The sequence below is a fragment of the Candoia aspera genome, chromosome 1, assembly GCF_035149785.1.
Source record: "Candoia aspera isolate rCanAsp1 chromosome 1, rCanAsp1.hap2, whole genome shotgun sequence".
Classification (NCBI taxonomy): domain Eukaryota; kingdom Metazoa; phylum Chordata; class Lepidosauria; order Squamata; family Boidae; genus Candoia; species Candoia aspera.
The window spans coordinates 106,311,459-106,455,637 of NC_086153.1; the positions used below are offsets into that span (position 1 = coordinate 106,311,459).

Here is a 144,179-nt window from a genome sequence, read left to right on the forward strand (position 1 = left end):
TTTCTGATTGTCATTGGGGGCATATACTCCAACCAATATTACTTTAGAATTTTGTATTTGTATTTCTATTATTATATATCTCCCATTTTTATCGGCATTTATTAATTTAGGATTTAGATGGGGCTTCACATATATTACAATTCCATTTTTCCCCCCTTACGGCTATATATTCATTTCCTAGTTTTTTTTTATTTTTCAAGTATTTAATATCCTTTTTCCCAACATGGGTTTCTTGAATGCATATAATATCTTGTTTTAGTTTATATAAGTAATGAACTTTTTTTTTTCCTTTTGGCTAGAGTATTAGCTCCATTTATATTCCAAGACAGACATTTTAGTTCATTCGTTGGAAAGAAGTACTGCAAATTCTTTGGAACTTGAGGCTATTTCCTCTATACTCTGTTCTTCTGAATTCAAAAGTTTCCCTTTACTTTCTTTACTTTCTGACCTATCTCTTCTATCTTTATCTTGTTCCAAATCTTTCTTGTATTTTTTAAGGAATTCTTGAGCTTTGGGGATAGTATTCAATTTATATCTGTGTTGCTGAAATGTAACACTAACTCCCTCTAGTATTTCCCATCTAAAGGGAATTTTATTTCTTTTTAAAACCACTGTAAGAAAAGAATATTCTTTTCTTTTTTTCAGAATTCTCAATGGTATTTCCTTCAATATCATAATATCTTCTTCAGTATTGATATTTTTTTCCATAGGAAGCCTGTATTATCAATTATTTTGTCTTTTTTCTAGAGAATTCAATTATTATATCTCTTGGTTTCTGATGGGTTTTAGCATATTTTGAATTAACTCTGAACATTTTGTCTATATCTTCTTCTAGCCTCTCTTCCTCCCAATCAATTAAGTTTGCAAGCATTTGTACTACTGTTTCTTGAATTTCTACCTCTTTCCTTTCAGTTACTCCCCTGAGTCTGACACAATATTCTTTTTCTTTTAACTCTAGCACAGTTAGCCGATCTAATTTATTATCTTTCTCTGTTTCTAATTTCTCAACTCTTTCTCTTACATCTTGAATTTCTGCTTTCATTTTTTTATCCATCATCTCTAACTTTTGGTCTAATCTTTTTTCAAATCCATCTATTTTCTCCTCCAATAATTGTGTTAGATTTTGAGTAATGTTTTGAATGGTTTTTTGTGTAAAGTCCTCAAACATGGCTTTCAGCCATTCTCCTTCCCCAGCCTCTGTGCCTCTCCTATTGTGTCTCCTTGTATTCATTTTTAATATTATATAGAACCTTGTTTGATTGGCCCAGGAACTACCCCTAATAGAGTATATTTATATAAAGCAATATATAGTATCTATATCAAAATATACAATTCAAAATAGTCTTATATATAACTTCAGTACAGTACAATATGGTGATAGAAATTAATTAATCAAATTAGTTCCTTTTCCAATGGAAACTTGCAATAGAAATTTTTCCTCCAGAAGTGTAGAGTTTTTTTTTCCTCCGCTCAGAAAGTTTCCTTTTTTTTTCTTTTCTTTAATTAGAAGTTATTATTTCTTTTAGTAGAAATGAAGGGGGCAGCAGAAGTGCCTAGGATACTAGGCTACTCACGCGGTCTGTACTGATTTTACCTCCTGGCTTCTCAGCTATTTTCTTGCTGTGGTGAAAGTGAAAGTAGTAAGAGAGAAAGTGAGACTTTCGCCTGCTGTTCCGAAGCCGCTGGAGTTCTTCACCAGCAATGCTCTTTTTCAGCGTCGCCTCCATGGTCTGTCCATCGCTCCAACTCCGCAAGACCACCAGCTGTTCTGCGTTGTGGTTTTTTAAGTCTCACGAGCTCCTACATTGCCCGACCTGCCTCCATTCCCCTTCACCAGAAATCCCCATTAAAATTGCAACCTGGATGTGCAAGAGAAAACTACACAGGAGCTCCTGGTGTGGTACATTACTTAATATACTGTAGTGCAGGGCCCCAATTTCAGTGCCCTCTTTAAGGTTCTCAGACAATGACTAGTCAATATTCAAAAGGTGTTGAGTAAATGGATTGAGACTGGGGTGAAATAAGTATTTGCAGCTAGGGCCAGATTTTTTCAGCACTTGGTCCAAAATACCCAACTTCATGCCAGGCCCTCACAGTCTCACTTTATGCCAGGCCAGGCTTCCATGTGGAATCGTTCTCTATAGTGTAGCTATTAGCATACCAAACTGTTCAAAGTATGGCCAATTTACATCTGTTGGCTCTTTTGCTCCTTGAAGTATGCTCAAGAGCCCCAGTTGCTACGACAATAATCAGGTTAAGTTGCTATCATATATATGGGGGAGAAATCTGCTCATCTTTTTCAGCCCCTGACATCTCCATACAACCTGCCTATATTTGCATAACAGCCCCTCCCGTCCAAGAAAAAAGTCTTAGGATCTCTCTTGGCCACTATCACTTGCCCACTTGGATTTAGTATACTGTAAATATCACTGAACTCGGTGATATTTGAGTAATCATTGTTAGGAATCTTTCTAATTTTTTTTCTATATTTTAAAATTTAAGCCCAGCTGGGAGGCAACACATAGGCAAATTTGGCTGATCTCAGAAAGCTTAGCAGAGCTCTTAGACAGAGGACAACCAGGAAATCTCAGGACTGAAAGCTAGATTGGGAAGTCAAGAAAAAATTCCTGGAAGAAGACAGTGGCCTGTGGCTTCCATTCTGCTGCCAAGACAACCTCACGGACAGGTGCTTTGGACTTGAGCTCAGCTCAAGGGAGACTTTATCTTTATTTCATTAAAGAAAATAATATTTACCAAAATCTGAAGTGCAAGGCTCTATATCTCACCCACAAGAATTCCACCAAAACTATCTTCTCTTTTGCCAAACACATTTTCTTCCAAATTGAATGAAGAACGTTGAGAAAAAAATGCAGGAGTTATTTCTAGTGCAATGCTAAAAGAAAGTATCCCACACACTTTCTCCAGCTGCTACTTAATTGGCTTCTTCAGATAAAAGGTGTATCCAAAGACATAGACTTATAGTAGTTTCATAGCTGTTCCCAGGGGATATTTAGTGTTGAATGAACGTAATTCTATCCTTCTGATATCTAGTGGGCAAATACACAAACTGAGAAATGTCAAATGTAATGTTGTACCATTGTGCTTCTGAAATGCCAGTTTTTCAAATGTTATGAAATGGAAAAAGCAAATCATAGGATATTTATTGTTTTCTATTGTCACTACTGGTTCCCACTGTTTAGTGGGCAATAACTGGCATGATCCAAATAAACTAGACTGGATTGTTTGGATGTATGATTCTATACTGCTGACATCAGCAAGCAATTTGGCCTTTGAGTTCAATGGGAGCTGGATTGCATCCACTTTTCAGAACTAACTTTTAAGTGAGGTATATAAGCCTGAACCTCAGGGTATTCTACCCCCCACCACCACACACCTCCTTTGGGTTGCCCTGGTTTCTTGTATTAACTACGTTGAACTGCTGGGGCCAACAGCATATCTTTCCAGATCTAAAACTTTAAAGCTGTTATGTTTTATACACATTCGGGACATTTTAATTATTGACCTAGCATGTGAATAATTAATTGTGCACAAAGGCATCAGCCTAATAGCTTTTGAAAGAATATCATTAGTTTGCTCTGAACATGACAAGGTCAGGGTTGCCTGCAAGAAGAATGATTATGGGTTTCCCCGTCCTCTTAAACGTAACAAGGTTTTTGCTCTACATTTCAGCTGTCTGATCAGTGAAATTTCAGAGGAAAGCCCTATTTGCCTACAGTTTCCAGTATGGTGTGGTGGTTAAGGTGTTAAGAATAGGTTCTATTCTACTAGCAGCCATGGAAACTTGCTGACGACTTTGGATGGGTCACTTTGTCTCGATTACAGCACTGCTGTTGTGAGGAAACACTGGAGGACAGAAAGCTATTTATGCAGCCTTGAGCTCCTGAAGAAAAGGGGGAATATAACTCTAGTTTGTTTGTTTGTTTTTTAATCTGTTCAATCTTGTCCAATTCTCAGAAACTGCCTGGACAAGTCCCTGCAGTTTCCTTGGCAAGGTTTTTCGGAAGTGGTTTGCCATTGCCTGCTTTCCCAGGGCTGAGAGAGAGAGACTGGCCCAAGGTCACCCAGCTGGCTCTGTGCCTAAGGCAGGACTAGAACTCACAGTCTCCCGGTTTCTAGCCTGGTTCCTTAACCACTGCACCAAACTGGCTCTCCATAACTCTAGTTACAATAAAGAAAACATGCTGACTATTACAGGGAGAATGATGTCTACTCTGATGAAGTACTGAAAATAGCAAAGAATTATTTTAAAATGAATTCTGCATTCCAGGCAAGGAGGTCTTTTTCACAGAATTGCTCTTTTGGGGGCAGATTATCTTTTGTTTTATTTTACTTTATTTATTTAATGTGTATCCTGACTTGCCTTTGAGAGTTCAAGGCAGCATCAATTCAAGGTCTTCCCTCACTTTTGTTTTTATTTCCAAAAACCCTGGTGAGGTAGATTGGGCTGAGTCAGGTTTAAACATGAGAAAGTTTAAAACCAACAATTTCAACTGTAAAACTGTAGACATCTTAGACCAAGCCAGATCCAAAAATGCAAGAGAATTCCTAGAGGCTTAGCATTAACAGACACACTGTGATAAGCTCCATCTATGATTCATTTGTGAAAGAAAGCAAAAAAGATACAAAGAAGTGGCTTCCAATATTCTTCACAGCAGTTATAAGTACAATAATATTTTAACCTTTCTCTCTGAAGTTACATCAGAATACTCTTCTTTCTATAACCTATCCTGTCTAATCATCAAAGCCATAAATCACAAGTTCATTTTTTTAAATTATGAATTTTATTAAGTTTCAAGAGAAAGATAAAAGCTACCAAAAAACAAAAAACTACAAAAAAAGAGAAGGAAAACTAAAAAGGGGTGAAAACACAAGAGAATTTTTTTTTCAACATTACAGAAAGATATGACTTCCGACTTTTAACAGCAAGGATATATAAAAAATTTCCATAATCAATCTCTTACTCTATATTAAACCAAAGTCACATTATTTCTATAAATCATTCCCCTTTAGCACATTATAAAAATTGCTAAGTATAGTTACTCCCTCCCCTTATATTAAAATAAAGGAAAAAAATTCATATAAACCTCCTAAATAACTCCCCCCCCAAAATAACACTCATTTAATTATTCCCTCCCTACTACTATTCTATACATTTCTGTCTACTGTAATAAAAATCAAACTAAAAAGCACATAAATTGTCTGCCATTATACTAAATAATGCAACAGTTTTAATCATCTTAATTTTAATAAACCCCCAAAAGAAAAACAAGTTGGAACAATAATTAAATCAAATTCTTAAAACCATCCAAATAAACATTTTTATACCCTAATAATCTTAATCCATATCCTTAAAATCAGTCAAACCCTAAAAGCGATCTAGATAAACATTCTTCAAGCCTCATCCCACTTCAAAATAAACCAAAGCATTTACATATCCCCACAATGTGCACAGAGCTTTTCTCTTGAGAAAATCAAACAGCCCAACTGCCCCCCTCAAGAATTCCAACTTCTCCTCAGAAAACCTCCCATACAGAATGACCCCTTCTTTTTCATGGCATTTCATCAGACAGTCAATTTTACTTATTGCTTGCAGATCCCTCTCTCGTTAAATTTCTCCAACTCCACTATCCAATATTCATCCAGCATCTCAACAGAAATCCTGATCTCATTCTTAGAAGAAACCTTTCTATCACTGTGGAATTCCTTAATTTCATTCACTACATCCCCAACCAGATGGCATATTTTAGAGCTCATATTTTCCACAATGTCCTGAATGTCTTGTATACATACTTGATAGGAGTCAGAAAAGGTGTTTAAAATCTTGATGGAAGTCAGAAAAAATCTGTTTAAAATCCTCCGTGTCTCACGCAGTAGATTATGGCGTCCCCTAGGAGCTTAACCAGTGAAAGTCGAAGATATGAAAAAGTTCTGAAGTTTCCACAAAGTGAAAGTGAGATAAGCAGACAGTTCCCAAGGGAAAGTAGAAACAGAAAGCTGAAGGTTTAAATCAGCCGATTCAACATGTAGGAAAATGCTAATATCTTCAAATTTAATACTAAAATAATAACAGGAAGACAATTGTTTACTCTCGGTCCTCCTTGATATTTAGAAGGGAAATGAATTCCAAAACTTAAAAAAGATTTTTTTTTTAAAAAGTAATCCCATAAATAATGATAAGCACCAAGACAGCCAGCTTCTCCTTACTGTAGAAAGCCTCTCTTAGGGTACACATACTTAAAATAATATATAAATTTGGTGATTTAGAAATGGGGTGGCCACTCTTAGTGTCCCTTTAAGGCTACAGGATGGCTTGGAAAATGATGACATCCCCATCTCCCAGCTAGCTCTTACCAGTTGAACGTGAAATGCTGTTTACAATCTTCTGGCTGCAAGCAGCCGTCTGGAGGACAGATGGGGTGATTCCAGGTATTTTCCTTTATCTGGAGAATACTCCTGGGCTTCAGGAAAACCTGCCTGAGCCCCCCCACCCCAAATTGCTGCATTGTCAGTTCCACCCGCTAAGCCCATATCGTTGTATCTTTTTTCTTTCTTCATTTTTCTTTCCCTTTTTTCTTTTCTTGCACTTTTTGCTTTCTCTTTGCTTGTTTTCTTTTTCTTTTGTCTTCCTTATTCATATTAATTTGTATTAGTTTTTATCTTCTTTCTTAAAAGTTTCGATAAAAATCATATTTTAAAAAAAAAGGAAGCAACCTAAAGTCAAGGAAAGAAGCAAACAGACATGAACACATCCTTTTTCATCATTCTCCTCTTAACCAACACCAGATAAGCAGGAACAATAAAAGGAGAAACAATCACCCATTCAAAGAGCAATCAAGGAAGAAACTTTATCCCAATCAGCGCTGGTAGGGCAAGCCACCACATATAATCAGCCAGCAAACTTTACTCCCCCAGCACTGATGATATCACCTAGCCTGGCAATGAAATGTCTGCAGGAAGATAAGCAAGCTCAGAAAACATCAAGAATCCAACAACTGAATCCTGAGCTACATATATTATCCACTCTGGCAATTTCCAGTGTGGCTTCTTGTTTTTGCCCAGGAAACACAGGATTTCTGATATTACTAGAAGCCATTGCCATAGTCTTGACAAGGTCCACTAACTTCAGTGGCAGTGGTGGTTACTCTTGGGCTGGATTCAAATAGCATGCTAAGCCTCCATAATACAAACTGTTTGCTTTGACTTAACATATCATATAAGCCACTGTTGCTTATAAACCTTGGTTTATGGTTGAGCACGCTCTGCTAGCTGGCAGCATCTAGCAGACCTTGCCTGATCTCAAAAAGCAAACCAAGTTTATAAGCCATTATAACCAGGTTAATGTTTGGATGGAAGCCCACTAGAAAATATCAGAGGCTAGTCTAGGAAGCTAAAAAAGCATCCTGGAAGTTGATTTAAATCATTTCCATATGGTTGCCAAGGAAATTACATAGACATGTCCATGAGGTCACTAGGAAAAGAATTTTTGACCTTTATATTGTGCAAAGCTTCCCAAATGTGGTTAGTTTAGGAAATCATGGCCTGAGGCAGGTCCCTGTAAATGAGGGTTTGGAGCTTAAGGTTATTTTAATTATTTATATTTATGAAGATATGCCTCCGCAAAGGATCGTTACCTTGTCGTGGTGCTGGAGCTTGAGCACCTCAATGATGCCATGAGCTAAACCGTGAAGGGCCACCCAAGACGGGAAGGTCATGACAGAGAGGTCAGACTAAATGCGATCCCTGGGGAAGGTAATGGCAACCCACCCCAGTATTCTTGCCGTGAAAACTAAATGGATCAGTACAACCAGAGATATGTCGGTATACCATCGGAAGATGAGACCCCCAGGTCAGAAGATGGTCAAAATGCTACTGGGGAGGAACAGAGGATGAGCTCAACTAGCCCCAGACGTGATGATGCAGCTAGCTCAAAGCCGAAAGGACGGCTAGCGGCCGACGGTGCTGGTGGTGAACGGCGAATCCGATGTTCTAAGGATCAACACACCATTGGAACCTGGAATGTAAGATCTATGAGCCAGGGCAAATTGGATGTAGTTATTGGTGAGATGTCAAGATTAAAGATAGACATTCTGGGCATCAGTGAACTGAAATGGACTGGAATGGGCCACTTCACATCAAACGACCACCAGATCTACTACTGTGGACAAGAAGACCACAGAAGAAATGGAGTAGCCTTCATAATTAATAGTAAAGTGGCTAAAGCAGTGCTTGGATACAACCCCAAAAATGACAGAATGATCTCAATTCGAATTCAGGGCAAGCCATCTAACATCACAGTGATCCAAATATACGCCCCAACCACAAATGCTGAAGAAGCTGAAGTAGAGCAGTTCTATGAGGATCTGCAGCACCTACTGGACAACACGCCTAAAAGAGATGTTATTTTCATCACAGGAGACTGGAATGCTAAGGTGGGCAGTCAAATGACACCTCGAATTACAGGTAAGTATGGCCTGGGAGAACAAAACGAAGCAGGACATAGGCTGATAGAATTTTGCCAAGACAATTCACTCTGCATAACAAACACTCTCTTCCAACAACCTAAGAGACGGCTTTACACATGGACTTCACCAGATGGACAACACCGAAATCAGATTGATTACATCCTTTGCAGCCAAAGGTGGCGGACATCTGTACAGTCGGTAAAAACTAGGCCTGGAGCTGACTGTAGTTCAGACCATGAACTTCTTCTTGCACAATTTAGGATCAGACTAAAGAGATTAGGGAAGACCCACAGATCAGCTAGATATGAGCTCACGAATATTCCTCAGGAATATGCAGTGGAGGTGAAGAATAGATTTAAGGGACTGGACTTAGTAGATAGGGTCCCGGAAGAACTCTGGACAGAAGTTGGCAGCATTGTTCAGGAGGCGGCAACAAAATACATCCCAAAGAAAGAGAAAACCAAGAAGGCAAAATGGCTGTCTGCTGAGACACTAGAAGTAGCCCAAGAAAGAAGGAAAGCAAAAGGCAACAGCGATAGGGGGAGATATGCCCAATTAAATGCAAAATTCCAGAGGTTAGCCAGAAGAGATAAGGAATTATTTTTAAACAAGCAATGCGCAGAAGTGGAAGAAGACAATAGAATAGGAAGGACAAGAGACCTCTTCCAGAAAATTAGAAACATTGGAGGTAAATTCCAGGCAAAAATGGGCATGATCAAAAACAAAGATGGCAAGGACCTAACAGAAGAAGAAGAGATCAAGAAAAGGTGGCAAGAATATACAGAAGACCTGTAGAGGAAGGATAACAATATCGGGGATAGCTTTGACGGTGTGGTCAGTGAGCTAGAGCCAGACATCCTGAAGAGTGAGGTTGAGTGGGCCTTAAGAAGCATTGCTAATAACAAGGCAGCAGGAGACGACGGCATCCCAGCTGAACTGTTCAAAATCTTGCAAGATGATGCTGTCAAGGTAATGCATGCTATATGCGGGGGCTCCGACCGGTGAGCATGCTGGCTCTATGAATCCCCTGTCTAGGTTTTTATCGATGAACTCCCGGAGGGTTGCCATCTCCTTCGGGGTCATCGAGTAGATCTTTGGTCTAGGTAAGGGGACGTCGGGCAGTAGGTCGATCCAGCAATCCGTCTTGCGGTGGGGGGGTAGTTGGTCAGCTTCTGCCTCTCCGAAGACCTCGGAGAAGTCGGCGTATTGTTTCGGTAGGTCTGCTGTGGTAGCGGCGTTGTCCTGTGTAGTCGCCTCCGCTCGTCCTACAGTGGGGTTGGTTCTGCCCACTGGAACTGGTGCCCGATACTCGCCGTCGCCGAATGTGAAGGTGCGGGTCTCCCAGTTGATGCGCGGGTTGTTTGTCGCGAGCCATGGCATCCCCAGGACTGCAATGGGCCGTCCGATGTGAGTGACGACGAACGATGTGCATTCGGTGTGAGTGCCCATTTGCAGGGTGACCGGCTCGGTTTGCAGCGTGGCTGGTTTCCCTCCCGCTGTAGAGCCGTCCAGCTGGTGGAATGCCAACGGCGTGGGGAGGGGGAAGCAGCGGAGGTCGAGTTTGGCGACTAGGTCGGGGTGGATGAGGTTTTTTGAGCACCCCGAGTCCACTAGTGCAGCGGCCGTGGTGGCTCCGTTGCCGCCAGAGAGTTTGATTGCTGCCATTATTACGGGGCTTTCGCCGTTCCGTCGAGGTGGTCCGCGCTGCTGTCCCACCGCCTGCCTCGCAACGCGTTTCAGGGCAGGCGGGGAGCTTTTCCCGCCGGCTGGTCGGGGTCTACGTTATCCTCTTCCCCCCAGTAGGCGTCCCAGCCTTCCTCTGGTGTCGCTGTGGCCACGGTCATTCGGCGGTGAGGGGGCGGCCCCAGGTTGGGTGGTTTGGGGCTAATTTTCGGGGTGGGTTTAGGCGCACTGGTCGGCGGTCGGTTGGCGAAGCAATCCACCGTCTTGTGCCCTAGTTTGCCACACTTCCCGCAGGGCTCCCGATTGAATTTCTTTTTTTGGGTATATGGGGCCTGCCATCCCCACGTGTGGTGCGGGTACCTTTTTGCCGGCATAGTTTGTGTCTTCCGTGGTTGTCATGAGGAAGGTGCGGTGCGCGTGTTCGGCTTTCCCCGCGAGGTGGATCCACCCATGTAGCGTTTCTGGGTCGTCGCGGTAGAGGGCCCATTGGAGAACGTCGCGATTGAGCCCCCTTTTGAACATTTCCAGCAGGGTGGTCTCGGACCAGTCGCTGACCTTCCCCGCGAGGGCTTTGAACTCCAGGGCGTAGTCTGGGACCGTGCGTGTGCCCTGTTTAAGTCTTTGGAGTGCGCTTTTCGCCCTTACTTTGGCTAGGGGGTCTTCGAAGTAGTTTTTCATCTCGTTGATGAAGGCAAGGAAGGTGGCGAGGGCGGGGGAGCTGGACTCGTACAGTTGGACGTACCAGTCCGCCGCCCTGTCTTGTAGTTTGATCGCCACGGCGGCGATCTTGTCGGCTTCGGAGTCGTAGGAGTGTCCGTGCCTCCCCATGAACTCCCTGGCGTTCGTTACGAAGAACGAGAGTTTCGTGGGGTTCCCATCGAAGAAGATGGGGAAGTCCTTTGGGGCCCGGGCGTTTTGCGCGGCCCTGCCTCTCGCTTCCCGGCCTGTGGTGTCGTCCGCCTGGGCCGTCTGCTGACCCTCCGCTGGCCCGTGGGGGTTCGGTGCTTCGCTCGGGGTGTGGGCCTGTGCGGGGACGTCGTTGGGTGGCGCGGGGGGCATAAGCGACTGGAGCATGGTCCGGAGTTCCGTCAGTTGGGCCCGCATGGCCGCGAGTTCAGCTCGTGCCTCCTCGTCCACGGCCCGCGCCGCCGCTGGGGCCGGCTCCGTCGGTGCGTCGGCGGGGGTGGGTTGCCGGCGGGGTTCATCCTCCCTCTGCCGCTGGTCCGCTTCCTCCGTCGTCTGCTGGGTGTCTCCATCGTCCTCCTCCGTGTTGACCGCCGTTGGGCTGTTGCTCCACGCCCGTTGCTGGGGTGCGATGTGGGGCGCGGGGTCCTCCGCTGGTTTCGGGAGGCATGTTGCTCCCTCCCGCGGTCGGGTTGCCTCCGTCGCCATCTCCCCTTGGGGTTGGAGCTGAGGCTCGGGTCGGGTGGGGTGGGCGTCCATGGCTCCGGGAGTCCGCGGTGCCTCTGGCCTTGGTCGGTCCTCCTCTGTCTCTTGCCGTGCGGCTCGCCCTCCTTGCCCGCGTCGCTCCGGCTTCATCTTGCTGGTCTTCTTGCCGTCTATTCCTCCCGCGGCTCGTTGTCGTCCGGTGGGGCTCGGCGAGGCTGAGTTTATGACTCTCAGCTTTATGTCATGCGCTGCCTGCCTCTGAATAAGGCTCAGACACTGGTTCGATGGATCAGGCTCTGATTTATTCACAGCGCAGTTACAGCGTCGGAAGAAAAAAGCTGAGAGTGACAGGAGCGCACCGGTGCGGGGTTTAAATACCCCGCGCCGGTCAGCGCCCCCTCACTCGCGGTCACGTCACCCCCCTTTGTCCAATACGTTGCCCTGCCGGTGGGTGAGGGGTTGTGAGGCCCCGCTGGCGTTCCGGAATCGCCCATCATCGGGTTTTCTATTCATCCGGTGATTGCTGTCAGCTGGGCGATCTCCGTTGTATTGGCGCTGATGGCTTGGGTGTGCTCCGTGATCCGTTTAGTTATTGTTTGTTGGCCGTTAGTCGTTGTGAGTTGATGGCTACTTATCTTGAGCCCCTTCTCCTGTTTCCTTGCTATTGTCATGTGTGCCATTGCGCTGATGACTTCAGCTCAACGGCACTCATGACACCAGCAAATTTGGAAAACACAAGAATGGCCATCAGATTGGAAAAAATCAACTTATATCCCCATACCAAAAAAGGGAAACACTAAAGAATGTTCAAACTATCGAACAGTGGCACTCATTTCACATGCCAGTAAGGTAATGCTCAAGATCCTGCAAGGTAGACTTCAGCAGTTCATGGAGCGAGAATTGCCAGATGTACAAGCTGGGTTTAGAAAAGGCAGAGGAACTAGAGACCAAATTGCCAATATCCGCTGGATAATGGAAAAAGCCAGGGAGTTTCAGAAAAACATCTATTTCTGTTTTATTGACTATTCTAAAGCCTTTGACTGTGTGGACCATAACAAATTGTGGCAAGTTCTTAGTGGTATGGGGATACCAAGTCATCTTGTATGCCTCCTGAAGAATCTGTATAACAACCAAGTAGCAACAGTAAGAACAGACCACGGAACAACGGACTGGTTTAAGATTGGGAAAGGAGTACGGCAGGGCTGTATACTCTCACCCTACCTATTCAACTTGTATGCAGAACACATCATGCGACAAGCTGGTCTTGAGGAATCCAAGGCTGGAGTTAAAATCTCTGGAAGAAACATTAACAATCTCAGATATGCAGATGATACCACTTTGATGGCTGAAAGTGAAGAGGAACTGAGGAGCCTTATGATGAAGGTGAAAGAAGAAAGTGCAAAAGCTGGCTTGCAGCTAAACCTCAAAAAAACCAAGATTATGGCAACCAGCTTGATTGATAACTGGCAAATAGAGGGAGAAAATGTAGAAGCAGTGAAAGACTTTGTATTCCTAGGTGCAAAGATTACTGCAGATGCTGACTGCAGTCAGGAAATCAGAAGACGCTTAATCCTTGGGAGAAGAGCAATGACAAATCTCGATAAAATAGTTAAGAGCAGAGACATCACACTGACAACAAAGGCCCGCATAGTTAAAGCAATGGTGTTCCCCCTAGTAACATATGGCTGTGAGAGCTGGACCATAAGGAAGGCTGAGAGAAGGAAGATCGATGCTTTTGAACTGTGGTGTTGGAGGAAAATTCTGAGAGTGCCTTGGACTGCAAGAAGATCAAACCAGTCCATCCTCCAGGAAATAAAGCCAGACTGCTCACTTGAGGGAATGATATTAACGGCAAAACTGAAATACTTTGGCCACATAATGAGAAGACAGGACACCCTGGAGAAGATGCTGATGCTAGGGAGAGTGGAAGGCAAAAGGAAGAGGGGCCGCCCAAGGGCAAGATGGATGGATGATATTCTAGAGGTGACGGACTTGTCCCTGGGGGAGCTGGGGATGTTGACGACCGACAGGAAGCTCTGGCGTGGGCTGGTCCATGAAGTCATGAAGAGTCGGAAGCAACTAAACGAATAAACAACAACAAATGAAGATATGCATATCCCATTTTCTGATCCTCATGGGGTCAGCTAAGACATCTCAATACATTAGCTGAAACATAAAGAAGCAGAGATCAGAAAGTTTTCTGAAACTAGACCACAACAGCCCTGTGGTTTACCAATGTGCAAATTTTTGAAGAGAAGATGATGGTCCTCGTATAGGAGTTTTGGGGAGAAATCTCATGATGCTTGTTTCATCATTTTGGGCCACTATGGTTAGGAATGGAGATTTAAGGCTACTCACTTGAAAATGTTTACTCTGATGTTTATAATTGTTCAAAGGGAATTTGTTCACCCATTACTAGGTATGAGCTTCTGCACACTCACTTCAAGTCTACTGAATTCCTTGCATTGTTGTGTCTTGTCCTTAAAGTCAACATAATCACTGTCAAACAAAAAAAATGGGTCCAAAGTCAGTCCATTTGTAAGACTTCTATAATATTTAATTTATTTTCTTTTTCCCTTGAAAAAAAACTGCCAATTTTAATGCTGTAGTACTTAAGCAAAATTCAGTATTCCTTCTGCTTCCTTCTTCTTTGTGCTGTTCTACAGAAGGAGCTGAAAGTTTGTTCCCTGATTTGTTTGGTTTTTTTTAATGGCTGTTTTATTTTCATATGGAATTTTGGGCAGTCAATTAGTAACATAACACTTCATTGCACAACTGGGTGTTGTATTAAAATTGATGGACTGTGGCCTTATTGATAAAAATAAGAACGTGACATATTTAGAAGTAGTTGGACCAATTTCAGCCCCATTAGGTGACTGTGTTCTATAAACAACCAGAACCTTTTGCAACTGAGTTGAAAATTCCTCTGCGGTGAAGGACAAGGAACTATTAAAGCCGCTTCTTCTTAATCTCTGCTGTAGCTGTATTAATAATTCCAGCTCCAGATAATTATGAATAATGACAAACAAGGCCTTTAAACATGCAAAAGGTAACTAGCTGCTGTTCTGCCAATGCAATATGAAAATGATTGAAATTTAATTGGTTTGTCGCTATGTTTTAATTAATTCAAAAAAAGAAGAAAGCTAGTTTAGGGAAACAGTGACCTGTATATTTGGGTTTAAAAAGTATATTCTTCATTAATCAAATGCAGTATTCTTTGATTCTGTCGTTTCCAAACAATGTGAAATAGAAGACCAAACACACACCCGCGCTCTGTCTCTGTGTATTCATAGCCTTTTCCCTGTTTATATGAATTACTGTGCATACTTTTTCTTGTACATGCTTTTCTTATGATCATTACAGACATGTGTTTTTGTTCATAATCATGTCTAATGTGCACATTTCTGTGCATTTTCCCATATGGTGTATGGGAACCAACCCATGTTACAATGTGGCCTTTCTCCCATTCTCTCTGCCTGTTCTGTAAGATCTGACAGAGTGGCATACTCTGGGTCCCATCTGTTAAGCAATACCGTCTGAGGGGCCTTTCCTGTCCAGTGCCTGCCCTCTGGAATAGTTCGGTCCCAGAAATTCAAACAGCCTGCTGTCCTTAAACATCCCTTGAAAACTTGGCTTTTTGCCCTGAGCTCTAGGTTAGGTAGGGTGCTTGTTAATAAATTTGGGGTTTGTCATTTTCCCCCGGTTATAACCATCCTTCTTTATTTTTTATTGTTGGGTTGTGTTTTTAATTTGTATGCTGCCCAGACTCATTGTGGGTTGGGTGGCCTTATAAATTTAAATTATAAATACATAAATAATAGAAGTAATAAGTTTGGCATGGGAATTTCATATATGCTAATTTATTTGGTAGAACTGGGCATTTTCTTAAAGAAAATGCAATTATACATTTTTAGGCACTTCAGAAGATGTTGGACCCTAACATCACACCTGACATTGGCTATACAGATTGCAGATGACAGGAATTGTAGACTTGCAGTGCTGGGAAGGCCTGAGGTTGCTGATTACTAGGGCGAGGATTTCTATGACCTACAAATGTTATAAATATGCAAGCATTTATGACCTTAAAACCATTTAAATATGACCAATTAAACAAAAAATATGACTTCAAGAGCAAAAATAAGACTTTACAATTTTTCTGAAATTAGCACCCGATCTGTGCTTACAGACACACACATACACACACAAACAAATTAAAAGGTTTATTCTTCTGCACTTCCAGTGCAGAAGTGCTAGCCTTGAAGGAATCAGATGAAGTTTTTGAGAGTAAAATGGTCATCCCTAGATTAGTTTTCATTAACAGCAGAATTGCATTGGATGACCACGTGCATCTTGAGGTTATCAAACTCAAAACTCCTTCTGTTGTCCACCAGCATGTTCTTGTATCTGGAGAAACTCCATTCGACATCACAAGAGGTTATAGGAACAAATTTGAAAAAAGCAAACTCATCTGGAGAAAATTCTGGCTCAAAGTCTTCAAATTTTGCTTCGAGTCCATTTAGAACGTTACTTATTTTGCAAAGTGTTGAATAACCCAGATTAGATCGCAGCCATCTTTGCAGTTTATCACTAGTTTTTTCAGCCACTTTCCCCTTTGCTTGCTTTAAATCACTCTCAGTTTGTTTTATAATGTTCAGTGCATCACTAAGTTCCATTCCTACAGTTTCAAGGCAGGTGATTGCTCTTGATAATCCACTGAAGTGAGATCCTATATATGCTAAGTTTCCAGCTAAGGTTTCAGAAAAGGAATCTTGCACAATCTTGATGGAGGAAGATTCACAACAGTCAAATTCTTTAACTATCTGCTGCAAGGAAGCATAATTTGTGAAATAATACACAGCCAAGTCCCCCAACGTGTCACAACAGGTTGGGGAGGGAAAACCAAAGTAGGAGCAATTTCTTTGAACTTTTGTACTCAAAGTGGAGCTTTAATGAACATTTTTTCCCCATTCGAAATTATCTTATCTACATCAGGATAGTTGCTTCGAATCTCTTCGGCCACTCTGTGTAAACCATGTGCAAGGCATGTGATATGGATCATTTTTGGATAAAGAAGTTTAAGTCCCTTGGCTGTTTTAGTCATGTATGGAGCGGCACCTGTTACAAAGAGAAGGATATTTCCCCTTTTTACACCATCCAGTCAGAGTAGTTTCATAGAATCATCAAAGAGCATAGCAATAGTAGAATTGTTTACTTTTCGTAGAGTTTCACATGTTAGAAGAAATACTTCACCAGGCTTGTCACATTTCAGAGTGCCAATAATAACATTGGCTACATATCTTACATTTACATCACTTGTTTCATCTATTGAAACCCATATCTTCTTGTTGTCAACAGCAGATCTTATATTTTCTAACTCATCTTCATAGCAGGCAGAGATGTAATTTTTCCTTACAGTTGATTCATTTGGAATCGGGTGACTGGTGTACTTCTCCAAAAAATGCCCGAGGCTACCGCTACCTAATTTCCCTAAGGGAATATTTGAAGTAACCATCACTGTACAGAGATCCTTACAAAATTCTGACCAGGTATTTGATGAACCTGCAGTTGAAGAAGCAGCTCTCTCAAAAAGGAGACATTGCCTGTTCTCAGTGAAGGTAAATCTTGCTAAACAACTCTTGTGTTTTGCAGTGTCACAATGTTGTTGAAGATTAAAATGCTTTTGGGCCAATAGCTTAACTTCACACAATGTACAAAACAAAATATCACCATCACTACTGAAAATCTGCTCCCCAAATTCTTGAACAAGGCTCCGTAATTTCACACTCACTGAACATCTACTTTTAGGCATGTTGAAATCAGGTTGCAGCTCTCACATGATTCCACAACCTCAAACATACACACACCTGAGTTGGGGAGCAAATGAGAAAAAGAAAAAAAAAAGGCAAATTCTCACTCTTTTTTTCAGTCCTGGTCAGGGGAGAAGCCTCTGCCTGCTGAAGTCATTTTAAAAAAAGTTGCTTTCCCTCTCTTATACAAACACACACACACACACAGCCCTGAGTCGGGGAGCAAATAGAAAAAAGAAAAAAGAGGCAAATTCTCACTCTTTTTTTCAGGCCTGGTCAGGGGAAAAGCCTTTTCCCTTTCCCTCCCTCCCTCACACACACCCCTGAGTTGGGGAGCAAATAAGAAAAAGAAAACAAAACAGGCAAATTCTCACCTTTTTTTTCCAGGCCTGGTCAGGGGAGAAGCCTTTGTTCCCACCTCTCTCTCTCTCTTTCTCTCTCTCTCTCACACACATACCTCCCTGAGTTGGGAAGTGAATAAGAAAAAGAAAGAAAAAACAGGCAAATTCTCACTTTCTTTGCTGGCTCAAACTTGCTGGCTTATCAGGAGGGCTGCCAATGACCAAAATATGATGTTTGTTACAAAATTAAGCAGAAATATGACATAACACCTTTAAAAAGTCAAAATATGACTTTTTGGGCAAAATAAAAAGCATCTAATTCTTACCAGATTACTCTAAAACATGTTTTAACTTACTTATAAATTCAAGTAAAGGTTCCAGAAAAAATAAGACATGTCATAGAAATTCTCGCCCTACTGATTATTTCTATAAAGGAGGGGAAAAATTCCTACTGGGAGCAATCATATAGGTAGAATACTATTAATTACTATTAAGTGTTCCCAGTATAAATCATGACCTCCAGTTCATATGAGACCTCCAGCCTCTTTATGTGCTTCTTGGATTTCCTCCCAGCTGCCTTTTAATTCTGCGTAAGAAACATATGAAAGTTTTAACTAAATAAAAAACAAACTCTCAATAAAAACCTCCAGAACATTCCAACCCCACCCACAGTTCACTTCACTTACTATGGAAATCACCCTCTCCATGATTCCAGTAAATATTGCTTCTAGCTACCAGTGTTTGCCCTGTCCTCATTGAAGGATCCACAGAGATCTGCCGGGAGGAGTAAATTTGTTCTCTGAATATTTTGGACTTCTGTAATCCCTGATCAATGGACTTCCAGACTGTGAAGAGAATAAATGCTGGGGGACAAGATTGCTATAGATCTAGGGTTGTTTATGGCCAACAGTGTGACTCAATGCAAAGCTATACAGTGAGTTCTATGAGTCATTAATAAGACAAGATCTGACTGTATCCAATTTATTTAATAGATTAAAAAGGGGCTTTATATAGAAAAGGTTGGGTACTTATTCCAATTCAATGTTGTGCATACACAATGAAATAGATTGATCTGTCCATCCCAGTTATGTCTCCAGCAATGGACAATGGTTCTCAAGGCTTCAAGCTAGATTTTTTCCAACTCTACCTGGAGATGCTTGGGCCTTGTACAGAGAAAACAGATGTTTTATCATTAAGCTAAAGTCCCAAGCCAGTGGGTGGAGCATTCAACTTATTATTGGGGTGACAATTTTTCTGGCAGATTGGAGACAATTGCAAGAGACTTTTTGCTCCACCTGCTAAAAGAAGGTTTTGCAGATGGCAAAATGTTGTTTTAGTTTTAGTTTTGCTTTAAGGAACTATAGACCACCATGAATATTCTCAGCAGGAACGCCACCTTTTTCCTGGTGCAAACAACCCAAGGTTGAAAGAAGACCACCCTAGCTCATCCTTTCATGAGACTGAGAAGTAGCAGCGGCAGTGCCAGTAAACCGATGTGTAAACAGCCATTGCAGAAAGGAAAGAATTTGAGATCTTGCCAACATCATTTCCAGAACTGTTTTCTCAACCCACTCCAAACTTCATGGGAAATTAGGAAATGTATTATGAAAACATTTCTATCACATGCTTCCTCACAAAAACTTTCCCAACCCAACTCATATTTTCTCATAAGGATTGTATGTGATATATGGGGCTAAAAAGTGACTACATCAAGGGTATCAAGGGAGTTTCCTACCTATCTAATCCTGGCACTACTCTGTATCACATTGTTGTTAAGGCAAGGACTTAGATAGGAAAAGGATAATGGATCTAGGAGTGCTGGAGAGGTCCTTAAAAATCAGAGCTGCCCATCTTTTGTCAGGAAAATGACCCACTATCACAGGAGATATCTGGAGACACCTTTATAAGAACAATTTTGGGTAAAAAAAAGGTACTGCTCTCTTCTAAACTTCTCAGCTATGGATAATATAATCTAGATTCAGGTGTATTTATATTGTGTATAGACATAAGAAAAAACAGACTGAAATTAAGAGTCAGTCATTCTGTCTCAGCCCAGCCAGAGCTGTTGTTGTGGAGAAACTCGGAGGAAGGAAAGCTGTGTGTGCTTTTGAGCTCCTGAATAGAAAAATGGGATAGACATCTAACAAATAAATACATGTGTCATATGAACACCATAACTTGGATCATTGGCCCATATAACTAACCCAAAGGATTAGTGTAGCTCCAAACACCACCAGGCTGTTTGGTGTTAAAGTAACTTTTCCTAGCTGGTTATGCCACTTGAATAATTGGTCAGGAATTAACTGCCCCTTCTTGTTTTTGGACAGGGATGAAGTCTTAGAGAAGCCACAAGCCTTTCTCTTTGGGGTAGGATGAGGATGGAGCCCAGTAAGATGCTAGGCAGACATATGGGAGAGTGTTGCCCTGGGGTGCCCTGGGTTTTTGTAGAGTTTAACAGAGTTTTCATTAATTTTTATTCTGACTGTTGGGAGGGGGGTTGTTGTTTTTACTCTTTTGTGTGTTGTGTTGTTACAGTATGGGGACTTTTAAAATTAATATATTTAATATTTAATACATTATGTATTTAATACATAAATACTTAAATCCCATGAAAACTGGGCTTCCTGAGCAACTCTGTTCTTCTACCATTATAGTTTTCATTTCCTTCCCTTAATGCCATGTGGAGAAGGGAAATGCAGTGTATTTATTTATTATGTATTGGTGCAATTTATCCACTGTCACCATCCTCAGAGACTCTAGGTGCCTTACATATATTAAAACAGTGATCAAGTCAATTCACATTTTAAAACTTCCATAACAGAATTATAACAAATATTTATTTATTTATTTATTGCTCACATTTATATGGGCACCCATCTCACACAAAGTGACTCTGGGTGGCGTACAGCAGTAAGGTAAAAACAGTGAATAAATAAAAACGATCATTATAAAAAGATAACATGGTTATTAAAATAATATTATTACAAAATTATAAAATCACAAAATTATAAAATATACCAACCTCGTGGAGAGACCGAGAATATCACTCCTCTATCATATCTATCTCTCTATCTATCATCATCTACCAAATCTATCATCTCTTTACCATCTATATCTATTATCTATCATCTACCAAATCTCTCTCCATCATCTATCTATCATCAATCAATCAATCAAATCTATCATCTATCTATCATCTACCAAATCTCTCTCTCTATTATCTATCTATCTATCTAGAGCCAGTCTGGTCTAGTGGTTAAGGTGCTGGGCTAGAAACCAGGAGACTGAGAGTTCTAGTCCCACCTTAGGCCTGAAAGCCGGATGGGTGACCATGGGCCAGTCACTCTTTCTCAGCTCAACTCACCTCACAGGGTTGTTGTTGTGGGGAAAATAGGAGGAGGAAGGAGTATTAGGCATGTTCACTGTCTTGAGTTATTTATAAAAAAATAATAAAGGTGGGATAAAAACTAAATAAAATAAATCTATCTAATCTAATCTATCATCTATCATCTACCAAATCCTATCATCTATTTATCTATCTACTGTATCTATCATCATCATCTACCAAATCTCTATCAATTTATCTATCATCTCTATCTCTATCTCTATCTCTATCTCTATCTCTATCTCTATCTCTATCTCTATCTATCTATCTATCTATCTATCTATCTATCTATCATCTACCAAATTTGCATGTCTGTGTTGCAAAATGAGGGAAAGTTGACCTGACCTCATGGGACAATACAGACACACACAGGGACCTTTATTGTGCTGCCTCTTGTATAGTTTTAAAAAATTAGTACTAAGGGAACTTCCACACCATCACCATTTCTGTCCCTCCTAACTCTTCCAAGTGCACTGTAAAACCCCCAAATGCCCTCACCTTTGACTGCTGAGGAACCGCATGGATTGGCCAATGCTCCATCCAGCTGGCCAATGGGAGAACACACAAAAAAAAATCAGTGCTCTTTACACTTCCCATCCTTGCTGTCCCTGTCCCTCATTTCTTTTGTTTAGAAAAAATAAACAAGGCAATTGCGTGTAGAAACAACAAAATGCCCTCCATCCAGCAACCAGAAATATTTGAAAAGGGAGAGTAGAATTGCAGAGTACTTTGACCCCAGGAGGGAGGGGAAAGCTATTATTATCATTTTTATGGAGACTGGATTTCTAGGCCTCTTAAAGCTAATGAAGAATATTTAAAAAAAAAAAACCTAAGTCACTGGATGTGAAAAGAATGATTTGGTTGACTGTCAATAGAGCAAAATTGTGACTTTGTTCCTGGTGTGTTTGCCAATGAGCTTTAGATCCATTTTTAAAAATTTCTTTTTATCTCTTCAGGGTGAAAGAGAAAAAAAGAAAGAGAAAGAGAGAGAGAGAGAGAGAGAGAGAAGGCAATTTACATGTATAGAGAGAATTTATCTGATCATATTGCAGATCGGCCAAGGCATCTGGTTAAATCAACTTCAACATCCCATTTCTATAATTCTGGGGCATTTTTTTTTCTACCATAGGATGAAAAGATGTACTCCTTTTCATTCTGAAAAGAACCTGGGACCCTTCAGCTTGAAGAACCTGTTCTACACCCTGGGGGATTGTGATCTCCTTTGCATAAAAACTGAGGCCAGTGAGTAATACTCTGCCAAACGGTATCCTGGATCAAAGCAGATTGTTAGGTTGGCACCAACTGGTTCAGATCTTATCAAAAGTAACTCAAAGGGGATGGAGAAAGAGGCAACAGAGGAAAATGTTTCAGAAAAAAGGACAAACCTCACAATCCCAGGCAGTAAACATTCTAATGATCTTCCCTTTGCTTGGAAATTATTGGATGACACCTTCCAGAAAAATTGTTTGACTGTGATTGTGACCATATTTTTAGTACCAATACTCATTGAATGCTTTTGTTTTGAAAAACATGTGTTATAACGATGTCCACTATGGAAGACTGAGCCCTGGATTATCTGGACATTTGGTCTGAGCCAGTAAGTCATAGTTCTTAAGGCCATAGTGAACTATGCAGTTTCTTTTCAGGTCAAGGTTAAAAGATGATCTTTTTAATCTGTACATCTCAAGCTTTGTTTACGGTTAAATATTATTGTTTTAACCAAACAGATTTACTAAGCACTAAGTGTTCCTAATCATATTTTTTTTATGAATTCAGTCAATAAATGATAATCTTCCTGTACCAGCCACTTTCTGACAGCACTTGTACCACGTTCATAAATATCGTTTGGCCACTTTGGGTAAAAACTGAACTTCCAAAACAAGAGTTTTGTTGGGGAAGGTTGACCTAAACTGAGTTGATGAGCTGGGATTTGGATATTTATTATCTTTTTTAAAAAAGAATTTTTGCATAATTAAAAGATAAAAAAGAACCAATGTATAAAAGAAAAATAGAAAAAATATTAAGGATTAAAGAAAAAGTGCTAGAAACAGAGAGAGAGAGAAAAAGAAAAAAGAAAAAGATAAATTAAAGCAGCAGCTTCTGATTTTCTTTAGAGCAGTTACAAACTTTGATCATTTCTCCCCCTTTAGAACTACATTATATAGTTCTGTTCTTCCCATATTCAACCCCTTTTAATCCGCAAATCTCAAAATCACCAGTCCATTTTTATCCATCTTCAGCAAAAAGTCCATAAAAGGTTTCCAGTCTTTTATAAAAGTACTTTTTGTTTTGTCCCTAATCAAACAGGTCAATTTTGCCATCTCTGCAAGTCCTGCCATCTTCACAATCCATGCCTCCATTGTGGGTACTTCTGCATTTGTCCATCTTTGGGCATATAGTAGCCTTGCTGCAGTTATCATATACAGATATTAATTGTCTACAGTCGCCTGTTCTACTCTGGTGCCAACCTGATGGATTGGGCTTCTGAACCGTGAACATCCAACGTACAGAAGGGACATCAACATGGGAATGGCTGATTTTGCCTATTGCACTTTAGGCACTTCTCTACATGATAATAAACATACTCAGTATGAGAAGCCTTTTAGGCCTGTTTACCAAATCAAACCAACACATCCAAAACTAAAGAATCTAAAAATGCAGAATAGTCAATACCTTTTTCATTTTCTTTTCTTTCTTGGCATCTGACAACTGTGTAGCAGTGAGTCTTACAAAATGACTAACTATACCACAAAGCCAAAGCCACTGTGACACAATTTAAACCATTGTTTTATTTAAAAATTGCAATACTAATAGTAATAATAAAAATTATATGTTCTACTGTGAGAAGGAATGTTTGAAAGTCTGATTTCTCCCAGTCTCTCTTCCTTAACATGTTATGTCCTGAAATGGCTGCAGCATCATGATAATTCATTAGCACCTTTCTAGTGTAAATGTGAGCCAGCACGGAAACGTGGCATTTGCATAATGAGTTTGCACGGAAGAACCCACAGGTGATGGTTTAATGAATAGCTTGCCAAGGTGGTAAGAGAAAGGGCTGGCTGTACACTTCAGTGAGATAAGCTTGTTGATTGCTATGGTTACTGATTCTTAAATCTTGATTCCCAGACAGAAATACATTTACAGCAGCAACAGCCATTTTAAAAAAGGCTTCCCCATTCATGGCCTTGGGTGATTGAGCCTGGGGCCAGAGAGGGGATTAAAAACTCTCCTCATTTGAGAAAAAGAGATGAAATGGGAGGAGGGCAGATGCAGCATTATACTCGGTTTCCTTTTATTGAAATTCTATATTCGCCAAATGCAAATAGATCACCCTTATCCTCCCTTGTGCAGGGCATCCAAAAGGTACAAATATTTTTTTGTTGTTGAAAATCAGATAGATTAAAGATGGGAAGGCTGCTTGATAGGCTTGTCTTTTGATATGAGCGAGGGTTGCACAGGTTCCAAACCCTCTTTTCCAGGGACCCCCATTCACAGAACTGGAAGAAACTCTATGAATCACTACGAATCAATTTTGAAGTCTAGACATCCTGACAATGGCTGAGACAGTCTTTCTTCAACACCCCCTTAAAAATTAAAGATGTCTTCCCATCATTAATCCCGGCTGCAGCATATAGCTAACAATATTTGTTTAAAAAAAGTTTTTGCAGCTTGCTGAGTATAATGATAAGAATTATTTTAAATAATCTGTCCAGTTTAAATGGAAAAACAGGAAGCTGCTTTTTAATTAAAAAGAGAGAGAGATAAGGAACATTTTGACATGAGGTTGCTTTAAACAGATGGAAAGCCTGCAACGTTCCCACTAATGAGTATTTTTAAAAATCTGCAGTAATATATTTCAAACTAATGATTAGGTTCAAAAACTGTGCTAAGCCATAGTCTGATTTGGGCTTGGTGTGTTGTACGAACCCCACCTTCATGGATTATTCAGTAAGCAACGATCAAAACAACCTATGCTTTATTATGTGTGAATCCAGCCAAAAGGGAGCATCCAAAGGATGTAACTTTGAAAATAGATCAGTTGAAGGAGGTGATGTGTTTGGTGTTTCAGAAACAATTCACTTTCCCTGCTGAATAGCCACTGTCTATCTGTCATGGAGAATCTATAAACCACAGAGGATTCCGGGGAATGTGGTGGATGAACCCCTAGGTCAAGCTTATGGGCTTTTTTCCTACAGAAGATATTTTAGTTTTCTTTTATGCCACTTTTCCAAGATGGAATGCAGCAAAACTGGCCTATAAAGTGTAATTTTACAAGGGAGAAAGTTCATTTTGGAATGGGGTAAAGACTGTAGAACAAAAGAGAGCAAGGTCTATCGATCATCTGTCTGTCTGTCTGCAGCAGCAGGAGAGAGCTGACCTCTTTGTTGGTTCACTCTTCCTTTCCCCTTGGACCCATCACCCCATCTTTGCCTCACGGGAAGGAATTTCAGCCAGTCTGATGGCTGCTACAGTAATTATTTTTTGCTGGATATCCCTGGGGAACAGAGATCTGCCAGGAACATTGTAAATTATCTTCACTCCTGGCTTGCAACACCACAGGTGGAGATCACCAGCCTCACAACTCCAGAGGACAAACTGCATACTATCTCTGCGATGTTTCTGCTGGAGCTGGAGGTTAATTGGCCCCGCTGCTTAAATCCCCCAAGAGGAATGGCATCCTGGGAACATGGCACAGCGCAATGGGTGGGAGGAGGGGTCTCAGTCCAAATTCTGAAAACATAAAGCTTTCCCTTATTTGTGCTTTATATAAATGTTATTTGTCCTTTCTGCACTGAGACTAGCAGTCAAAGCAGTTCATTTTCAAAAAGGAAGTAAAACACAGTTTCAGTATGTTCTAATTACTTGCCCTGTCCATGTGTAGAATTAAGCATCTTCTCTGAAGAATATATATTTGCAGGCCCCTACGATTATAATGATTATATTATATTAGGCCAAAGCTGACAAATATGGGTTTGAAAGACAAATCAGATTACAAAAAACAGAGTCCATGTTGGAATCTTAAAGTTGCCAAGGTTAAGAAACACTGTTCTAACTCAGTGAATTGAAGATCATAGAGGCAAGCCTCTTCCCTTCATCAAAAAATCAGCAAGACACCTACTTACCTGAAGTTCAGCCAGAAGGATGAAAAGGCAGTGAACACTGAGGCAGACCTAATAATCGTACTCATATCCCTCTTTAAATCTTGCTTGCAGTGATAGCTTTTTAAATTAAGAATCCAAGTTTTGCCCAGACATGATGCCCATCTGCCTAGCACTTTTGAGCAATAAACAGAATGTCAATCTTTTTCACCCATATTAACAATTACCTGTGAAATTTTACTACAGTATTGTAAACGTCTACTAGCCTTCTATTTAACAGTGATTTATAAATTATCAACTCCAAACTTGAAAACAGTGTGATTGCCCAATAAATAATCTAGATAATTTAACTTTGTATTTTAGTCTTTAATAAGAAGAGTTTCATTTATAAAAATAGTACATTGAAAGCTTTGATACCCGGAACTTTGTCTTTTCCTAAATCCTTCTTATCGTATAAATAATAAAGCTTCCCAACATAGTTCATGAAAAAAATGCTGACTTCTCCTGGTGAGACACAGAATCAAGAGGATCCATGATTCCTTCTAGATCTAGGACAGGGAACTGCACTTGTTTTTCAAACCATCTGGCTACGGTGAGAAGCTGCAGCTCATGGAAAGCACGCCCAATAAACTGCAATCCAATTGGTAAGCCTTCTCCTGAGAGGGCCGCAGGAATACTCACAGCTGGCAGCCCTGAAAGACAAACAAACCTTTCTTTGTCTTGTTTGATAGGACATACAGTACAAACGTAAAACCAAAGCAAAAGCTTCTGTTTCTCTGTATCTCTCTCTGAAGGCAAATATTTAATCTAGCTTTGTAGTTTCTCAAACTATAATTAACTAACCACATTTTTAAAAAAACAACCTTCCTTCCTTCTTAAAACATTCCTTTTCTTTTACAGGCATTGATAACCACTCATAAAGGTTAGATCTTATAATGATTTAACTCCAGATCTCCAGTACCTTAGAATGAATATGGATGGTTGACCTAAATTGTCCCTTACTGGGGCATGAGCAAGGTTTCGTCATCCAAAAGTTCAAATGCCCTTCCTAACCTTTCATAATTATACCTCTTAGAAGAGAGTTCCAAATATACTGAATGTAATTTCTCATTCATGATCCTGTTTGGATAAACTAACATAGAAAATCACTTGAAAATGTTTGGTTTTTGTTTCAGCAGAACAAATTACCCATTTAGTAAATGGGTAAATTCAGCTTAAACCAATCACTTACCTATTTGCCCATACCTGCTATTTTAGACAATGTGTTTACATATGGATACTCAAAGACACAATCATATGTAGATCAAGTTTTGGAAGAGTATTGGTGCAACCAAACACCACTGTTGTTCTTGATACAATCCACATATCCCTCTAAAACTCCTCATGGCATAAACATCACTACATATTTTCTCCCTTCCTCTTGTTTTGGATTTTTAATTGTTTTGCTTGATCAAGATTATTTGAAAAATCAGACAATCAAACATTATTTTGCAAACTTTCAGTTGACCTAATACAGGGATATACTTAAGCTTGGATGGCATGCCAATTGGCAATGCTTTGAACAGCTTTTGGGCCTTTTACAAATGGAAGATAGCAATATCAAGTAGGCCAAGGTTAATTGCATCTACTGTGTCACCATTTACAACGTCATGATGGAAAACTCTATAGTGAATATATTTTTTTAAAGGACCAGATTTTCCTGAAGGTTGGAAGCTTCCATAGTCTTGCATAAAGACAATTGCTACCTAAAATTGTTAAAATTATGTTTATAATGTGTGTTATAAACTTCCACATTTTTTACCAGCCATGTTGGCAGCCTGAGTGAAGATATCATCCTGTGCACTGCGAGTCCTGTTATCTTCCTTGATGAATTCTTGATATGACATAGCCTGGTTCAAGGTAGTTGGGGTGAGCAGAATATCCACACCAGAACGGAAGACTTTTGCAAAGTCAGTGGCTATGAGTCTTCTCACTTTCTGAGCTTTGATGAAATAATTGTCATAATTCCTAAGGGTAGGGAAAGGAAGTCCCATAAGAAATGGAAATGTAAAGTGAGTCATTATTCTAGTTTTCCAGCTAACTAGGCAATTGGTGGGTGGCTATAAATTGAAGCAAGATATTAGTTTTTCTGAAACTATTACTAAAACAAAATCATGAGTCAACACATTGTTCCGCTGGCCTCAACTTGTCAATAGGGCAGTATTCCTTTTAACGTACAGCCTGAGCAGTGAAGTTTATTGCTAAAGATAGACATAAAATACTGTAGCAAGCACTCAGAATTCAACCATGCATCAACTGCGGAGGTAAGTAATATTTTACTGTACCTTGATATATAGTTCTGAACCTTAATATGTAGCACATGTTTCTCTCAGCTGTGCTGCCACATATACTCTATTTTCCAGCTAGCAGTCTTTTTCTCCTTCAACTTCTGGACCTTTTCCATACCGTTGCCCCCTAGACGCTTTCATATTGCAGTTCTCCAAATTCCTAACTATCAGGACGTCCCCACATCTTGGACTATTAGATGATTTATATCACTATCAGGCCATCTCTAACCATCTGGCATCACACATCTATGCAGCTGAGCCCTATGCATGAAAAAGAACATGTTACTGAACCTCAGCTCCCAGCAATGGTCATGATTGCCTCTGCTTACTAGTGATGCTGGAAATTATAGTTTAGTAACAGCTGGAGGGCTGCAAGGTCTTTATTAAAAGAATGGGTGGACTTTGGGGATTAGGAGCTACATGTGTCTCTGCTTTAAAGATAAAAAATAAATTTTTGGATAGAAATTTTAGTTCAACCAAAAGTTCCTTGTATTAAGTCATCTTAATGGGGCTGCAAGGGAAGGATTTAATAAGCAAGTCTGCATTTATACATGTTGGAGTTCCCTTAGCAAATAAAATTAATTCTTATCAAAGAGGAAAAAGGGAAGAAAAAAGCCAAGTGACCTACTGGATTAAGCAGAATTTTAGGATATAAGCGTTTTGCCATATATTACTTCTAAAGCCAAATCAGCAATGATAATATTGCTTTAAACAAGATGAACAAATCTGGCCACCATGAGTAATTTCTCCCTTAACTGAACAACAAATAAAACACTGGCTTTGTAAGTTTGAGCTTTAAAATGTGCTGAACTTACTGTTTTAGCAAGAAGTAGTTCCCTGATAGAATTCTTCCCCTCACAACATCATTAAGACCTTCCCGGCGTGTGGCTGCAATCAGGGCTTCTGTGGACTGGTCAGCACTGCTGCAATGTCCTAAATGAGAAGCGATTAGCAGCTGACAAATGCATCCCCAAACCATCCAAAGCTATTGCATGATTAAACTATATGATGCCATCCAGCATAAAAGGCGATCAAATGCTGACCTGTTACTGCTGCTAAACCTCTTATACTTCATTTACTCATCAACCCAAAAGCTAAACATTTCATATGGGTTTTAATGGCTGCCACCTGACATAACATTTAGAAAGGCTGAACTGAACATCCTTTACCAAACATTTCTAGCACAGAAAGGATGGTACAAAGAGACTGAAATCCTCTCCCAAAGACATCTAGACTGTAAAATTTTTATGTCTGTTTCTTTTTCCTGGTTCTTGAAATTAAGTGTAGTTCCCATTTATACCTTATCTGGAAAGCTATAGTTAATATATTGAAACAAGCCATGATTCATATGCCAACTTTAAACCATGATTTGAAATCAAGGCTTGTCCAAAACGTTGGTTCCTACTTTGTTTTTCCACATAGACAAAAAGAAATGTGAAATAAATGAACAAGAAGTAGGCTTAATCATATCTTGGTTTAATCCAAATGTGATCATCAAATTAATTTTAGTTTCCATATCCCTGTTCAATAATGCAAATTATGAAAACTTCTCAAATAATTCAATATAGAACCCATAAAAAGCGTAAAAGAGCTCTAAGTATACTAGGACTCCATATTTTATCAGACGACAATCACTGTGCCATTTTGTAAACATTTAGAATAAAGTATGTCAAAACTTAGCACATAGAGCATCAAGCAAACAGTGGCTTTGTAACCTTAATTGTGCAATGCAGTGTTTTATAAACTGAAATATATATTTTGAATTCAAACAATATTTCCTAGCTTTCTCATTCCTCTCTTCAGTCAAATGGTGGGAATAGGAATCTGATGGTCAAGGTGTTGAATTGACAGTATTTCAGTGCTCAGAGAACTTAATAAGCACAAGGGAAAATGTTATCAAGCAGGAATGATTGTCTTTGATCCAGAAGTTGCAAAGTTGCTTCAGTAACACTGTATTCCCTCATCAGTTAGCCTTGAGTACAGGATCACAGTTGAGTTGAATAGTGTATGTACTTTTTGTTGCAATCAAAGGACACGAGTGAGACATTTCCCTCAAAACAAAACATGCTTCCAAGAACATAATAAAGAAATTGCGACCATTCATCAAGCCTCAACTGAATTCTATGAGAGACTTTTCTTGTTCTAAAAAGACTTTGGCACAGACTTGGTTTTCTATAATTAAACATTTATTTAATCGTTGGTTCAGGGTTGGGTCACTCCTGATAACACTCTTGTGCATTTCCCTAGAAGTTATTAGTGGATCCTTATATATTTAATTATCCTCATGCTATGTGGTATGATTCACAAACAGGTGTATATAAAAAGCCCAAACACTTCTTTCATGTGGGTTGATGAATTTAAACATATTTTGGGTTTGAATTTCAGTGCAGAATGGTCTACTGTTGCAGCTTTCTACAGTTGATACATCTTGAGTTAGTGGGGCCTAACTAGATTATTAGCCCAGCTCTAAATATTTCCTATTTTTATGCCTAAGTGAGATAGTCCAAGAAAGGTTACTGTAGAGCATTTCTTCTCTAATCCTATTGTGTCCTGGTACTATTTTTCTCCTAACTTCTGAGGCCAGAATCATTTTTGTATCAGGCCCTCTCAAACAAAAAGAGATAGTACAGCTTCCTGGAATGGGATCTGCCTCTATCTCAGAACATTACTCACATTTATAAAATGTTAAATCCATCCTTCTTGCTGCTATCTCAGACTTCAGTACGGAGGCAGATTCAGTAAGGAGATGTGCCTTACTCTTGAGTGTTTAACTTTCCTGCATTATCAGCCAAGATCTGATTGTATTCACTGTTGACTCAACCACACCTTCGAATTTCCACGAAAGGCATTTCATGACTATCTTTTGCACATGACAGAATGGATCAAGTTGGGTGAACTAGGGAAGACCTAATCAAGTATTACTACTAAATTTTTGCAGGAAAATGTGCTCCTCTTTCAAAAAGTGTAACACAAGACTTACAAAGACACTTTCAGTTCTTCAGTTATTCTCAGTGCTGGCAAAGCAGGTTAACTGCTTGTCAGCACTGGATTTTAGTAAAAGCATCATGTGTACTGGCATTATGTACATTGTGACAAGACAGCTTTCTCTCTCACCTGGTTCGCACAGAGTTTTGGGGGCGGGGTTGTACTTGACTCCTGGCAACTACATGGCATGGTTTGCCATTGGCTTCTTTCTAGGGGTAAGAAAGAGTGACTGGCCCAAGGCCACCCTGCTGGTAGGCCAAAGGAAGGACTAGAACTCAGATTCTCCACTCATAGTCCTTTAATCACCAGACCAAACTGACTCTCATATACTACACTAAGCCATGATAAGATTGATTTGACTTTGGTTTACTGTGTTGTGTGTAACTGGCTATTTTTGTTTATAAATAATGGTTTAGGGCTTATACATTGTGTGAATGCAACCACTGTCACATCGCTGTACCTGGCAAGCTTCCTTAGGATTAGGCAGATGAACAAGTTATTAGAAGAAAGAATGTTGCAAATGAAGGCATGACCTAGAAGTCATATTTTATAGGGCCTGATGTTGCTAAATGAATTGTCAATTGAAGAAACAACATTCTGTATAATATATGATCCCTTGCTACCAAGATTTTTACTACAGTACATAGGCTTTGGTTGAAAACACAGTAAATGTGAATGTTTAAGAGACAGCTTAACATTCCATGAAAAGAAGGCTTACCATACTCCAGACCATCAAATCGAGCCATGTTAGAAGCTACGTCTGCTGCACATAACACGTGGTAACAGACAATGGAGTGGGCGGTATGGGGCAGGCTCACTTCCATCACTTTAGCCCCAGCTTTCTCAAAGAGGTCCGCTGCCTTGGACCACATGGCTAGAATTTCACTAGATAATCCCGGTGCATTGTATTCCTTGGAAGAAGTGGGGGGAGGAGAAAGCATCATCATCATCATCATGCACAACCCGCAGCATATCATAGGGTTCATCTGACCTGAAAATGTCAAAAATACTCAAGTGACAATGGGGTGACAATGTAAGCTCTTCCATGCGACTGAGAGTGAAATTTCTCTCTGGATGATACTCTCTTTCTTATTCTGCATTAGGGACTGTTTTCTATACAGGGCAGCTAAGATGTGTTTGAGTCTGGCCCTGAGTCTGATACTAAGCTGCAGCCTACCTCAGAGTCAACTTAATTTTGGGAAATGCTGGGTTAAGATGGGTAATAGCTCTTGCTCAGGTAACAAGAATGATTGATGATGTTAAGTAATAGCAGTTGTCATGATAAGTATGGAATGACTGACAAGCAATGCTAAGAACTTGTTCTAGGACATTTTATAAGCACCAGTGTAGATTAAGAAGCTTTAGAAGAGTATATATCTTCTAAACTGTGGCTTTGCTCACAGTTACTCAGTCCCTAGTCACCTCTAGAATAGATTACTGTAATGAGCTCTACATGGGGCTGCCTCTGAAGCGTATCCAGAAGCTTCAGATGGTGCAGAATGCAGCTTTACACTGGCTTTATTACTTTGGTAGGTGGAAAACATGAATCAGAGATAGCAGGATATGCTCACATTTTAATTTTAGCACAGACTCACTAATCATACACCAGTTTACCTTAGGTACCCCTATGCAAAAATTCTTCATGTCTATCACGTTAGGTAGCTGAAATTGACAAAAGGGGTCTTGCACGGTGGTTGAATCTTTTGGGTCATGCCCACCAAGAACACCTGAAAGAAACAGAATGGCACGTGAGTTGACAGGAAAAAGAGAACTGCTGAACTAAACTAGTTTGGGACAAATGCCTAAGGAAATATGTAATTGTTGTACCTAACACAGCAGCTGCATCCTCAACACATCTGGTTAAAATGCCTGGGACATCCATAGAGTTCACAAGTGGAATGAGACCATAGCGGGAAATGAGGCCATAGGTGGGCTTCAGACCGACAACGCCGCAGAGGGAGGCTGGATTTCTTGTGGAACCTCCTGAATCAGATCCCAGAGCCCTGTAGTTGAACAACAAAACATGGGAATCAGGAGCAAACACAAAACTGCATCCCATTAGGTCCTCCTTTTATATCTGCTTTCTGAAAGCCGTTTTAGAATGAATGAACAAACAAACAAACAAATACACATACAGTTACATTTCCTTCCAGTTAACTCCTGGTGACTTCATGGAGTTTTTTCAGCAACAGTACATAGGTGCTTTACCACTACCTTCTTCTAGGATTTTTAAAAGTTATTATTTTCACCCTACCATGCTGCTCTGATACTTGCTGATGGCCTCCTATCCAAGAGCTAACTATGCCTGACCCGACAAGACTGACCAGGTACTGCCATCTGCAGAGGCAGAAATAGACAAGATACACTTAAAATGTGTGTGTCCAACAAATAATGTTTAGATTATGCACTGGACCATTCATCTTTCAGCTATCAGAAGAGGCATGCTTGCATCCAATTTATCTTTAATTTCATTATAATCTGGCCTTATTCTCCTATGTATCTCAGTTCATTTGTACAATTTTAGAAATATACAATACATTCTTAAAAATAAAAACTGAACTAACTGTAACCCTGTTGTGGTCCCTTTATTATTTTCAGACCTTAAACAAGAGATTGTACAGCTAAATCTAAAAGAAAAGCATAATGCATAAGAAGGTAAACTATAAATCATTTGGTCTAAATTATAGCTATGCTGGTTGGGATTTACAGAAATTGTTAAAATTTATGGGAACTGTAGTCTGGTGGAAAACTAGCCTAGTGAAGGCATCCTCCTTGTGAAATGACAGATCAGAAGCAATCTTTTCTAACTATAATTGCTACTTAGCAAGAAGAAATTAAGCAATGTGGCTATGTCAGTTCTGTAGTAAAACTCTCTCCTCATTTTCAGATCACTCAATATGGTTCAACTCAATGCCACTATATTAAAGGCTCTGAGTGGTTTAGAAAAACAGTATGCTACAAATATATCATACAGTAAAGGCTATCTAAATTTCATTTATATATAAGAATAACATTATTCTAAAGCAACACTCAACTCTTTAGAAATAATATATAGTGAACCCAGTCAAGCCAAAATTGAACAATTTGAAGCCATTCTGATTTAGAGAAGTTGAGATAGAAGTTACTGTGTGCTTAGATCTTAATAATGAGAACCAGATAAAACTTCAAACCTAGATGCCATTATTAGAGTCACTTCGTGCGAGATGGGCAGTGATGAAATTTGGAATACAAATAAATAAATTAGCTTTAAAAAACAGATAATTAATTTCACCATAGATAGGAAATTTAGAATAAACACAATGTTTAAAGAAAGTGAATATGAACCATTCTATTCAAAGCTCAAGATAAAACGATATTTTGCTGTAAGGGATGAAATAGTACGGATTAACCTGAATCAAAATTCCCTCTCATTTTTGTGGGGCTTTGCTATGGAGTTATTGTTGATCCCATAGTACATTTCAAAGAAAGCATTTTTTTTATTTCTTCTTCTGATCATATTTTTTTTCAAAGCAGCATAAAATACTCAGATTTAGAGAACAGAAAATATTTAGAATACAATTTAAGATGGTATTTGGGACATAAGAGTGGACCTATTCCATTGCTGTGTTCTCTTTCTCCTGTCTATTCAGAATAGATTCTGCATCCCTAACTATTTGCTCACCAGTATGTTCCTTGGTGCCCACCAGTCTCTCTGCTGGATGTCATCTGATTTAGATTAATTTAGTGAAAAAGAGAACGGAAGCCAGCATGTCACAAAGCAAAGCACAGCACAAGAATCAAACAAAAGCTGTATTTCCAACAATGCCTCCACAGAAAATACAGTAGTAGATGACTACAGCCCAAGACTTCTATTGCCTTTGGATACATGGGTCTCATGTGACTGGACATCCACACCAATCATTTTGTGAGAGTACCCATTACACACTCTCGTAATTCTAAATGTGTCTATTAGCCAAAAAAGGTTGGGGATCCTTAGGAAAAATCGAAAGAACTTGAAACAGTACTTGAGCAGAACATAATGCATTGTTGATACTAAACAAATGTTTAGGTCTGCCATTATGATGTCCTAAATTCAACATTCTAAAATCCTCTTACGCAAAGCATGTGAAAGATGATACCGCAGCAGCACTGCCACCAGAGCTTCCTCCAGTTATCAGCCAGCTGGTATCCTCATGTTGAGCACAGGATGTTGGTGCACATTTTTCTCTGTACTGTCTTGAGTAACTCCAGGGGTTCCGAACTGGCCCAAATGCCCCATCTGTACTTCCAGACCTAAGATGAGCAAGTCAGAAGGAAATTTTAAGGATTAATTATGAATTAATAAGTGAGCCATTTTTTGCCTTTCAAGAATATTTAAAACCTCCTGCTCTAGAACAGAACCATACAGCTCAGTCAGTGGTCACATGTTGATGGTACAGAATCAAGGGGGTCATTCAAATGTAACCAATTGGAAGCCCTTCAAAATAATTTGCTTATACCTCATAAAATCCATAACAGAGTTCTATTGTTAATCCATAATAGAGTTCTTGACTATTGTATGAGCCCAGCCACTGTGACTTGTAAACCATGATTTGTGGCTTAACATTTGTTGAAATCCAGCCACTTATGTCTTATTCAACAAATCATGTTTTGAACCCAGCCAAGGTATTATAGATCTAAATTTGTGGAGCTTTATCTGTACCATTAACATCCTTTAGTGTATCAGATCATTGCAACACACACAAGATAGAACTATTCAGTTGGACCTCTTGTATTTTCTGCTAAGCACAATAGTTTCCAGTCACAAAACAGAACCCTCATTGGATAATTATTACATTTTGGCCACTAACCTAAACAAACATTGCATTCAATATTAAACCTTTGCAAACCAGCTTAAGTCTGAGCAAGTGTTTTGTTCCATGGAGGCAACACGGTTCTCTTCAAAGCAGAGACAATGGGATTGGCTTGATGAAGTGACTTGTGTCATTTCAAGGTTTCCCATATCTCTCACCCCTGGCATTTACAAACATCAGAAAGAGGCTTCTGTGCAGCTGATGTGCCTATGCAGAAGCCTGTTCCAGTTTTGGGAGGTACTGCTAGAGAAGGCTGTGAGGAGAACGCCCCCCCTCCTCCCCAGCAACACAAAAACCAAAGGCACATTCTACCAAAGAAGCTTAGGAGTCTTTCCGCAGCATGTCCCTTCCTGCTGTGGGAGAAGGCTGTGAGGAAGCCCTCAGCCGCAGCAGCGTGTGTAAAATCTAGAAGAGGTTTCCGGGCAGCTTTAGCAAGTACCAGAGGACCCTGAGAATGAGCTGCAAAGCTGAGCAAGTGAAGTGACAGGGACACATCTCTTCCCTCTTAAAAGGAGACAGACTTGTTGCTTCACAAATCAGACTCATTTGGTCAAGAGTCAGGATCTGGTAGCTTCTTTTCAGACTAATACATTTTATTAAGGGCCATTAGCTTTCATGAGCTACACCCATCATCAGATGCAAGAGGGTGGCTAGAGTGATTTAAACCGGGACAATGTGGGGAGGGGAAGGGAGGGAAAGATGAGGTGGTTATGTAGATATTTCTATGTGAGACAGATCACAAGTAGCTTATTAATTAACAATTGTAATGTGTTAAAAATCCATTGTTTGTTAGACCTTCAGAGATAACCTTTTGATATAGGTAGATTCAGCCATCTCACAATCAATTGTGCTGGCAAACTTTCCTTTTTTCAAGTTGGCTACTTTGAGGTCTGTAATGAAATATCCTGGGGGGCTAAAGTGATCTGCTATAACTTTGTCTTTGCTTTGTGTCCTGATATCAAATTTGTGTTTGATATTCTTTTGGGCAAAGTTTGGCCTATTTGTTCCACGCAGAATCCAGAGGGGCACTGCTGGAAGATGATGGCATATATCACGGCAGAGGAGATGCCCTATTAAAAGTTGTGTCTTTTCTTCTGGAGCTACGTAAATGTACTTTAAAATGTCATGCGATCACCCAAAACGATAAACATAAAGTTCTCATATGGAACTCATCTCTCTTATCAGCTCTTCTTGGAAACAGTTTCTTAGCTGTGTGGAAGATTATTATATTCCAAATATTCTCATTTACTCACAAGATCCAATTATTATAAACCATTAAAACTTTATTTAACAATAACATTGTATGAACAGATAATATGATATATAATTTGTTGGCTTAATTGCCAAATGACTGTCATGAGGCCTGCCAGTGCCCTGTCCAACAGTCCACCACCTCTTCCCTCTCTCAAACCCTCTCCTTCCCTCCAGGTTCCCCTCACTTTCAGTTGGCCCACCTTACAATGAAATGGCTGACTTCACTTGCTTTATTGGCGCACCAGCCATCGACCATCTCATCACAGGGGATCCTCCTCTCTAATCATCAGTGAAGCCCAGCACCACTTGCAGAACTGCCCAACAGCCCTTGTAGATATGCCTTTGGCCTGATCCAGGTCTCTTACTAGGTTCTTTAGGCAACTAGGTAGTGAGCCTAGGCCCAAGTTCATAATCCACTGCAATCTGTCATATTGGTGACAGTGGCCAGTCAATTTCTCCCAGGGATCCACTTTTCCTGCCTGTTGTCCTTAGGATAAAATGAAAGGAGATCCCCATGTAAGTTGCTCCTGGAGCAATGGCAGCATATAAATCTAACACATGATAAATAAATACATACATTTTCAATATGATTATTTAATAGGTGAGAAGGTGAGAATCTGTCTACCCAATACTGGCACGAGGGGAGCTGGTCTGATCCTTGCAAGCTTCTAAGCCATCATTATGACTTTGCAACTAAGCAGAAATAATGAACACTGAAGGCCTTGGAAGAACGAAGCTGCATTTTATTTAATTCAACTTACCCCATAGCAAATTCATCTAGATTTGTTTTTCCAAGCAGCACAGCTCCTTGATCCAGCAATTTCTGAACTACTGTTGCATTGTATGGGGGGATGTAACCTGAAAAATGTAAATACAGGATTGCACAAGGACTCTGTCTTTTAATAATTAGAAGTGTTTTACCATGGTGGCTATATTTTATTAATCTGATACAGTGTTGCTGATTATCACTCTTCAGTCAAGAAATCCCAAGGCCGTGCATAATGATATGCAGTAGTGAGAGAAGTTCAAACTATAAAATCAGTGCTGTACTTTGGACTACACCCCACATCACACAAGCACATTTCTGCTTTTGCAATGGAAACTCCCTCTCCTCTTCTTCCTGCAAAACACAGATGGGGAGAGGCTGCGAAAGGGGATTCAGTTCTGTTGGTTGGAGCTATTCCGTAAGCAGACAGATGCCACTGGATTTCAACTGACACTTACAAGGCCTGCAGTAACAGCAACAACGTAACAGCAGCAAGTTTTTGTCTGGCACAAAAAATATAATTGGAGGAGTCTTTCCAAGCAGACTCCACGAGTAAGGCGCTATGGCTCGGTGTTGTAGCACATGCTTTGCCAGACTCCAGTTTCAATCTGTCCTCTTGAGACAGGGATGGAAAAAACTCCTCTCTAAAGCCCAGAGAATTTCTGCCACTCAGCATAGTTAATACTGGTTAGATGACCCCATGATCTGCCTCAACGGCAGGCAGCTTGATATGTTCCCAAGTTTCTACATAAAAAAGCATTTACCTTTGAGTGCCACTCTTGCCAATGGCACCAGGAAATCAGCAATCTGGTTCCAAATTAGCTGGTACTAGGAACTAATTGCTTGGTTTCCTGCTCTTAATGGCAGATCTCCATTTCCTGCTCACTGTAATGGTTGCCTACTCCAAAATACTCAGTCTCACAAGCCAGAGCTTAAAGATAACTGATTTATTATAAGAATAGCGTGCAAATACAGAGAAAGCTGAGAATGACCAAAAGCGCACCAAATACAAACTAAAAACCCTCGCTTCCAAACCAATCCCGCCCCTATCCCCCCTTAGCAACCACCCCCCTCCCAGGTGCTAGCAACTGTTACATCGGCCTGAGAAAGTAACCTTGAACAGAGTTACAAACCCAAACATACATTCCTAAGCAGCAAGATAAGAAACAAAGAGAAACGGAAAAATACCAGCAAGCCTGCAAGCCTGCAATACACGGATCAGACAGGTGACATGTGAAACGTTACGATGTTAACAGAACGTTGAAACGGTGAACATGACATATCGCCCCCCTGAAAAAAAACCCCAAAAGGGAAATGCTAAGGGGCCGGCTTGGCCGGATAGGCAGCATGAAGTCTAGCAACCAGGTCAGGAGATCGGACATCCGGAGCGGCGACCCATTCCGGATGGGAGAAATGCTTCCAGCGAATGAGATATTGTAAGGTAGAGCGCCAGCGGCGGGAATCAAGCACCTCTTTGACCTCAAAGTGTTGTTGGTTATCAATCATAATGGGTGGGGGTAGTGATGGTTGGGGATGCCATCGGTCGGATCGGAGAAACGGCTTGAGTAAGCTGCAATGAAAAACAGGATGCAAACGTTTAAGATTATGTGGCAGATCCAATTTGAAAGTCACAGGATTTATTTGTGCAACAATAGGAAAAGGACCGACAAATTTGGGACCAAGTTTCTTGGACGGTTGTGGTGATTTGAGGAACTTCGTGGAGAGATAGACTTTATCCCCCAACGTAAATGTAGGCTGCGGGGAGCGCTTTGCATCTGCATGTTTTTTATAAGAGGCTTGGGCATGGTGGAGGGCTTGTTGAATCTTCTGCCAGGAGTCCGTTAGATTTTGGGCCCAATCGGTCAGAGAGGAAGGCAGAGATTGCGGGTGTGGGAGTTCCGGTATCAGGACAAAATCACGGCCAAAGACAGTCTTAAAAGGAACTTGGCCAGTGCTTTGATGTACCGCGTTGTTATAAGCAACCTCAGCAAAGGGAAGAAGATCCACCCAGTTGTCTTGTTGATAATTAACAAAAGCGCGTAAATATTGTTCCAATGTGGAATTAACAGCCTCAGTAGATCCATCCGTCTCAGGATGCCACGCCGTAGAGAGGGCTTGTTCGGTGCCAACCAATTTCATAAATGCCCGCCAAAATTGTGACATAAATTGTGAGCCCCTGTCACTCACCAAGCGGGAGGGGCTCCCGTGGAGGCAGTACACGTGTACTAGAAATAGGCAGGCTAACTGTTGTGCGGTGGGAATGGAAGCGCAGGGAATGAAATGCGCTTGTTTAGAGAAAAAGTCTTTCACCACCCAAATCACCGTTTTACGTTGACTGGGTGGTAGGTCAACTATAAAGTCCATGGAGATCTCTTGCCAAGGATAGGAAGGGTTAGCCACAGGTTGCAGAAAGCCTTGGGGTTTTCCTGCCTTGCGCTTGGTCACCGCACAAACAGGACAAGCAGCCACATAAGCTTTTATATCCCTTATGAGAGTCGGCCATCAAAACTGTCGTCTGATGAGATGGAGAGTCTTAAGGTAGCCAAAATGACCAGCCTGTTTATCATCATGAGAGCGTAGCAGGATCATCTTTTGTAAAGCTTCAGGTACGTAAAGACGATCGTTCTTCCAGGCAAAATCCCCGTCAAAAGTAACATTGTTTAAGTTTGCCTGCAACCAAGTATCAGATTTCAGGTGGAAAAGAAATTGTTGTTGCAAATCTGAAGGAATTGGCAAACATCCCGGACTGGAGGGAGGAGGAGTGGCTGTCCGTTGAGCTTGCTGGGTCCGCGTCTGACTACGCGTCACAGCTGCAAAGCCCAATTGCTTTTCAGTCCACAAAGTACCCTGAACGATTGGCCCAGGGCTAGAATCTTGGGGTCTGCGGGATAAGGCGTCGGCCAAAAAGTTTTTCTTTCCCGGAATGAATTTGAGGGAAAAATCAAAGCGGCTAAAGAATTCAGCCCATCTAATTTGTTTAGGGCTGAGTTTTCGACTCGTGCTTAGTGCCTCTAGGTTTTTATGGTCAGTCCAAACTTCAAAAGGTTGAGAAGCCCCCTCTAATAAGTGGCGCCAGGTTTCCAACGCTGCTTTTACAGCGAACGCCTCCTTCTCCCAGACATGCCACCTCCTCTCAGTCTCCGTGAACTTGCGAGATAGGTACGCGCAGGGTCTCAAGCGGCCGGACTGATCTGCTTGGAGCAGAAGGGCTCCAATGGAGAAATCGGAGGCATCGACCTGCACCACAAACGGCTTAGTCGGATCGGGATGCCTCAGGATAGGTTCTGTTGTAAACAGCTGTTTGAGAGCGTCAAATGCCTGCTGGCAGGCTGGGGTCCACTTAAGTAGTGCCCCTGGATTTCTTGAACGCCGCGTATCCCCGAGCTTTAGTTTTGAGTAAGTCAGTGAGGGGGAGGGCAATTTCTGCAAAATTTTGGGCAAATGCCCGATAGAAATTGGCGAAGCCAAGGAAACTTTGTAATTGGCGCCGCGTGCGTGGGGGTTCCCATGCGACTATGGCTTCAACTTTTGAGGGGTCCATTTCAATGCCCTCTTCTGAAATCCTGTAGCCCAGATAGTCAATTTCCGACTGATGAAAAGCACATTTTGACAATTTAGCATACAACTCAGCCTTTCTCAGTTTAGCGAGCACTTGACGCACCAAGTGAACATGTTCTGCCATTGTTTCAGTATAAATCAATACATCATCCAAATATACCAACGCCCCTTTGAACAGGTGGTCATGCAAGACCTCATTAATTAGTTGCATAAAAACACCAGGCGCCCCCGACAAACCAAAGGGTAACACTTTATATTGGAAAGCCCCCAGAGGACAGTTAAACGCTGTTTTCCACTCATCCCCTTCCCGTATACGAATACGAAAATAGGCTTCCCTCAAGTCCAATTTTGAGAAGATTTTACCTCTGGCCAGATGTGACAACATATCTTTGATTAAGGGCAAAGGATATTTATTTAAAATTGACACTGCATTGAGCCCGCGAAATCTGTACATAGCCTCAAAGAACCGTCCTTTTTTGGTCTAAAGCGGACAGGTGCCCCCACTGGGGAGTTGGCTGGCTCAATAAAACCCCTGGCTAGGTTTTTGTCAACGAACTCCCTCAGTGTAGCCAACTCCTTTGGGGACATAGCATAGATCAATAGCGCAGTCTGTCTTTCGGTGAGGCGGCAAGCGATCCGCCTCCTTTTCTCCAAACACATCTGCAAAGTCTTGATATTGTGCGGGCAGCCCTTCTAGTGGTTCCAGAGTTTGTACAGTCGTTGTGGCTGCCCGTCCGCCCTCCTTGACTCCCAGTAAATCCTTTTCTGGCACTTTATAAAATCCATCAGTGAATGTCACAGTCCTATGCATCCAGTTGATAAAAGGATTTTGTTCGACAAACCAGGGCATCCCTAAAATGACCAATGGGCCCCCCACCGGCGCTATGACAAAGGGTAATTTCTCCCAATGAGTACCCATTTGCAGTGCCACCAGTCCTGTAGAGTGAGTGACCGGTTTACCCCCAGCCATAGTCCCGTCCAATTGCGTAAAAATCATTGGCCGCTTCAAAGGGAACCTAGGGAGTTCTAAGGCGGCTACTAGGTCAGGGTGCATTAAGGAACGTGAGCAGCCTGAGTCAAGCATGGCCCACACCTCCACCGTTCGGGTACTGGATCCCAATTTCACTTTGACCGTCAGGGTAGGAAAATTCCCACTCACCGAATCATGGTCGCGCCCATCTTCCTCCACCTGCCCCACGGCGCCCTTCAGAGCAGGTGGTTGCCTTTTCCCGCCGGCTGTACGAAATCCAGTTCCTCCTCCTCTCCCCCGAAAGGGTTGTCGTTAGGATCGTCCTCCGCGCGGGCCGCCCTCATCTTCCTCGGTACCGAAGGAGACTTCCCGGACTTCCCTGGCCGCTCCTCGGATCTCTTTTTTGTGCACGAAGCTGCTCGATGTCCTTCTTTCCCGCATCTCAGGCACTGGCCCTTGGCGAAACGCCGTTCTCGTTCTTCCTCCCAACTTTTCGGTTTGGGGCGAGTTGAGAATCCCGGGGCACGGGCACTTTTACCTGACTTCCCTTGCTTCAATTCCTTGTTATGGGCGAAAGTCTCTAGGGCGTTTTCAGCACTGCCAGCCAGCTGAATCCACCCATACAACGTTTTCGGATCATCCCGTCCCAAAGCCCATCGGAGGACCTCCGTCTCCAGTCCCTGTTTGAACATTTCCACTAGAGTTGACTGGGACCAGTCCTCCACCTTTCCAGCCAGGGCTTTGAACTCTAAGGCGTAATCCACGACTGAGAGAGAGCCCTGGGAAAGTTTCTTCAGTGCCCGTTTCGCTCGTTCCTGTGCCAAGGGATCTTCAAAGTGCTGCTTTAACGCCCACAGGAACTCCTCACAGTCTTCTAACTCCGTGGCTTCGGCTTGGCATAATTGGACATACCAATCCGCTGCCCTCCCCTTCAGCTTATTGGCAAGGGCATTAATTTTGCCATGTTCTGAGCGAAAACTTCGCCCCCAGTCCTCCATATAATTCCGAGCATTAGTAATAAAGAAGGACAACTTTGTGGGATCGCCATCAAACTTTACCATAAAAGGTGGAGGGGTTGTTGATTTGTGCGCCTCAGGAGGCTCCGCGAATGCCAACGAACGCCTGCCCACCATCCGTGACCCTTCCCTGGTCACTCCCGACGCTTTTCCCTTTGATTGCCGGAGAACCCGAGTCCTACTTCTTCCCCTGGGCGATGGGGATCTCGCCACCGGGTTGGGCCGTCGGGTTGGAGTTTCCTTCGGACCCTCTTGCAGGGACCCTGACCCCCTGGGGTTTTCTTTTAACATGGCCACTAGAGATTCGATTTTCTCCTCTAGTGCTTTTATGCGGGCGGGGGTAACAGGTTCTTCCAAGAGTCCCGTGGTCACCAAGACCGTCGGTGACAACAGAATCTCCGGTTCCCAGGACGCTTGGGGCGATTCGACCTCTGAGTCCTCTTCCTCCCCGGTTCGATAGCCATCCCCTGCAGCGCCCCTCACTTCAGATGGTAAACCTCGGTCTTCCATCTGGATACCCCGCTTATCCCGGCGGGCTGCCCTCTGAGCTCGGGAGCTTGGGGTCGCAATAGCCTTTGTGGTATCAGGTTCTTCTTCGCTCCCTTCGCTCTCTCGCAGCCCAGGTTCTGTCATCGCTAGCGCTCCCTTTCACCAAAGACTTGGATGGGGCTAGCAGAAAATATACTTATGGATTCTCAGCTTTATGTAATGGTTAAAAAAAGGTAAAGGTTTCCCTTGACGTAAAGTCCAGTCGAATCCGACTCTAGGGGGCGGTGCTCATCTCCGTTTCTAAGCCTTGGAGCCGGTGTTGTCATAGACACTTCCGGGTCATGTGGCCAGCATGACGACTCGGAACGCCGTTACCTTCCCGCCGAAGCGGTACCTATTGATCTACTCACATTTGCATGTTTTCGAACTGCTAGGTGAGCAGGAGCTGGGATTAACAACGGGAGCTCACCCCGCTGCGCGGTTTTGAACCGCCGACCTTCCAATCGACAGCTCAGCGGTTTAACCCGCAGCGCCACCGCGTCCCTTATGTAATGGTTGCCTACTCCAAAATACTCAGTCTCACAAGCCAGAGCTTAAAGATAACTGATTTATTATAAGAATAGTGTGCAAATACAGAGAAAGCTGAGAATGAGCAAAAGCGCGCCAAATACAAACTAAAAACCCTTGCTTCCAAACCAATCCCGCCCCTATCCCCCCTTAGCAACCACCCCCCTCCCAGGTGCTAGCAACCGTTACATTGGCCTGAGAAAGTAACCTTGAACAGAGTTACAAACCCAAACATACATTCCTAAGCAGCACGATAAGAAACAAAGAGAAACGGAAAAATACCAGCAAGCCTGCAAGCCTGAAATACACGGATTAGACAGGTGACATGTGAAACGTTACGATGTTAACAGAACGTTGAAACGGTGAACATGACACTCACTTCCTGACCATGCTGATCAGCTGAAGACTGGAAAATGTGTCTGGAATGCCCCAGAATTACAAGGGCTGCATTTTGTGGCCAAATGACAACTAGGAAAAATGTGCATTTTCTTGTTAACTAGTTTGGAATTTTTTTCCTGCCTTTTTCCATTACTTTTTCATTCAAAATTTGTAGGAAAATATTATTTTGAATTTGATGAACTTGTGACAAGACTCTGGCACTGCTATCAGAATTATGAAAGGTTTCACAATTATAGACCTTTGATTAATGTGAGACAATTGCTCAATTAGAGACTAAGAATCAGAGATCTAGAGTGTGGGCTTATTTTAAAAATTCAACTTTACCTTTCAACATCTTGGATGCACATGTTGTTTCAATACCAGCAGTGCTGAAGTTGTCTTTCACAGCAACAGGAACACCATCTAAATCACCCAGTGGCTGACCTTCATTATGGAGAGTACAAGGATTATTAAATCAGTATTCAGTCAGAGCTACTTAGAGTATTTCATATGTAATGGTAAACAAGGATTTTTAAAATAAAATCCTTGTTTGATTAGGCAGTGATGGTTTGATTCATACATCACAGTAAGCCATATTCTTGGGTTTGTATGTCATACTAAACACAAAGAAGACACATTATGGCTTATTGTTGTGTGAACTAGTCTACAACTCTAGGTAAAAATAAAGGCATAAATTGTTTTGGAATTCCATATTGATACATAGGTGCAAAATAAATTATCTCTCTAAGATATAGGAGTATCTATAAAATCACAACACCTAATCTAAAAACTGTCTTTTCATGGTAAGTTCTTCATGTGGCACATAACAGTATCTAAACCAGCAAATATGTGTGGGTCCTTTACAAACTCTGTGGAAACCACAGAAAAATAATGTTGCTATAAAAAACAGAACTGAGATTTATCTATTGCATAAATAAAATAACTCAGTGGTATATTTCTTATGATAATTATTAAATATTTCTCTTGAGGAGAAAATATTAGGATCATAGACTATCAATTTTAGGAAAGAACAACTGTTCAGTAGTAGTATCTTACCTTGTCTGTATCTCTCTTCTGATGCCTGAGCTTGATTTAATGCTGTGTCTTCTGTTACTGTTATGTAAGCATTAAGAAACTTGGTAGTTTTTATTAAAGAGAGGCACTTCTGACAAAGCTCTGTTGAACTCACATGGCCTTTCTTTAGTGCTGCAGAAATCTGAAATGATGATAAAAAAAAGGAATGAAATACAAGTGTAACATGAAGAGAAAAAATACTATAGTAGTTAAACGGTAAGAAAAGAACCTACATACCTTGCAATGATTAAAATACATTACACACAGCAAAAGAGAAAGAAAGGAAAAAAACTAAAGAAAAAAAGAAAAAAATCCATATAATATCCATTTCGTATCAATATAGAATGAATTCAATCCTTAAACTTATAATTAAATCTAGAGCAAATGGAATCATAAGGCTTCATCTTCTCATTTTTAGAATATAAAGACTTCTCAAAAATAGGTAACAAACCCATATCCTGAATCCATTCCATAGTACTAGGAGGATAAGTTTCTATTTATGTAAGGTTATTCTTTCTGCTAAGCCACAAGGTCAATAGAACTAAAGCTCTTTATAAACTATATTTTAAGAATAAAGTTTAACATCACATTTACATCCTTAACCATAACATTTCTTTCAAGGTTGTATTAACATATGCTGTATCTGAAACCAAAACAAAGCTATGGCAGGACAAGACTAAATCATATGAGCTAAAGAACAAAAAATTTCTTGCAATGCCAGCTAAAAAATCTGCTGTCCAACCCTTTTATTTGAGGAGTTCAATAGACACAAAATAATATTTTCTGATGAATTACAGTAATTTCATTCTTAAATTACAAGAAATATATTTTACACTTCTTAAAAACTAGACTTCTTGACTACCCAAAATTGGGTACTCCATCTTCATTCCACAGTTCAGATATGTAACTTCTTCATTCTTTAAAAAAAAATCCTTATAAAAATGGTTAGTTTCACTTCTGCTTGATCCCTCAAGGATCCTAAGGCTGCAGGTTATCTCTGAGGTTGCATCTGGACCATACTGTTTAGTCAATACGTGCTTTGTATATTTATTTATTTAAACAAATTATATGACACTCATTTCACAAAAGTGACTCTGGGTGGTGTACAAGGGTTAAAAGCAACAATATTGCCAAGCAGATGTTATAGGTCAATCATATTCAGAACCCAATCTCTCCAAGTCCTGAAAACAACTATTATAAATCAAGTGATTAAAGGTATTTATTCCTTGTTTGGTCCAGGCACTCCAACAGAACATCTTCCCTAGTATCTTCATGGTAATTCTACAATGTTAATTTCTTGTGTGATTCTGGATCAAAACTTAACCGCTTACATATTAATAACCAAACGTGTATAGCAGCTTTCATAGGATGGAAAGGAAGATATCTGCTTAATATACTTGGACCCTAAAGCTTGCCAAGATTTCAGAGAAGTTACACATTTGTAAAGAAGCCCAAAGAGGGCAATATTCAAAACAGTTCTTATTTCAGAAAAATATAGATGTGTACATTAGATAGGTTAAAGCTGCCTTCATCATAAGGCAACTTCAATCTGTCCAAAGATATCCAAGGGCTTTTGGCTCTTGTGTGTGTTGCAATGAATTTTTCTCATTAATTTGTCTGGGTAAAGCATCTGATAGGAAACAATACTGGAATCCTTCTTAATATACATTAATCCCAATGTAATATTTATTTTAATTACATTAATCTTGCCCCAGAGACTTAATGGAAGTTTTTGCCATTAAGTTATATCTACTGAAACACCATCTATACCTTTAGACAAAATTAATTCATTACATTTGTCCCATATTTTGAGAAAATATAAACCCAAGAATTTTATGGAGTCTGTACAAATTGTAAATACTAATTTCTTGCAATAGCCTATAGATATTGTAGTTCCCAACAGCAGCAAATCAGACTTTTTCCAGTTGATGCTGTAACCACAGTAGAAACAATACTCTTATACAATTTCAATAAGATTTGGTCATCCAAAATGGCTATGACATCTTTGGCACATGAAAACAACTTATATTCAGTATCAAGTGCCACCACACCCTTAATATCTTGAGACTGTCTACTGAAAGAAGCTAAAGGCTCAAGTATCAAATTAAAGATTAAAGGAGATGAGGAACACCCTTTAAAAAAATCATTTTATTCATCTATTTTTTAAAGGAAATGAACAAGCAAGAAAAAAATTGATGTAAAGATACAATGTCGCATCAGTAAGTGAACAAACTTCAGCAAAGGATCGTTACCTTGCTGTGGTGCTGGAGCTTGAGCACCTCAATGATGCAATGAACTAAACCATGAAGGGCCACCCAAGACGGGAAGGTCATGACAGAGAGGTCAGACTAAATGCAATCCCTGGGGAAGGTAATGGCAACCCACCCCAGGATTCTTGCCGTGAAAACACAATGGATCAGTACAACCAGAGATATGTCGGTATACCATTGGAAGATGAGACCCCCAGGTCGGAAGATGGTCAAAATGCTGCTGGGGAGGAACAGAGGAGGAGTTCAACTAGCCCCAGACGTGATGACGTGGCTAGCTCAAAGCCGAAAGGACGGCTAGTGGCCGACGGTGCTGGTGGTGAACGGCAAATCCGACGTTCTAAGGATCAACACACCATTGGAACCTGGAATGTAAGATCTATGAGCCAGGGCAAATTGGATGTGGTTATTGGTGAGATGTCAAGATTAAAGATAGACATTTTGGGCGTCAGTGAACTGAAATGGACTGGAATGGGCCACTTCAGATCAAATGACCACCAGATCTACTACTGTGGACAAGAGGACCACAGAAGAAACGGAGTAGCCTTCATAATTAATAGTAAAGTGGCTAAAGCAGTGCTTGGATACAATCAAAAAAATGATAGAATGATCTCAATTCGAATTCAGGGCAAGCCATCTAACATCACAGTGATCCAAATATACGCCCCAACCACAGATGCTGAAGAAGCTGAAGGAGAGCAGTTCTATGAGGATCTGCAGCACCTACTGGACAACACGCCTAAAAGAGACGTTATTTCATCACAGGAGACTGGAATGCTAAGGTGGGCAGTCAAATGACACCTGGAATTACAGGTAAGCATGGCCTGGGAGAACAAAACGAAGCAGGACATAGGCTGATAGAATTTTGCCAAGACAACTCACTCTGCATAACAAACACTCCATGACTGTAGTTCAGATCACGAACTTCTTATTGCACAATTTAGGATCAGACTAAAGAGATTAGGGAAGACCCACAGATCAGCTAGATATGAGCTCACTAATATTCCTAAGGAATATGCAGTGGAGGTGAAGAATAGATTTAAGGGACTGGACTTAGTAGATAGGGTCCTGGAAGAACTATGGACAGAAATTCGCAACATTGTTCAGCAGGCTGCAACAAAATACATCCCAAAGAAAGAGAAAACCAAGAGGCAAAATGGCTGTCTGCTGAGACACTAGAAGTAGCCCAAGAAAGAAGGAAAGCAAAAGGCAACAGTGTTGGGGGAGATATGCCCAATTAAATGCAAAATTCCAGAGGTTAGCCAGAAGAGATAAGGAATTATTTTTAAACAAGCAATGCGCAGAAGTGGAAGAAGACAATAGAATAGGAAGGACAAGAGACCTCTTCCAGAAAATTAGAAACATTGGAGGTAAATTCCAGGAAAAATGGGTATGATCAAAAACAAAGATGGCAAGGACCTAACAGAAGAAGAAGAGATCAAGAAAAGGTGGCAAGAATATACGGAAGACCTGTATAGGAAGGATAACAATATCGGGGATAGCTTTGACGGTGTGGTCAGTGAGCTAGAGCCAGACATCCTGAAGAGTGAGGTTGAATGGGCCTTAAGAAGCATTGCTAATAACAAGGCAGCAGGAGACGACGGCATCCCAGCTGAACTGTTCAAAATCTTGTGAGATTATGCTGTTAAGTGGCACTCATTTCACATGCCAGTAAGGTAATGCTCAAGATCCTGCAAGGTAGACTTCAGCAATTCATAGAGCGAGAATTGCCAGATGTACAAGCTGGGTTTAGAAAAGGCAGAGGAACTAGGGACCAAATTGCCAATATCCGCTGGATAATGGAAAAAGCCAGGGAGTTTCAGAAAAACATCAATTTCTGTTTTATTGACTATTCTAAAGCCTTTGACTGTGTGGACCATAACAAATTGTGGCAAGTTCTTAGTGGTATGGGGATACCAAGTCATCTCGTCTGCCTCCTGAAGAATCTGTATAACGACCAAGTAGCAACAGTAAGAACAGACCGCGATTGGGAAAGGAGTACGACAGGGTTGTATACTCTCACCCTACCTATTCAACTTGTACGCAGAACACATCATGCGGCATGCTGGGCTTGAGGAATCCAAGGCTGGGGTTAAAATTGCTGGAAGAAACATTAACAATCTCAGATATGCAGATGATACCACTTTGATGGCTGAAAGTGAAGAGGAACTGAGGAGCCTTATGATGAAGGTGAAAGAAGAAAGTGCAAAAGTTGGCTTGCAGCTAAACCTCAAAAAAACCAAGATTATGGCAACCAGCTTGATGGATAACTGGCAAATAGAGGGAGAAAATGTAGAAGCAGTGAAAGACTTTGTAGTTCTAGGTGCGAAGATTACTGCAGTTAAGAGCAGAGACATCACACTGACAACAAAGGTCCACACAGTTAAAGCAATGGTACTCCCAGTAGTAACATATGGCTGCGAGAGCTGGACCATAAGGAAGGCTGAGAGAAGGAAGATAGATGCTTTTGAACTGTGGTGTTGGAGGAAAATTCTGAGAGGGCCTTGGACTGCAAGAAGATCAAACCAGTCCATCCTCCAGGAAATTAAGCCAGACTGCTCACTTGAGGGAATGATATTAAAGACAAAACTGAAATACTTTGGCCACATAATAAGAAGACAGGACACCCTGGAGAAGATGCTGATGCTAGGGAGAGTGGAAGGCAAAAAGAAGGGGGGCCGACCAAGGGCAAGATGGATGGATGATATTCTAGAGGTGACGGACTCGTCCCTGGGGGAGCTGGGGGTGTTGACGACCGACAGGAAGCTCTGGCGTGGGCTGGTCCATGAAGTCACGAAGAGTCGGAAGCGACTAAACGAATAAACAACAACAAAGTGAACAAAGAAGTTGCAGAACCTGTATACTTAGTGCTCAACATATTGTTAGTGGGAAATTAACAATTAAAAAAAATAAGTTATTTTTAACAATAAGGAAACGGATTTTAGAGATCTTTTTGAATCTCTGAGCTGAGTGCTAAAGTCTCCAGTAAGGTAAAGGTAAAGGTTTCCCTTGACATGAAGTCTAGTCGTGTCCAACTCTAGGGGGCGGTGCTCATCTCCGTTTCAAAGCTGAAGAGCCAGCGTTTGTCCGTAGACACTTCCGTGGTCATGTGGCCGGCATGACTGAACGGACGCCATTACCTGCCTGCCGAGGCTGTACCTATTAATCTACTCACATTTGCATGTTTTCGAACTGCTAGGTTGGCAGGAGCTGGGACTAGCAACGGGAGCTCACCACGTCACGCGGATTCGAACCGCCGACCTTCCGATCAGCAAGCTCAGCAGCTCAGTGGTTTAACCCGCAGCACCACCGTGTCCCTTAAAGTCTCCAGTATTTTGTTATTTAAAGATACAATAAAAAAGGAGAAAGAAGAAAAACTACTAAAAACATTATAGACAAATATGTAGTTTCTAATTTCCCCTTTGTTGTACTCCAACTGATATAAAATATTTAAAAACATTTCAATTTTTCATGTATTTCTGATTTCAGTTCTTTAGTCTATTCTTTTTCCCCTTAAAAAACATGCTCTAAATTTGCCTTGCTGTGTAATATGTGATTTATATGGAACCTATTCTTGATTAAATTTGGTCAGCTTCTATTATGAATATATATTGTTAATTTTGCCATTACTGCATATTCCCCAAGAATATTCAGTAAGAGATCCGGAGCATCCTTGATGGGTATCACAATACAACTTAATAGTCAAGAAACAAATCCATTTGTAATTACTTTAGTCATAATGTGAAGATACCAAATTGTAATCCAGTCAACAAGACCCAATGGGGTTCTAGATAGATCTTGGGGTTTTCCCTGAGGATCTGGTGGGCAGTTCAGCTGAGGCCCTAGTTGCTACCTGGAATGGGTGGGTAGCTGGGGCCTTGGATTGTATTGCTCCTAGTGATCCCAGGGTGCAGTGAGCAGCTCCAGATGAAGTGCCAGAAGAGACACCTGGAGTGCCACTGGAAGAAGACTTGAAGTGAGTCTGACCAGACCCAAGTAAAAGCCCATATAAGAGATTACCTCATGGCAACAAGGGTAGCACCCTTATTGTGTCCTCTGACCGTCGTCCCGCGGCACTGTTTAGGATAACCTGGTCCCTATTAAGTATGAGGGCCCCTCAGAACATTCACAAATGGATATTATCAGACACTTGTCTATTTTAGAGAGAGCCAGTTGGTCTAGTGGTTAAGGTGCTGGGTTAGAAACCAGGAGTCTGTGAGTTCTAGTTCCACCTTAGGCATGAAAGCCGGCTGGGTGACCTTGGGCCAGTCTCTCTCTCTCAGCCCAACTCACCTCACAGGGTTGCTGTCATGGGGAAAAGAGGAGGAGGGAGTATTAGGTATGTGTGCTGCCTTGAATTATTTATAAAAAAAATAATAAAGGCGGGATAAAAATAAAAAATAAAAAAATAAAATATATTTTTTTTATCAGTCCAGACCAAAATAGGAAAATTATCAATGGTATTACATTCTGTAGCTTCCCAGCTTATGTTGAACTTAATGTTTTAGTTTCCATATTAGGCAAAGATACTGCTCTATAAGTTGCATATCTGATGGAGTCTTTTTCAGGTTTTAATCCATTTAATAATGGATAGATTTTGTTTCAGTAAATAAATAACCACTGTTGGCCTGAATTCCAAATACAAAATTTGTTTTTTGTTGTTTCAACCTGTGAGCCAAAAACTTTCCAGCTTTCCAGATTAATACTTCTGATTAATACCTTTCAAATAATAGTCAAATAGTTTTAGAAATGATAGTATTCATCTGTGGAATTTTTAGCATAAGGCAAATGTGAGTGTTTAACCATCTTTTCCAGCAGTATAAGATTAAAATCTCTTAAGTCTTTTTTTTCTGAGGCAATAGGAATAACAGATCCACAAATAAATGTATTCCAGGGTATTAACATAATGGTAGAATCCCTATATTTACTTATTTATTTAAAAAAGAATGAATGTATTTTTTGATATATTCTGCAAAAGAAGACTCTCTTACAAGAGAAGTATTCAAATAACTCTTTTCAATATAAATCATATCATCAACATGACGTGATAGTTTCAGATAGTTCAGTCTAAAAAGGAGTTAGACAAATGTGGAGTCCTTTGCAACCCCTCAGTTTTGTACGTACGTAGTCTCTTTGTGTTTGCAAACATGAATATCATATTATCATCACATTAATAAAGACATAATATATCTACAAATGGCACCATCCTATGCATGAAGGGCCTCACTGTGTTCAGTAGGGGTTACTCTTATACAAACTGTACAGATTGCACTCTTATGTAAATATAAATAGATGGTTTATTTTGCATGGATTTAGTGAGAAACTATGGTAATTGTATCATGCTGATCTAAGTATCAATTAAGCATAATACCTATTTGAAAATACCATTTATGCCTATGTATATGTATATGTAGACTGATAACTCATGTTTTTCTTTTGCACTATCAAGATTTCAGGCTGGCCTGTAGAAGTCCGGACGAACTACTAGATACCAACAGAATCTGAATTTCCATATCGCTTTGCTGTCATCTAGTGGTCATCTGGATTTCTGCCACCCACATCCGTTAGCCTAGCCTACAGCATAAGCCGCCCAGAGTCACTTGCTGAGATGGGCGGCTATAAAAATCGAATACATAAATAAATAAAAATAAATAAACAGCAACCTAAACCCCTTCCCCCCTAAGAAATACAGTAAACAGAGTGCCGTAATGCAATACTGAAAGTACTGAATTCTCTGGATTTTTATCCTTTGTACACCAATGATACTTGGAGCATCGTCGAGAAAGAAAGAGCGTCTCCCCCCAACGCAGAAAACGAACCAAGGAGATCTAGAAACAAAAACAACCACGGAACAGCCAAGAAAACGACGCACCTCTCGGAGCGACGCGCGCAGCATTTTCCCCGCCATTCCGGGACCGAAGATTCCAAAGGACCCGCAGAGCTTCCTTGCCGCACGAACTTCTGTTATTGATGCTATAGGAAGGCACTCATGGGTGCATCCATCTTGGTAAGCATTTCTAACATTGAGATCGCTGATTGGTTCAGGGCTTATATCATCAAAGCATGCTGGGTTTTTATTGGTCAAGGCGCCGGAGCCTGTCAATCGGTGTTCGTGTGTGCATGAGCTTTGGGTGACCAGGGGGTATGAAGCGCTGGTCTGCAGGAGACCTGGGACAAGGCGGGTAGATCTTTGCGCGAGTTGAAAGTCATAGGAAGGACATTATGGAGGGGTGGAGAGAAATATTGTAAGGATATTGAGGGTCGTTTTGCTGCTGGTGGAAGACATTGGCTTCTGTGCCTGATGTGGTCTTGAGGACTTGGTGCATGGGTGTTGCATTCTGCAATTGGAAAGAAAAAAGTTTTACTTCCTGTGAACTTTAGCATTCTTTTGTTCACCAACCTAGAGGAGCAATGAAAGCCTAAATGGAAAAAGGCAGTTGTTTCTGTTTTTTCTCCTCCATGTTTTTTCCTGTCTTGTGAGAAAAGGGAAACAATAGGGGTTCATATTTTTAAAAAAATTGAAAAGGAAAAAATTGTGATTTTAAGATAAGGATTAACACATTTCTGATTTATCAGAAGCACTTTTCAAAGCAGAACAAAAGAGGTTTAACATTTCTATTCATCTTTTGCAATAATGTGGCTAAGGGGGCACACACTTAGCAGGAAAGTATGTTCTAAATTGTTGGGCTGCCTTTGCCCAGCTGGAATGAGGAAGAGTTTGAGTCTACAGCTGCCGGGTAGAAAGTTCCACGTTTCCTGTCAAAGATGCTCAACAATGCCATCCTGGGTGATTGACCGCTATGGGAAAAATGATGTACTCCGACTCACAAATAGTATGATATTTCCTGCAATCCGCCTCCCTAATGAAGTTATTATTAAAGTTCATGCTGCAAGTTTAAATCCCATTGATGTTAACATGAGAAGTAAGTAGATGTCATGTATTGCATATCATGTATGTATGTATGTATGTATGTATGTATATATAGTTATGAACGTCAGTAAACTAACTGTAAAAGTGCTTTGAACTCATGAAAATAAACCTTATCCGTGATTTCTGTACTTTTATTTCAGTACAGAATAAAATAATTTATTTTATTATGGAGTGTGATGTTAATTTTTTTTTTTAACGAACTTTGAGGTAGGCATGTGGAACATTGCAGTTGGTGTATAACAGCTCCAATAACCAGTTTCGTGCTGGGTATTTCTACTTTACTGTTCTAATCCTAGTATTGTATGATGCTGTTTTGTAGAAAAAAGTTACAGAAAAGCTGATTAATACAGAATTCTCTATCACTTTAAACTAGGACTACTAGATTGGGATTGTAAAAATCCAAACAAGTTTTAGATGGCAGCAAATCAAGATGTCTCTATTTCTTTGCTGCCATCTAGTGGCTGCTAAATTTTTGCAGCCGAGATAGAATAGTCCTGCTTTAGAGATTTTCATAAATACATTGTGCCTTGAGTTTATTTAGAGTTAAGTCTACTTAAATCTGTTGAAACTAGTATATACTACACTGAATTCAGACAAATCTGATTTTTAATGTTGCTGCTCTGAAGACTGCTCTGAAGACCCTTTGGGACATGGTGGGATTGCAGTTTAAACAAACAAATAAATCAACTTGTCTTGTTTAAAAAACCCAAACTGGATATCAGATTACTGTCTGTTTATACTTTGGCTGAATTGCTAAGCCGATGGCTGCCTCAGTCTCAGTTTTCAGTCTGTAAAATGGGAATCCTCAAGGGAATTGTTGGAATGGAGGGAATATTTTTCAAGCACGTTGTGAGGAAAAGGAATGTATAAATCTAAATGAAATCTCAACAAATTGGTTCCTGTCTTTCTGTTTCTTTATAGATGGCTATGGAGCTTCTGCTCTAAGAGTGAAACGAGATCCACTGCTCATTTCAGAAGGAGGCAAAGAATTTCCTCTAATTCTGGGTCGAGATGTTTCTGGGGTTGTGATGGAATGTGGACCAAGTGTTTCCTATTTCAAACCTGGCGATGAGGTAATGGAAGTTTGAGAACAGAATCATAGAAGTATAGAATGTATGAGTGGAATGAATCCTAATCCTTCCCCCTGTCTCATACAGGAACCCTCTAAACCACCATGGCAGATTATCTAGCCCCCATTTGAAAAGCTCAGTGAGGAGAGTCCACCACTGTTCTGGGTGGGTTGTTCCACTTCTTCAGTCCTCTCACTGTCATGACGTTCCACTTAATACTCAACCTGAATCTCTTTACTTTCAACCCATCGGTCCTTGTCTTGCCTGTGGTTTCAACAGAAAACAGATCTGATCCCAACTGCACGTAACAGCCTTTTAGATAGCCATCGACTGCTATAATATTTTCCATCTGTCTCCTCTTTAGAAAGCGAAGAATGCTAAGCTCTTTTAATTGTTCCTTGTAAGGTTTGGTTCCCAAACCTTTTTCATCCTGGTAACTTTGTTCTGAACTTGCTCTACCTGTTACAAATCCATTTTTAAAGCATGATGCCCAGAATTGGACACAGCTTTCCAAATGTGGTTTAACTTGTGCAGAATACAGTGAAACTATTACTATAACTATTACTGTACAGTAATTTGGTTTCTGTCGTTCCGTTAATGCATCTGAAGGTTGCATTGGCTTTTTTAGCTGCTGCATCATGCTGCTGCTTTAAATTCAGCTGGTGGTCTACTAGCACTTTCAGAATTTTCTTACGCTCATTGTCACCAAGTCAGAGATCCTCTGCCCTGGCTACCAAACAAAAACAAAAAGACTTTGTATTTTGAGTGGATTTATAAATCATTAGGGTAGAAACCAGTGACTTCAATAGAGATGTTTTATTTAAGGTTGCAAGTGGTAGTATTTTTTCTCTTTTATTGTATTTTATGGGAATAAGAAAGCTTGCCTTAAAAGTTTTGCAGAATGGAATGAGTTGGACATCGTGTATATAATACACTGCCATGTAGGAAGATGAATTTTGGGTATCTGCCTGCTTTAGGTACACCATCTTTTGGAGGTCAAGAACTTAGGTTATTTGGTAGAAAGCAAAATCTTTCAGATTCTTTGTTTTTCAGGTATGGGCAGCAGTTCCACCCTGGAAGCAAGGTACTTTGTCAGAGTTTGTTCTAGCAAGTGGAAATGAAGTAAGTCAACAAAAGGTTTTACAGGTAGCCCTCGCTTAACAACCATTCGTTTAGTGATGGTTTGGACTTACAACAGTGCTGGAAAAACCGACCTATGATCAGTCCTCACACTTATATCCGTTGCAGCATCCCCACGGTCACATGATCACAATTTGGGCACTTGGCAACTGGTTCGCATTTATGACCATCACAGCATCCTGTGGTCACATGATTGCCATTTTCAACCTTCCCAGCTGGCTTCTGGCAAGCAGAATCAATGGGGAACTGATTCACTTAATGACCACATGGTTTGCTTAGTGCTTGCAGTGATTCACTTAATGACCACCACAAAGGTCATAAAATTGTGTTGGATTTGCTTAATGACCACTTCACTTAGCAACCAAAATTCCAGTCCCAATTGTGGTTGTTAAATGAGGACTACCTGTACTTCCAAATGAAATAAACATATGCACAAATGCAAAAGACTTTTTAAGTTGTAATTGTGGCAGAGTAGATTAGGGAAAAGGTCCATCACTTACTGCCAAGTTTTACTTGCCATAGGTGACCTACTATCTAAAGATTGGTTATCCATTTTGTAAAATTAATTATCCTTATGTGTCTTTCCATATACAACATTTTCCTTGCATATATGCACATCTGTAGGAGAAAGTAGATAGGACAATGTGACTTAAATTGTCAGGTAGCCTCAGCATGGATGCTTCCAACTGTGTACATAAGAGATACAAGTATGGTTTTGACAAGTGTATATACATTTGCTTTCTTGTGCATTTAAGGAAGATGATGTGATCGAGTGAGCCCTAGATAATGTCTCCATGCACTGGAAATTGTACTGAAGTTTGAGGTCATCAAATTTCAGCTGCTAAGCATGGGGTACTTTGCAAGTTTCTGCCTGCTCTCTTACTCCTATGCAGATATCAAGGAAACCAAGGCGTCTCACTCACACTGAAGCTGCCTCTTTGCCTTACGTTGGTTTAACAGCATGGTCTGCAGTGTCACATGCTGGGGGGCTGCATCCAGATAATTGTCCCAACAAAAGGTAAACAGCCAGATGATCTATAAGAAGTTGGCCATGGGCTTTCTTGCCCAAAGTGAGTCCTTAACTTTCTTCTGAATGTCTGTGAGTATGAGTATTTCCTTCCTGGTTCAGTTTTAGCATGTCTTGAAGGGTAATAGATTTCATGCATTTTAGCTTTTGTAAAATAATACTTTTATTGAATGCAACTAATATAAATATTAATAGATTTTTATCCTTTATGCCACCATTAACCAAGTGTAACCAATTTATGTATTTTATTCTCATAACGTTTCTACTATATCGATGCTTTACTGCATTACACAATAGCGTTTAAATATTACTATCTTGTGCCTTAAACTTACAATACTTTAAATTTAAGGCTACCTAAAACTTAAGTTCATCTTAATTTATAGTTTCTTAATTTTGTGTTGCATAAATTGAATTACTTAAATACAATTGCACAATAGGCATTTTATCAGTTTAATCCTTTTGATCACTAGATATAAAACTACACAAAAGTTAATCTTTTCATTATCTGTAATTGTTTTTATGTCATAGAATATTGATCATAGGTGCATCAGGTGGAGTGGGTACCTTTGCTATACAGGTAAATATGTTAATTCTGATTGGCTGAACTTTTCCTTGTTTCTTGAAAGAATCCTAGAATACAGTCTTCTGCAATGTCTCACTTATATTTCATAAATATAATCCATTATTTTATTTTCATATTTATAATATTGGCTATAATATATAATATTATTCACTTACAGCATTTGAGCTCTGTAATCAAATAAATATTAGCTATTGCATTATAACCTATAGAGATTCATAGAAAGCCTTTGACAATGTATTATGTGAACTCTGAACATGAGTTAATTCAGGTTAAGTGTGTTCCCTGAACCCTCACTTTTGAATCATTCCATCATGGGAAATTGCTGTAGAACGAGACAATTATTAGTGTAAAATGAAACATAATTTAAAGCGATGCAGAATAACACTCTCTTTAGGAGTTAAGGTTTTTTAAGATCATTTAAAGCACATAGGTATAAAACATGAATAGCTGCCAGTTACAGTTTTGGAAGGCAGTCAAAAACTTCTATTGGAGCAGGAGAAAAAGAGAGTCCAAGACACAGCAGTGCATTTGTAAGGCTCTTCTATTTGGGCCACTCCATTTCAAAATTGAGATTTCAAGCTGGAAGAGATCCAGAAAGGACAACTAACAAGTTAGCCTTCCCTACTCTGGTGTTCTGATGTGTGGTGAGTGAGATGTTAAGGATGGAGGACTGTGGAAAATGTGAGGCTGCCAAATAGTGCCATAGTGTTTCCAAGACAGAACGCCCATTGATGCAAACTTGAGCTAGGATCAGGGAAGTTGTGTGGCATTCATAGCAAGGGAGTCTGAGTGGTTACTCTGTATATGTGATTGTTGATTTCTTTTCTTTTCCTTTTTTTTTTTTTGTCTTCTCTTTTAGTTAATAAAAGCTTGGAGTGGTCACATCACTGCAGTTTGTTCTCAGGATGCCAGCGAATTGGTAAAACGTCTTGGAGCAGATGATATAATTGATTATAAATCTGAAAGTATGGAAGAGCAGTTCAAAAAATTACCTCCGTATGTACTATTGTTAAATTATTGGTGTGTTTGGCAAAAAGTTTTCAAATGGCGAGGTTGGCCATTTACTTTCTGGGTAGCTTGCAAATCAATATGGCTATTTTCCACAAGCTAGAAATTTATTTTCAGATGGCCCTCTCTCCAAGACAACCTCCTGACCTCTTCTGAGTATTTTATTTGTTTGTTTATTATTTAAATTTATATCACCGCACATCTCCCCCAACGGGGAGATAGGCAGTGATATAAGTATAATTTATAGAAATTATATTTGCTTCTAGCATTGTCTGTGCTACTGTTTCCTACCGGGTGAAACTGAAAGCCATGTTTAGTTACTTGCTTTTTGAAAATTAATTGGTGCTTGCATTTTTCTTTCTAGGTTTGATTTTATCCTAGATAATGTTGGTGGATCTACTGAAAAATGGGCTCCTGATCTTCTCAAAAAGTGGTCAGGGGCCAGATACGTCTCTTTGGTGACACCTTTTTTAGTGAACATGGACAGACTTGGAGTAGCTGATGGCATGCTACGGACAGGCATCACTATTGGTGCAAAAGTTTTGAAGGTCAGTTAAGAAAATGAAGTATTTTTTTGCTTTTTCCATTTGCATAAGTAGGTCACAGCTCATTAAAATGTTTGTGGAAGGCTATGTAGTTTTACTTACTTTTCAATTTCCTTCCTTCCTTCCTTCCCTTTCTTCACAGCATCTTTATAATGGGATCCATTACCGATGGTCATTTTTTGCATCAAGCGGTCCTTACCTGGATGAGATTGCAACTCTTGTTAATGCAGGAAAGGTATGGCTAAACTTTCTGCTATTTGTTGAACCCAGGACATTTTGGTGCAAGCCTTTCTGCTAAGTTAAGCCAGCAGGTGCAAGGTGTGCTGAATTTTCCTAGTGGTGGGAGGGTTGTTTTATTTTTCATGTTGTACTACATCAGCTTACCACAAAGGATGTATCTGGCAGGGTGTGGTCTTCTAGCTTTTTGGTACCCTTGGGGTTGACACCTTTTTTCACCCTCATCCTGATGTCAGGGAGAGTTCAAGGGCCTTATTGTGTGCAAAGTGGATGAAGTAAAATACATGGGGCAAAGTCAGGCCTGCATTTATGTAGGCTTTGGTTTTTAATGTTATCCCAGGTTAGGGGTTTTTTTTGGTGGGCGGGGAGGATTGTAGTTTATCTTTTCCCCTTAAACTATTCTTCTCTTTTCCTTTATTACTGAATATGTTAGGAAAACAATGGGTAAAGCATGTCCAAAGGGAATTGTTGAATTAAATGAAACTAATGAATGTCATGGGAAAGGCTACCCTGTTTATGTGGTGTGGTGTTAGTACTTTAAAAAGTTTGTTGCTGTGCCTGTGAATTACTTGGTTGCAAGCTGTAATGATTGCCTATTCTAAACACCATCAGACTCATAAGCAGGATCAAAAAGATATCTGATTCGGATCGGGGTGCTGTAAAATAGGCTCAGCAGTGAAGAGGGTTTTTAACTTCTCGAATGCTGCCTGGCATTCAGGTGTCCAATTCAGCACTGCCCCAGGGTTTTTCACTTTGCGTGTCTCTCCCAAACCCTTGGTATGTAGCAAGTCAGTAAGGGGCAAAGCAATCTCAGCAAATCCCTGGATAAACTGCTGATAATAATTACTGAATCCTAGGAAACTTTGTAATTGCCTCCGGGTGCGGGGACATTCCCAACTTAAAATTGCCTGAATTTTTTCAGGGTCCATCTCAATGCCTTTGTCAGATACCCTATAGCCTAGATAGTCAAGTTGGGTTTTGTGAAATTCACATTTGGAAAGCTTGGCATAAAGCTTGGCATCTCTAAGCTTACTTAACACCTGTTTGAGAAGGCGTTCGTGTTCCTCCTCGGATTCAGTGTAAATGAGCACATCGTCCAAATAAACCAGGACCCCTTTAAACAAATTATCATGTAATACTTCATTAATCAATTGCATGAAGACTCCGGGCGCCCCTGCCAACCCAAAAGGGAGGACTTTGTACTGAAATGAACCCAATGGGCAATTAAAAGCAGTTTTCCGCTTGTCTCCAGCTCATATGCGGATGTGAAAATAGGCTTCACGAAGGTCGAGCTTGGAGAAAATCTTGCCCTTTGACAAATGGGCTAACATGTCTTTCATTAGTGGTAGAGGATATTTGTTGCAGATCGAGATGGAATTTAACCCCCGATAGTCCGTACAGAGTCTAAGCGTGCCATCTTTCTTTTCCCGGAATAGCACAGGGGCCCCAACTGGGGAATTTGCAGGTTCAATAAACCCCCTTGACAGATTTTTGTTGATAAAGTCCCGTAATGCCCCAAGCTCCTTCTGAGTCATTGGATAAATTTTTGGCTTGGGCAATTGAGCGTTAGGAACCAACTCTATGGCACAATCAGTTTTCCGATGAGGGGGTAGCTGAACTTCCATTTCTCCAAAAACGTCTGCAAAATCTTGGTATTGATCGGGCAAGCCCTCTAAACGTGCCAAACTAAGGCGCGGTGTGGCAATTGCAGCCCTTCCAACCCCCGCGCTTGAAGTCCTCTCCGCGGTAGGGGCTTGGTAAAACCCATCCTTAAAAGTCAGAGTTCTGTGTTCCCAATTTATATGGGGGCTTCGATAAGTGGACCAGGGAATTCCCAGAATTACTAAGGGGTTGCCAACGGGTGCTACTATAAATTTTAAAGTCTCACGGTGGCTGCCCATTTGCATTGTGACAGTTCCGGTGAAATGGGTTGCCGGGCCCCCCCTGCCATTGAACCATCCAACTGTGTGAAGATCAAAGGCTGCTGGAAGGGAAAGCTAGGCAGGTCCAAAGCAGCAACCAGATCAGGGTGAATCAGACACCTGGAACACCCAGAGTCAACTAAAGCCCAGACCTCTGTAGTCTTTGTGCGGGAGCCCAATTTCACTTTCACTGCTAGAGTGGGACAGTCAGCACTCACCATAGCATCTTCGCGCCCATCTTCCTCCACCTGCCCACAGGCGCTTTTCATGGCAGGTGGCTGGCATTTCCCGCTGGCTCCTTAGAGATGTCTTAGCCTCTCCTGAGAAGTAGGGTACTTCTTCAGCGTCAGCCGCCCCCTTGGCTGCCGTCATCCGCCACGATGAGGGTGGCGATTTGGCCGGCAGTTTGCCCGCTCGGTCTCCAGCCTTGGCTTTTGGGCAATCAGCTGCTCGGTGCCCTTCCTTTCCGCATCGGAGACACTGACCCTTTGCATAGCGCCGATCTCTCTCCTCTTCCCAGACTCTGTAGCCTGGCCGGGCAGCAGTTGCGGCACTTCGAGGTCCCTTCATGGTGGCTGGTTGCTTTTCAGGTCGTTTGGTTTGCATGTAGGTATGCTGGGCATGCTCAGCCTTACCGTCCAGACAGATCCATTTGTACAATGTCTCTGGGTTGTCTCTACACAACGCCCACCGCAGGATGTCCCTGTTGAGTCCCTCTTTAAATTGTTCTATTAAGGTTGACTGAGACCAGTCGGGGATTTTCCCAGCTAAAGCCTTAAACTCCAGGGCATAATCAGCTACAGACACTTGGCCCCGGGTAAGATCCTTCAGTGCCTTTTTAGGCCTTGCCTTGGCTAGAGGATCCTCAAAATGCAGCTTTAACGCCCACATGAATTCCTCGAAATCCTCAAGCTCAGGGGAGCTAGCCTCACTTAACTGAACATACCAGTCAGCCGCTCATCTCTTCAGCTTGGTGGCAATGGCAGTTATTTTAGCCTCTTCGGAAGGGAAGCAGGGTCCAAACTGCTTCATATAACTTTTAGCATTAGTGAGAAAGAAAGACAACTTAGTTGGATCCCCGTCAAACTTGACAGAAAAGTCTTTCACCCCCACTCCTGTTGGAGCTGAATTAGCGGCTGCTTGAGTGGTTGGGCCCCAGGTTACAGTAGTTCTCCTGTCTTGGGGTGGGGACACTGATGGACGGGCTCTGCGGGGTGGAGATTCATCCCAGCGCCGTCTCCAGCCCTGCTCCGCTGGTGGTTTGGGTGAGGGAATGGAGGATGATTGCGTGGAGCTGGAATCTCCTTCGCGACTCGGCTGCCCCCCCCATGACAGAGACAGGGCTTTTAGCATGTACTCCATCGATTCTTATTTGGCCTCTACCACTCTTAGCCTTTCAGGGGTTTGAGATTCCTCCCTCCCTCGCGCGTTAGGCTGTCTCCCTTCGGATACCGTGACATTTGGGGTCAGCGGGACCCGATACTTCCAGGACGCCCGGGACATCCCTGGCTGGGGTTCTCCCATTTCATCCCAGGTGATCAACTCTGTGGGCGATTAGCTGGGTGCCGGTTGCTCTGGTGCTCTCCCATCTTCGGATTCCTCTCCCTCAGGGCTGGAACTCGAATCCTGCTGTGAACCTGAAGGTTCTGGGGTGAGGCTGAGTTCTCCGATCCTGACCGTCGACTTGGGCATCAAGCCAGTCGGCTCGAGTCTCCCGGTCGTGGGTTTGGATTTGGCCATCGTTTACTGTTTTCCCTCACAAGAAACTAATCTTGGTAGGAGCTAACGGTACAACTTTGGTGATTCTCAGCTTTATGTAATGATTGCCTATTCTAAACACCATCGGGCTCATAAGCAGGATCACAAAGATATCTGATTTATTAAAGAAACATGCAAATGTGAGTAGATTAATTGGTACCGCTTCGGCGGGAAGGTAACGGCGTTCCGTGAGTCATGCTGGCCACATGACCCGGAAGTGTCCCTAGGGACAACGCCGGCTCTAAGGCTTAGAAACGGAGATGAGCACCGCCCCCTAGAGTCGGACACGACTGGACTTTACGTCAAGGGAAACCTTTACCTTTACCTATACAAGTTCACAAAGAAAGCTGAGAATGGAAAAAGCGCGCCAAATACAAACTAAAAAACCCTCGGTACAAACGAGATCCCTCCCCCTGTAGAATCTTCCCAGGCTCACAATCCCAGGTGCTCCTAACGGCTTCTGCTGGTCTGCGGGAAAAGTCCTTGAACAAAGCACATAAACCAAACACATTCCATTGAAATGAACACAGATACAGAGCTTGGCACAAGGTTTCACAGCAGCTCCCTCCCAACAGAAACACGCGTCAGCGCCACGGCATGTGAAACGTTACGATGTACAGTGCACATTGAAACAGTGAACATGACACAAGCTCTCTTTCTCACCCAGTTTTGAAGCCTTTCTGCTAACTTGGGTGCCAGTCTGAAAAACAGGGGAGGTCCTGCGCTCTGCCAAAGTGTGTGTTCCTTGAGTATCTTGCTTTCTAACACACGGTGGTCACTGGGTCCACAGCTCAGCATATGAGGGCGGCTGAGAAAAAGAGATGCTTAGTCCTGGTGTACAGATGGGAAAGTTCATATGGAGTCCAGTCAAAACATTCAGCAGGGAAAGAGGTTAGCAAACACAAAGTCATAAAGTTTTTATATATATATATATTTACATAGACTTTACTGCCTGTTTCTCAACCTTGCAGAGTCAGCCAGCAGAATCCAAACCTACTTCCAACTCACCCATGCAGGGTTTTTTCTAGACCTGGATCCATTCTTCACCCACCCTGGGCTCACCCTTGTAGAGCCCCTCACAGTGCTTTCCACCAGAATCTGCGCCTTGCAGAGTTCTCCCCAGAGACATTCCTGAACTTGCCTGTTCAGCATCCCAGTGGCCTGCACCTAAGAGGGCCACTTTAAGCAGCTTACATGTCGGGGGGAGGGCATCATAGGGTTGGTAGTAAAAGCAGCTTGTTGTGGGGGTACCTTTTACACCACTATGTTAACTTTATTTTAAGATTGATACTGCAGGTTTTGTTTATCTCAGAGTGACAAGAAGCCATGCCATCATGTAAACATGTTTGGTGGAAAGAATTGCAGCATGGCCCATTGGAAGTTGCATCGGCCCCTATCAACCCAACAAGGTAGAGCAGCTTAAGAAACCAGTGCCATAAAGGTCAGGTCGATTTTTATTGTAACAGCTCTAGGAACAGAATCTTGCCAGTCTGAATGTGCTTCCCTCTCTCTCCCTTAATCTTAATGAGAACTAGGGAAGGGCTTGTCTGAGACATGTTCTCAAGTTATTTTCTTGGCCTGGGCTCAAGCCCCACATATCTGACTGTTGCCTTGGTAGTGGTTCTTCCTCTTGTAGTGGTATAAAGTACCCCCCTGACACACACAAGCTGCATTCACTGCCAGCTCTATAAGATACCCCCCCACCACCATACATGTGAACTGCTTAAAGTGCCCTTGTAAGAAAATGTTCACAGAAAGCTGAACTGACCCTGAGTGGTAACAGGGGGAGGAACCAGACTGGAACCAGTACCAGTGACCCAATAAACCTGTATCTTAAAGATAGTACAATTAGCATGCTGACCTAGTGGGAATTGGTAAATAATGGGAAGGTCACCCAGATGGGTTTATCCAAGACATTCCAACATCATACTGTAATTTCCACTGTGTCTGCCTTTTCCTTTTTCTTGTTTCTGAAGTGTAGTGGACTGAAGGTATATAAGCTGTGGTTCTGCTTTTGCTCAGGGCTGCTCAGCAAGCTGCCAGTGCTTTGCAGGGAGCTCAGTGTACACTGTTGTTGTTTGCATGCTTAATAAATGTATGTTGTATCTTCAAAGTGATTTGGTTGCTTTAGGTGTGCCAGGTTTTGGCCACAACACTCTTGTCCTTGAAGGCCATTCCCTATGCCCTTTATATCCCCCTGCTAATGATATCTTTAATTTTGATAACTCCTGTTATTCAGCCTGTGTGATAAGAATATTAATAATTATAGTATAATCAAACATTCATGGTACTTTGCATATATTACTTAGCTGTACTCCTTAGAATGACCTTCTAAGGTTAGTGGGTATTCTTATATCTCAAATGCAAATGAGGCTGAATGTTTAATAAAGACATCATAGTGAGATCATAATACAGGTAAATTCTTGATAAGCAGCTCACTTGCTCTTGCCGTGCACATAATGTATCTTCAAGGTTGTTTCCTGCCATGTATGAAGTTGCAAATCTAACCTTGTTGTTGTAATAAATTTTTGAAAACTGGATTCTTGTTTTTTATAGAATGACATATTTCACTGGATTTAACTAGCTCCTTTCAAGCAAAACCAGCAAACTCTCCATGGGTGGGAGTGAACCAGGAAATATTACAGATAGCCATTTGGCCAAGTGGGCAAGTCTCATTTGTTTTGTCCCTGGGAAGATCTTGAGATTGCCTCTGTGTATGAAAGAGAGAAAAGGCGTGGCTTTAAGTCATCCATTTGCCCAAGACCAGAACAGATGGAAGCTGTTACCATTGAAAATGTGCTTGGTGTGTTTGTGGATGGCTAGTTTTCTTTTGTCATAAGATTAACGAAGAGTAAAAATGTTTGCTTATACTTCTGTTGGCTTTCTTCACAGAGGGCAGCTTTTAATGTCATACATTTATAAGCTTCCTTATTTGCAGAATGATCTTACTATAAAATGATGGGCAGTTCTTTTTTATTTACATATACAGTATGTATACATATTTCTCTTTTTTGGGTATGTTGATGAAGTTGAACTTGAGGAACTGCAAATTAAACAGAGCAGCCTGAGAATCTTCCTTCAGATTGCAGCATACAAGCATACTGACTGTCCTTGGGAACTGTTTGGAGGAAACATGGAGCAAGTCCTTTTTGTGGCAGCACCCTGATTACAGAATTTTCCCACCAATGTGGTGAGATGAGTCCTAACCCTGAATGTTTAGAAGGCAGCAAAAGTTAAGTTTATGCTAGTTAGGGCTGAAAAGAAGCATACATGTCAGAGTAAATACAGTATGTGACATGATGTTATTTTGCAGGGCAAATCAAAGATACCAGTGTGAGACAAAATGAGGTGGCTTTTGAAGTCCTCATGAAGCAGTGCTCTCTTTTCCTCTATAATTTGAGCTACATTGCTATCATAAGTCAGCATCATTAAAATGCTTCTGCACATATCTTATGGTCTGCTGTCTTTCCCATCCAAATGCACAGAGCATTTTTGATTGGTTATGTGCCATCAAGGCCACATAAATAGATTTTCTCTATAACAGTCTGTTCCTATCCTGGTCTTTCAAGTCTTCCAATGGTATATCCATTGTCTGTCATGAGTAAGGATGGCGAGCAGGGGGCTCCCATCCAGACTCATGACATTGTCACTGTAACTGAGTCCATCCATCTTGCTGCTGATAGTCCTTCCACCTTTCCCAGCATTAGAGCCTTTTCCAGGGAGCTAGGTCTTCAAATAATGTGTCCAAAATAGGATAATTTGAGCCTGGTCATTTGTGCCTCAAATGAGAATGAGAATTCTGGATTGATCTGTTCTATGATACATTTGTTTGTTTTCTTGGCTGTCCATGGTGTTCTCAGAAGTCTTCTCCAACACCAGAGTTCAAAAATGTCAATACTCTTCCTATTCTACTTCTACTTCTTCAAGGTCCATTTCAGTTCCATAGAGTGTCACAGGGAATGCCATTGCTTGCACATTCTGATCTTTGTAGGTATAGACGTATCATGGCATCTGAATATCTTTTCCAAGGCCTTCATGGCTCTCTACCAAGTGCGTACCAAGGGACGCGGTGGCGCTGCGGGTTAAACCGCTGAGCTGTCGATCGGAAGGTCGGCGGTTCGAAACCGCGCGGCGGGGTGAGCTCCCGTTGCTCGTCCCAGCTCCTGCTCACCTAGCAGTTCGAAAACATGCAAATGTGAGTAGATCAATAGGTACCGCTTCGGCGGGAAGGTAACGGCGTTCCGTGTCGTCATGCTGGCCACATGACCCGGAAGTGTCTATGACAACGCCGGCTCCAAGGCTTAGAAACGGAGATGAGCACCGCCCCCTAGAGTCGGACTCGACTGGACTTTACGTCAAGGGAAACCTTTACCTTTACCTACCAAGTGCTAGTCTGCAGTGTATTCTTTGTTCCTTTTCTGTTGATGGTTGAGCCTAAAAGGCAGAAGCTATCTACCATTTCAATAACTTCACTGTCAGTTCTAAGTCAGGTTGGTGTACCTGTTGCCATTAGTTTGGTCTTCTTTAATTTTAATTTTAGTCCCATTTTTTCACTGTGCTGCATGACTTTTATTACTAGAGCTTGCAGATCCTTTGCATTTTCAGCCATCAGAGTAGTGTCATTAGCATAGTGTAGGTTATTGATGTTTCTTTCTCAAATTTTAAAACCACATACATCTTCTTCCAATCCAATTTCCCTTCATATATATTCAGCATGTAAGTTGAATTTACAGTTTTTCAGTTGTTGTTGTAATACTGCTTCTTGTCTCTTCTAATAGTAATAAATTTTATTAAATTTCAAGAAAAGAATAAAAACTACAAAGAAAAAAAACTACAAAAGTGCAGAAATACAAGAAGAATTTCTTTTTTTTTTAATTTAGAGAAAGGTGTGGCCTCTGACTTTTAACAGCAAGGATATACAAAAATTCCATAATCAATCTCTTACTTTATACGAAACCAAAACACCACATTATTTCTATAGGTCATTCCACTTTAACACACAATAAAAATCACTAAGTACAGTTACTCCTCCCTAAATTCATATAAACCTCTTGAACATCTTTCTCCCCTCCAAAAGATAAAACATATTTAATTATTGCCTTCCTACCACTATTCTACACACTTCTGTCTACTATAATAAGAATCAGATTAAAAAGCACATAAATTGTCTGCTATTATACTTAATAATACAACAATTATAATAATTGCTGCCCAGAGTCCCTCTTCTGGTGGAGATGGGCAGTAACAGAATTTGAATAATAAATTAAATAAATAAATAAATCCCAATATTCAAAACAGGGAATCCAAATCTTTAAAGGCAAATAGCATCAGTCAAATCCTTAAAGCAAACCAAATGAACATTCCTCAACCCTTATCCCACTTCACAATAAACCACAGCAGTTACATATCCCCACGATGTACACAGTTTTCCTCTTAAAAATTTCTATCACTCTTAAATTCCTCAATTTCATCCTCCACATCCTCCACCTGATAGCACATTTTAGATCTCATATTTTCCACAATGTCCTGAATGTCTTGCATAAATTTTGATAGAAGTTGGAAGAAATATGTTTAAGATCCTGGTGAAGGTCAGAAAGTATCTGTTTGAATTCTTCCATGTCTCACGCAGTAGACTATGGCGCCCCCTAGGAGCTTGATCAGCGAAAGTCGAAGATATTCAAAAGTTGTTTACTAAAAGTGAGAGTGAATAGCAGACTGTTCTCAAGGGAAAGTGAACAGAAAGCTGAAGGTTCAAATCAGCCAATTCAATGTGTAGGAAAATGCTAATATCTTCAAATTTAACACAGAAATAATAACAGGAAGACAATTGTTTATTCTCAGTCTTTAGAATTTCCTTTGGAAGGAAAATGAAAATCCAAAACTTAAAAGAATTTTAATCCCAAAAATAACATTAAGTACCAAGAGAGCCAGCTTCTCCTCACTGTAGAAAGCCTCTCTTAGGGTACACATACTTTAAAAAAATGCAAATTGGTGATTTAGAAATGGGGTGGCCAGTCTTAGTGTCCCTTTAAGGCTACAGCATGGTTTGGAAATGGTGACATCCTCGCCTCCCGATTAAAAGCAAAACGCGATCTTCTGGCTGCAAGCTGCCATTTCGAAGGACAAATGGGAATTCCAGGTATTCTCCTTAATCTGGAGAATGTTTTTGGGCTTCAGGAAAGCCTGCCTGAGCCCGAAAAAAGCCACTTCATTGTCCGCTCCACCTGCCAATCCAGTGGGCACAGCCGTTCAGTCCGCCCTTCCCACTGGAAGCCTCTTCTAATAGCTTTCTGAAACTCTTCATTAAGTTCCTTTCTGAGATTTTTATCTTTCTCGGTTTGGCTTCTCTTCTGTTCTTGACAATTTCCACAGTTTGTTCTGACATCCAGTTTGATTTCTGTTTCTCCATCTTTGGTATTCTGTTTTCACATTCATTCTTAATGACTTCTTTAAGTTTAATCCACAGTTCCTCTGATTCTCTATCAATGAGATCCAGGACTTCAAAGTGATTCTTGATGTTCTCCTTGAAAATGGTGGATAATGCTCAAAGTCATATTGAGGAAACTAGTTGGCTTTCTTCTTCTTTAGCTTAACTTGGAACTTTCATATTAGCCGTTTGTGATCTGTTCCACCATCAGCACCTCACTATGTCTTTGATGCTATAATTGAGCTCCTCCATGTCCTTTTAGCAACAATATGGTCAATTTGATCTTTATGCATTCCATCTGGAGATGTCCATGTATACGGGCATTTCTGGTTGTTTGAAGGCTGTTAGCTATGAAGAAATCATTGGTTTTAGCATTGCCATAAAACCTCATTTCTTTCATTTGTCAGTGTTCTCTCCAACACCGGAAACAAGAGTCAGCAGATATCCCACACCATCCTCAGTCTTCAGTTCACCATGTTGGGTTTTTTATGGCAAGGAAAGAAAAAAAAACCAAGATGGCCACTGCCCAAGGATTGGCAAAGACAATCCTCCATTAATTGGGAAAGATGGGAAGAAACCAAGGTGCCATAGTGCCTTGAGGGAAGGGGAGGGGAATCCTAGAGTCTGGAGCAGAACAGTGCTGGAGCTCATTGGAAGATGTTGTGCTGTAAATCTCCAAAGGAAGTACTACAAAATTCTTTTAACAGCATTTTCTTTGATAGAAATCCTACTAACCTCCTGCTTTCCTTGAGTTCTTGAAGCCCCAAGCATCATGGGAAAATGCAGTATCTTGACTGTGGAAGGACCCTAGGTTTTCCTTTAGTTTATCAATATGTGTCAGTAGAACCAGAGTATTTAAGTACAGGCATACCCTGCCACAAATGTATTACAGGATACATTATTCCTTTCAGTAGTCCAACCAGATAAGGTTTCTGTTTCAGTAGTCCATTTTGATTGCCCCCCTGTTCTTTTTAAATCTTGATTCAAGACATTTTCTCCATTTTTGTGGGTGGATATTTGAACAAAGCTAAGGATTTTCTTGGTGACTGCTGATATTTCCTTATTACATAAGGACAGAGCCATTTTGCCTATAGCAGGATCCCCACAAGAATTAAGTTTGCTATTAACATATAGAATGATGACAGTAATGAGTGATGAACCAATAATGGATAATTGTGTAGTCAGAATCCAGTAATAGTTTAGTGTTGATGTATACAATCATTTTCCTCCCTAGCCTTCAGCACATTAATCTCTCTTTCCTGGAGGAAGAGGGGACTGTTCTATAGTTGGGGGCCGATTGGTAGTTGTAAACAGATAGTGTTTTCATTGTCTTGCTAATCTCCTTTTACTGTCACATCACCACCTGCTGACTTGCATGTTTGTGTGTACCGAAAGAAATATTTGTCTTAGTCAGGCTGTTTGCAGTAAACAGTGAATGACATATTATATTAGGTTACATGATCAGCCCTTTTCAGGTTTATTGAAACAATGAGTCTGGATCAACCAGCCAGATAAAGGACTTAATGTACCGAAATGCTGTGCTCATCAGTCCCAGTTGTCATGACACTTCCTGTCAATGTTGAGGGCAGGCAACTCAATTAGATAGTGGTCTGCAATAATGTAGCACATGGGAGTACTTTGCTACAGCCTTGAACAAAAATCTGTTTGAGCTCAAAGCAACTTGCTTCTTTGAAAAAATGGTGCTGTAGGCATCATTGAATAGTAAAATTGTGCCCTCTAGAGAATGATCCCCAAAATTACATCCTTTAAATAAATCTTTTATAATAATTCTTTTATATGTAACATCGCACATAGTGGTATGACAGTGTGGCTTCCAAAAGAAAAAAGATGCTATGTAAAATCCTGAGTTCTTTTATAGAACTCACAAGCTTGAACATTTAAGAATTTCAGAAGTGCTTTTTATTTGTAAAAATAAGGTAGATTAGAAATTAGAAACCAGTGTTTCGTGGCTTCTTCTTTAACCATTCTTTAACTTCTTTAATCTTTCTTGTGTATTAATCTTGAATATTTTAATGTCTTACTCTATTGTAAACAAGGGATGAAAAAGTATTTCATTGTTATTCTGAATGATAAAATCACTGTTGTAGTAGCTCCCCCAGTAAGTAGGCACTGAGCTATGAGGTGATTTTTATGAAGAAACCTTTGTCCTGGCAAGAGATGGCATCCAGTTGTCTCCTATTTGCTTTCCCTGTCATCAGTTTTTATTATTTGCTTTATCTAGATCAAAAATCATACCTGCAAAAATATGACAAGAACCAATTCTAAGGTTTGGGGGGCTGAACAGTTGCTCAGTATTAATTCCAAAAAAATGTGGTTGTTTGGAGATCATACGTATTCCTGATGGCCTTTTTAAAAAATGGGGGGGGGGGAGTATTGAAAGCATATTTAGTCTTTATTGCTTATTCTTATTCACTACCTCTACAGTATTGCTTTCATAATTAGTTTCATGTGGAACAACAGACAGGTGCTCTGAGAATTTGTTTCATGCTAGAATTCTGTTGAAAGGCTCTTGAAAGCTTCAGTGACACCTCTGTGAGACAGGCAGGCGTTACAAATCAATTACAAACATACTGAAATTGGTAGCAGTTTTAAATAACAGTATTTTTCTCCCTTATAGATACATCCAGTTATTGACCAAGTCTTTGAATTTTCTGATGTTCCCATGGCCTTTCAGAAGATGGAAAGAGGGCATGCACGTGGCAAAACCGTGATCAGTGTGATTAATAAAAAGTACTGAAATCCTGGTTTATGTGAAATTTCTTTATAGAAATTACTAGTTTCCTTAGAAATTCCTGTGCTAGAGGTATTCTGTTACCCAGCTGTAGGAATTCCTGTTTCTAAACAGGAAATTAATCTTTGGAAGTATACCACTTTGCATCTACTCTTTTAACATTTCCCAACTGAAACTCTAGAATGACTTTGCAGAGTTCCTTATTGCTATTTAATAATGGCGGGGGGGGGGGTTTGCCGGAACTATAAATAGGTGGTTCTTTACCATGCATTAGTATGAAGTTGTAGGGGAACTTTAGAAGTTACTTAGTATTTGCAGAATGGCTGCACTGGACAGCAATTATATGTGGTTGAAAATGTTGGCAGCTTTACAAATTTTTAGGTATATTAGTCTCCTGGTTCTATGAATATTAGTGACACGGTGGGAATTGTGGGAAATACGTACGTGAACACATGCAAATATATGAGAAGTTTGGTTGGTCCATCCTGCTGAACTAATCATTGGTAGGAATTCTATTCAGACAGTTTATGTGGTTGTGTGTAAATGCAGTGATGGTTCTCCATGGTAATTGAAATGTGCTTATTTGTTCATCTGCACCATGGGTTCTCTATTTGTAATCAATTTTGTGATTGCTGCATGTATTACCTTTAGAGTGATGGCTGGAATTCTGCATAGCAGCATTTGCTACATTGATGCTTCCTGACCATTTTGTCAGAATTCTTAGTATGTTTGTAAAACAAAACGGATTTCATCTGAATAATATTTATTTGTAAAATACATGTTTATACAAGGGTTTGGATACAAAGACATTTTCTGCAAATACTACAGCCTAAAATATTTTCTGTATCTAGGATATAAGCAGCAGTTTTAAAATATCACCAGAAAAATATAGCAGCTACACGGCTAACTGTTGCAACCAGTTATTCAGCAGATTGGGGTCAAAATAAGCATAACATTTGGACTGAGTATTATAACTTCCTAATAAATGGCAAATTAACACAATACTGGTTTCCAAACCAATCAGTGCAGCACTGTTGAATTCTTATGGATTTTCATGACATCTGACTGAGCAGCCAAAGGGCCCTGCTAGATACGGCTTCAGATCTGTGTGGGAAGCTAATTGAGCCCCTACAGATTTGTCAGTGTGGCATAGCCAGGCACTTTCCAATGCACCAGGCTTGGCTACCTCCTGCTGCCGTGGCAGGTTTTTGCATGATGCTGTCAATTGATTATGGGGTGGGGAGGGGGAGGACTCAATTAGCTTCCTGTATGGCCTTCAAGCAACATCTGGTAATGCCCCAAGATAATTGCTGGCAATAAGCAATTTACAAGTGGTTTGTGAACATGGGTAGTAGAAAGAGCAGAAATAAGAGAGTGACAGAACTGGGGAGAACAGTGAGTGTTATTGACGCAGGGATTATTTTGATTTCTAATTTCTCTTGGAAAATGCAGTAGCTGCATTAGACATTCTGAAGAAATGGGGATTTATTAATAATGTTCTATTCAGTGGTAGTGTATGATAGCTTTTCCATTAGTGATGAATATTACAAATGTTTTTGGTGGCATGTTCATCTGCCAGGTTAATATTTTGAAATTCAACTGCTACATAGACACTGAATTATCATAAAAGTAGGGTTTGCTATACTGTAGAAATGATTGTGGGCAAGTAGAGCTAGGTTTAACGTTAAAATAAATGATCTTCAAGAAACTACCTGAATTACTCTGGTATTCAGAGTAGATTTTTCTGAGTTCAAGCCTTGAGACCACAATCTTTCATGTTAATGGTCAGCACAGCACTAGAGGAATGTGAATGCAAATACGGGGTATAAAGCAAGGGAAAATTGTAATCTTAATGGACAGTGAAGTTACCTCAGTACAGAATCAGACATAGAAAACTTATGTGCAAATGCACTTAGTGAGTTTCACCAGAGAAAGTTTAAAGCAAAGACATGGGGAAACATTTCTCAATGCAGCTGGTTAAAAAGCAAGAATTGTTTTCCTACCCAAGTCACAAATAATTTGTTACACATTTTAAAATACATCATTTTAGAATACAGAATGGCATATACCTGCCATGTAGAAAGACAATACTTGTAAATTGTAAAATATGGCAGCCATGCAAATAGTCGGCAATTTTAACAGCTGAAAAGCTCAGCAGCAAATGTTTGTTAGGCATTAAAGCATTCAATTACCACAATTTCATTTATTTTAAAATAATCTGAAAACAATTTAATTTTACATAAATAGCTAATTTACTTTTTGGTTAATGTTGAATAGTTATCAATGAGTTTTCACTACAAAATATTCCAGTGCAATAGTAAATTCTGCTCCAGCACTAAACCTGGAGCACCACAACATTAAAAAAGTTTTATTTGTACATTTTGAATTGCACATTAAAATGTTAGTAGCCTTGGTGATATAAAATAGCTGCTTGTGATGCATCTTAATGTTTGTAATAAGAAAAGGACAGAAAAGTGTAAGACACTTTGCTTTTAACCCTGAATATCTACACCACAAACTCTTAGACAATTTCATTCATGTGAGAAAGGAGGGCTGAGCATGCCAGCCCTGTCATCTTTCTTGTGTCCCACCCAAAGAGTTGGAAGAGAGAATCTGAAACAGGGAGCCCATTCTAGGCATGTAAGCTCCATATTTATCAGCTTCCTCAGTTCTGGTTTGGCCTGCAGAGCATGAAGGGCAGTGGGCTTAAGCAAAAGAACGAAACAGAGGGGGCAGAGTTAACAAACAAATAGAAATTAGGTGACATGACATCCATACACGGCTGCTCTTGGACGCAGTGATGGAGATAGTATATTACATTTTTATTTCTTCAAATGATCAAGCCGGTTGGAGAACCATTGTTCGCCTATATCACTTTTCAAGTATTGGGTTACATCTCAATCTGTGCCTTTTAAATAATCAGTGGTTCCCAGCATTGTGTTGGTTTGTCTTCACTGACTGTACTGAGAATTAGATGGTTTTCATCATAGTGTTTTCCCCCTAAAGTGAAAAAAAAAAAAAGAGTTTCAGTTTAGTCAGATTATTGCAATTTATCTTTGTATTGTACATTTCAGATGTCCTAAAACTTCCACTCCTATTTCCACTTACTGATTAGTTTCCTGAAATACTTGTTATACGTGGCTAGTGATATATTACTAGTATATGAAAGCTGATTGTTATGCAGATCAGTTCTATGAAACATAACTAGTTCCAGCAATCCTACATGTCATGACCTGGGCCTAAAATCCATGAAACTGTTGGGTCAAACTTCTGAGTCGATATACCTAGGATCATGCTGTTATTGTTAGTTTATTTATTTATTTATTAAATTTCTCTGCCACCCATCTTGTTATACAACAACTCTCTTTGTTACCACTTGTGTCCTCCAGAGGGCACATTTATCCACATTATGAGCTGGAAACTTTTATGTTAGGATAGGGATTTATATCCCAATTAACACTTGTCCTTTAAACTTTAAGGAGTCACTACATACCATGTTTTTTAGATTAATAATGGAAACTAATGCAAATAGGGCTTTGATACAAATAATGAAACATTAGATTTAGGGCTAACAGTCCTGAAAAACTTGCTAGAATGATTTTGTCCTATCACATCTTCAGAGTTGAATCTGACTTGCTATAAGGTAAACTTGTTCTCCTACAGGGATAGGTACTGTTTCTCAACAGTCTTTTTCTGAGAGATGTTCATGTAAATTATGTTTACATGATTATCACATGGTCCCTTACATTCACTTACTTGAACACATACTCTACAAAATGATCCCTTCATCAGTTTGCATTAGGTATAAGGATTCAAAAGCTGCCTCTTTTCAACTGCCTCTTCATTTTAGAAAGTGCAATTTTAAAAGAGAAAGCCTTGTTGTGTACAATCAAACCAGAATGTCAGTGAAAAGCAACAGTCCCCCTCTTGGATTTGGGAAACACTAATTAAACACTTCCCAATGGTTAAGTACTGAGCATGTTTTTCCTTTGGGACCATTATGGTTTCTTTTAGTTTGCCCACCTTGTAATTGCTGATTTTAAAATATTACTATATTCTGCAGTTTAATTTAATTTTCATTTATTTTAATCCATAAAACAAATATTCATAATATTCATATTCATAAATCATTCAAGGTGACTGAATTATTCTAACTACTCTGCTATATATAAATTATTTGAACAGTGGGTTATAAATGGAGTTTTAGCCTAGTTCTTACATCATCTAAAGTGAGGAACTTATTTTTGGGATTTGCTATATGAAAATTCCTTTTCATTAATCAAATGAAGTTCATAACTTAGCACCAAAAAGTTCTTACCTTTAACATCTAGGACTAAATGTGGTTTCATTTTGCTGTAAATCTTGCCATCTGGATTAATTCTCCAGTTTTGCTTTTCCTCATTTTGCTGAAGGGCCAGACCCAGCTTTGTACCAGGGGTGATCAAAGTTCCTACAATAGTTAAGCAGAAATCTTCTGCCAGCTGTGCAAGAAAACAGAAAGAATTAGCTAGAGCCTGGTTCACACTATCACTTAAATAATTGGTCATATGTTTTGATATGAAGTAGACATTTCTGTTCATCACTTAGAAATTTATTCATGCCAAAATGATTTCCAGTACTGTAATTAAAGATTTCAGCTTCATTATTTAAATAATTAATATGTTACACAGGAAATATTTCTAGATTGCTGCAAACATTTGCAATTTTAAAAAATAAAATTATCTGCTTACTTGACATTCAGGATAAGGTATATTATATTTATAATTCAGTTAATATAAATTATCTTCTCAGCAATACAAGTTGCTAAGCATAGTTAAATTGCAAGTAAGCAATAAGCCTTACCTTCTGTTTAAACATACACAACTTTTGGAGATACTATGAGACCTATTCTATCTCCAAAAACCTTTGCTTTTTTCTCAGTCTAGTTGCTTCCTCTCCTTTTAATAGGAGATTCCATGAGGCTTTGTTTGACACTAAGGAATGGCCTCTTTCCAATTCTGCTAAGGACTAGTTGCAAGAATTCCAGCAAGAAAATGCTCAAATGTACAGAAATCAAAGCCATGCAACAAACGTTACCAAATATCAGAAAGGAAAATACTGAAAACCCTTTTATGTTGTTTTAGGTGGGGCATTAAAATCAACACCTTCACTTTTTCAGTCTGTTGTAAGCCACAGCTCCTGATCTGTCCATGTTCAAACATGCTCTTGAAAAGGAGGAACCCATCCTGCTCTGAGACAGGTTCATAGGCGATAACCAATATAGCTGAGAAATCTCTCCCTTTGGAAGAATGCTTTGGGAGATGTTACACAACTATAAACAAGATATCAGTATGTAGTTTGTCACTTGGCTGTCTTCACTGCATTTGATATCAAAGAGTCTGTACACCATTAAATATGAAGACTGAAGAAGGCTGTAACTCAACTTCTAAATCAATTGCTCAGATTTAACTGACAGGCAATTAAATAGAAAGCTTCAATGTGTGATGGAAGTTTGTAATTTGATTCAAGAATTGTAAACTGTTCTGAAGAACTGGGAATCAAGTGGTGCAACTGGTCTTGACCTCCAGCCATAAATAACGATATAAATAAATTAGTAACTGCACAATTATTTATAGTCTCAAAAGCTCTTTTTACAATTTAACAATTCTGTGTTTCCCTGTTAACAGCTACGGATCAGCAATAGCAGACATACTGAATTCGCCTTTCTGAAAGGCTCAGAATCCTAATAAAGTTAGCCAAAGACAAGACAAAATAAATAAGAATTAAACAGTATCCTCTTCCTCATTCCTACCCAACTCCTGAAAATACATGCAGTGTTGTGAAGTAGACCTTAACTCATATTTTTCAATCAACTTGCTAGTACTTGAAGGTAGATGCTCAAGAAATACAGCTGTGAGTCTAAGGTTCAACTGCTAACTAATGCAAACAAACACATTAATGAAGGGGAAAACATGCAGTCCATTTTTTTTTGTTTTTAATTTCAAGAATTGTTATAGAATAATAACGTTCTATTTTACAAAAAACAACAGACTAATAGATTGGGCATCAGCATCCAAGCATATTGAGACAGCCACCAAGGCCCTTGGGTCATGACTGAGTCTCTGGGATAATTACTTTGCTATTGCTGAGCCCCACAGGGCATTGCCTCCAAATCTGCTGCCACTTTTCATCTCCTTCCTTATTTGCTTACCCAGCAGATAACACTTTTAGAAGGGAACCAACCGAGCAGCTGGCAACTTAGCCTCTCCAAATGCAATACAGCTGGATAAGCATACCTAGAAGGAAGGGCGATTGGCAGTAATGTCACGCAGTGCAAAGTTGTGTTTTCAGCTCGGTAAAAGAGGCATCTGCTGGAGGCACTGTGAGAATGGCCTAGTTAATCATGGTGCTAGCCATAATTAATAGGCAGAAGAAACTTAACTGTTAAATAGCTGAAGAATAACAAAAAGAGACTTATTGGTCATAGACTGTATTTACTACTAAATAAACAAACAAAAAGAGAAACGGTGGACTCCTTTCCATTACTTTTTCTTTTCCTGTGGGAAGCAATACCTGTTTTCTGTTTATCTTATGGAAAGTATATCAAATGTGCTTTTATCAAATCGCGATAAATGTTTCATAGAGAACCTTACCCTACACTTGATGAATCCATCTTGATAAACCCAGATTTGCTCTTCAGATTTATTGTCTTCCATAACTTGTATCCTCAGAAGATTCAAGTCATTAATATTTCCATCAGCTGACATGAACTTTCCTGTCTCTTTGTTTCGGAGTCTGAAGTACACTTGTTTCTGTAATATAACTAGTGATCTTTAACCATAATAAAAATACCTTCAAGATTTAGCATTCTTAAACCAATGATAGTATTACTGAAGGAAATGTAACCAAAATATATGTACACATTTGTACCTACTTTATAAATACTTTACTATATATTTTTGTTTTTTTTCATATTAGAAATAACATGCAGATTAACAGTACATATTCCTTATACGTGACTGATAATATACACATGGAAAACATGATTTTTTCCTACATGGAATTTATACCTAAGTAACTTTTATGAAGCAGATTTTCATGTTAAGTATTTAGGTGTTCCATAAGGAAGTAAATGAAACCTATTAAATAGCTGAGACAGTTTAAGTAAATAATCTCACTTCTTACATTGTTTGGAGCACGAAAGTATGAATTTTGTAAAACAGAAGAAACGTGGCATGATGTCTCAAAAGTACTACCCAAAATTGGAGAAATGAATAAAACCTCAAAATAAGAAGTGGAATAATATTTATGACCATGAAATACTGAATAGACTCACCAGTCATTTTATACAATGTTTACATATAAAAGACACCTATAATATGCTTACTTTTTGACTCAGAGATGTAATTATGAACCAGACTGGATGGTAGAATGAAAACCACCATTTTAAAGTTCCACATACCATAGATCTTTCTTCAGCTCATCATATTCACAGAAGATAAAATCACATAATTTGTATCATATGATTCAAATGGTATTCAGGTGGAATATTAAGACAAAGAGACTGAGTACTGGGAGAGAAGTTGAATGAAGTAGTTCAAATAGAATGATAAAGACTTCATAACAAGCTTTGATATCCCAGAGTGGGCTGTAGTCTCTTACCTGTAGTAAAGGTCGTAGGGAACCAATTTTGTGGTAGCCACTTATGTCTTGCCAGTTTGGTATTTTTTTAGGTGTTAGTAAAATCTGACGGCCTTTATAATTATAATGTTCATAAATAATCCATCTGAAACAAACTATATTTTACTAACTATATCCATAAAATAATGCCTTTGCTTAAGAAAAATGCCCCTTTAAAAAGGTTCATAATAGTATGAAGCTTCATCGTTATCCATTACATTTTAGAATCAATTTCAAGTATATCATTATACTTGACAGTATATATCCCATGACATTCCATGAGAGTTCTTCCAAGGTCCGTGCTGGATATTTTATGTCTATTTTGCATTAAATAACAGTTTCATATGTTTGAATCTAACAAAGCCAACATACCAACTAATATTTAATGGGCTCATAGAAAACAAGATGGTGTCACCAAGAAACGGCAGACTATCTTTGTTCTAGCCTCTCTCATTTGTACAGTAACATACTTTTATACCGATTCATGACATTAATTTCCAGAGGATCTGTAGGAGCAGACATTAACACTTAAATAACTATTATGCCCGAATCCTTGAACCATGGTTTAAGACTTTAAATTGCCTTGAAAATCAAGGCATTTATTAAGAATGAATTAAATCTGATGTTGGATGAGCAGACTTTCCTCCTGTAGTCTCTGATCCCCCAAATTAGTTGTGCAGACTTTCTGAAGCCTCTGGAATAGATTCTGAAAATGTATAAAGCAGTCTGTTGACCTTTTTGTAAATCTCCTACCAACTGAAGGAGTTTTAATGGAGATGGTTCTATACTGGAACTGAACACACTACAGTGTGTCCTGTCTCTCCAAGTTACATCTGCAAGATAGAGTATATGCTTGCTAATTTCTCCCCATACACAGATTAAGGGAGCAAGATGTAGGTTTGTGCACTTTTTCTTTAAAAAAGCATTCAAATATACAAAGAAACTGTGCTTAACAGTTTTTAAAAAACGGCACTAACTGCATGGTGGATAGTGGGACATAATATCTATCTTTAGCAAATCCATGGCAAGAATCAGATCAATTGTGTAAAACTAAGAATTACTTTTCTGGCATTATATTAAAAACACCAAACACAATTCTACTGTCTTCTGTAATATAATCATCTGAGAAAAAATTTGGTTGGTCTTAGTTCCATGGGTAAATACGAAACCAATAATTGTCAATTGTCTGCACCTAGCTTGACAAAAAGACAGGTATATATATTTTCATACAGACAAGAGAAATGTTATATTAAAACATGCATTATAGGAAATCCTATTTAAATTCCACAAATAATAAATGCTCAAGTACGAACAGTAACTTACATGCCACCATGGACTTCTATTGAAGCAATATGAGGATTGTAGCCAAGAAACTGGAGATTTACCATTTCTGTAGTAAATTCTAATTTCTTTCCTCTGAAGTTTTCTTTTTCAAAAAGGGTTATGACTGGCTCAGAAAGCTCCTGTTTTTAAAAAGGGAGGTCTTAAGTTATTGTTTCGATATCAGGGAATTATAGTGCTAATATTCTAGATAGATAAAGTGATATACATGAAACGCTATGGACTACTACAATTTTTTTCCATGACCTGAAAAAATGCATTTGGAGTAGCATAAACAGTTACATCTTTTGCCACTTCATTTACTGGGAGTTGTTCAGTCCCCAGGAATACGTTTTGACATCTCGAAAGGCTTTAAGTCCCCCTAATTAATTTATTGAAGTGAAACATTTAGCTTTTCAAAATAATTCCATCGTACAAAACTGTCTAGATGGCAAAGTCTAGAATAAAGGACTTTGCTCACTGAAATGGTATTTCGGGTGTGGGAGGAAAACGAGGAGGAGAAGCAAGGTGATGACTTACAACCACACCTTCCATTCCTGGCTGACATTTTCATGAGTCAGCAATAGCTGGAGGTGCAGAGTTCCCTTGCAAATAGGTGTGTTGGCAACTGGAATACTTATAGTCCTTTACTGCTAGTGCCACAGTGTTACAGAATTCTAGAAGACCTGCTTCCTCTCCAAATGATACAGACCAGCCTTCAACTGGCCTACTGGTGCTCTCCAGATTTGTTAGACTTGGTGATTCTTGATGGACTTTAGTGATTCACTGAAACTTCATTTGCAACGAGCCAATTTTATGTATTTTATAATGGGCTTTCTGCAGCAAGTATCTGATGCCGTGAACCATGTAAAATACTTTTTTTTCATTATGTTCATTTACATCTGTGTATAGTTTTATTCTGCTTTCTGTTTTAATACTCAGTCACAGTTAGAAAGTGGAATAAAGTAGCCTTACTTTCTCTACATATCCCTTTAATTCTATAATAAATACCAGATGCATTATATGCCTGAACAACTGTATTGAAACAGATAAAATCATTTAGCAACAGAAGCACCCTTCAGTGCAAGTTCAAACTACCATAATGCTAAGAGTAATCTCTGCTTTGTGGTGGATTTATTGAGTTCAGCTGGGTACAATTCTTTTTCAAATGCAAAACAGACTTGTTTGGGTTCTTCAGGGACAAATTAATGCACTTTTCAAACGGCACTTTCAGTAGGATTATCTTCTAGTGCTGACTTAAGCTTTCATCTAAGAAACACTATGGTCATAAACATGCTGACATTCCAGCCCATGTTTATCGCAGCAGTTAATACCCACATAATTAACTTTCTCCCCCAATTTTGTAGAATCTCTTTATTTTTCTTTCCTATATTATTCCAGCCAATCAGGTAACACACTGTAATCAAAAAAACATTAAGGCATTATGGTGTTCAATTTAGTGACGTCTTCTGTAGTGTCAAGGCAACTTTCCAGTGCTACTGTCTTCTCATATTGCGCTACATTAAAAAATCAACAAACTATGCTGCAACTTGGGGATATCTTTTGCCCCATTTCATCTCCCTGCAGTAGGAAGGCTTTGCCCCTGTATGTGTGTGGACAGATGATGATATATAGGTATAGGCATATATCTAACTCTCTAGCCTGATCACACAAAGCTGGAAGTTAGGCTTCTATTTCTGCACTCACAGAAGCCTTAGCAGAAAAGAACCTTCTCCTTTTCTCTACTGACCTCACTGCTCACTTCCACTAGAAGCTCTTTTAATTCAACTCCAGTACTAGAAACTGACTGGGACGCGGTGGCGCTGCGGGTTAAACCGCTGAGCTGCCGATCGGAAGGTCGGCGGTTCGAAACCGCGCGGCGGGGTGAGCTCCCGTTGCTCGTCCCAGCTCCTGCTCACCTAGCAGTTCGAAAACATGCAAATGTGAGTAGATCAATAGGTACCGCTTCGGCGGGAAGGTAACGGCGTTCCGAGTCGTCATGCTGGCCACATGACCCGGAAGTGTCTATGACAACGCCGGCTCCATGGCTTAGAAACGGAGATGAGCACCGCCCCCTAGAGTCGGATTCGACTGGACTTTACGTCAAGGGAAACCTTTACCTTTACTAGAAACTGAGTTGGTCTAGGGTGAAATTATCTTTTAAACTGCTTTGACTGACAGAGTGATAGAATACTAACTTCCTAAATAAATTAACAATCTCACTCAGTAACATTTAAAAGTACCCAGAATCAGACAAGTTGGTCTGCACTAAAAAGGATGTATTATTTAAGGTGATAACTTACATGTTCTCACTGCTGTGCCCCATATAAACCATTTACAATATATTTTGGAGCCTCACCCTTTTCTAATCTACTTGGCTATAAAACCTCCTTTTTAAAAACTTACAATATTTACAACTTGTAAAGACTTCAAGCATGTTTGGGGTAGGCAACCCATTGCAGAAAGATCAGGATAGGCTCCTTCTTCTAACACATACTGATTCCCAGAGTAATTTTCCTTATCATATGCAATCCAACTAGAAGAAAAAGGGAGAGCAAGAACATCGGATAGATTTTAAATAATTTTAAAATTGAAGACTTGCTGACAAGACTGCCAGGCCAAATGCAGCAAGGACCTGGTATTTCTATTCATTATTTCTATTATATTTATTATTTTCTTGGTGAAGTTGAGTGACAGAAATTATATTTTTAAGAACACCAATATGGAACAGTACAATTTACAAAATCTTGAACCATTACTTAATTCAGAGGAAATGCAGATACACATTCTAAGATGAAAGAAAAATAATTCAATCAGACAACTTGTTTTCAGGGCTGGGCAGTGCCTTGGATCTGGTGGAAGAAATGTGATCTGGAGCTCCTTAAAAAAACTGCACTCTTTCTTGGCATCCCGAGAAAAGTAGATGGTTTCAAGTGTTTCTGACAGGTCCTCTGAATCACACTTCTCCCTTCAGATACAAAGCACTACAAAGGCTTATTTGTTTTGATGGGAAACAATGGAGATTAAAACATCTTTCACTGTACTTTTGGACACATCCCTCTGTCGTTCATCTTAGGTAAATTTTAACTTAAAAAAAAAAAAATTCAAGGAACTCGGTATAGTTTTAGTTGCACATAAATACCCAGTGGTCTGAAATGATTTCATGCATCAGCATCAAAGCATGTATCCAGCCAGCCAGCCCATTTCCTGAGTCTAGCTTGTTGACCAGAATACATAGAATCAAAATAACTTTTCGCTTACCTGCCAGATAATACCTTTGCAGATTTAGCAGGAAATACTACAATTTGAGAAATATCTTTCTCGAATACTTGACTGCTGCCTTGGAACTCTGGTTCTGAAAATAACTGGACCTTTAAAGATAACAGAGATCATACAGACCAACAATACACCCAAACACAATCATTCTTGTCTCTCCTAATACCAATGAGAAAGACTCAGATACGCCCTGTCTTTTTTTGCTGCTCCTTCCCAGATTGTGTTTATGCTCTGCAAACTATTCTGCCAACAACTCTCGCCACACCCCAATCCTTCCCCTTTCTTATGTCACTATACTTCTGATTCAGCTTCCATTCTATATTGCCTATGCAAAACATTTGGTTACTTTACCTTAAAGTTTCCCACATCATCATTGACAATATCCTAAAAAATACAGAGAACAAAGAATAAGAAACAGAAATGATATCAGAAAAAAAAATGTAATAATTAGTGAATGAGGAAAAATATTTTAAAAATCTGTATTTTTTTTAAAAGAAGGAATCTTCTTACCAAAAGTATGGGCTGAACTGAAGAAATCTTACTGTTCTTTGCTCCCCAGGCCTCATAGCTGCGGTACATTCCTTTATCAAGAACATACTGTTCTCCTGTAAAGTCAGGGTTTTCATAAGCCACCCACCTGAAAAACATCAATTATATTTTACTAGGATTTTAGTGGAACCTTACATTGTACACTTTTAATATTACATGCTTGTAAATGCCCGTATCATTGCCCAATTTAACAACCTAAGGATAGAAAAAGTCAATAAGGGAACAGCATGACACAGCTGTATACCTAGGTTTTCTGAGGAGACATGGTTTGCCTCTGGACATAATTTTCTTCAGTCCAATTAACAAATAACTTAGATTTAAAAAAGGAACGAATGCGTACTTCCAGACAAGAGTTTTAGGAAACTGCTTTGTTCATACTCTGCCACTCTCATATACACTTTAGGAAACTTTTATACTTTTTCGTAGAGTTATTCATTTTGAAGATGCATCTATTCTCCTCTAGGAGTATCCTCTATTGAACTCAATTTGGTTTCAGGACTGGCATGTCAATAACGAAATTAAAGCTACCTTTCATTGTATACATATATAATAATATATACGTTCCTTCATCAAAGTTTTCATATGTTGAACAGGAACCCCCCACTAAAATTCCCCAAGCGTTACACCAACATATTCATTCCCATAAGCTATACATGTATAAGGGGTGAGGAAAATGGTATACAGCAAGACTGTTACGTGTTTTGGCCACTTCACCTTCGTATTCTACGTTTACCTTTCTGATACTTGTTTAACTACTCTGGTAATTAGTTGGGTAATGTTCATTCCTATACGTACACCCAAACATACTTGTAAATTGCTTGGCCAAAATAATAAGGTATAAACAATATGTTAATCACTAAGTCCAATGAGGCATGTCTGCACTTGAACCTGAACTCAAAGTTTTGAAAACAGTTCAGGCCTGGCTGGTTCTCAAACTTATCAGGCTTTTCATCAGGCTATGCCTATTATATTGATTCATGATGGAAAACATTAATATGGTTTTATACTGAGAATCTAAATAAAGAATAATGGTGTCCTCATTTTGTAGTAAGACTATCATGAAAATGTATTGCATGGTTTGGGCGAACTAGAATTTTCCTTCCTGTTAGTATTACATGTTATTCCCTTAGTTTGTGTTGTCTGAATGTCAACAACTTTGGTATCTTGCTTGTTGAACTGCTATGGGAGCAGGAAAAACATCTTGAGCATGCCTTAAATTGTTCAAATACCAGGCATTGTTTGAAATCCCCACAGAGTGATGAAGGAGGGGGAAGCAGAAACAAAGGATGTAATGGATGATACTGATATTAAAAAAGTGCAATGGAAAGACAAACCAAATTCCTGAGTTCTGGCATGCCCCTCTCCTCCTGGCATGCTGATTTATTATCTTGGTTTGTTTAACAACATTAAAGAATAGTTTTCTACTCTGGACATAGCAGTGAAATGCCTTCACACACTCAGGATTTCACAGTGAAGCTGATTTGCAAAGAGAGGGACAAATATCCACATCTGACTAGAGAAGGAATAGTCTACTAAGTAAGATAATATTGCTTATATGCTAACTTTAATTATGGTGCACTTTAGCGCCTTATAAAATTCCAGTGAGTTATTTCTGTATTTAACTACAGAACTTTAGAACAGTTTATATACAGTTAAGAGAAAGAAAATATGAAGAAGCTAGAATAGCACTTTCTTCAAATTATCATTGACTGGTCTCTTCCTTAGACTACAGTTTCTTATCATACCTAAAAGGACAGAGGAACCTTTGCACTCTAACTTATTTGCTGTTTAAATTATGCTGGTTTTCAAGGGATTTGGGCAGCGTGATTTTTTTTTTATCAGTTACCCAAAAGTGAGTTCCACTGAAATCAATAATAATTCCAACATCAACCTATGATCAAATAGTGCATAAACTTTTAAAGGGAAAGTTGGGGAAGAACCAGAAAGTTCTCAGAGTTGGGATGTGTTCCAAAGGAACACCACAAAAAGAGCTGTCAGTGATGCATAGAAGTTCTCCTGCTTTGATTTCATTCAGTGTAGAAGACTAATCTACAGGAGGAAAACTCTTTCTGAATTAATTGCCACTCCTAGATCAGGACAAGGACAGATGTTTATATTGCCAAGCACTTCAACTTGGAATTCGCCATAGTTGCCAAACTATAACAAATGTATTCCTGGAGGGAATTAATTATTTATATTTAATAAGCAGATGTAAAGTGGTAAAACAATGCAGTACACCTTTGTCTCTGAAAGGAAGAAAGCAGTAAGTAGGTTTATAAGCTATTACATATACATAATTCCAAAAATGTATCTTCCATGAGGAATTTCAGAGCACTGAAAATCTTTACTTGGGGCCATGGATCAATAACATATTAATCAAGCGCTTACTCCAAAAATCTGGGAACACTAATTGATTTCAAACTGAGGATGAGCCAACAATGTGATCTGGCTGTAAAAAAGGCAAACCAGTTTTAGCCTGCATTACCAGATGTATAATTTTCAACTCATGGGAACTAATAATTCCAGTCTGTTCGCCATAAATGAGGTCTTGCCTCAATTTCTGTGCTGAGTGCTGGGCACCACATTTTAAGAAGGATTCAGAGGAATTAAACAGGTTCAAAGAAAGATAATGGAAAATATGGGACCAGAAACTAAGACCAATGAATAGAGATTAAGAAAGCTGGGCATATTTAGTCTTGAGAAAAATGCCTGGGAAGGGAATATGATGGTGCACTTCAAATAGTTGAAAGGATGTCATATAGACCTATTTTCTCTTGCTCCAGAGTACAGAACAAGGGATAACGGATTTAAGCTACAGGGAAGCAGATTCTGACTGTTAGAAAAAAAACTTCCTAACAGCAGTTCCTAACAGCAGTTCAACAGTGGTACAAACCACCAATGGATAGAGAGGTAGTGGACTTCCCTTCACTGGATTTATTCAGGTGGAAGCTAGAAAGCCATCTATCTGAGAAGATTTAATTTGGATTTCTGCACTGATCAGAGGGTTTGACTCAGTTGCCTTAATGACCTCTTTCAACTCTCTGAGCCTATGATTCTAGTTTAATCTGCCATCATCTTCCTAATAACATTTAAAATTCACTCAAGAAACTGCACATTAAAAAAAACACAGCATCTTTTTCATAAGGGAATTCTTTTTTCCTTTGGCATTTTAATACGAAGAGAGTTTTGACTCAAACCATTAATGATTACATGTCTGATGCTCTTGTATTGATTCCCCTATGCCAACATTCACCACTGAATTTAAAATGAAACTTAATATCTTACTTACACTCCGCTAATCACATTTATGGATTGTGTCCTTAGTCCATAGCCAGTATCCTTCAAATTGGGAATAATTCCTAATACATTTATATTGGAAGCTTTAGTCCCAAAGTCTTTTTCAGTGTACATTATCATATGAGGGTGCATCAGATCCTGAAGAAAGAAAAATCAAAAGGAGACAATCAGAGAAATGAAGGAAAAAAATAACTATTTACAATATAAGAGCATTTTCCTCTTGATCACATTATTGTTGCCTTGCATTTAGAAGTGGTGGGTATTGCAACAGAGACTTGGACAGAGTGGAGGGGAAACCTACAGTAAGAGACACCACTGAAGTAGGCAAGAAAATTGGACGGTCAAAAAAATGAAGAAAGAATGCCCTAGCATTCCCTTTCTCATGGGAAACTGCCTTCACTCTTTATAGGTACTAGGGATATCTGGCTTTGGGGCAGACTAATTGCTTGATCAAAAGCGATCCTCTAAAGGAGATTCCTTAAACCAGCCCCTACCCAACTCAGTGCCCTCTGGGCACATTGGAACTACAGTCCCCAAAACTCTTAGTTAGCAGGACCAATAGCCAGCATATCTGGAGAGCAGCAAGTTGGAAACAACTGCTCTCCATTGTTAATAGCACATTTCCTCTGAAATCCATCTTGATGCCCCAAAGTGTGAGAAAAAAGTTGCCTTGCGGTTTAAAGGACTGCAGTGAAAGGGCCACAAGAGCCAACCTCATAGCTCCAGCATTCTTCCAGTGACACCGGCCAATGTTGCCTTTGCCCTCTCAGTAATCTGCAACATGCATCCGAGCACAGAGAGTTTGCTGCAGGTACCTCATGCCTCAGCCTTTTAAGGCAGGAAGCAGTGGACTGGCAGACCCTCCCCTGCTTTCCTATACCAGTTAGTGACACTAGGTAATCCCACTGGTGCTGTTGTCCTGGCTTTCAACAATTTGCTGAGGGATTCGGCCAGATTTAATGGAAATACCTATAAGGAAAGGGAAGAAGTCTCCACTTCCCTTTTTAGTAAGAGGCAAAGAAATGCCTGTTCGATTCTGGGGTAGGGATGTGCTTTCACACATCAGACAGGAGGAGCAAGAGGGGCTCTGCATGGCTCTTCCTTCTCACCTTCTCCTGACTTCAGTTGAGCCTCAACCCCTGATGGATTTCCACCTCTGCCATTTTAGCGATCTTCTATTTTGTTTCCTTCTTTCCAGAGAATATGGAAAGTTTAAGTTGCTATCATTACCAATCCTCCCTTTCTTACCTCCCTTCTACTACACAAGACAAATCTACAGTTGTTCCCTGCACTGGGCACTAGCCTGGCACTTCAACAGAATCATGGACAGAAAAGCAACAGTTCCCAGATAAGCAGGCAACAGAACAAATCCTGCACCTACCTAGGAGATCACCGGAGTGAGTCTCAGGGAGACATGTGCCTATGCAGTAATAAACGCACTGGACTACAGTTCACATCATCCCAGTAAACAAGGCTTCTAGCAATAATGTGTGGGGAGTTGGGAGCTATAACCCAATGGAACAGGAGGGAAAAGGGTAGGGAAAGTATATTGCGTTGCATTTCAGGTTTATACTTTCAGAAACAGATTCAAATACACATGTTCATCCCCAACCAGATGCACAGTTTCACAGAAATGAATCATCCAGCTGGTTCATGATCCAGCAAATCTCAATCTCTCTCTCATATACACACACACACATTTTCCACTTTATCTTTATTGAACTGGGCAAAGAAGCATGAGTGGGATGTGAGGGAAAATAAAAGGAAGGAAAAATTGTCCTGCAGACAATGAAAAAGGCATATTGCATTTCTTTAGGACTATTCCCGGATTATATTTTCCTAAACTTACCCCGAGAACAGGCCGTAGTGATTGCAGCTGTTCATCGTACCCACCCCAGTCCATCCATTCCCGGTATTCCCCTTCTTCCAGTAAATATTGATGCCCTTCAAACTCCGGCTTCTCATAAGCAACCCAGCTACAAATAGTGAACAAAAATCAGAAACTCAAAAACAAGCATAAGTATTAAAATGTCATCTTAAAAGAGTTAATAGGACCAAAAATGGAGCATAAAATAAATTGTACTAACATTTTAAATTAAATAAGAGGAAACACAGCATCTCATGGCAAAGTTTTAATTATGTTTAGATCACCTTTTCTAATGAATGGCATTATATTGTCTAACATTACTCAGTTTTAGCTAAATTTTAAATCAGATTGGTAGGAAAAAATAATAATGGATTCATATAGCTTCTAAAAATCAACCAATATGTTTTAACAACATTACCTACTGTATGACATTTATGTTTATTTAACAGTAATGATAATTCATTCATTTCATTTGAATGTATTTTGAGTACACATAGGCCTGCACTATTTGCCATAATATTAACATAATTTTCAGAAAAATTGCTATCAAATGTTCTACAATGTTAGTAAGTGAATAATGGGAACATGAACAGTTTTTACTATTATGAATGCTTCACAGACTTTTGTCCAGAAGGCCAAAATACTTACTTGTATTTTAACTCCTTTAGAAGTTACAATATCTCCAAATCTTCAAGTTTAATAACTAATAGGATGTTACTGTTTCCACAAAAGTCTTGAGTAAAGTCATGGGAGCATTAAAATACTGTTTGCTTAAATCTGTATTTTAGGGTGTAATTACAGAACCAGCTCCGGAAAAGAATGGGATGGTGGGGGAAAAGTTTCAACTTCTTAAACACTCCTGCATTTTACAAAGCTTAGGAAGTTTTAAAGACAGCACAACTTTTCTAAATACTTATGCCTTTTAACTTGTGATATAAATATTTGGACGCTAGTTCACTACTTTATGGATTAGATCCAATTTAGTTATATTGACTTGATATATAACCAGCTTAAATCCCATTAAATCAGTGGGCCTACCTTAAGTATTATTAAATCTGGATCCAACTGTATATGTATTCCACTGTTCCTGAAATGTGACAGATGGTATGCCTTTCTTCTGGGCTGTATATAGATGCATAGGGATTCTGACCTAATTGTGACCTTTCATAAAGGCACATGTTGCGAATATGGTCCATCTACCACGTTCCTAAATTGTATATTTGTAAGGTTTATATCCCGCCTTCCCTTCAGGAGTTCAGGCAATGTACACAGCACTCGCTCCTCCATTTATTCTACCAACAACCCTGTGAGGTAGGTCAGGTTATAACTGGCCCATAGTAACCAGTGAGCTTCCATGGCTAAAGGTTCTACTTAAACACTGTAACCACTACACTATGTTAGCTCTCAATGCCATTTTCTCAGCCTCCACATTCCAGCAGCTGTAAGATGAGATGTTATGATTCTTTCATTATACTTACATTCCTCCCTTCACTTTTATGGATCCTATTGATGTAAGCAGCCCATTTTCCAACTCCTTAGATTCTTCAGTTCCATCTCCTTCCTCAGCAAGAGCTATTAATTCTGAATCCAGTTCTTTATGCTTTCCTTCGAAGAAAGGCTTTTCATAAACAATCACCTTTAGCAAAATAGAAGCAAAGCTTACAGTTAGAACGTTGTGCTTTAGAAAAGCTCAAAATGCTTTCGCATACGTTATGGCAGGATTCCTCTGAAGAACCTTGTGAGGAACAGCCAGTATTATTATTTCAGATTCAGAACTGATAACAAAAAGACAGCAGCATGATATAAGACAAACAAGTTTATTCATAACTGATATAACATTTAAATCTACACCACCTCACATGTAACTCTTCTCTTCAGTCACCAAAAGCTAATTTGAATATGATTTAGCAAGAAAGTCAGAGGTCTGAATCCAGCTGTCTCCATCTGCTAAAGGGCAACTTCTACCAGAGAAACAGATTTCTCTTTCTTTTACACCCACATGTTCAAATCTTTTCCCGAGTGGTAGGTGAATGAAGATTTCAACATTGTGCCTGAAGGTACAGATTTGGAGGCACTATCTAAGGGTATCTGGGAAAGCATAGTTTGTCCAGATATAAATAAATAAAATAATCAGCAGCACGAATGATTGATATATGAATAGAAACTCTTCTGATAAAAGTGATTATCACAACATCATTAAAGTTTAAATATGATGACTCACATTCAATAAACAAGACATTTATATGTAACTATTTTACCTTTAGGCTTTTAGGATATTCAACTTTACGTCCGCCCTACAAAAATTGATGGGAGAAAATATTACTGGAATGTTACGTAACACAGATACTTTTACGTTAGCAGAATAATTCAAGAATTACCCTTATTTTCCAATCTCCCAATAGAAAATCTATTGATAAAAATGATCCCATAGAGGAATTTGAATTACACACATACATATTTACTACATTTAACAGTAAGAGCTCAAATAAAAGCCTGATAAAATGTCTGAGCTGTCACACTCCAATGGAAAAATATTTTTGATCCAATTATAGTTTTACAAAATTTAAATTTTCACAAACTATTTTGAACTTCAAAAATAGGACATATGAATCAATGAAGCTAAAGTTATCCTATCGTTGTCACGGACTTTCATATATAAGTATCTTGTACACTGTTTTAACTATCTCACCATTTTCAAGGGCCTCAGAGACCTAATATATGCCTCTTTCTTCTCCCAGAATGACAGATTAGGATATTCTCCTGGTTCCAGCATTAAAGGAATTCCCTGGAAACCAGGTTCTTCATAGAGTAGCCATCTACAAATGGGAAAGCAATATGATGTTTATAGGAAAATTCTAATTCAAAGAAGTCCAGAGAATACATGATACTAAGAATGGCTCCTCTAGCCATTGCCTAGATGGGAGATCACATTAATACTGTTTATTAAAATATTGATTGATTTATCTCACCTTATTTTTATAAATAAATATTTATAGCCCACATATTATCCAGAGGATCTTGTGCTATTACATAATAATAAAACCAAAAAATAAACTTAAATCACACAATTTAAATACATACTGGCATTTAAAGGACAAAAAATATAGTCAGTCTGTAGACAGACACTAAGGCTCAAATGTGAGAGAAAAAGGCTAGACTATCACCAGTAAATGCTTTTGTTATTATACAAAATTATTTAATATTAAATGTTTTCAGCCCAATTAGGTGATAGCATCTAGCCAAGCCTGACTGATCTCAGAAAGCCTGGTTAATACTTGAATGGGAGGCTACCAGGAAGTCCAAGGACTGTAGTCTAGACTGCAAAGTTTTTTTTAAAAATCTGGAAAAAAACAACAAACTACTTCTAAGAAAACCACAGAAACTGTTCCTAAGGTCAAGCTCGTGTTGAAAGAGAGGTTATATCTAATTAAAGGTTTTTAAAGTGCTGGATTGGTCTCAGTGAGCAGCTTTAATGAAATGGATAATAATATTTGCCAAGGCATGTATGTAACATCATTTGTATCCACACCTACCAGAAGCACTCCCAGTATACCCAATAACTCTATGATTCATATTCATAAATGTACTTTGGAGAATGATGAAACCTGATTTTGCTTTTTATACTCCCATCTGCAAAAGCTAACACTAGAATTAGAATCAATTATTGTATAATTAAACATTATACATTTGTCCTGTCTGAGAATTCAACAATGAATAAATCTTGTTGTCTCCATGTCAGACAATTTTGAAAAATATTGTTGATGTACAGCTCTTTGCATAATGAGAATGTATACAATGTACGATTCAATACAGCAGAAAAATCTCATTTCAGTTTTTCCTATACATGTTTGATTTAGTTTATCAGATTTATATTCTATCCTTCTTTCAGCGTGGCATAAGACCTGCTTTCCATCAAGTTACTGTTGAACTTCTAAATATTTCCTGTCTGCACAAATTGTCCTATACAATTTTATTTTAATTTTCCTGTGTATACCCATACCCTTTATCTTGAATTCTCAATGATTCTGAGCATGTTTCAATTTATCACATGTACTCAGCAACTACACAGGATGCTAGAACTATTTATCTAAAGCAATTCTTTACTCATTAAAGTGCAAATTTCCACATAATTCTACAAATATTAATGCAAAATTATTCTCAGGCACATAATTATTACAACCAAGATTTCAGTCTAATTAGATGCATTCATGCTCATAAGAAGAATCAAAGATGTATTAAATAACCACTGAAATGCCTGTCATATTATATTATATCTATAAAATAAGCTACCTGTATATTTTTTACTGCATTCATTTCTACATTAAAATTTTATCAATGAATCACTCCTGTATGATTATCACTCTTAAAAAAATGAAGTATAAGATATACAACAGAATCAGCGTTACCCAATAACTATAGTTAATATACATATTCATATACTTACATGCCCCAAGACACTTGGATAGAACAAGTCTTCTGAGAAGAACCAAACCGTGTTTCTTCAGTATCATCAAAATATGCATTTACTAAACCTAATCCTTCTGGTTCTGTAAACAAGTTAATTCGGCAAATCCTATAATCCTGCAAATTTATAAAATTCAAATTACGCAGTTATAGCCAAGTTGTCCTTGTCAGTTCCAATCTCAGATCAGATACAGAATTATCTAATAACATCATGCCCTGGTCACCCCACAGCTTGACTACTGCAATGCACTCTATATGGGGTTGCCCTTGAAGATCACCCAGAAGCTTCAATTCATCCAAAATGCAGTGGCACAAGTAGTAACGGGCATGCCTCAGTACGCCCATGTAACACCTCTGCTTTGTGAGCTGCACTGGTTGCCAGTTTGCTTCTGAGTGTGATTCAAGGTGCTGGTTGCTATCTATAAAGCCCTACAAGGCCTAGGACTTGGTTACTTAAGGGACTGCCTGTCTTCCATAGTATCTGCCTGGCCAGCTTGATCTGGCAGGGTTGGTATACTTCAGGTTCCATTGATTAAACAATGCCACTGATCAGCATCGCAGAAACACCCTTCTCTGTAGCAGCGCCTGCACCTGGAATGAGGTTCCTTCTGAGATACAAACAGCCCCCAACCCATTTGGTATTTTGAAGGGCCCTGAAGATGTGGTTCATACTCATACACATGATATCATGTATGTGAATGCCTATATGTATGCATACCCATATCCCTACTAAATTACAACACAGTGTAATCCAGTCCACATCATACTGACTAGTAGTATACACTGTATTTCACAAATACTGGTCTTACAATGAAGATAAAGATATACAACTGCATTTCTCTGTATTTTAGGATGTGTTTCAACTGCATTTAAAAGTAGGTAGAGTTCTCTTGCTGTATATATTGAAATCACTTCAAAATGATTCAGAAAATTAATCTTTTCATAATAAGATTGTCTTTGATACGATACAGAAGCCTCCATGTGAAAAGGCAAACATTTCCAGCAAGACAAAAAGAGCAAATTAAAAGTATGACATAATTAATCTATGCCAATTATCATGCTGATATATGTAGTCTATCCTATGTCCTTCCAATTTCCCTCTTAATTGCCTATATTTATTTATTTAACCATAAAGAGTATTGAGGAGCCATTTAATCTTTACAGCAGAGGCAGAAGCAGCATTTAGACATGGGTTAACATTCACTGTGGCTATGTTTAAAATCCCACCACCACAAACACAAGGCTGATCACATAAGTTCATTTCACCTATCTCCCTTGGTTCTAGCTGGAGAATATCACACTATTACATATGCACAAGATTCATGTATAATTCTGCATTACCAAAGTAGATGTGAGCAGCATTGGATAGAACTACAAATAAAATCAATTCAAGCCCTTACTTGCCTTTACTACATGCCTGATTGAACCAATCACAGCAGGCTCAGGAGCTTTGCATTCATCTTCCTTGTCACATGCTTCTTCCCCCCAAAGATTTGAGAATTCCAATTCTCCTTCTTCCAGTGGAATAGAAGGTCCTTCAAAATTTGGTTTCTCATACAGAATCCAACTAACACACAAGCAGAAAAATGGAACTGTTGGCATGCTTCAAATACCTATTAGTTCGTATTGACAATTCTATATAATTCTGAAAAAAAAAGGTCATGTAATTTTTTTTAAAAATAAAGCAAAGTTACTATAAAAAGGAATGCGTGGGTGGTTAAAAATTGATGTACATTTCTGTTTAAATGGCTGGGTGGCCCATCCAATGATGAACTAGTGAACTTACGGTCATGCAAGTCACTGCTTGCACCACACATACGTCCCCAATTCAGTCGTGGGGTGGGGGGCAGGTGTCCATTACACAGCAGGCATAAGAGGTATACGCATGGGGCAGAAGTTAAGGAAAACCTATTGTTCTATCAGTGGACAAGTAGAACCCAAATATCCTTCATGAATATTTCTGATTCATTTTTAAGATTAAAAAAAAACCACAGTACATTTATCTCTATTGCTTATGAAATTCTTTCCCTCTACCCAATCTTTCCTCCACATTCTGTAATTAGCTAATAAAGAAACTAAGATTGCGAGTGCTTTCTCCTTAAATGGACACAGTGCTATGCTCAAATCTACCAAAGATGTTTGTGTTCCCAACATTAATGCACGGAACAAGATTCTCTTCATTACAGAGTTTTAGCAGAATCAAGGAGAAGTATTGTTATTGCAGTATTTGTTTTATGAAGTCTTACTACAAAAATTAGAACATCTTCAAATACTGGGGCTATATGAAACACCCTTCCAAATGGTTCGCATCACCGATTAATGATGTATGAAGCTACAATTCTGCAAGTCCTAGAGATGCCGTTATTATTATTACCACCATGTAGTAAATATTGACCTATTTTTATACAGCTATATCAATTGCCACTGTCCCCTTACTGTGTGTGAAAGAAATGGTAGAAAGTAGTACAGCAGAGGGTCTCTTGAGTGAGGCAGGACATACACAAGAGACAAGTATATGAAACTCGAGAAGCATGCTTTCTCTACTGTGAAACTCTCACAAATAATTTTTATTTTTGTATTGGGTATGTTTGATCCTGTATTTTTTCTACACGAGCCACTGAGAGTCATTTTGACTGCAGCTGCATACGGATATTTTAATAAACAAGTAAGTTCTATCCATAGTTTATATAGCAAAAGGCTGAAGTCATTAGACAGCAATGTCTTATTCTTAAGAACGCAAATTCAATGAAAGGCAGAATTAGCTACAGAATAATTGTTTTCAGCTACAAGAGCAGCAATAGTACTGAATGATTCTCTTTTGTGTAGTTAAAAAAATAATCAATATACATAGTATGACTAGTACTATGTATGTATATATGCATGCCTACTAAAAAGATAAAGTATTGAAACAAACTGAGAGGAAATCCTCTCACATAATCTGGCTATGAGAATGTAACAATAAACCCATATAATTTACCACAAAGCAGTTGAGTGAGAAGGTGACTAAAAGTAACATCCTATTTTCTTCAGCATACGAGTATTAACTTGCTTGACATAAGGCAACAATCACTAAGAGAGAAGATCTTGAGGGAGAGTGATGACATTTTCAAGAGATCAGAATGAAGATCAAGAAGACAGACTGGGAAGTAGAAAATAGATATCCAGAAGTAATTCCAAATAGAGACAGAAGCCAGAGCAAGCCAAACATCAGGTGCGAGAACTACAGAGCTTAAATCAGATTTTAGTGTCAGGTCAAAAAGAGGAGAGAATAGGCCCACAGTTGTGTCAAAAGCCATATAGCTAGTTAGTACAGTAAATTAAAAACTGGCAAGCAAACAAGCAGTCTGTAAGAAAGGATCAAATGAAAGGAATGTACTAAAAAAAGGCAAAAAGAAAGGTGACAGAATAATACTGCATCTCATATGCAAGATTTTATGCAAGGCCACCGTATTTATCTGTAGTTGTTAATTATTTTAGCAATTTAGCAGCAATTACAGACTGGAGTTTCTGTCAAGGAGTCCACTTGTGAAATTTGGAATCAGCGTTGCAGTCCTGAGATCTCATAATGTTGGAGCTCTTTAGCAGCTCTTCTGCCACGGTGCCTTACCACCTTACTTGTTTTGCAGCTCCCCCACAGTACCAGCATTTCCCTGACTTTCCCAATAATGTCAGTCTCAGGCAATCAATGTGCAGGAACTCTGAAGAGGTATAGATTATTGGATGTGATATCACTAGGAATTGATACATGGGTTGCTCTTTTATACTCTTCATCTGTGCAGAACATAACCCAACACCTGGTCAACTTGCAAATATAAATAGTAGAACATTTGTTTAGGTTTTGTGAGTTTCACACGGAATGAATTTATCAAACAAGATGTTTGAAAAAATGGGATGTAGCATACTATCATGAGAGAACAAAACAAACATACTAATGTTCAAAATAACTGAAGTCAATTAAGTACTCAGCCACAGGGTGCTAGCAAATTTTTAAAAAATCTTCTACAAAGCTAAACTCATATAAGCATTCTTATACTTTCATTATGTTTCCATTGTTTTATAATTTTCATCAGCTTCAGAGCATCTTGTGGAAGATGACAGATTTTAGAAATGAATTTTAAAATGAAATTGCAAAAATAATTTGTAGAACTATTATTTTAATTCTATCAGATTTAGGTAAAATCTAATTCTAGAGACGAACATGATACTAATGTCTTCCTGCTTCAAACCCAAGTTCTTTTAGATAACTAACTGACATCCCTGAGCTTTATTAGTTGCATTATCTTTATTTTTGGCTTTAGCAAGGCTTTGATAGTTAAAGCAATTCTGCCATAGAAAACAGATTATTTGCTAATCCAGTAATGCAAACTCTCTGAAGCTTTCAATCAGAAGTACAGGAAAGATCTTTAACAAATATCTAGCATTCAATAGTTTTTAGATTTCTGGTTGTTTTTTCCAAGGCAGAAACCAGTACTCATTTGACAGAAATAAGACAGCATGTAGATTTTAAAAGAGAAGTTACTTAAAGTTATAGGCAAAGTTTTTAAAACATCAAAAGAAAATAAGAAACTATAAGCAAAGCTAACAATAAAGATTCTACAAGTATTAGACTAAAAATTATACATGTTAGAACAGCTTTAAACATGTCTTAAAAACAGTTCAAAGTAAACTTGTTTTATCAAGCTTGGCTAGAAAACAGGCATGAAGCCAACCTGAGAATTCGCTGAAGAAATAAAGAAAGCCACTTTTACATAGAATGGGAATATGCAGCAATGTGGCAGGATACACAACCAAGGGAAATAAGTAGGAGTGGAGATGTCTCTTCTTACCATCCTCGGATGATTTTAACTAAAATCACAGGCGACAGTATCCAAGAGGTGCAATCCAACACATCATGAAAAACTTCAATGCTTTCGGAAGGATCTTGTTTATTGCAAATCATGATCTGTATTTTTTAAAAGAAATTCAGTCTCATTTAATCTAACAAGAAAAATACCATAAAACAACAGGTATTGATTAAGGAAAAGTTATCTTACCTTTCCAGGTCTAGGATTAATTTTATTCCCTGAAAATGTCTGTTGAAAGCAAAGGGGAACAAACTGTAAGAAATCAAGCATGAAATTGGTATGTTCTACTTTCACAGCAGTCCTAACACTGAGCTCATAGCTCCAACATCAAAGCACTGCAGCACATCCAAACTGCCTTTAGAGAAATGAGAACAGAGATATATTTGTCTTTCTCTATGCTTTAATTTGTGGAGGCCAGGGAAGAGGAATGGGTATGTAACGTTTCCTTACCTTCTCATGCAGTGCAAAGAAATATATCTAGACACACGCACACGCACACACCCAGTTTGGTCTAGTGGTTAAGGTGCTGGGCTAGAAATCAGGAGACTGAGAGTTCTAGTCCCACCTTAGGGTGACCTTGGGCCAGTCACTCTCTCTCAGCCCAACTCACCTCACAGGGTTGCTGTTGTGGGGAAAATAGGAGGAGGAAGGAGTATTACGTATGTTCGCCACCTTGAGTCATTTACAAAAATCATAAAGGTGGGATAAAAATTTTTTAAAATTAAATAGATAAATAAAAATTTTGGACCACCTCAAAAATTGATCTAAATTATTTTCTGGTCTCAAAAGAAAATATTTTTAGTGTTAAAGAATGCTGGGATCCTCTTAGCCTCCTAGCATGTCCAATGCATAGAACAGTGTATTAGAGAAAGCTGCATAATTACAATGACTATGGATTTATCAGTGTTTTTGTTAATACTTCTCAAAACGACAAAATAAACATTTTTACCTAATATGCATTTATTCCTAATTTACATATTTGAAAGTATAACTGATCCTGCATCAGACACATTGCTCCTACAAAGCATTTATCACATGCAGATAAGGTACACTTAACATCCTTTCAATGAACCCATAAAGGCCTATTCTTCTGCAGGCTTCCAAGAATGATCAGAAGGCTGCAAGAGATGTGTGCCTGAAGGATTCATCTTTATTAGCTAAAGGCACTATATCTGTTCTATTATTCTGAGCAAGTAATTTTTCATATTAATACAGCTCATCCCATTAACTGCAGTGTGGAACAACTACTATTGTAAAAATAGGGTAAATGTTCTGAAAGTCAGTACAAAGAACTATTTATAATTTAATTATTTATAAATTAAAATAGTTTCTAAATAAGTTGTAAATAACATTTAAAGATATGGAATTTGATCGTGATATTACTGTCAGAAGGAGACTGCTGTCAAAAGGCTGCAAAGCTGATATATGCATTAAAATGACCAATATAGATAACCAAGAACTGAAAGTCTAAATTCATAAGGCAGAATTTTTTCTGGATTTGACAGTGTTTATGGAAGGCACAGATGATGGCACCATGGCCACTAGTATCTTTTACCAGCTTAACTTATTGTAATTATCTAGAGAATGTTGACCTAATCTTAATTAACTATGTGAACAACATATATGCACAGACACTCATACACATATCCCTAAGCAATTGCCAGGCCTGTACTATTTGTGTATGTTATTCTAATCTGTACCAATTAAACAAATTATTGTGCCATTTTCTCGTCCATTTCAAAGTGTTGGTAACAGGGCAGGCAGGTAGCAGATTGGATCGAATTCATTTGAAAGACATATCTATTCCAGTATGAATCTGAATCCTAGACACCAGCACCAGAGACCTGGCTTGTTGGCTGTCTTTGAGGTTAGTCAGATTGGCAGGCACCAGGACTAAGGTTTCTTGCAAGGGATACAACACTGGCACCTTCTGTCTTGGTATTCAGCCACAAAACTGCAGCTTTGGAAGGGGCCATTTAGATCAATCCCCCGTCCGGTACAGGTATATGAATTAAAGCATGTCTGACAAAAGGCTATCTAGTCTCTACTTGAACACATCCAATGATGGGGAACATACTCTTGGTTCTATGTTGAACTCTCCTTATGAGGAAATCTTTTCAAACAATAAATCAGAATGGATCTTCTAACTTAAATCCATTATTCCATGTTCTGCACTCTGTGACGGGGTGAGCTCCCGTTGCTAGTCCCAGCTCCTGCCAAACTAGCAGTTCGAAAACGTGCCAATGTGAGTAGATTAATAGGAACCGCTTCAGCGGGCAGGTAACGGCGTTCCGTGTAGTCATGCCGGCCACACGACCACGGAAGTCCCTACGGACAAACGCCGGCTCTTCGGCTTTGAAACTGAGATGAGCACTGCCCCCTAGACTGGACTTAAAGTCAAGGGAAACCTTTACCTTTACTACCTGCCCTGCCAGTTTTCTTTTCTCAAGGCTAACCATTCCCCATTCCCTCAGGCTCGCCTCGTAGATCATCTTTGTTGCTCTTCTCTGAACCTGGAGTTTCTCTACATTCTTGTTGCAGTGGAGTGTCCAATGCAAAATAAAGTAGGACTACACAACATACAGTGGAAATAACTTCCAAATGTAGCCTAAAACTGTGTTTGTCTTTTTTTGCAGTCAGATCATAATTCAGTTGATAATCAACTACTATTTCAAGATCTTTTTCACAAGTACTACTGCCAAGCTATCTCCAATTATACCTGCGCTTCTGTCTGTTCTGTAAGTAAACGCCTGCACGTTTGCCTCTTAACTTTCATTTTACATAGGTAAAGGTACAGTTTTAACTGTTCTCGGCAGTATCATTTTTCCCTAGAGGGGTTAGCAAAATTTATCAAAACCTGTCTTTTTCTCCGCAACAACAATCCAGTGAGGTAGGTTGGGCTGCGAAAGAATGATGTACCTGGATCTAGCAGTTCCTAGTCCAAAACCTTTAACTGCTACACCACACTGGCTCTCAACTACTGGATTATGTTTATAGTTTTAAATATTGCAATCTGATAAATCCTAACCATATTTTAATTATCCAGAATAATTTATTTTATTCCATTTGTATTTTATTCTGTGCGTGTGTGTGCCGGTGCGCACGTGTATATGAACTTTTATTTGACATGTTAGTTCAGCACAATAGAAACAACACATTAACCCAGGCTTACAGGGAATTGCTGATGCAAATAGGAAACTGACATAAACACACACTTATATATACTTCTTGTATTACTTTTTCTTTTTTACTTAGTGTTGATTTCGGTTATCAGGAATATCTGTCTATAGGCTTAACATTCTTAGGCTACTTCCATTCTATATTTTTTTTTATACAAAGGAAGTGACAATGACATTTTCAGATGAGTATTTAGTGAAGGAAAAACCCTTTTTTATAAATCTAAATTGTTATTTTCAATATTCTTATAGCAACTCACATTGCTAATTTCACTTCAGTTTTTAAAAGTTCAGAAGGAATGTATTTCACTGAAGTGAAGGAAGAAAAAACATCAAGTCAAAATTCACTTCAGAGATTTTCAAAATATCAAGATAGATTGCATTAAACCCACCTCAATATCTAAGAATCCATTTGATTCACACTGACCAGGTTTCAACCAGTTTGAAAAACTGTTTTCAAGGTTTCCAAAATTTGGCATTTGTAAAATTCTCTCTTTTTTTGCATCATCGGTTTGTAAATATTTATCCATATAGTTTGGTGCTTTGAAACCTGAAAGAGGCTAAACAGAAAATAAAACAAAATAAATGATTGGCTGCAGGTAAAATATATTTCAGATAACATGTTCAGTTACAAAAAAATTACCTCAGGTTTCTGAGTTACATCTAATACTAGAGGCGGCGTTTCTGAAGAAATGGCACTCTTCTGAGATGCAAAAGATGTTGTAATTGTGTTTATAGTGGTTACAGATGGCATGAACATTTTTTCTTTAGTTACAGGTGATAGCAGACTGGAGAAGATGGTGCTGTTTTCAAGTCGAGACCGCTTGATGTCACCATCGGTACCGTCCTTGCTCTCTTTTTTGTTTGCTTCCTGCGCGGGCGCTGAATCTGCACTACTGGATAACTTCAGGGACTGGAGAAGAAGGCTGTTTTCAGCAGAGGCCCGCTTGGGTCTGATCCTAGCCTCAGGTTCTAGGCTTTGCAATTTTAGCAGGAGGGATGGGGCTAGATCTTGAAATCTGTCTCTCTTTATACCCAATCCCACGGTAAATATATTGGGGTCAAATATTTTCTCTAAATTGTCCTCATGAATTGGAGGCATTGCAAAGTGAGGGGCAGGAGATTTGGGGAGTTTCTGCTTTTTCTTTTTCTGAGGTATACAAACAGAACTGTCTAGATTTTTAAGTGTTTCTGTAAACTTGGCCATATCTGAAGGAGAGTCACAAATACCATCAGTGTTGCTGCTTTCAGAAACATTACAACTACTGCTGCTTTGATTTTCTTGTCCACTGTTATTTTGTTCAAATACTTGTTTGCTTTCCAGAACTGTATTAATCATCTTTTTGTCTTCATTTTCAATTTCAGAAGCCACGTTCTGGTTTAATTCTGATTTTTGGGGTGCCAGATCAGACTGCAGTAAACATTTATCATTAGTATTTGGGGAATAATTATCTGACCTCAGGGAAAGTGGCTCTTCACTTTCAGGAGATAAGGATTTGGAATTTATACTCCAATCATTATTTATTTCTGTTTCTTCATTCTGTATTATAGATGAAATATCAGGTACATCATTCTCCTTGACTAATTCTGCATCAATTTTTATAGAAGTGAAATCATCACCATCTACTTTGCCATTCACACTAACCTGAGATGTAACAACTTTTCCAAGTTCCTCACTCTTTCTAACATCCTCACATGTAATGTTTGCCTCAATCTTTCCCTGTGACTTCATTCTTAAATCTGAAGAGGTTTCTTTTACTTTTGTGCCATTTTGCAATGATTTCTGACAATGGTTTGCTTTATTTGTTATTCTGTTAGTCTGTTCACTTTCAGTTTGCTGTTTTCCAAACTTCAACTTTGCTCTACCAACAAATGTATTTGATACAGAACCTCTTTTTGGAGCAGGAACATCAGCAGACTGATTTTGATTATTACGTTTGTTTTCAAACATTGATATTTTATTGGCAATGCTGAAGTTAATTTTAACTGCTTTGTCTACAGAATCTTCCTCATTTTCCATACTTTCCAGGGTTTTTGAAGCTTTAAGATTTAATTCAACATTCTTTGGTTTAGCTGGCCTGTAAAAATAAAGTAATAAAAATATTTTGACAACATTTACTTAAAAGAAGTATTTTCTTTTAAATGCAATTCACATAAATTTCTATGTCTAGGAACTGAACAGTTATTTCCAGATAAGCACATAACAACTTGCACTACATATTGCACTGACATACTCCCCATTATCTGTAGAATTATAACCTTGTTTTCTAAAAGCAAAATCCAAAATAAGTCTCCTCAGAAGTACTTCCCACTGAGTTCAATTGAATCTAATATGTATAAAAATGTACTGTATAACAGCCTATATGCCATTAGAGGCAAAATTATAATAATTTTTCAAGTAATATTATACAGAACACTATTAATTATATACTTGATTATACCAAAAGACTCATGAATTTTAAAGACACATAAACACAGCAATTTAAATAACACTTATCTACTGTAGAATAAGGGTTATTGAAGTAAACTCAAGGTAAATGTGAGTGAGCCTGTGACAAATTTTTAAATAGTAACATCAGAAAATGTAATTAAAAAAAAAAGAAATATAATTTCTTAAGCCATGCAAATTACCATAAGAACATTGGGTTCTTAACAATTCACTGATTCATTTCCTTTTAATGTTGTGCTAGCACATCAAAAATTATTACTATAAAAGGTTTTCACTTTTTTATCTGTGAACTCATGAAGTCTAAAATATGCTCTCCGCTTTCGCTTTGCAAATCTTAGGAAGAGTTACTTGATGACTGTGCCCTTCAGAAAAGAGTTTTATGGACATCTTGCCATTTGACAAATCTCAATTCTTCATTATTATAAAACCCTTCCCAAAATAGGAGTTCCTCTGCAACTACAATCCTCAAAATGCATTTGCATCATTGATTGGCTTTATCACTTCCTCACTCATTTCAGAAACTTTCAAACTACAAGGAAAATACATTAATTCCCAAATTACTTTGATTAGAAACAATTAACAAGCAAACCCAGGAAAACAAAAATGAATACATAAATAAAACAGAAGAGGGCTTTGACAAATTTTCTGTAGTCTGGCTGGCCTATAAATCTGGAACGTGAACTAGTTTTCCTCCATCCTCAACATGTCTAATTTATTCTTCTTGATTCTCCTCTTTCACAAAAGAAGGAGGGGGTATCTAGCTGTTAGGCAGTTTAGCTGCGAGGACTGAAGTGCCTGAATACTGGTGAATCTCCTAGAAGGAAAGAATTCAATTTTTCAGGAAGGAACAGTAAAAAGGAGGACAATTTTTAAAAATTTTGTAGATGGAAGGAAGCAGATGTGAATTGCTGATCTCTCTAACCAGAAAGCAAAATTCATATAGTAGCAGTACTAGCATAACTAGGAGCATCTCCTTGAGTTCTTTTTAAAATAATTGTTCAAACTTCAATTAAGAGGGTAATACACGAGGGATGGGGGCAGGGTAGTCCATATTTATATCCATGTGCCTGAGACTGTATTATAATACGTGTAAGCAGTGTGAGAGAGAGACGCTGGCAGTTCCTTTTTTTTCCTAGAAATCTATTCATATAATCAGAGATCAGTAGTCCTAAGTATCAACACAGGACTAGTCAATCTCTCTTTGGCTCTTTTTCAAAAAAAATCCATTCATAATAATATATTTCTTGATAATGCTCCTGGCACCTTGAGTATATTCATGCACACACACACACACACACAAAATAAGAGAGGAGGGTGAGTGTGGTGTGTATTTGAGATCTACATGAAGTTTTAGAAAGCTAATACAAATTATATACACACGTACACAGGTGATATTTATTCAAAAATATCCAACCTTTATCTTGTCCTCTTAAAAAGTTTTACATTAACTTATCTCACTTTGTCCTTTAAGTGGTAAGGCTTGTTAGTGAAGCAGAGAAGTGAGGATGCAAATGCTTTTGCATCTTGTTGTGACTCATTAAGTTCATATAATGTTTTCACTGAGTAGAAGTGCTGAAAAGTTTCTAGTCTAGACCAGAAGTAGATGAGGAGTTCAGCAGATAAGTTTGTAATCACGTTTATATGTAAACTGAATCAAACCGGTATGTCCATTTACTATTCCAGAACCAAAGGGTTTTTTTTGTTTTTTTTTAAGAAAGCTGAAATGACCAGGGTCACTTTCTCTGGCACAGTATTGTAATGTCGTTTGCATTTTTTTTCTTTTTAAAAAATACGAAGTAGTACAAACGTTTTTCTTCTCTGCGTAAGAAAGGAAGCATTGGCCTGTTCAAAAATCAATTTGTCAGTAATGTTAATTGCTTAAGTCTTTCATACTTACATTTTTTTATATAAATTCTTAAGGGAATATTTTGGAATTAGTGTTAATAACTTTAAAGACTTAGAATGGGATGCCAAACTGTTAAAAGGGGGACACTGTTTAAAGAAAATTATAAAAGAACAGCCCATCCTTTGAAAGACATCGAAGCTAAGTTTTTGTTCTATTCTAATGGAGCAAGGTGGAAGATGCCAATTCTTGAATGATTTAAGGTCCTCAGAATGCAAGAGAACATACAATGCCTACAGCAGTGATTCATAGTCTTCACTGAAAACTATGCTAACAGATGTGTCAGAACTGGAAAAGCAATGCAAACTGATTGCAGATGTTTGCTCACCTGAGTATCATAAAAAATGACACTAACATCTTCCTGTTAAGCATATTTAAATAGAAGTACATTCCACTGATTTCAACACAATTTATTTCAAAGTAGGGCTGCAATCTTTTCTATCCTAATAATGCTTACTCAGAAGTGTTGCCTGTTTTAATCCTAAGAAAGTATATTTGTAATTCCAAGTGTTACACACACTTAGTTCAATTTCAGTGAAGTTAAATGTAGATAGATTTAGTTTTATATTATGGCTATATAAAGCATTCAAAGGAGAACTTCACAACATGTGTCGGCACAAATAAAGCATCCTTCCTTATGTTGGTGAAGCAGTCACATCTTCTAGAGAGCTCCACATAGCTGCTTCAAGGCCTTTTTCAGGTTGCATGTGTGTACATGCCCTGATAATACTTCAGCTGGAACCGCTGACAAAACAAAACCGCTGTGCACGCAAACACATATGAAGATAACCTTGGAAAACCTCTGAAGCAGCCAAGCTGAGCCATTCATAGGTTATGGCTACCTCAGTGCTTTGAAAGAGGGTTTTCTTCACACCACAAACTTTGTGACATGCCTCTTTTAATGTTTCACACTATCCTATTTTATAGTGCAATTGTATAATTATGTGCTAAGAAGTGCCAGTATGTTTAATGAGGCTTATTTTATGCATTTGCATATGAAATGTAAAGTCCATACAGACCAAAATTTTGGGTTAGCCACAAATCCTTTGCATAAAACCCCCCACTAAATTGTAATTTTGAATGAGGCAGAAGAAGGAAAGTATTAAACAAATTGGAATAATACCAACTATATTAATTTAAATTCAAATAAAAGAAATCAAATTTAGCACGGCACTCAAGGTTACGTATTTCTCCTCCAGACAAATGTCTGGATCTGTCTAGGAAGAAGTTCAGTAACAGGAAAAAACAAGAGATGTACATTTTGCGGATTTCTTTCCACTGCGTGGAAACCTATTCCAGAAGACTGGGAATCTGTCCAGAATTCTGTGCTGGCTACAGGTCACTGGTATTTTTGGTAAAAATAGCTCTTGCTCCTCCATTCTGGTAGCACTTCTATTCTGAGAAACCAATTTGGATTGAATTGGATATAATACCTTGTATTTTGGATATACTTATTAAGAAGTTAACTTAGGTAGAATTCCTTCTCTCTACATAAGCTTAACACCAGAGATTCAAGATACGCCAATTTACATAAACTTCCTAGGTTCAGACAATACACAAAACCAAAATTAAGCATATAAATTGTAGAGCCAATCCAGCTAATGCTATCCTCATTTCTTTATATCATGCACCAATTCAATTTTCAATTTCTATATGACATTATGTTTATAAGTTTTGTGAGAAAAGTTTACAGACAGGCATCCCACAGATAAGCTGCATACAGCTAGTTTTCCTTCCAAACCTAAACTACAAATAAAATCCTTGTGAGATTAAATTGTAAGGAGGAAGGATTTGTAATTGTGAACTACATGAATCAATTCTATACAGGTATCATATTTTGTAACTGTTATACTGTGCAGGAAAAGAAGATCTGTGAAATAAGCTCAAGACCCTTATCTGACCTTCTGTCAACAGGCAGAATAAAATGCATTCTGACATTCCTGTCAAATATCTCTAAAATATTTGTGCCAGCCCTCCTAAATTTCATGTTCTATCTAGACTTTAACCACAAACTTGTGAATTGCTATACAAGATTCAGCATCACATTTTTTTAAAAAAGCAAAAAATCAGTGTTTTTACTCTTAAAGTTTAGAATCTCCCCATAATTCTATCCTTTGCAAGAAACATTTTTTTTTCCAGGTCACAGTGACCCTAATATTATCTGCTACTATTTTCAAGGACCAATTTCTTTAAACTCAGCAAGCAGTGGCCAGATCTAATGGCATCCCAGTCAAGAAATCACAATCATGGAAAGATCTCTGCAAGATGCACAAGTGAAAGTTGCACTAACACTGACTTCCTTCAAAAGGATCAGTAAAATCAGTGAAAGTTTATAACTGATCTCACCCCCACAATGCCAATATGCAAGTCAAGACATCTCTTCCTAGTTCCAGGATTGAACCTGGAAGATCAGGACATCAAAAGAGCAAATTTGGAATTTGTAGATCTTGCCACCCTGATATGAAAAAAAAAAAAAAAGAAGCTGCACCACCTCTGTAGCTGATGCAATTCCAGGAAATTACATTGATTTACTTAAATGTTTTGTTTGACCTATTTATACATTAATCAAATGTGGTGATTGCACCTCATCTACCATTACAGATCATTATATCAGACTGCAGATATATAGTTGTTGTTGTTTAAAAAGGAGCAGCTATGCTTCTTCTCTCCCTCCTAGATCAAATTTAGACAATAATATATTCTACTTCTCAATATCTATAGATGGATTCCAAATTAAAAATCAGGTTTAGTTAGCAAAGCTAAGTTTATTTTCAGATGTAGTTTAAAGCTGGGGATAGGTGGGTGCGTTCTTCTCTTACAAATCATACAACTGTTATATTGTATTTTTATATATTGCATATTTATTGTATATTTATTGTTTTATTATTTTGCTGTAAACCGCCCAGAGTCCCTGTGGAGGAGGAGATGGGCAGTGACAAATTTGATAAACTGTATCTGGAAAAATGTCACAGATTTACCTATCCTATCTTGAAGACAACCCATGTAAATTAATGTGGCCACAAAGATGCAAACATCTTTAAAACATTGTTCTGGGAAACATACCTCAATTTTGGTTTTTTGGTTTTATCAGGAATGCTGTTTCAGAACATTACAAGCCCTTATTCCAAATGTACTATACATAACAGAAAACAAAGCTCACAACAATATCTATCAACAAAATCCATCGCTCTGTGATTCAGTTCATCTGCAGCACAGTCACTTGAAGTTTATCTAGCAAGATGACACTCCATGTGGCAAGGTTTCATTTGTAATTTATAAACGGAATAGTGAGAATTTGTGTAGCTGCTCAGGGAATTGGTATACATATATATTTTACTATGTGTAAAAACTGCATATGAACTGCACCACTCCTCTATAAATTGGCACTAGAATTCCCATTCTCCCACCCACTCAAGCATGTCAACCAAGCCAAGAAAACAAACACAGGATTTTATTAAATCATCTGACATAGAGACCAGTTGTTCTTGAGCCTGGAAAAGCATTAATTTGCAATGATGGCTTGGGAACGACACAGGTACACTCTATTCAAACTACAGTATGCTTAATACAAATGGAAACAAGATTATAACTGTCTGAAACTGGACTTCTGCCAACTATTTTACAAATTCTGCTATCTTTAGTTAATGACAAGATCAAATTGACACTGTTGTATTCTGGTAAACTTGCCCCCCATATTGTTGTTCCGTGTTTATAGAAAGAAACTTCACTAGAGCCTGCAGCTGGGATAGAGAGGATAATGGGAATGGGGATAAGGGCAGATGACCTATATATGCAATCCTCTTTGCAGTGGATGGAGGGAAGGGGAAATTTTAGAGAGGGAGACAGGGAAACATTTAATGGCCTTCCTCCAATCAGCTCCACTCAGTTCATGACTAACCTTTTTATTAAAAGAAACAGAACACAACTCCAGGAATAAATTTACTGAGTAATGTGTTGTTTGGTGGTTAAGACAATTTATTGCAAAGGGCATAGAAAAATCCTCCTACTCTCAAAATATTTTCAATAGTATTTTAGTACATTTAGTAAAAAATATTTTTCTAACTCAAAGCTGCCTATAATTCTTCCTGAGAAGACAGAAGTCTAAGTACAGGAAATAGAAAACGTTCTGTGAAATTAAGTACTGCGGCGAATTGTGTTTCAAAACAAAAGTTAACAAGATGAAAATATTCTAATTGCCATCAACTACATAAATTCTATAGGGACACGATGGCACTGCAGGTTAAACCGCTGAGCTTGCCGATCAGAAGGTCAGCGGTTCGAATCCACGTGACGGGGTGAGCTCCCGTTGCTAGTCCCAGCTCCTGCCAAACTAGCAGTCTGAAAACATGCCAATGTGAGTAGATTAATAGGTACCGCTTCAGCGGGCAGGTAACGGCGTTCCGTGTAGTCATGCCGGCCACATGACCACGGAAGTGTCCACGGACAAATGCCAGCTCTTCAGCTTTGAAACTGAGATGAGCACCCCCCCCGAGTCGGACACGACTGGACTTTATGTCAAGGGAAACCTTTACCTTTACTACATAAATTCTAGCAAGTATTTATAATTACAGTGCTGGAGTTTCTTTCTGGCAATCAAAGTATATTATATTGACTTATTTTTAAGCAAGTGGAACCCACACATAAGGACAGATATTGTGCAGTTAAAATTCAAGCTTACTGAAAGACGTACTGAACATTTCATTTCATCACATCTAAAACATTAAACTACTTACAGGATAATTTTTGTTGTGACAGTTCTGGAAATGTCAGGGCACATATTTCTTGGCTTTGCTTCGTCCAAATCAGAAGAAATTTGCTTTCCATTTGTTGTTCCCGCCTCATTTTTATGCTTGTCAGCATATAGCAAAACCCTGCCATCAGAAGGGCATTTGCTGACAGGATGCAAATCGTGAGACTCTGTCCTCCCTTCAGAAGGTGACAAAGTGCTACTGTTGCTCACAACGCCTGTAGAAGAAACCAGAACGTTTTCATCGGAACGCGATTCCTCTATTGAAGTACATTTTGATGTAGGATTACCATCTGTTATGCCTTCACACTGTCTTTTGGTGGAAGGATCTTTCCCTGGACTTTTTAAGCCTATGGGTGAAAGGGGACCCACATCAGATTGATTCTTTTTTAAGGATTTCTTTTTATGTGGGGATGAGGCTGGGATCTGCTGCTTGCACTTCTCGAGCTCTGATTTAGTAAATCCCTTATGATTACTTCCAGACCTTACGTCGTTATTATTTGTAGGAGAAATAATCTGTTGACAAGCCCTAACTTTTCTTTCAGAAGTGCCTATTTTTTCTGAAATTGTATCAGAAGGAATGCCATCAAAAACAGGTTCCTCTTTCACAGTATTCTCACTTGCATTTCTATCCCCATTTGGCACATCACTGGAGCTCTGAGATTTTCTCCTCTTTCCAGATCTCCTAATTGCAGGTTTTTTATCCATTCTATCTGTGCTGCTACAATCTTTGTCTAACACAAGAGCCACTGGCTCATTCAAATTTTGTTGTTCAGTTCTACGAAGAAAAATATCCAATGTCAATATTCTAGAAGGTTGGACATGCTCATTTTGCTTAGGTTCCACAAAAAATGGCTGATAGTTTGACTCTGCATATTCTGACTCTGCAAATGTATGAGGCTCCACTAATTCCTTGTGGTTTAATATATGTTCTAGATTTTCATCAGATATATTAGTTAAACTTTTAAAGAAATCTGGAGTTGTTGTATTTGTATCAGTGACAAGTTCGTTCTCTCCTTCCAGTGTCTCGAGTGTAAGATTGCTATCAAATAATGTATTTTTTATTGTTTCATTACTACTATGAAAATCAAGTGACCAGTCACTGCCAGAAGAAATTCCTTTTGTGTTCCATTCTGAAACAATGTCATTATATAAAGGTGTCAGATCCCTATTGTAGAGATAATCTTCTGGTTCTTCAATAGTATCTTGTATCTGTGACTGGCTCTGATCGTAAGTTGGATCAGTAAGAGATTCCTCACTCTTAGATAGATCGTTTATGTCCTCTATTTCTATTGATGCCAACGGGGCTAAATTCTTATGAGGAGATTCAGGCCTTGTACTTTTAACACTTGGCTTTAAAGAAGCTTCCTGTGTATTCTTAGGTTTTTTTCTCCTCCCTGTAGTAAAAAAATGTCCAAACTTCCCCAGAACTGGCTTCTTTTTTTCTTCCTTTGAAGACTCTGAAGAGCGGGTTTTAGACTAGGAAAAAAAGGGAATAAAGAAAGGAAGTGAGATTATATAATAATCAAAACATGCTTCTACTATTAAACTTTTATATGTTCAAAAAAATTAAGAAACTATATCTGAAGTATTTGTTGAATGTTAGAACTTTCTTTGAAAATGGCACCTTGACATTTAAAACATATTTTGTAAAATGCATTAAGTGCATTAAATGAGGTCTTGTTGGGCAACCGAAGCAGATGGCAGCACCTAGCCAACTAAAGTGGATCTTAAAAAGCCAAATAGGTTTGGAATGGTTCACTACTGGTGACCTGGGAGATCACCAGAAATTCCCAGGACTGCAAATTATTTTGAGAAGTCAGAAAACATCCCACAAGGCAGCATTGGCAAACCATTTCTGTACAGTCGATAAGAAAACATGGACATGTCCATGCAGTTTGCAGAAGTTGAGCTCAACTCAAAGCAGACTACTTTTAACAATCCAGTTCTATACCTTTCTTATCAGATTAACCCTCCGCACCCCGTGGTTTAACAGGCTTACTTCCAAATAAGTGGCAGTAGTATGATAGCCTAAATTGCTTATTTAAATAGTTTGCTAAAACATGTTCTATTAAGAAATACCTTTCTGACATTTCAGCAAAACAAAGGGGAATAGATTTTCTCAAGTCTGTACAGAAGTGAAATTCTTAATAAGCATGTTTAGTAGCCATTGTTTGGGTCATTTTAGTGCATGTGGTACTGTAATTTTCAAGCCATCTTTTACTTTTAAGATGCATTTGCACAGCAGAGTGAACCACAAACTAGCAAATCATGTATTATTATTGTGCTGTACAAACTAAGCTAAAATGGCTAAAATGTACCCAAAGAACCGGGGCTGAGGTATGGGTAATTATGTCATCCAAATACAGCCAAACACAAAAACAAGAACTCTAGAATACAATCTATTCATTCTAAGCCACCAAGACCACTAATGTTTATTTAGTCCTCTTTGAATTTCTCCAATTCTAGTACAGAAAACTCATATCTCAAGCACAGCACAACACCTCAATTTTGGCTGAGTGCCACAACACACTGAACCACAACCAAGCCAATACACTTCAGCCTAGTGGTGTTTGTGAATCCAACCCTTGGGAATCGGTTCTGCCTTGATGGGAAGAATTAAAACGCCTTACAACAAGATTACAACAGTCAGCTTCATGGAAAGAGCGAGAACCTTCCCAAGTTTCTTCCACGTGCTTCCTAAGGACACGAGACGTGGGGGAGAACTAGTGCTGCCACGATTGAGCAAAGTGGACTTTCGGTCCGCGGTCTTCAACCAGCCGCTCCCTGCTCCTTCCAGCCCTACGCATCTTTCGGAGTTCCCTCGCCTCCCAGTGAGAAGTGGGGTGGGCAGACAGCATTCCCCGACCAGCACACGCTCACAGCCCTCCACCCAGCCTTTCCCTACTCGGGGACGACCGGAGGGCAGATTGCTCTCTCGCCTCCCGAGATTTCTCCGCAACGCCTGCCGCCCTGGCGCACCAACCCTGCCCCATTCCCGCGTGTCTGCTGTTCAGCAACGACCCTCTGAGTACTCACTAAGCAGCCCCTCTTCCAACAGTCCCAACCGCGAGTTCGGTGCCCGCCTCAGAGCGACCTTCAATCCGCAGGCAAGTCGTGAGAAAAGAGCGCCAAGCCCGGCTCCCGGGAAGGCGCCAACTGTAGAGCAGCCAGCCGCACCCGCCCGACGGAGCAAGGCCCGCCTTCGCCTGCGGTCTCAGCAGCAGCTGCCGCTCTACCTGGCACAGGTGGGACGGATGGAAGGCGGATAGAATTCTGGGAAGGGAAAAAAGTGTCCGAAGAAGCTGGCGGGAAAAGGTTATTCATGTACAGGCGCCTGAGGAGGCAAAGCAAGCCGTAGGTGGGTGGGGAAGACAGGAGAAATTGGCTTCGGAGTCGTGTTATAAAGCTCAGAGTGCAAAGCTTATTATGGAGGCCGACTCCTTCCCGCAAAATCCCAAACTCTGCTTTGGGTCTGGATTTCGGCGAAGTCGTGCGAAGATTCGAAATGAAATCGACTGACTTCCGGGTCGACCTAAGCTGTAGCATCTCTTTGAAACTATTCCTCAAGAACGGACAGGGCACTCCATAAAAATGAGAAAAACACGATCCAATGAGACAATGAGTTCCTGCTCAACCTTGGACGTAATCTGCGGTGCGCCAAATAAAAATTTGCCGTATATTAACTGCAGATCAAAGGATGAGGATAGAGGTGTATCATTTAAGAAATGTACCCCAGTCTCATAATATGTTTCTGCCTGATAATATCAAAATCAAACTAACATTCAGCTTTGTGGGAACCCAGCCAATTTTGTTTTAGTTAATAAATCACAAACCAGGGCTTAGTGCAATGTGTGAACACAAGCCTGTGTATAAGTGCGTAAATGTAGCAACAAGGCACAGAGAACCAATTACTTTAAGGTGTCATGGAATCAGGCAGAATTTTCTAGAGGAGAAAAAGGAAGGGTGCCAACAAGCATAACAAAACTCACAAAATATGTTATTCTTAAAGTGCTGATTTGTCCCTCACAAGCCTGAGCAATCTGAAATGCTGCTGGTGCACTGCCTATTCTCATCTATTCAGGACAGAAAAACTGCCTTAAGCAAAACTGCCACTTTGATGGTATAGTAAAAAGCCAAAGGTTCTTCTTATTTTTTTAATTTGTTATCTGTTATTTAAATAAACAGTCACTGCCAACAACCCACATCTGAAGTTGCCATGGTTATAAAACAAGACGCGGTTATAAAACATATATTTCAAAATAGATGTGGAATGAATGAGGTATGCTGATTAGCTAACAGTGTTTAGGGATCTGTATCTGGTGAACAATGAATCCCTTCTCCTTTTCAACTTTGTGGGCCATCCAAGACAATGATTTGGAAGAAAATTATTTAGCACATATTGATTCATTCCACAACAATCTGGTATGTTATACTATAAATAGTGGTGGAATTTAATAAAATTCAAATAATATATGTAATTGCTTCGCTTTTGTGCCCAAGGAAAGAAAAGACCCAATGCTTTTGCTTACTCAGTGAAACTTTCCATACTACATTATGCAGTTTAGGGTATACATCAAGAGAAGAGTCACTTAACAAGAAGTGCACTATACACTGATCTGTCTAAATTTAGACCTGATATTGAGAAACCAACCTTTCATACTAGCATTTCTAAAAAAAAAACCTCACTTCTTTTCTTAATAACTAAGTGGAAGTACAGTACAATTCCTTAATAGACAGCATTGTGGGGAAAATAATTACCACTAATATAATTTATGTGCCAGATAGGTTTCACCCTTGCTGGTTCGAAATGCAAAATGGGCATCATATAATAAAAGTTTTAGAGGCAGTATACCAGTTGAATTGCTTTTGCAATACAATACTGGTTTTACTGGCTTAAATGACTAATAAGAGGCAGTGGATATTGCTATTCAGGTGATCACAAAGCAGAAGATGAAAATTAAGGTGTACTGTATATAATGCTAACTTCACCATGTTTTTTAAAGCTACAAGCTTAAAAAGATGATGAGTGTAAAAGATGCTCCTAAAACCAGATGCTGAAGTTCCCTGTTCCTAATCTGCATCAAGCTTCAGAACAGCTCAATCAATACACCTAAATAGGGACCTAAATTTTATTTGCCTCCTGTACCTGGGAACAAGTTTTCAGTTCTCCAAATCTTTTCATATTATTGAATCCAAGTTCTGCAATACTTCCTAGTAAACATGCCTAGGAATACTAGCTTAACCTGCCTTTAAATATACAGTATTACTTACCTTTAACGTTAGGTGTATAAGGGCTGTATTAGTGATGGCACTAAGTCATTAAACCAAGCAAGAGAGTCTAGTTAATAAACACCCCCTGCTTTCTTTAGGCCTGAGCAATTTAAAGCTTCTTGTGCTTTTATATATATATATATATATATATAATTACTTCCATGAGATAACTAGATGCTCCCTTAGGTATATAGGCATATAATTTGGGGTGACCCCAAGTTTCTTATCAGATGCACACCTGCAGTTCCTTATTCTAATTAATGAGTAGCCAACTACATTTCTTCTCAGATTATGCACAACTTGTGTTTCCACACTTTTTTGTTTTTATTTTTTTCTTTGTAGCTTTTTGTTTTTCTGTAGCTTTTATCTTTATTTGAAACTTAATAAAATTCTTATTAAAAAAAAAAGAAACTGTCATGAAATTTTTCCTCATAAAATGTATAGGAATCTTCATAAGTTATTTGATTTTGGTTGGGGGGGACCTTTGAGTCAGTCTTGACTCCTAGCAATTGCCTAGACAAGTCCCTGCAGTTTTCTTGGCAAGATTTCAGAAATGGCTTGCCATTGCCTCCTTCCTAGGGCTAAGAGAAAGTGACTGGCCCAGGGTCATACAGCTGGCTTCATGCCTAAGGCAGGACTAGAACTCTCAGTCTCCACGTTTCCAGCCTGATGCCAAACTACACCAAACTGGCTATCTAAAATAATAGAGGTTACAAAAAAATTTCATTTGAGCATCCAATATTTTATTGTCATCATCCCTATATATTCCTATGGTAATTTACTTCATTATTTTAGTGAATAGTATCTGTACTCCAATACCCAGGTAAGAAAGCACAAATACATCCGTTTGTTTTCTTTTACAACATTGATGCATTTAAAACAAGCAAAATGTTTTTGTGAGAGAGTAAACTCTGAAACTCATTTGCAAGGTTACTCAGTGTTGCACTGTATAAATATACAACATAAAAAAAGATGAGTACTGTATGTAAGAGCTTGAATACAGTATTCAGCAAAGTATTCTTTGGTGAGTCGCTTTGGCGAGATGGGCAGTGAAGAAATGTGAGGAATAAATAAAAATAAAACATTCTATCTGTAATATATCTGATTTGACCCAATCCACAGCAAGTGCATACCAAGAAATCTGGGAATCTTGAGATCTGGTTAGGTTTTGCTCTACCAACTTCATTACTGCCTCTAAGATTTCCCTGATTTTTACAACATGCTCGACTACATTTGTACATTTCTCTTTATTCTCTTAGTCTATTCTCCCATATCTCTCATGAAAATCAGGGATCTACCACTTTCTTACCAAACATTAGCTCAAAAGGTGAAAAGTTTGTGGATTCTTGAGGTACTACATGGTAGGCAAACAGAAATGATTGTAAGTTGTCAACCTAGTCATTTGGGTTTTCTAACTGGTGAAAGAAGAATTAAGTCTTTATTCTACAGCACTTTTTAAAGTTCCATTAAATCTCTCTTAAGCCATTAGTCTGTAGACAATATGCTGTGGTTTTTAACTGAGTGATGCCACCACACTTCCACATACTTCTGACAGAAAGTTACAGGAAGTTATTTCAACAATCTGAAATAATTGCACATCAAAAATCAAGCTAAAAAAAAGATTCTGTGCAAGGCTTCCCCACCAGAGCTTCAGCAGATGCCAAGGCTACTGTCATAGCCATGACAAATGCAGAAGATTCTGACAGGATGTGAGAAGGAGCCTGTTCTGGATATGCTGAGACCAATCAAGAACCTGAGGCTGATCTGGCCGGCAGTCATCAAGAGCAGTTGCTCCCACAGTCAGATAATGAGAACCAAGAGCTGGGGTGCCTGCCCAGCCCTCGGGCACACCATACTCTACAGCAAGTAGAGCAAAGGTGCTCTATGTACTTTCTTGCCCAGCAAGGCCATTCTCAGCCTTGACTGGCCCCCTGATGGAGGCTCTACTTAAAAGCCACCATTAGTCAACAAGACTTGTTGGGAACAACTGCTCTCTCTGAGCTCTGCACCTGAAGTCTTCAATCTCTTGCCTCCTAGAACTTTTTCAGTCTGAATCTGGGCTGGCTGACAACCTATCCACAACGCTTATAGCTTTGGATCATGACTTGACAATGTTTCCACTTGCTACTTTGGACTCTTGCTATGTGGAACTTGTTGCAGGCAAGCTCAGGCATACTTCGTTGAAATATGTGTGCTCTTGCACACAAGTTCTGCCACCATTGCCTATACTTGCTTTAACCAGAAGTAAAGTCTTAGCACGTTAGCTTCTGTGATTAGCCTAAAACTGGACAGCTACTGCCTCTGAATATCTGGTGAAATGGTCAGCTCTTTTCCCTTTATGTCCACCAATGAGTTTCATGAACCAATTTATTATGTCTACTTTTTTCAGCTATCTTGTGCTTTTTTCCCTGCCAAATGGGTTAGGGTTAGGGTATAGTTATCTCTGCAAATTTAGGTACCCATGCCATAATCATAACAAGGATTTGGAACCAATCAATTACATCCACAGCAGGCAAAAACTTTTTGGACATTAGATTTTAACAGTAGTAGTGGGCAAAAAAGGAACAAGAGTAGAAAAAAGGAACAAGATTTATCTAAAGTCAAGATAAATCTTATCCCTTTTCTGGTTGACTTTGGTAAGGTACCAATAATATCCACCTCTACCCTATACACCCCACTGTTTTGGACAAGTTCCATCTGGTTTCAAATCTTTCCTTTGTTGAGAAGGTGATCGCACTGTAGCATCAGAGAGCCCTGGAGGAAGCAGATTATCTGGACCCCTTTCAACCAGGTTTCAGGCCCAGACATGGAATTGAAAAGGCAATGATTGTTCTTGTGTATGGCTTCTGGTGGGAATGGGATGGGGATACTACATCCATCCTTGCTCTTCTTGATCCCTCAGTGGCTTTCAGTGTCACTGATGATGGTATCCTTCTGGACCAACTTCAGGGGTTGGGGGTTGGCACAGTTTTGCACTGGTTCTCCACTTTCCTCCAAGATTGGTTTCAGTCAGTGTTGATAGGGATTGAACCCATGCCCATTTCTCTGCAGGATGCTTAGTACTGTCCACACTCCTATTTAACATCTACATTCAATCACTGGGTGAAGACAGTTGATGACATGGGGTGAAGTATCATCAATATGCTGATTATTCCCAATTGTACATTTCTGCCCCAGGCTGACCGATGATGCTGTGGAGGTTCTGTCCTGGGGTCTGCAGGCTGTGGGGTTCTGGAATGGGAAGAACAGGCTTATAGCTTTGCTTTATAGGCTGCACTGGCTCCCAATAACCTTCTGGATGCAATTCAAGGTGTTGTTTCTCATCTTAAAGCCCTTCATGACAAGGGTCTGGGATATTTGAGAGATTGCTTTTCTCCAACTGTCTCCACCTGCCTCATCAGGTCTGGCAGGAGGGGCCTGCTCCAGGAACATCTATTAAAGCATGTAATCTAGTGGGACTCAGGAAGTATGCCTTTTGTGTCACTGCACCTGCCTTTTGGAACATCATCCCACCCCAAATTAGACTGGCCCCAACCCTGTTTTTCAAAAGGTCTTAAGACCAGGCTGTTCTCCCAGGCATGGGGATAAGGCAGTTAGCTGAGACTTTGAGGTATAATAATTTATTATGGTTGGGTTTATCTTTGGTTGACTTTTTTTTTGGCTTTTTTGCTTTTGTTATGTTTATATCTCTATTTTTTATCATTAAATTGATGTTTTTACAGTTTGCCACCCAGGGTTACCTTGGTGAGAAGGGCAGCCTTATAAATAGAATAAAACAAATAAATAAATAGGTTGACCAATAATCAGTAAAGGTTTGAGAGACATTTTCACTTTATGGCTACTTTTCCTAACCTCCTCACACTTAAGTTCTCATCTCTTAAGTGACACCTGTTGAGTTAAAATGCCCAATATAACTGGGTTGTTTCAGTGCTCATGTTTGGGACTACAATACCATTTTTCTATAAAGGAGTTATTTTCCCAACAGATTTGCCCCTTGCTTCATTCTTTTTCTCCCTATTTGTTTCTACCTGGATCTGTTTCAGAGAGCTGTCGGTTTATAATTTCTTTTTTGTCTGATGTGCACAGACTGGAGATCCCATTATCTCTCTTCGTACAATGAAGGGTACAAAGCAGTTTTCCATATCACACATCTCACATAACTTTCATTTCTCCACTCTACAGACAATCCAGCCACCAGATATTTTAAAGGAACTTTTGCATCCTTTTTAGAGTAACTTTCTTGGCAATTAGATCTATCCTTATTAGGAATAAATCATTGCCAGTATCAACCATACCACTTAATGTATTCTGACCAACTTTCACTGTTTCTCTTAAGAGTTCCTTAATTTCTTCAACTTTAGTGATGAGAAATCTACAACTTTTGAATATCACTTTCTTTCAGAGTAGGAGGTACACCTGTTGTCATTTCTAATTTGTTTTCGTAGGACTTTCTCTACAATAGTCAGCCTTTTTTTCCACAAAAGAAAGATGTTCTATCATTTTTCTTCTTTACCCACTGTTTTGACTTGGGGTGGTGGAATGACAACATGTGTATGCAACTAATGCAAATTACATAATTGTGCCATTTCTGCAACAAAGCTTTGGTGCACATGTCATTTTGACATCATTGTGGATTTTTACAGATATTTTAGATCTAGACTAAATTCAACTGATCAGCTGATCTGTTGCCAGTTCAACAGTTGTCTTCTCTCCCTCAAACCTGGGGCCCTGAGTGTGATAATGGTCCCGTTTCTTGGCTGTATTAACATCTTACATTGTTTACTTGGCAGCCATGTATACTTATTTTTAATTGTAATTGTTTTAATTGTAATTGTTTTATCGTTTTATGGTTTTTATTGTTGTAAGCTGCCCAGAGTCACTGGTTGAGATGGGCGGCTATAGAAATTGAATGAATGAATGAATGAATGAATAAATAAACAAACACTAGAATTTCCTTCTATTAAGGATCTATAATAAATCAAGTGATAGACACAGTTGGCCAGTACTTTAGATAGGAAAAGTTTTTTTTAATAGAATTAACCAATAAAGTAGTCAAAAGATTATGGGTAGGAGGGGATTTGAGAGTGATTTGAAATAATGATCCAGCACTTTATTATTTAAAACTGGAAGTCAAATGAGTAATAAATCCTGACTGTATTCTGTAGTGGACTTCGTGATATTTATCTGTTTGTATGGATAATAAATATGAGATGTTGCTGTGAAGGAACATCACCATCATACACCTTATACACCATCAAGGGACATTCTCCCTATAAAACTGAGAACACAACACTGTATTAGCTGATGCTGAGGAGCTGAACTGTGGGTGAGGCAAGAACTTCTGCCAAATGATAAAACAGCCCACCCACATTTCTGCACCCCTTCAGGGTTGCAAGTTGAAATACCACATTCTTGGCTAAAAGTAAATCAGCTCAGCTGCCAAACATAGATAATGATGTAACAACATAGTCCGTAGATGATTCTGGACTAACACAAAGAATTTATATGTACAATTTACGTATGTATGTATGTATGTGAATATATGCCCTGTATGTTTTTATTTCTTTTCTTTTCTTTCTTCCCCCCCCCCCTCTTTTCTAATTTGGGTATTCTTTCTCTTTGTTTTTTGTATTTAGTTAATCAAAGAATAGGGAGAAAGTTATATGGAAGTGTCCATAGTAAAACATTGGCAGTAAGTATGGAAAATGCATCAAATTTCTTTTAACTGCTTTTTGGAAGACTTCCTTGGACTACAGATTAAAACACTTTTCAACAAAAACAAAAGAAATTTACACTGAAACTAAATGGGACACTGAAACTAAACGGGAAATGCAGTGGGTGTCATTCTTCTCTTTAAAAATCATTTTTGTTAACCTAAAGAGAATAGGGCTGCCAGACTTGTCATGCAAAAATCTAGACAACCACTAGATAACAGCAAAGAGTTTTGATATAAGAACTACTCTCTGTAACAAAAGGTAGCCCTATTTCCCCCAGCTTAGTTTACTTCTAAGTAAGATTATTATATTTTTTTATTCCACCTTTTATGCCTGCCTGCCTGCCTGCCTCTCCCTCTCCCTCTCCCTCTCTCAGCAATGAACATACTTAATGTTCATAATACTGCCTCCTTTTTTTTCCCACAACCACCACCCAAGTTTATGTGTTGAACGGTCTAAAGAAACAAAATGAAGCTTGTATTCATGAAAGTAATGGAAAAAGGCTAAAAGATAGAGAAGAGCAACAAAAACGGAAGACGTGCCTGTTCTAATTTTTACCATACCTAACAGCAAATATTTTTGGCAAACCAAATTGTTCATCCCAATCTGCCAGCAGCAATATTTATTGTTTTTTTTAATTAAAGAAAAAATACAGTCTTTATTCGGAATCATGGCTAGAAAGATTTAATTTAAGCAATCAAATCTCAGATTAGAACAAAATATTAAAAAGTTAAGAATACTGCCTTACCATTGTGATGTTCATTCTTTTCTACTTTTTGGAAAACAGACAAGGCTATAAGAGATGAAGTCATGTGTACACTAATGTAATACATCACTATTTCTGACCCTCCCACTCTTACATTAACTTTTTGTTTTCATGCTTAGGGAATCTCAGAAAGAAAAGCAGACTTCAAATCATATGTTTTCTTAGTAGACAGGCAATGGCATCCACTTAAGATGAAACATAGGCTGAAAAACCTGAGGACTGCAAGTTTAAGAAAGCTAGTACTTTTGGGAAAGCAACAGAAACTGGTTTGAAGAATAAGAGAGAAAACATGTAGAAGATGCCAAGTAACTAATGATCAGTTACGTTAGGACTCTAAATCTATAAACAAATATATGAATGGTATAAATTTGTGGGTAACTTAATCATACGTATTTCAAAGTACTTTTTCAAAATTTACCAGAATTATATATAAGTTCATTTTCATTTCTCTGAAATATATTAGTCAAAGGGGCATGCAATATTTTAAAGATGAAACTAAATGTTAATCTAACTTTACTACTGAGTACAGCAGATATCAGTGACCTTGCATATTTTATTCACATTTCCATGAAAAATAATAGCTGCAGCTGAATATCCAAGTGCATAGATTTGTCAACATATGTTTGCTAGCTAGCATATAAATGAGCACATAAATCATAGTAGTTCTATGTAGTATTTATGAGAGACCAAACAACTTTTTTTTTGCTGAAAACTTCAATAAAGCCCTATTTTTAAAAATAAGTTTCAGCTCATCAGGAAACTATTGGGAATGGACTCAGTGTTGCTAATTACTGGTTTTACATATCTGTGTTTTGCAATTTTAGATTATCTTCAATCTCTTTCTATAATTAAAAAGATCATGTTAACCTTCCAGAAATGAGATGAAGAAATATGGTGATTTCATTATTGTTTTTTAAAGGTAACTTTCCCTCTTACTAGAAATGATAAAAGCTTATGATGGAGCTACTTTACATGCAGGTGAGCTTATTATTTTCCATAATATCTATGATAAAAATAATCTTCAAGTACCAATCCTGGTGACTCCATGCAATTTTCTTGGCAACAATAAAGATGTTTTTATACACTTCATCGAGTAGAGTCTGCAGCCCTGGTTTAACCTGATAGCAATCTTCTGTCCATGTGCTAATTAAGCCCAGATAGGCTGGGCCAGATAGTGCCACCTGCTGAGACCATAATATCTACAAAGTACAAGCACAGGAGTGGCTGCAAAGTTAAATCAGACAGATCAGACTGCATTCCATGACCATGATTTTTTATTTTATTGGTAAATATAACAACCAGAAGATATAATGAAGTACAGCCAAAAATATAAGCGCTAATAAAATCAGGAAAGACTATACAGAATAGTGATGAGTGACATATGTAGAAACTAAAAATATATCCATAAAGTGTTAATATAGAACTAGCTCAGTCCTTTAACTTATTGTTAAATCTAACTATATAGACCATCTATTGTTCTACTCAGTTTTGGTACAATATATTATTTCAGAACAATTGTATTTATATGATATACTAAGATTCTTAACATTCTATTATTAGGTGCCTTATCATATTGAATACTGATAAGAGAAAAAGAAAGTGGATATTCTATCAATATTAATTACAGTTTCAAATATTAATGTTACAAACATGACTATTTGACTTTTCTTCAAAATTAAATACAACATTAGAAATGAAATGAAAAAATGAAGGAAGAGCATAGATCAAGGTATTTGTTTTATAATAAAAGTTTTGGTCTTAAGCTAAATTATTTGATATTAAAATCTCCATCGTGTTTTTACATGGGGTGTGTGTGCGTGTGTGTGTGTGTGTGTGTATGAATGTGGATGTATACATGTTAATAAAGGAAAACTAGATGAAAACATATTTAGCAAACTTAAATTTTGAAACTTCAGCAAAGGATTGTTACCTTGTCGTGGTGCTGGAGCTTGAGCACCTCAGTGATGCCATGAGCTAAACCGTGAAGGGCCACCCAAGACGGGAAGGTCATGACAGAGAGGTCAGACTAAATGCGATCCCTGGGGAAGGTAATGGCAACCCACCTCAGTATTCTTGCCGTGAAAACTAAATGGATCAGTACAACCAGAGATATGTCGGTATACCATCGGAAGATGAGACCCCCAGGTCGGAAGATGGTCAAAATGCTACTGGGGAGGAACAGAGGATGAGCTCAACTAGCCCCAGACGTGATGACGCAGCTAGCTCAAAGCCGAAAGGACGGCTAGCGGCCGACGGTGCTGGTGGTGAACGGCGAATCCGATGTTCTAAGGATCAACACACCATCGGAACCTGGAATGTAAGATCTATGAGCCAGGGCAAATTGGATGTGGTTATTGGTGAGATGTCAAGATTAAAGATAGACATTCTGGGCGTCAGTGAACTGAAATGGACTGGAATGGGCCACTTCACATCAAATGACCACCAGATCTACTACTGCGGACAAGAGGACCACAGAAGAAATGGAGTAGCCTTCATAATTAATAGTAAAGTGGCTAAAGCAGTGCTTGGATACAACCCAAAAAACGACAGAATGATCTCAATTCGAATTCAGGGCAAGCCATCTAACATCACAGTGATCCAAATATACGCCCCAACCACAAATGCTGAAGAAGCTGAAGTAGAGCAGTTCTATGAGGATCTGCAGCACCTACTGGACAACACGCCTAAAAGAGATGTTATTTTCATCACAGGAGACTGGAATGCTAAGGTGGGAAGTCAAATGACACCTCGAATTACAGGTAAGTATGGCCTGGGAGAACAAAACGAAGCAGGACACAGGCTGATAGAATTTTGCCAAGACAATTCACTCTGCATAACAAACACTCTCTTCCAACAACCTAAGAGACGACTTTATACATGGACTTCACCAGATGGACAACACCGAAATCAGATTGATTACATCCTTTGCAGCCAAAGGTGGCGGACATCTGTACAGTCGGTAAAAACAAGGCCTGGAGCTGACTGTAGTTCAGATCATGAACTTCTTCTTGCACAATTTAGGATCAGACTAAAGAGATTAGGGAAGACCCACAGATCAGCTAGATATGAGCTCACTAATATTCCTAAGGAATATGCAGTGGAGGTGAAGAATAGATTTAAGGGACTGGACTTAGTAGATAGGGTCCCGGAAGAACTCTGGACAGAAGTTGGCAGCATTGTTCAGGAGGCGGCAACAAAATACATCCGAAAGAAAGAGAAAACCAAGAAGGCAAAATGGCTGTCTGCTGAGACACTAGAAGTAGCCCAAGAAAGAAGGAAAGCAAAAGGCAACAGTGATAGGGGGAGATATGCCCAATTAAATGCAAAATTCCAGAGGTTAGCCAGAAGAGATAAGGAATTATTTTTAAACAAGCAATGTGCGGAAGTGGAAGAAGACAATAGAATAGGAAGGACAAGAGACCTCTTCCAGAAAATTAGAAACATCGGAGGTAAATTCCAGGCCAAAATGGGCATGATCAAAAACAAAGATGGCAAGGACCTAACAGAAGAAGAAGAGATCAAGAAAAGGTGGCAAGAATATACAGAAGACCTGTATAGGAAGGATAACAATATCGGGGATAGCTTTGACAGTGTGGTCGGTGAGCTAGAGCCAGACATCCTGAAGAGTGAGGTTGAGTGGGCCTTAAGAAGCATTGCTAATAACAAGGCAACAGGAGACGACGGCATCCCAGCTGAACTGTTCAAAATCTTGCAAGATGATGCTGTCAAGGTAATGCATGCTATATGCCAGCAAATTTGGAAAACACAAGAATGGCCATCAGACTGGAAAAAATCAACTTATATCCCCATACCAAAAAAGGGAAACACTAAAGAATGTTCAAACTATCGAACAGTGGCACTCATTTCACATGCCAGTAAGGTAATGCTCAAGATCCTGCAAGGTAGACTTCAGCAGTTCATGGAGCGAGAATTGCCAGATGTACAAGCTGGGTTTAGAAAAGGCAGAGGAACTAGAGACCAAATTGCCAATATCCGCTGGATAATGGAAAAAGCCAGGGAGTTTCAGAAAAACATCTATTTCTGTTTTATTGACTATTCTAAAGCCTTTGACTGTGTGGACCATAACAAATTGTGGCAAGTTCTTAGTGGTATGGGGATACCAAGTCATCTTGTCTGCCTCCTGAAGAATCTGTATAACGACCAAGTAGCAACAGTAAGAACAGACCACGGAACAACAGACTGGTTTAAGATTGGGAAAGGAGTACGGCAGGGCTGTATCCTCTCACCCTACCTATTCAACTTGTACGCAGAACACATCATGCGACAAGCTGGCCTTGAGGAATCCAAGGCTGGAGTTAAAATCTCTGGAAGAAACATTAACAATCTCAGATATGCAGATGATACCACTTTGATGGCTGAAAGTGAAGAGGAACTGAGGAGCCTTATGATGAAGGTGAAAGAAGAAAGTGCAAAAGCTGGTTTGCAGCTAAACCTCAAAAAAACCAAGATTATGGCAACCAGCTTGATTGATAACTGGCAAATAGAGGGAGAAAATGTAGAAGCAGTGAAAGACTTTGTATTCCTAGGTGCAAAGATTACTGCAGATGCTGACTGCAGTCAGGAAATCAGAAGACGCTTAATCCTTGGGAGAAGAGCAATGACAAATCTCGATAAAATAGTTAAGAGCAGAGACATCACACTGACAACAAAGGCCCGCATAGTTAAAGCAATGGTGTTCCCTGTAGTAACATATGGCTGCGAGAGCTGGACCATAAGGAAGGCTGAGCGAAGGAAGATCGATGCTTTTGAACTGTGGTGTTGGAGGAAAATTCTGAGAGTGCCTTGGACTGCAAGAAGATCCAACCAGTCCATCCTCCAGGAAATAAAGCCAGACTGCTCACTTGAGGGAATGATATTAAAGGCAAAACTGAAATACTTTGGCCACATAATGAGAAGACAGGACACCCTGGAGAAGATGCTGATGCTAGGGAGAGTGGAAGGCAAAAGGAAGAGGGGCCGACCAAGGGCAAGATGGATGGATGATATTCTAGAGGTGACGGACTCGTCCCTGGGGGAGCTGGGGGTGTTGACGACCGACAGGAAGCTCTGGCGTGGGCTGGTCCATGAAGTCACGAAGAGTCGGAAGCGACTAAACGAATAAACAACAACAAATTTTGAAAAAATTAAAAATCTCATGACTATGAATTTGAACATTCTACATTTTAAAATAATAATATGCACAAACTTTCAGAAATTTGGCACAAAATAACCATTGGAAAGTGCCTTAATTCTGTCTGATTTAAGACAGCTTGAAAAATGAACAACTTTAAAAAAAATTGTTTATGTCTGTCCTTAGTCTTCTTCTCTTTTAATAACATAAACATCTGATTAAATTATGAAGATCTTTCCTTTCTATTTTTTACTTTATTTTATTAGGAAATGCATTATGTCTGAATCAAAGTCTTAGCTTTAAATCCCTAATTTTTAGCATGTGTAACTTTTTCAGCATGAGTGCCTGATTTGTTTTCTTAAAGAAAAACTTGTTCCCTGGCTGCTCTTAGAGAACGAAGGTTTTATTTCTTGTTCTAGGGGCAGAACTATGTGGATTATGTAACAAATTTATATGGTTTAGGGAGACAGGACAGAAAAAGCAAGGGAAAAGTCTGGGTACATGGAAGCTTGGCTGTTTGAATCCAAATTCTGAGGCAGTCCCACATTACGTTTAATGTAATACATTACATTAATATGCATTAACTTGGGATTTCTTTGCTTTCATGCCTAAACATACTTGTTGTTTATTCGTTTAGTCGCTTCCGACTCTTCACGACTTCATGAACCAGCCCACGCCAGAGCTTCCTGTCAGTCGTCAACACCCCCAGCTCCCCCAGGGACGAGTCCGTCACCTCTAGAATACCATCCATCCACCTTGCCCTTGGTCGGCCCCTCTTCCTTTTGCCTTCCACTCTCCCTAGCATCAGCATCTTCTCCAGGGTGTCCTGTCTTCTCATTATGTGGCCAAAGTATTTCAGTTTTGCCTTTAATATCATTCCCTCAAGTGAGCAGTCTGGCTTTATTTCCTGGAGGATGGACTGGTTTGATCTTCTTGCAGTCCAAGGCACTCTCAGAATTTTCCTCCAACACCACAGTTCAAAAGCATCTATCTTCCTTCTCTCAGCCTGCCTTATGGTCCAGCTCTCGCAGCCATACGTTACTAGGGGGAACACCACTGCTTTAACTATGCGGACCTTTGTTGTCAGTGTGATGTCTCTGCTCTTAACTATTTTATCGAGATTTGTCATTGCTCTTCTCCCAAGGATTAAGCGTCTTCTGATTTCCTGACTGCAGTCAGCATCGGCAGTAATCTTCGCACCTAGAAATACAAAGTCTTTCACTGCTTCTACATTTTCTCCCTCTATTTGCCAGTTATCAATCAAGCTGGTTGCCATAATCTTGGTTTTTTTGAGGTTTAGCTGCAAGCCAGCTTTTGCACTTTCTTCTTTCACCTTCATCATAAGGCTCCTCAGTTCCTCTTCGCTTTCAGCCATCGAAGTGGTGTCATCTGCATATCTGAGATTGTTAATGTTTCTTCCAGCGATTTTAACTCCAGCCTTGGATTCCTCAAGCCCAGCATGTCACATGTTGTGTTCTGCGCACAAGTTGAATAGGTAGGGTGAGAGTATACAGCCCTGCCGTACTCCTTTCCCAATCTTAAACCAGTCCGTTGTTCCGTGGTCTGTTCTTACTGTTGCTACTTGGTCGTTATACAGATTCTTCAGGAGGCATACAAGATGACTTGGCATCCCCATACCACTAAGAACTTGCCACAATTTGTTACGGTCCACACAGTCAAAGGCTTTAGAATAGTCAATAAAACAGAAATAGATGTTTTTCTGAAACTCCCTGGCTTTTTCCATTATCCAGCGGATATTGGCAATTTGGTCCCTAGTTCCTCTGCCTTTTCTAAACCCAGCTTGTACATCTGGCAATTCTCGCTCCATGAATTGCTGAAGTCTACCTTGCAGGATCTTGAGCATTAACTTACTGGCATGTGAAATGAGTTCCACTGTTCGATAGTTTGAACATTCTTAAGTGTTTCCCTTTTTTGGTATGGGGATATAAGTTGATTTTTTCCAATCTGATGGCCATTCTTGGGTTTTCCAAATTTGCTGGCATATAGCATGCATTACCTTGACAGCATCATCTTGCAAGATTTTGAACAGTTCAGCTGGGATGCCGTCGTCTCCTGCTGCCTTGTTATTAGCAATGCTTCTTAAGGCCCATTCAACCTCACTCTTCAGGATGTCTGGCTCTAGCTCACTGACCACACCGTCAAAGCTATCCCCGATATTGTTATCCTTCCTATACAGTTCTTCTGTATATTCTTGCCACCTTTTCTTGATCTCTTCTTCTTCTGTTAGGTCCTTGCCATCTTTGTTTTTGATCATACCCATTTTTCCTGGAATTTACCTCCAATGTTTCTAATTTTCTGGAAGAGGTCTCTTGTCCTTCCTATTCTATTGTCTTCTTCCACTTCAGCTCCAGGTGTTGTTTTTACCAACTGTATAGATGTCCACCATCTTTGTCTGCAAAGAATGTAGTCAATCTGATTTCGGTGTTGTCCATCTGGTGAAGTCCATGTATAAAGCCATCTCTTAGGTTGTTGAAAGAGAGTGCTTGTTATGCAGAGTGAGTTGTCTTGGCAAAATTCTATCAGCCTATGTCCTGCTTCATTTTGTTCTCCCAGGCCATGCTTACCTTTAATTCCAGGTGTCATCTGACTGCCCACCTTAGCATTCCAGTCTCCTGTGATGAGAACAACATCTCTTTTAGGCGTGTTGTCCAGTAGGTGCTGCAGATCCTCATAGAACTGCTCTACTTCAGCTTCTTCAGCATCTGTGGTTGGGGCGTATATTTGGATCACTGTGATGTTAGATGGCTTGCCCTGAATTCGAATTGAGATCATTCTATCATTTTTTTGATTGTATCCAAGCACTGCTTTAGCCACTTTACTATTAATTATGAAGGCTACTCCATTTCTTCTGTGGTCCTCTTGTCCACAGTAGTAGATCTGGTGGTCATTTGATCTGAAGTGGCCCATTCCAGTCCATTTCAGTTCACTGGCGCCCAAAATGTCTATCTTTAATCTTGACATCTCACCAATAACCACATCCAATTTGCCCTGGCTCATAGATCTTACATTCCAGGTTCCAATGGTGTGTTGATCCTTAGAACATCGGATTCGCCGTTCACCACCAGCACCGTTGGCCGCTAGCCGTCCTTTCGGCTTTGAGCTAGCTGCGTCATCGCGTCTGGGACTAGTTGAACTCCTCCTCTGTTCCTCCCCAGTAGCATTTTGACCATCTTCCGACCTGGGGGTCTCATCTTCTGATGGTATACCAACATATCTCTGGTTGTACTGATCCATTGAGTTTTCACGGCAAGAATACTGGGGTGGGTTGCCATTACCTTCCCCAGGGATCGCATTTAGTCTGACCTCTCTGTCATGACCTTCCCGTCTTGGGTGGCCCTCCATGGTTTAGCTCATGGCATCATTGAGGTGCTCAAGCTCCAGCACCACGACAAGGTAACGATCCTTTGCTGAAGGCCTAAACATACTACAGTACTCTATTTCTGAAAGACTATTTGTCCCCTGAACATCTATTCTGGTTGGGAGAAGTTCTCTGATTTTTTTTCAGGCGCTAAAAAAAAAAATGTGCTCCCCCTATTTACAGTGAGGATTACATGAGATTCATTTGAATTAAAGTGGATAATTAATCAAATCAAACATCTCTAGAAAGAGATTCTTCCTAAGGACTTTATTGTAATTTATTAGAAATTTACTCTTGCCAAGAGGTCCCAGCATCAGCCTTGCTAGTTAATGGCCTCTTACTAAAAAATTCAGTGTAATCCTGACATTATCTGGACAGGATTTACAACATTCAGAACTGTAATATCACTGTAAAATATTTATTTATTCCTTAAGAAACCAATAAACCATTTTTCACACAGTGGAAGAGGTTGAATGATGTAATTGGTTATTTAAAATACTATCTTATACATGTCTACCCAGAAGTCTTCTTGAAGTTACTAGGATTTTCTTCTAAGAAAATGGCTTTCCCGTCTTAATCTACAAATACTGTATGTAAGCTAATTTATGGGGATATTCATCCACTGTTTTTAAAGCGCCACACAAGGTGTCAGAAGAGGATTTTGCCAATGAACTGGCTGGGGAGGGAAGGTTCGGGACTCCTCCTTCAACCCTCTGCAGGTATGAAATATTTAATCAGGATTGCCTCTACCCCCATATCCCCACCACTGTAGCCTCAGTTAAAAGGAAATCAGAAGAGAAGCTGCATGCGCTCTATTTTATGTATTTTGTAGTTTAGCACTGCATCCCAATTCTGAAAATCCCATCCAAATTTAACTTTAGATCGTTACTACTTTCTTTCCAAACAGATTTAAAACAGGCAATTCTCTGATAGGGACCTATAAAGTGAATGTTAAGTACCAGTACAAAAACTGATTGCCATACGGTATATAGCAAAGGAGTAGCTACCATCCAAGGAATTTCAGCATACAACATGCTTGTTTTCAGATCTAATTAAAAAGGCATTCTAGTTTTGTAATACAGTAACCGTATTATCAAGCTATTAAAATATGCTGGGGCCATAGCAATTCTTCGTGCTCAGCACCTTCTTCCCAAAGACCACCCCCTCCAAAAAAAAAAAAGAATCTTGGGGCTTTCCCTTACTGGAAGGAATGAATGGATATGGGCAACCACGCTGACAGGATGTTAACAAATTATTTAGTGTTTTGATTATTAGGAAGTGAAAAAAAGGGAATGGCTGTAGATTGTGCATTGTTCGAAACAGCTTTTGCTGTTTTCTCAGATTAGCCCCTGACCCCCTTCCCCTTTTACACAGAAGGTTAAAATTTTCTTTACCAAAGAGCATCAAAATGGTTTGAAGGATGAACACATCACTGTTATCAGCACGGCTAGGAAGTATGAATTTTGAAATTCCTGAATGTTAAGAGTTTTGAGAAAAGAGCTAATTATGTGAGTGCTCAGAGGCGATACTTCTTAAAACCCAACAAAGGGCAGCCAATGGCCTGTTCCACTCTAATGAAGAGATTTCTGTAAGAGCGAGGATACCTGGTGATGGTTGGGAAAGAGTACCCATCTTTGCCCCTAGCCCTGACAGAAGTCTCAGCAGCCCATAGCCAATCTGGGCTGATGTAGGAAGCTCAGTGTTAGTTCTAATTAGGACTTGGATAGAGGACTACATGGGAATTCCAGATATGTTAGGATTATTAGGAAGTAAAACTATTATATTATAAATTATATCATATAATTTGGCAAATCATTACTATAATGCTGCCCAGAAAATTGCATGAAAAGGCAAATTCAACTAGGAGTTGAATTTGAATCAAGAATGTCTTTATTTCTTTATATAAAGGGACTAGTAGAAGTCATAGAGAGAGAGAGGAAGAGTGTCTGTCTGTCTGTCTGTCTATTTTTTCCAAGAAATGCTATGGTACTTTGTGTTCTATTACAGTACATCAACATTTCCAATCCCAGCAGCCTGAGATAGTGTTGGCAGGAGTGAGTGATCCTGGGAGTTGTTATGCCATAATACCTGGAGAGTCACAAGTTCCTCATCCTTGTCCCTGAAATTTGAGGGGATTCAAACATTAATGCTCAGTTTCGTGTGTGTGTGTGTGTGTGTGTGTGTATGGATGTACTTTCTATATGTGTAAATAAGCTTTTCATCATATACATTCCCTCCATCTCCAGCGAACTCCTGTCAAGCCCTCAAAAATTCTTACTAATCTGAAGTAGGATGAATATGTGAAACAATGTCAAATCCAGTTTTTATAGGTTTTTGTTTTGATTATTGTAAAGGAATTTAGAGATGACCCTGGGGAAGGTATGAGAGAACCACTATGGGGGTATTTGCAGCAAAGATTACATAGTCCAGAGACTGAAGCAAGAGTAAAAAAGAAACTCAAAATAATTCTGCCTTGATTTTGTTGACTATAAGATGGATGGAGAGAAACTTTGGCAAGCTTTCTAGATTCTGTTATTATACCCTACAACAATAAAGCAGTATTCCTGGAATCTCTGCAGTGTTTTTGACCTAACCTACTTTGAAGGGCTGACAATTACATACCACTTTTCAGCATAAAGTTTTAGACCAGGGTTTCTCAACCAGGGTTCTGTGGAACCCTAGGGTTCTGCGAGAGGTCACTGGAGGTTCCCTGGGAGATCACAATTTATTTAAAAAATTATTCAAATTCAGGCAGCTTCACATTAAAGAGGTAAGTTTCATTCTTTATTTTTAGTTTAACTTAGTTTAATCTATGTTAATGCATAGATACAGGCTTACACAGGAAACAAGTATAATAATTTTGTAACTTCTGGCCTATATTTGAGCCTGAACGTGCAGGGGTTCCCCAAGGCCTGAAAAATATTTCAAGGGTTCCTCCAGGGTCAAAATGTTGAGAAAGGCTGTTTTAGAGTGTCACAGGGTAAAAGAATACAGTTATACCATAAAATTGTCAACAATGACACAACATAAAACAGAAACAGCAGCATAAAGCAGTGAATCTGGCTGAGCCTTAAAACAGCCATTAAAGTAACCATTCAACATGCAGAAATGCCTGGGCAGATTTTAAAGTACTGTAAAACCTTTGAGGGTGACCAAAGATAACAAATTAGGCATATGGAAGATTATCCAGGATGATATTCTACAGTAAACAAGATGCCACATTCAAGAAAGCTCTCTCCAGTTACCACCTGTTAATCTCAGATGTGAAGATAATCCACTATTTCACGTTAGCAACAGCAAGGACAAACCTGAAGCAAAATTAATGGAAAAAATACAGCGACAAAGCATTTAATAAGATGTTAACGAGAGAGTTAAATAACACAAATCCTAAATTTTCTGGATTTTTTTTCCTTTCCCCAGCTGTTTCTTCTAGAAACCATGTTGGTGACTATGAAAATACAATTTTTATTCATCTAACTGTATGTATTTATTATTTATTTTAAAATTGTGCATTCCTAGAACTCTTTTTCCCCCCTATGAGGATGTTACAGTTTATTATTAGCTGGAACTAATCTTTTATAAATAAACGCATTAATGCCTATCGGAGAGGAAGTAAACAGCTTTTGAAGTACCCATTCTAGCTGGACATTTACTCCTCTATGGGAAGCTTATTTAATTAAATTTAATACCATTATTGTAGTTTATTTAAAGCACCTTTGCCTCACTTGTAAACCCTTTTAGAAAGATTTGTTTGTTAAAAGAATATAAATGATTGTAATGAATCAAACAAATATACTAGAACTTGAGCTTCTTTATACACAATATTTTAACCACTTATAGGAACCTTAACAATTTCCTATAGAATTAAGATATTAAAACCCAGTGTTCCAATTATTTATAAATATCATTCTATAGATTTTTAAAAAACAAGTCTAGCTTTAGAGATGCTAAGTTTGATATCGATTTTCCTGTGTAATTAAGCAGAGCTAGACATGTTTTCACTATCCCATAGGTGTCTGTTAACTGGCCTTACTCTGCATATTCACAACTATTATTGTTATTTTGTCCTTGAAGTTATTTCTTGGATTTGTTCATTCTCTAAAGTTATTTTATTTTATTACTGTAGTGTAATCATGCTCTAGATATTATAAAGTGACATCTTTGGATGAGAACACCTTTTTATCAGCTTACCTGAATGAAGATAATGGCCTACCTTTGAAAATGTTTGAAAGTTCTTGTTCATGCAGCTGCAATTCTATTAAATAAGACAGGGCAACTTGATTATACTAATTCCTTTCCAGTTCATCTCCATGCCTATATCAAAATAATGATTATAATCTTCAAAGGTGGGGCAGTTCAATAAGCAGATGTTGTTGATCTACATTTTTTAGCATTCCTCATTAGAGATCTTGCTGGTTGAGAGTTGCATCAATATCTGGGAGTTTAGCAATAACTGGAGGATCACAGTTTCCTCAATCTTACTTTAAAGTCTGGAATAATTCAGTCTTGATACTGACTTTGCCTGACCATACTGAGTCAAGCTTTTGGAACTTCTTTAGAGCCCTATTTCATGTGCCATTACCAGTAAAGTTAGATGAAGGGCTTCTATGGAGGGGGACTTCTCAGTTGTAGTTCTATCTTCAGTTCCAGGGCAGAGAAGTATAGGTGAATATCATCACCATACTGATGATATTTAATCCTGTGCCATCAAATGACATCATCCAGCAGCTTCAAGTGGATGTTAAATAGGAATGGGGACAGCATCAAGCCATTATGAACCCCACAAAGAAGGGGCCTTGGGCTAGATTTCTCCTTCCCCATTAACACCAACTAGAGCTACCCTGGGGAAAGAAGAAAAACCACTTAAACACTGTGCCCCCCACTTCTAATGTCTGAAGCTAGTCAGAAAGATACCATGATCAATGGTGTTGAAAGCCACTGAAAGATCAAGGAAAGCTAGGATGGATGCACCATCCCATCCAGTTTCTCCTAGAGGTCATCCACAAACTCATTCAATACTGTTTGGGTCCTATACCCAGGTCTAAAATCTGACTGAAAGTGGCCCAGATAATCTGCTTCCTTCAGGGCTCTCTAAAGCTTCAGCACAACCACTTTCTCAGCAATTTTACCTAAAAAGGGAGGATGGAGACAGGATAGAAATTGCCCAATATGGTTGGGTCTCATGATGGCTTCCTGAGGAGGGGCCAAACTACTGCCTCCTTAAGCATTGGCAGGACTGCCCCCTCTCAAGGATGAATTCACCAGGACCCAACCACATGTTACCACTCAGGAAACCTTAGCTAGTTAGGAGGGACATGGATCTAACATGTAGCTGAGTTTATAGCTCCAAGAACCTTGTCTACTTCCTCAAAACTAATAGGATCAAACTCCCAGGTAACCAAGCAAAAACAAGCCTCAGTCATCTTCATGGACATGCTTCACGGCCAGAGTCAATCTTGGAGTGAGTTCAGACAACTTTATCTGACAGGTGCCTAGCATATTCCTCACAGTGGCCCTACAAGTGACTCTCCAGCAGGTCACTCTAAGCAAGGCTGATGGGTGGCTGTCTGTGGATGCAATAAGAGTAGAATTATACTGATGTTTTGCTACTCTTACTGCCACAAGGTATGTCTTTATGGTGGTTCTAGCTCGTGCTTCATCAGATTCACTCCTGGGAGGAGCTCATCAGGTGCCTTATAACTTTTTATAGTAATTTTATTAAAAATTACAATTAAAAAGGTAAAAACTAAAAAATAGAAACAAAAAAAAAAGAATAAAAAGAAAAAATGGAAAGTGCAGAGAAAAAAAATAGAAATGAAAATAGAGAAGAAAGAAAAAATAATATAGTAAAGAAAAAGAAAAGAAATATATGAAGAAACAACTTCCCCCAATGTTGTCAAATCCAGTTTTTATAGGTTTTTGTTTTTGTTTTGATTATTGTAAATGAATTGTATTGTAAAAAGTATCAACAATTTTACTAACTTATCACCTTCTCTTAAAATACAACAAATGATCTCTTCTTCCCATATTCCATCTCTTATCTATAAACTAATCCTTAAAGCCTCGTCTTTTCAATCCTGATGTCAGCAAAAGTCCATTAAGGGTTACCAGAGATAACAACATATCTATTTAGCCTTGATCAAATAAACCCACTTTATATTCCTTCTTTTTACTTTTAACAATCTTAATCTTTAGTCCCTTCAAATAATGTGCTACAACTTGATTTCTTTTCATTTTTTCTTTGTCCCTTCTCAAAAAATTCTTCAAAGCTTTAAGACATCTCTTTTGTAAATCCAATAAAGGAAAGTTATCCAGGTCATTCTTTTGGTTTATTTGTATATCCCTTTTAATTATTAAGACATCAGCCAGTTTCTTTTTTATGTCCATTGTAACATCTTTTTCCAAATCATTCTTTTAACCTGTCATTTTTAAATCCACTTTCAGATCAGTCTCAGTCTTGTCCAGCAAAACTTGTTCCTCTTCTATAACATCTTTTAACCACAGTCTGTCTATAATGGCAGACAATCTTAAAATTAACTTCTGGGTCCATTGTTCACAAACAGCCTTCGATATGGGCCTTCTAGTGGGAATGGCAGCTTGAACAGCATCTCTTTGCAATTTAGCTTTGCAAATAGACCTGGCAGCATGGTGTTTTAGGGCTCAGGCAGGAGCCCAAAAGTGTTCCCTGGATAAAGGAGAACCATAGGAATTACCCCTGTGTTCTCTGGACAGCTGATCATAGCCAGAAGATCATAAACGGAGTTTATAGATTGAGAGGTGAGTGATCAGCTGGGAGATGAAGTGTCATCCTTTCCCAAGCCATGCTGCAGCCGTTTAAACAGACTCTGACCACCCCATTTCTTAATGCACCAATTTACTTGCCTTTTCTTTGCTTGAAAGAGGCTTTTTCTAACACAGAGATGAGATTTCTCTTGGTAACTTTTACATTATTTTTGAAACTTGACTATTGAGCACTCGAACTTGGTTTTATACTTTATGTTTTGAGCAAAAAGAACTGAAAGCTGAACTGTGGATTTATTTTATGGACGCAAAGGACTTTTTTTTAATTTAATTGGTGGTATTTTTATTGTTTCCTTTTGGGATTTAACAAATCTGTCCTGCTGGAATTGGAACTTTCATGGCTATCATGAGAAAGTGAGTGTTGCTGCTCTTTTCTTAACAAGTTAATTGGATATTTCACGTAAACACCTCTAGTGGCAAGACTTTTGCTTTTGAATGATCTCAGTCTCTAGTATTTTTCCACTGACTTTAAGATCTGGTTGTACTGGCTAATTTTAACCACCAGAGGGAACTAATCATGGCTTCTAGGAGACCACCTTATTGTGGTTCTGATGATGGGGAGATGATGAGAAATATGATTGATGAAATTTCTAATACTTTTAAACAATCTTTTGATGCCTTTGAGAAGAAAACAGAAAAAGATGGAAATTAAATATGGAAACTTTGAGAAGACGATGGAAAGTAAATATTCTGACTTTGATTGAACATCAAATGGAAAAAACTGCTGGAGAGGTGAAACAAGTAACAGATGGAGTGGAGGTGTTAGAAACTAAGGTGGATAATGCTGAGCAAGAGAGAGAGAAAGAGCTTGATGAAATGGCTCTGTTAGAACTTAGGGACGTGGATTTTTGTCTGAGACTGAGAGGAGTTCCTGAGGTGAAAGGGAAGAATATTGTTGAAAAAATCCTATAGGTTTTGGCAAAACTATTGGATTGGGAGGAAGATAGAATGGAGGATGAATGAGATAAAGTTTTTCGCATCAGCTCAAAATGTGCAGCTGTAAATAATAAACCAAGAGGTGTTTTGGTTCATTTTGCTAGAAGGAAAATAAGAGACCAGGTTTTGCAAACTCACTTTGAATCAAGATTAAATATTGACAATGTGGATATAATTGTTTTGAAAGAGATTCCCATCAGGATTTTGAGGAAGAGAAAAGACTATGTTTTTAAACAGAGATTCTGAAAAAGAATAAAATTGTTTTTTGATGGGAAAGATTCAAAGGTATAAGTTTTATGTTCCAACAGCAAAGATTCAGATTGACCTCCATCCATAAGGCCAAGGATTTTCTTGCTAGATATGGATCTAGTTTGGATAGGGGTATAGATGAGAAATCTGCACCTGGAACTAGACCCCAAGAATCTGCTCTATAAGGTGTAGACATGGATGCTACATCCAAGGACTTTGATCAGATGTCATGGCTTGCACTTACCTTACTTGGAATGTGAATGGGGCAAATGCCCTGCACAAAAGAAAAAAAAATCATTATTTGAAGAAATTAAACCATGATGTGATGATATGCTTACAGGAGACTCATATAAGGAAAAAAAATATTAAATATTTGATGAATAAAAAATTGGGAGAGGAATTTATTTCTGCAGTTTTGAAGAAGATAAATGGACTTGTAATATATGTTAAACCACAACTGAAACCATATTTATTGCTTTCTGACAAACACGGCAGATATGTAGCAGTGGAAGTTGAGCTTAATGGACTTAAATCTATTGTTGTGGGGATATATGTACCAAATGAGGATAAAAGTAAAATTTTTAGACACCTTCTGAATGAATTGTCATCTTTTTCATATCAAAGCTGGTGCCTACTAGGAGATTGGAATGGTGTAACTTCCCCAAGATTGGACAGGACATCTGAAAAGGAAATTAAGCTTAAACAAGGAAGACTCCCACAGTCCTTTTTTGACATGAAAGACAATTTGGCATTAGTAGATTCCTGGCAACACAAAAATGGATTGGCAAGGGAATATACCTTTTACTCAGAAAGACATAAATCCTTTTCAAGAATTGACATGATACGGATTTCAAATAATTTAGCCAATAAAATTTCTAAGGTTGATATTTTAACAAAGACTTTTTCTGATCATAACCCAGTAAGTTTGAAAATAAAGAGATCATCTATGGCTTTTAGATGGAGATTGAATGAAACTATTTTACAAAGAGAAAACATTTTAGTTGATTACAAGAGGAGTTTAAAAGATTTTTTTGACATCAACTTGGACAAACGGACTGACCTAAAAACTGTTTGGGACACCAGTAAGGTAGTTATGAGAGGTTACTTTATTTACCATAATTGTAATAGAAAAAAGAAATGTCAATAAAAAATGCATACTATCTTGGATCAAATTAAAGTAAAAGAAATTAAGTTACCTTAAAACCCAGTGGATACTGGTATTTTACATCAACTTAAATTATTACACCAATAATTATCTATGTTGACTGTGAGGAAAATTGAGACAAAATTGAATTATTTTAAACAGAGACATTTTGCGTTTGCCAATAAACCTGGAAGGTGGTTGGCCTATAAATTAAGAAAAGAGAAAATAAAATGGTATTAAAAATTCAAGAAGGAAATATTGAATTAATGGATAATGAAGGAATTAAGAAATCGTTCCACAACTTTTTTCCCAATTTGTATAAAAGGCAAGAAGTTTCTCTGGAAAAGATAGATGAGTATTTGGAGAAACAAAAATTACCAGAACTCTCACAATCACAGAAATTATTAATGAACAATCCTATAACTACTTTTGAAACAGTGGAAGCTATAAAAAGAACCAAACGGGGGAAGCACCAGGCCCAGATAGTTTGCCAGCATTGTATTATAGATGCTTTGAGGATCAGCTTCTTCAGCCCTTTCAAAGATTGATCAATTCTTTTTTGCAGGGCTCTGCAATGCCTGACTTGGAAAGAAGCCAATATTGTACTTTTACCAAAAGAAGGCCAAGGTATTACTCTAAGAATTATAGACCAATTTCACTGTTGAACAATGATTATAAAATATTTGCTTCAATATTGGCTGAAAGAATGAAAACAATTTTACAGGACTTTATTTACCAAGATCAATGTGGGTTTCTACCCAAAAGGCAATTACGACACAATGTGAGAATAGTTTTGGACATTATAGAATATCTACAACACCACAGTGAACAGCAAGCAGCTCTTATCTTTTTAGATGCAGAGAAGGCCTTTGACAATTTGAACTGGACTTTTATGTTCAAAGTTCTGGAAAATATGGACTTTGGATATAATTTTATTCAAGGAATTAAATCAATTTATGTGCCTCAAAAAGCGCATATTATTGTAAATGGTGATTTCACTGAGCCTTGTCATATACAGAAAGGAACAAGGCAAGGATGTCCTTTGTCACCTTTACTCTTTATCTTCGTTTTGGAAGTCCTGAATAGAGGCATTAGACAAGACGATCAAATAAAGGGTTTGAAGATAAGGAAGGAGGTCTTCAAACTGAGGGCCTTTGCGGCTGA

The 144,179-nt window shown here is 39.1% G+C and overlaps 3 protein-coding genes across 4 annotated transcripts; 1 reads left to right on the forward strand and 2 right to left on the reverse strand.

Annotated features, from left to right (window-relative positions):
- Positions 1-26,532: 26,532 nt before the first annotated feature.
- Positions 26,533-54,678, reverse strand: QRSL1 (glutaminyl-tRNA amidotransferase subunit QRSL1). The gene is made up of 11 exons (XM_063311558.1): positions 54,543-54,678; positions 46,386-46,545; positions 45,675-45,773; positions 38,347-38,443; positions 35,595-35,771; positions 33,327-33,502; positions 33,114-33,226; positions 32,218-32,410; positions 29,330-29,447; positions 27,989-28,194; positions 26,533-26,879 (listed from the first exon to the last, which is right to left on the reverse strand). Exons 1-11 carry the CDS (start codon positions 54,576-54,578, stop codon positions 26,668-26,670), a joined length of 1,587 nt encoding a protein of 528 aa, XP_063167628.1. The 5' UTR covers positions 54,579-54,678; the 3' UTR covers positions 26,533-26,667.
- An 89-nt stretch (positions 54,679-54,767) lies between these two features.
- Positions 54,768-74,083, forward strand: RTN4IP1 (reticulon 4 interacting protein 1). 2 transcript variants are annotated; one of them, XM_063311571.1, is made up of 9 exons: positions 54,768-55,593; positions 56,523-56,674; positions 57,725-57,793; positions 58,705-58,829; positions 59,367-59,415; positions 60,281-60,417; positions 60,794-60,977; positions 61,117-61,209; positions 73,957-74,083. In XM_063311571.1, exons 1-9 carry the CDS (start codon positions 55,305-55,307, stop codon positions 74,074-74,076), a joined length of 1,218 nt encoding a protein of 405 aa, XP_063167641.1. In that variant the 5' UTR covers positions 54,768-55,304; the 3' UTR covers positions 74,077-74,083. The 2 variants fall into 2 exon arrangements, with proteins under 2 accessions (XP_063167641.1, XP_063167649.1); XM_063311579.1 differs by lacking the exon at positions 61,117-61,209.
- Positions 74,084-74,816: 733 nt separating this feature from the next.
- CRYBG1 (crystallin beta-gamma domain containing 1) lies at positions 74,817-115,094 on the reverse strand. The gene is made up of 21 exons (XM_063296824.1): positions 113,608-115,094; positions 105,166-106,600; positions 104,915-105,082; positions 101,536-101,574; positions 101,329-101,444; positions 97,907-98,069; positions 96,483-96,619; positions 94,728-94,854; positions 94,297-94,332; positions 93,517-93,674; positions 92,021-92,147; positions 90,164-90,309; positions 86,836-86,962; positions 86,677-86,709; positions 86,311-86,420; positions 85,456-85,585; positions 83,053-83,192; positions 81,712-81,835; positions 80,703-80,861; positions 78,389-78,551; positions 74,817-77,070 (listed from the first exon to the last, which is right to left on the reverse strand). The coding sequence occupies exons 1-21, from the start codon at positions 114,327-114,329 to the stop codon at positions 76,982-76,984; spliced, it is 4,449 nt and encodes a 1,482-aa protein (XP_063152894.1). The 5' UTR covers positions 114,330-115,094; the 3' UTR covers positions 74,817-76,981.
- Positions 115,095-144,179: the final 29,085 nt, after the last annotated feature.

What these genes read in the sequence shown, in the direction of transcription:
- QRSL1 (XM_063311558.1), bottom strand. Translation starts at nt 54,578, where the DNA reads ATGGCGGGGAAAATGCTGCGCGCGTCGCTCCGAGAG. An exon ending in TCATCTTTCACATGCTTTGC is followed by an intron (nt 33,503 to 35,594) that starts GTAAGAGGATTT and finishes GTTCAACTACAG; the next exon opens with GGCTCTGGGATCTGATTCAG. An exon ending in TCAGGCTGCCAACATGGCTG is followed by an intron (nt 26,880 to 27,988) that starts GTAAAAAATGTG and finishes TTTGTCTTTCAG; the next exon opens with GGCTGCCAGCTGTGAGTATT.
- RTN4IP1 (XM_063311571.1), top strand. Translation starts at nt 55,305, where the DNA reads ATGTGGCTAAGGGGGCACACACTTAGCAGGAAAGTATGTTCTAAATTG. An exon ending in CAGTTCAAAAAATTACCTCC is followed by an intron (nt 60,418 to 60,793) that starts GTATGTACTATT and finishes TTTTCTTTCTAG; the next exon opens with GTTTGATTTTATCCTAGATA. An exon ending in TTGGTGCAAAAGTTTTGAAG is followed by an intron (nt 60,978 to 61,116) that starts GTCAGTTAAGAA and finishes CTTTCTTCACAG; the next exon opens with CATCTTTATAATGGGATCCA.
- CRYBG1 (XM_063296824.1), bottom strand. Translation starts at nt 114,329, where the DNA reads ATGGATAAAAAACCTGCAATTAGGAGATCTGGAAAGAGGAGAAAATCT. An exon ending in GTTAAAATCATCCGAGGATG is followed by an intron (nt 98,070 to 101,328) that starts GTAAGAAGAGAC and finishes CTTGTGTGTTAG; the next exon opens with TTGGATTCTGTATGAGAAAC. An exon ending in GCAAAGGTATTATCTGGCAG is followed by an intron (nt 85,586 to 86,310) that starts GTAAGCGAAAAG and finishes TTTTTCTTCTAG; the next exon opens with TTGGATTGCATATGATAAGG.